This window comes from Psammomys obesus, unplaced genomic scaffold, assembly GCF_907164565.1.
Source record: "Psammomys obesus unplaced genomic scaffold, mPsaObe1.curated_primary_1811, whole genome shotgun sequence".
In the NCBI taxonomy this organism is placed as follows: Eukaryota; Metazoa; Chordata; class Mammalia; order Rodentia; family Muridae; genus Psammomys; species Psammomys obesus.
This window is the reverse complement of record NW_026591086.1, coordinates 10,625,880-10,742,110: the sequence shown is the minus strand read 5'-3', so window position 1 is coordinate 10,742,110 and position 116,231 is coordinate 10,625,880. Positions and strand designations below refer to the sequence as shown.

General features: G+C 41.8%; 3 protein-coding genes across 4 annotated transcripts; 1 reads left to right on the top strand and 2 right to left on the bottom strand.

The window, feature by feature from the left end:
• Positions 1 to 5,679: 5,679 nt before the first annotated feature.
• On the bottom strand, positions 5,680 to 43,496 carry Sucla2 (succinate-CoA ligase ADP-forming subunit beta). Its single transcript, XM_055609806.1, has 11 exons — positions 43,374 to 43,496; positions 36,087 to 36,267; positions 30,348 to 30,447; positions 30,055 to 30,217; positions 18,455 to 18,583; positions 15,810 to 15,948; positions 10,896 to 11,057; positions 10,662 to 10,804; positions 8,981 to 9,101; positions 7,900 to 7,988; positions 5,680 to 6,420 (listed from the first exon to the last, which is right to left on the bottom strand). Exons 1-11 carry the CDS (start codon positions 43,455 to 43,457, stop codon positions 6,346 to 6,348), a joined length of 1,386 nt encoding a protein of 461 aa, XP_055465781.1. The 5' UTR covers positions 43,458 to 43,496; the 3' UTR covers positions 5,680 to 6,345.
• Positions 43,497 to 71,085: 27,589 nt separating this feature from the next.
• Positions 71,086 to 76,315, top strand: Nudt15 (nudix hydrolase 15). Its single transcript, XM_055609738.1, has 3 exons — positions 71,086 to 71,245; positions 72,728 to 72,924; positions 74,785 to 76,315. The coding sequence occupies exons 1-3, from the start codon at positions 71,091 to 71,093 to the stop codon at positions 74,940 to 74,942; spliced, it is 510 nt and encodes a 169-aa protein (XP_055465713.1). The 5' UTR covers positions 71,086 to 71,090; the 3' UTR covers positions 74,943 to 76,315.
• A 1,082-nt stretch (positions 76,316 to 77,397) lies between these two features.
• Med4 (mediator complex subunit 4) lies at positions 77,398 to 89,392 on the bottom strand. 2 transcript variants are annotated; one of them, XM_055609943.1, is made up of 7 exons: positions 89,250 to 89,392; positions 88,214 to 88,280; positions 84,808 to 84,978; positions 82,735 to 82,792; positions 81,219 to 81,305; positions 78,878 to 79,009; positions 77,398 to 78,075 (listed from the first exon to the last, which is right to left on the bottom strand). In XM_055609943.1, exons 1-7 carry the CDS (start codon positions 89,372 to 89,374, stop codon positions 77,903 to 77,905), a joined length of 813 nt encoding a protein of 270 aa, XP_055465918.1. In that variant the 5' UTR covers positions 89,375 to 89,392; the 3' UTR covers positions 77,398 to 77,902. The 2 variants fall into 2 exon arrangements, with proteins under 2 accessions (XP_055465918.1, XP_055465919.1); XM_055609944.1 differs by having other exon boundaries at positions 78,890 to 79,009.
• Positions 89,393 to 116,231: the final 26,839 nt, after the last annotated feature.

Sequence of the window (116,231 nt, the reverse complement as noted above, 5' to 3'; positions counted from 1 at the left end):
ATCTATCTATCTATCTATCTATCTATCTATCTATCTATCTATCTATCCATCCATTCCTTTAGTTATAGAACTCTAATACAAGTAGATGAGATTAAAAGAAAAAACTATGTGTTGCCTCTGAGGCACACATCTCACCAGAAAAGACATACACTACTTTAGAGTGAAAAAATATAAAAATGTGTTCCAAGCAAGTAGACTAGAAAAAAAGCAGGTGTCACTGTGTGAACATTCAACCAAACCAAAACTATGAACCAAAACTCCCGAGGAAAGATAAGAAGACTATCTCATACCAACGAAGGGAACAATCCATCAAGATGACATTAAGGTTCTAAATATACGTGGACCAAGTGCAAAAATAATCAAGTTCAAAAAACAAATACTACTAGACTTAAAAATTATAGATTAACCCTGGTACAGTTAATGGTAGCTGACTTCAATATGTCATCTCATCAGTCATCCTTATGAAAAAGAGAAATCTGAGCCAGGCATGGTGGTGCATGCCTGTAATCCCAGAACTCTGGGAGGCTGAGGCAGGTGGATCTCTGTGAGTTCAAGGCCAGCCTGGTCTACAAAGTGAGTCCAGGATAGCCAAGGCTACAAAGAGATACCCTGTCTCTGAATAATGAGAGAGAAATCCAAGTTAATCCGAGTTAAATTACATTATGTTTCTACAGAATATCCCATCCAAATATGTAGAATATACATTTTTCTCAGCAGCCCATAGAACTTTCTATAAAATAGACCATATAGGATACAAAGTCTTAACAAATAAAAACAAAATTTTAAAAATACCTTGTAATCTATCTGATCACAATGGAGTAAAACGTCGAAGCAAGAGAAACCTTAGTAAACACACAAAGTTATGGAGATTAAAGGTACTACCCATTGGAGGACTGGTCCTTAAAGAAATAAAAAAGAAAATATAAACACTCCTAGACGAAAAGGAAAATACAAAATAACCTTTGCGTGCAATTCACTGAAAACAGACCTAGGGGAAGACTTATTTTGCCTCTAAGTGCATACATACATTAGGAAAGCAGAGAACTCCAGAAGAACGTAATGACTGTAGTGGTTGGAAGGTGAAATGTTCCTCATAGGCTCCCATATCTGAGCACTAGGTGTCCAACTGGTAGCACTGTTTAGGACTTGTTAGGAGGTGGAGATTTCCTAGGAATATGTCACTGAGGGTGGGCTTTGAATTTACAGCCTACTTCTTGTTCTTTCTCTGCTTCCTGCTCCAGCCACCTGCTGCCATGCCTTCCTCGCCTTTTGGACATCCTGCTCTGGAACGGTAAGCCAAAATGAATTCTTCCTTCTATAAGCTGCTTTTGGTCACTGAAAACTAACAAATACAATGGTTAACCTTAAGCCCATGGAAAAAGAAGGTGAACTCCAAACCATGAAACAGAAAGAACTCCCTAGGATCAAGGTAGAAATTAATGATATACAAACAAAATAACAATACAAAAGATTCAATGAAGCAAAGTTTTTTTAAAATGGAAATGATACACAAACTTTTAGCCAAACTAAACAGAAAGAGAAGGCTCAGCCTATTAAATTGAAGATAAATGGGAGCCATACAAGACACCAATGAAACTCAGAAAGCCATCAGATCTTTAAAAAAAAAAAGGTTCCATTACACTAAATTGGGAAAAACTCAAAGGAGATGAATTTCTAGATTTGTATGATCTAACAAAATTAGACTAAGAAAAACTTTTAAATAGGTCTATAACAAACAATGAGATTGAAACCATAATTAAAAATCTCTCAACTAAAACTAAAGTCCAGGCTCAGATATATTCACTGGTAAATTTTACCAGATCTTCAAGGAGCAAACATTAATGATCCTCAGACTATGACCAAACATTTTTTATAAAACTAGTATCATCCTATTAACCAACAAACAAAAAGACTTACAGACCAACTTCCCTGAGAAGCAGACACAAAAAATTCTCAAAACACATCAAAAGATCATTTACCACGATCAAGCTGGCTTTATTCTAGAAATGCAGATGGTTGATATGCATGAATCAATGCTCTAAATTATATGAATTGTCTAAGGAACAGAAATCACATCCATCTCAGTCGATGTAGAAAAGGCTTTTGACAAAATCCAACACTGCTTCATGTAAAAAGCCCTGAAGAACCTCAAACAGAAGGAACATGCTTCAATATAATGAAGCTTTATATAACAAACTTATAGTCAACATTATATTAAATAGAAGCAGTGGTTCTCAACCTTCCTAAGGGCTGCAACCCTTTAATATAATTCCATATGTTGTGGTGATCCCCAATCATAAAATTATTTTCACTGCCTTTTCATAACTGTACTTTTGCTACTGTTATGAATTGTAACGTAAATATCTGTGTTTTCCAGTGGTCTTAATGACCTCTGTGAAAGGTATTCAACTCCCATATGTATTGCAACCCATAGGTTGAGAACTGCTGGACTAAAGGAAAACTCAAAAGCATTTTTTACTACAATCAGGAACAAGACAAAGGGCCCACTCTCTCCACTACTATTCAGTATAGTACTGGAAGTCCCAGCTAGAGTACTGAGAACACTTAAAATGAATACAACAAATAGAAAAAGACAAAACCAACATATCTCTATTTACTGAAATGAGTCTATACGGGAAACTGTGGAGTCTACCAGAGAACTCTTTGAATGGATAAACACCTTCAGCAAGTAGGCAGGATATATAATTAACATACAAAAATCAACAGCTTCCTGTATATCAAGGACAAACAGAGAAAAAAAAATCAGGGAAACAATTCTATTCACAATTACCAAAACACAAACCAGTAAACATGGGAGAAAGACCTCTTCAACGAACACTTTCAAATCCTAAGAAACTAAGGAAGACACTAGAAGATGGAAAGATGATAGGATTAATAGTGTCATAATGGCCATTTTACCAAAAAACAATCTGCAGATTCAATGCAACCACAATTCTAGAGACATTCTCCACAGGAAAAGAAAACATAAACACAAAACAACCTTATAATTCATGTGGAAGCACTAAAGTCTCTAGATAACCAAAGAAATCCTAAACAAAATAGTGCTAACGATATCCATTATCTGATGTAGGTTTAGATTTTTCAAATATCTACTTTACTTAAGGTTCTTAAACGCCCTTCCAACTCCCTGCCCCAAGAACAATTCAGTAGAAATGGCTAGACTCCACTCAAATGGCACCCCCTCCCCCAAAGTAGCAAAACTCCATGAAAGCAGCCCAAGGTCAAGTTCTCTGAAGCATTTCTGTCTTTGAAATCCATCGAATGATGCTTGCGAACCATTGCAAAGAATAGCAATGCAAAAGCATAGAGATGCAAAAAACGTCTCACAGTTCTCAAAGTGCACACAAGGATGTTTTCCAGGTCACAAAAACCACGCTCCTCACACAAGGTTGTTTTCAGCTGACCAATATCATGCAGCTTTTGACAGGGGCTGTTTTCTGAGGGGGCAAAACATCCCCACATTAGACACTTGAGACCCAAACAAAAAAATAGTCACATGACACAACCGAGTTTTCAAAGAAACCAGAAACTTCTACTTCAATCTGATTTCAAATGTTCTACAAAGCCATAGTAAACAAACCAACAAAGACCAGCATGGTCCTGTCACAAAGGCAGACATGAAGATAAGTGGAATAGAACTGAGGACCCAAATACATAGAGTTCATGTACCCACAGCCATATGGTTGTCTTTACAAAGATGACAGAAGTACACACTGGAGAAAACAGCACCTGCCACAAATAGTGCTGGGGAAACTGGATATCTACATGTAGAAGACTGAAACTAGATCCTAATCTCTCAACTTGCATAATGGATTAGAAACCTCAACTACAACAGCTTCCCTGCACCTGCTAGAAGCATAAGGCATCCACTTCATGTCTCACAGGTAAGAACTTTCTGAAGAAGACTGACTGCACAGAAAATAAGGTGCGTAAGGAAACAATCAACAGGTGTTTTAATTTCATGAAGTCTCATGAAATTAAAAACGAGATATATGGCAAAGGAAATTGTTAAATGAAGAGGCAGTCCTAAGAATGTGAGAAATCCTTGAGCCAGCTAGAAGTCTGACAAAGGATTAATATATCTAGAGTATACAGAGAACTCAAGAAACTAAAAATCTAAAAATCAATCCAATTTGAAGGGGTGGGCAGCACAGACCTGAACAGTCTCAAAAAAGGTACAGATGGCTAATAGACTTTAAAAATGTTCGGCAGCAACTTACATAGTCAGTCATCAAGAAAATGCTAATTAAAACTACCTTGAGATTCTGCCTCACCTCACTCAGAACGGCTATCATCAAGAAAACAAATGCTTAACAAATGTTTAACATGGAATGTCTTGAAAGTTAGAAAATCAGATGTGAGGAGACACCTTAATGGAGGAGATGGCAGAATACGTGGGATAAGAAACAGTCAGGGGACAAATAGTTAAATCAGGTATTGGGCAGGGGCAGGGAAGGGAGTGGTAAAGGTATTTAACCACGACTAAGGATGTAGTAAAAAGCCTTAGAGAAGAAACCTACTACTTTGTAAGATAACTATTAAATAAGAAAATGGTTGTTTTTCCCCTGAAATACGGTCTTTCTATGCAGCTCTGATATTCACTATGCAGCCCAGGCTCGCTCCAACTGACAGACTCTCCTGCATGAGTATAAATGTAAGACAGAGAAGCCAACTCACAGCTTCATTATCTCAGCTCTTATGTGTCACCACGAATACGCTAAGTGGATCCAATCCTGGTACTCAGACACATGGCTTCATTATCCCAGCTCTTCAATGTCACTTTCCCCTCTTCAGGCCATTACTTTAGAGCCCAACTTCTAAATCAAACACTGTCTTACTTTTTCATTTCCAACTCTTTAAAATCAAACCTTAAATTTAATATTACAAACTTCTAAACCCTGTTTTGTTCTTTGTAATACTACACATTACAGAATTCTGAAAATTGATTAGCACATACTCCTCTCGCTCCCGTTTCCGCAGAAAAGGGCATGATTCTCACCACAGTCCTTTACACTTGGCCCCACTGTTTAACATTTACACTCAGTATTTGAAATTTTCTCTAAAGACAATCATTTGCCAGAGAAACATGTCACCAAAAGAAATATAAACAGCTTTAGTATGCTGCTTAAGCACTGTTTTTGTCATTGCCTTGTTTTTGCTCTTTCCTCCTGACCATGGGTATCTGCTAAAAGTAGTACAATCAAAGAGATTTAGTACTTACCAAGTCAGTAGTCAAGTTTGCCTGGCACAGGAGGTTACAAATTCTATCCCCAAACTCAGCCATGCAAACACACTTAAAATGTGTTATATTCTCCCTAGAAACTACAGTAGTGTGTTGGACTCTACCTTAACTATAAACTAGAGATGTCAGGTGTTAAAATGACTTTTAAGTTACTAATGCATAGGGCTATAAAAAAGAAAACATCTCCATACCACCCCAAATTCAAAGATACAATCATGCATGTGAAAGAATAACAAATATGTACCAGACAGTAGATCTGTGAACAGCAGAATTCTACCAAATTCTCTATAGAAAGCTTTAGAGTATGTACTGTCATGTCCAGTTGTATAATCTATAACTCAGCTCATTAGACCTACTTAGTAAAATGATCATCTCCAACTATAACTTCAAAAGAAAAGAAAATACATTACTCCAAATTACATTGGGAAACTTTTATTAACTTAAATTGGCATTCTTAATTTTGCCCAAGTTCTTAATGTCTTTGATATCAACCTGCAGGTGTTTTTACCACCACAGAATCATGAGGACTTGTAGTTGTCATTGTCCTGTAATGATTAAAATGATGTTTAATAATCAATACGTTACTTCTCTTAACTACTTAAAAGATACTTTGAGGAGTGCTTAAAAGTTCTTTTGTGTAAATAATGACTGATACATTTAAGATCCTTTTGATGCTGAAGATAAATATTTCTTATATAAAACATTGTTTTAATATATCACTGTCCTAATGAGGCTGTTAATAGATGTATTTTCATACTAAAGAATAAAGCTTTATTTTTGTAATAAGTTTATTCATAGGACTCTTTTCAATGAAGAACTTTGTATCCAACAACATAAAACAGGCATACTAAAAGTGACATTCTGTAAAGGAAGCAAAAAAGATGGCTGCAAGAAATGAGACCAGCAGTTTGCATCATACATTCTGAGCAGCAGAATCAAATGCAGAGCAAATGCTTTCAAAGTGTGCCTATGTGGTGATTATATTCTCCACACATTGAAAAGAAAAGGGACAAAAGCAGAGACCACAGTATAATGAAGAGTTACAGCACAATAACACCCTCAGCCATCCACAAAGTTCTTGCTCAGATTGGCAACTGAAACTTCACATCCACGTGGGCTTCCTTGGCTAAAGTCACTATTTCAGAAAGCTTTACAACCTGAAAGAGAGAACAGGGCGTTTCTGTCTCTATGTTCATAACAAGGGGGACACAGATTATAAACCAAGGCAAAAGGAATACAGAATCTTTTCCATTTAAGACACTAGTGCAATTCTGACATCCTACAAGTCAAACTAATGTTACAAGAACTGACGTTGGAAGATCGTCAAGTTTGACATTCTTCATGACCTATACTTCAAATAAATATGTCCTAATAAAGATAAGTAACTAGATACATCTTAACTAAATTTTATCTTTAAGACAAAAAACAATGAGTATTCTTGTAAGATAGACCACAATTTAAAGCACAACTAAATAAAACTTACTTTGAAAAAGCTTACAGGCTTAATTTATAATATCGGAATAAAAGTTTAGATATAAAAATTGCTGGTATTTTTTTTGTGAGGTAACAATATCCAACAAAACTCAAGTACCCTGTATGATACCAGAATATCTGTTTCTATACAAAATGTCATAAAAATTACACACAATATTCAGCTTCTATCTCAGTAGAGAAGTTACAAAAATGTAGTCTGAGGTGAGAGGAATATGACATTAAATAAATATAAATGACTTTATAACGCCTATCTCTTCATCAATACACATGGGAATTTTACCACCAGGAGAATTCTTGGGGGCTAAATAGCATTGTCAGAGAGTCAGTACTACAGACTAAAACTTCCAGTTTAAGAGAAAAACAGAGGACAGAAGGGCATGTAAAATAGATGATCCCCAGGGTTGCAACCATTAAAAATCCAGACCAAGGGAGACTCTCCAGGACCAGAACACAGCATTGACACATAAACTCCAGAGGACGATTGTTTTAAAACAGGAGGGCTACAACTTAAGAAGTGCAGGTGTACATTACCAACTGCAGGGCAGTTTGGTCCCAAGTCTAACAAAGACCCTAGATGGTATGAGGTAACTGATGAACTTTCATAATCGGACTGCCAGTGTCCAACTTAAACAACAACAAGACCTTTACATCATTATACTACTTCACCTTCCCACACATGAGTGAGACGTAGAAAATGATGCACATGGGGATTTATTACTACATGAGAGAAAAAATACGTCAGAACACAGATTAGACCAGACTGGGTATAAACTGGCCACTGTTTAAGATGGATGCATAGAGGGTCAGAAAGAGAATTTTAAATTCTCCCTGCCTTTAAACTCTGCTGCACTGTCCAATTTGAACATCTCCCTCACGTATGCTGTTTTTATTAATAGTTTCCCACTTGCTGACCAGCTGTCTGGACCACTTTTCCTTTTGCCTGGGGTTGAGTACAACCTTCATGCCCCCGTCTTAGCAATATATGTATCTACTGCTCTCACTCCCCAGAATTAAGCTTCTGTATATGTAGGTTAAGCACTAACATTAGCAGTTAATACTCAGCTGGTTCATTTTAGAATCTAAAGGTATATAGATCCTTTCCACACTACATATTTGACCTCAGCTCATCAGAGTCCACTTACCATTTTAGCAGCTTCATCCAAATCATCACAAGCAAGAATTTTAAGACCACTGTCTGTTATTAGTGCCTTAGCATCATCAACGCGTGTACCTAGAAATGATTTATGCAAATATAAGCAAATGACTTAACTACATATACAAAAGCATTTAAAATCTTTTCACACTATAAGAATTTCAGCACAGCAGTTTCTATTATTTAACTTATTTTATTATTTATTTGTTATTAATTATTATATAACTTATATTGTTATTTAACTTATTCTATTATTTACTTATTTTAAAAAATTATTATAAAAGCTTGGAACTACCTTGTGAAATATTACATTTTACCACATCCATCGTAATACAAGCAAAATCAGAATCCCAGTTAAACCACAATAAAAACACAACACGTTACACAAAGCAAAACTTGGAGCATTTTTCCCTAATGTCCTAAATTCTTAAAAAAAAAAAAAAAAATATATATATATATATATATATAATATAACTTTGTGAGCCAGGTGCTACTTTAATCCTAGGCAGAAGCAGGTGGATCTCTGTGAGCTCAAGGTCAGCCTGGTCTACAAAATAAGTTCCAGGACAGCCAGGGCTACACATAGAAGCCCTGTCTCAAAAACAAAAATAAAACACCAATAACAACACAATCACATTGTGGTGATATGAGGCTCACGTATTTGTACATTTGGTCCCCAGCTGCTGGCACTATTTGAGGAGGTTACAGAACTTTCAGGATAGAGAGCCTTGCTGGAGGAAGCACGGCCTTAGTAGTTTACAGCCTTGTCTCACTTTCCTGTGTGTGAGACTGAGATGTGACCACCAGCTTCCTGCTCCTGAATGGTGCGTTTTCCACTGTTGTGGACATCCTGTCCTCTGGAACTGTAAGCCAAAATAAACTCTTCCTTATATGCCTTTTACTGTGGTATTTTATCACAGCAACCAAAAAAATAACAGTTTTCAGCTTTTATACTTAGTACTTCCACTAAAAAATACAGCTGTTTGTAAAATTATATTTTAAATGAACTATACTCCTTATAACTGTATCATTTAAACACTTAGAAAACAACTCATATCTTTAGCACTCACCTTGTAGCCGTACCACAACAGGTACTTTAATTTCTAAATCCTTCACTGCCATGACTATTCCTTTTGCAATAACATCACATCTCATAATTCCTCCAAAAATGTTGACCAGAATAGACTGTACCTATCAATAAAGTAAACATTAAAGGAGTAAGTGTCTGTCCTTTTCTCCCAAAACAGCAGAATATAAAAATCAATTCCATGGAAACATTTTCACATAAAGCCATCATTTTCTTTTCTCTCTCCCAGTCCACTACCCATCGGAACACTCTTTCACTACTTTCAACCACTAGCTGTATTTGTTTTCTACTATATCCCAGACAATAGAACCTTGTAATTCAGTCTACTTCTTCCCAGTCTCCCACGTCATCTCAGATCGTGTCCTACAGCAATGTCACAGGAAACACCTCCATTAGTATTAATCACCTACTAGTTTCTTCATTCCTCCCTATCAATATAACCAATTTTGGGTGCAAACCCTAGTCCTAATAGCTCTATACCTTTTTTCCTCTGGGTCACAGCTTCTTTGGCTAATCTCACCTCAATCCTTTACAAACTGGCCTGGCCGGGCCTCTACAGCTCTATCAGTAGCTCCTTCCCCTACTCTTCTTCACACTGTTGCCTACAGTCTTGGTTCTTTAAACTATCTCTCCTGGACATCAACCCACTCCTGATGCAACCTTACCTCTAGCACTTTGTTCTCTCTCTTTTCAACGGCTTTTTTACAACACTGAGGGAACAGGTTCTATTGTTTTCCTCATTTCCCTAATTCCTAAGGCCTCAGTTTTTCCCAGTATGCTGAGGACTTTCAAATGTATCTCCAGTCATTGTAACAGGTAAACTCTCCTGGGGCTGGAGAGATAGTTCAACAGCTATGAGTGACTGCTACTCTTTCAGAGGACCAGAGTTCAGTTCCCAGCACCCCCATTTGGCGGCTCCCATGCACCTGTAACTCCAGCTTCAGGAGATCCTCTTCTGGCTTCTTTGGGCACCCACATGCACATATACACATAGACACTAACACATACATACACATGAATGAAAAAAATGTTTTTAAAAGCATAACATATTTACAACCAGTTGCTTACTAGACAGTCAGTACAACTCAAGCTCAGCACATCAGTTCCAAAATCCTTAACCACTGCCTCTGCAGTGCAACAGGCACCAGCTACCACTGTGCCTCATTTTAGCTGAATCCTTAGCAAAACAACAATACATGTAGTAAATAACTCTATTAGGTTCCAAGAAAAAGTTAAAAACTTTTAAATTCTATATACCTCCTGCAATTCCCTTTTTCCTAAAGGCTAATGCCAAAAAAATATTGTCAGCAATATCAACAACACTTATTAATGAACTAAGTATGCATGGGTACATATATTTTCACAATTCCAGGCTTTTGCAGTCAAATATCATCAAGATTATTGTCCTTATGACTGGCTCCCACGCCAGTTCACCAGAGGCTTTTTAATAGTATATCTAATTTTATCAAATTTCTTCACTGTTTGCTAAATTTCAACATAATTAATTCTTTCAAATGTTCTCTAACTTGTTTTCACTTAAGAGTTCAATTCCTCTTTTCAAACTTTTGTAGTTGAATTTTAGTGTTGAACTAGCATAATGACAACTACCAAATGATCAAGTTACTTTCACTCTTCAAACTCTAACCCATAAGCCCCACCCTTACCTTTTTATCTGAAGTGATAAGCTTAAATGCTTCTGTTACTTGCTGGACCGTGGCACCTCCACCAACATCAAGAAAGTTGGCTGGAGTCCCCCCATGTAGTTTTATTATATCCATTGTGGCCATAGCCAAGCCAGCACCATTTACTATCAAGAGGGAAAAGTGATTTGTGTAAGAAACAGAGAAAATGCAGTAAGCTGTGCACAGCCAATTTTAACATGAAAACATGTTGGGTACCTAGACAGCCTATGTTTCCATCCAGGCCAATGTAGTTAATATCGGCATTAGCTGCTTCTTTGTCCCTTTCGTCTTCCTGGGTCCAGTCCTGAAGATCAAAGATCTTCTTCTGGCGATAGGCTGAGTTTGAATCGAAATTGATCTTTGCATCCATGCACAACACTTAAGACATAAAAATAAAGTAAACTTATTTTATGAATTTATTATATATTATATATTAATTTATTTCATAAAATGAACTATCCAATAACAAACACAGTTTAATATAAGGAAAAAAAAGCACATTTTACTTTTATATTAATTCAAAGTATTACAATTTATGTTCACAATGAATTTAAACTGTTTCTTACATAAAAATAGGAATATAAAATACCCCAAATTTTTTTTTATATATTTATCCTAGCACCAAAGAACAAAAAAGAAAAATTCCTCACGACATTACACATTTTTTAAGCCTTCCATATTCCTATCACTGAAGGATACTGTCTTCAAGTAAATCCTAAACCCATTCCTCCTACTTTGCAAGTCAGTTAAATCCCATCAACTTGCAAAATAGTGTTAATACTGAAATTTTCTTCCTCACTCTTCTTTTCCTTAGCAGAAAAAAACCCTAAAGACTTGAATGTTTGTGGAGGTCCACAAACAATGGCCCATGATGACTTTTGCCTATTTCTATTATGACATGTGAACTAAGAATATGATTCACAGTTTTAAATGATTAAGAATAAGTAGAAAAGGGGAACAAAAATAATTCAAAACCCAAGATAGTAAATGTTTGATAAAGCACAAACTCCTTTGGAACCGTCAACCTGCTGTGCATGCTCCTATCATTCACTCTTATAACCACTCCAAGTAGCTTCTACCCATGGCACTCAATCAAAAGTGCCCCCCCCCCCTTTTAGGTATTCTGTGCACCTAACCCAGAGCACAGCACACACAGCAGGGAAGTTCTATCACTGATCTACATCTCAACCTTTGGTTGTTTGAGACAGGGTCTGTTATGAATCCAACTCTCACTTTTCCTCCAGCTTCCCAAGGAATTACCGGCATGTGCCACACAAACCAGCTCTCATGATGGTTGCTTCTCTGACTTCATCATTCAGTAGCTATCCCTTCCTCAGTACAGGGTGTGAACACAGAAGCAGAAAATTGGCACAGGATTTAGAAGCTGAGAGATTTTCAACTTGAAGAATAGTTGGAAAGTTAAAGTGATTCATAACTGTCTCTACATATCACATTCCTCACTGTCTGGGCTATGATCTCTGTGAGTTCAAAGCCAGCCTGATCTACAAAGTCCAGGACAGCCAAGGTTACACAGAGAAGCCCTGTCTGAGAGGGAGGATGGGGGGGGGGGGAGAAAGAAAGAAAAAGAGAAGTTGGCCTCCTTAATAAATTAAAAAACAAAAGAGAGACTGTATACCTGGGGAGATCACCAGGGAACGTCACTAGGTGAATAAAGATGCAAAATGCACATACTTTATGATCTTGAATTAAATAATTAATTAATGACATGCTTTCTACTGTTCTACTTAAAAATGAATAGTAGGGAAAAAATTAGGACAGAGAGGGAACCAATAAGGGCAGAAGTTTTTTAAGGATGGGTAAATATACCTCAATTACATTGCTTTAACTTTTGAGTACTATTAAAAATTAATATGAAAATACTCAGAAGTAACCAAAGTAGTAAGAAAACTGATCATGTCTGGGTGCTCTAGCGAGGAAATCATGAGCTCACAGAAGCTGTTACTTGATATGACAGAGTGTCTACAGATGTGACTAAGGCGTACACGCAGGTTGGCACTTGGTCTCAGGAACTGTAAGCACCCTTACAAGAGAAAGGCAGAAGACTCGACTTATACACAGCAGAGAAAGAACCAATGTGGCACAAGGGCAGAGACTGAAAGGAAGTACCCACAGGCCAAGAAACACAACCAGGAAGGGGAGAACACCGGAAACAATCCTTCAGGATAGCCTCTGAAAACACAGCCCTGCCCACTAGCCTATAACTATGAAGGGGAAAAATCATTTAAAGTTATGGTACTCTTTATCAGCCATAGAAAACTAACACTGGTAACAAAGAGCATAAACAGAAAACTCCAAGACAGAAAACATGCTCAAAAAACATGAAAAATATACATTAGTAGAAATCAAAGAACTGAACAACTTAGACAAAACACCATTTCTTCCTCAGCAGCTTAAAGTTAAAACTGAGCATGTTAACACTAATGGCAAAATATGCAACAAGACTAACTCTGAAAAAATATTTGAATAATGGAAAGAGAGGCAAGGGAGGGAAAAATTACCTGGAAAACGAGATCTTAAAATGCTACTATCCCCCGCCCACCAAAAAGCAACATACTATTTGACCCACAAAACTTACCTCTAAAATTCTCTATTAAAGACAATCACAGACGTAGTCAAAGATATTGTAAAATAAGGTACAAGTTTTCTAGAAACAGCTTTTGAAAAAGATTTAACTTGAAAAGAATCTTCTGCATGATTGTAAGGGTCAGGGCATGCAGAGCAAGGCCCAGTATGGAAGAGGGTTGAAGGAGCTGCGCAGAGGCCATCCTGGGGCTGCAGCACTTCTTCCCTGCTGCACTGACATTTCCTGGCACAACTTTTCTCTAGTAAGTACACGCTGTCCTAAATACACGTTTAAGGACACTGAGAAAGACAACCCGAAAAGAATCAAACCCTGTTAAGAGGATGAAGGCATTCCCACAGCAGCATACTGCAGCTGCTGCAGTTCAGCTACAACAAATCCACGGGCTTGTTTTCAGTGTTAACTGACCTCTCTTAAGATATTGGAACAGTACTACCAGATGCTTTACATGGGTAATTCCTCATCCTCTGAAAAACGTTGAATTATATTCTGTTTCATTAATTATGTTTATTATTACAAGAGAATTTATTCACTCTTTATATTATCATATAAATGACTTAATAAAAGTTAGTTTCTTCGATAAATAACTGTAGGTATAAAGGTAAAAAACTACTACAAATAATAAATACTTAATAAATAAATTATAGCAGTGAAAGCAGTTAATATTAAACAACAACAAAAAAATTGGAGTAGGATAAAAAATAATATACATTAAAAAAAAAAAAAGAAAAATTGGCCCATAGGGAGTGGCACTATTAGGAAGTGTGGCCTTATTGGAGTAGGTGTGGCCTAGTTGGAGAAAGTGTGTCACTGTGGGGGCAGGCTTTGAGGTCCTCTCTGCTCAAGCTATGGCCCTTGTGGCACACAGTCTCCTGCTGCTGCCTGCAGATCAAGAACTCTCAGCTCCTTCTCCAGGCCCATGTCTGCTTGCATGCCACCATGATGATAATGGACTACACCTCTGAAACTGTAAGCCAGCCCCAATTAAATGTTTCGTTTATTGAAAGTTGTCATGTCCTGGTGTCTATTTACAGCAACAGAAACCCTAACCAAGACCAAAGCTGGAATATTGCTATGTTAGCCCTGACCATGCTTTTCTTTGCAGCAATGCTGGCTTTGGGACTTTGAATTAGAAAAGTAGCTGCATACTTTAAATGAGGCTTAAGGGGCCACCCTAGCAAAAGCACGGAAGACAGTAGTGCTGAGGGTGATTTGAACTGTGGGGGCCTGGCTCAAGAGGTTTCAGAGAAGAGTTTTAGTATGTGGCTTATAGACTGTTCTTGTGATATTTTGGCAAAGAATATTTCTGCTTTTTTAACCCTTGTCTGAAAAGCCTGCCTGAGGCTAAAGTGAAGAGTTTTAGATTTACTGAATTAGCAGAGAAAATCTCAAAACAGTCTAGTATTGACTCCACTGTGTGGTAATTAGTGGTCAATCTTACACAGATCTATAATGAAAAGGAGCAAGCTAAGCAAGGAAAAATACAAAACATACAATTTAAGAAAAAAAGAGGCACCAGGAAGTGGAATGGAGCTAAATCTTACATTCAAGGAAATAAACAGATTAAAGAGAAGCTTGATGTAAAACGGAATAAAGACAGTAATGACCTCAGGGCAATATGCCACCCAGCTAAAGAGTCTAGTTTGTGAAAAAGAAATTAAAGTTTAGAGCAGGTGTGGCGGTACATGCACATGCTTTTAATCCCAGCACTCTAGAGGCAGAGGCAGGCAGATCCCTGGATCAGAGGCCAGCTTGGTCTACAGAGTAAAATTCACGACAACCAAATTGAGGCAGTGAAAAGCACTGATGAAGATAAGATGGAACAAGGAGGCCATGTTCCACCCTTAGCAAGCAGCAGAACTTGGCAGCTTCAGCCATGTGGTTCTGGCTTTAGAGTCAAGGATAGAAGAAAGGTTATGGAATCTCCCTCCACAACGGAGGCCAAGCATGTGTCCCTGAATGAGTCCTAGAGAAGCCATTGTGTGAAGCTGTTGCCATGGTCATGGTGCCTCTTCACAGCCATAGAAACTCTAAGACAACCAGTTACACATATGCAAGGGAACCCACAGTCTTAGACAAGCTATTCCTCTCTAGTGGCTCCAAATACGGAAATGACTCCACGCCTGAGCAAACTTTTTCATACAAAAGATACAAGCATGCAGGCTTGGATGGCTAATTCTCCAGAGCATGGGTAACTCCTCATACACCCGCATTACTCCAACCCAGAGCTGCCCCACAGGACCTTCTGCCTGGGTGGAATTGCTTCATTTCTGTTCAATCCAATATGGTGACCAGTGACGCCCTAAAATGTGACTACTGTGACTGTTCACCTGGGTTGTCAAGTTGTGTCACTTTCATTAATTTAACCAGGTAACTGTGACTGACCAGTGGTCGCCACATAAGGCAGCGCAACTGTAGTTTGTGTTTTAGTGTGTTTCTTTCACGTCTGCTCTCATTCAGCTCACCAGAGGATGAGCTGCTACCCAGGAACAACAGATGACACCATGTGATAGAAGAAGATTCCTTACCCTGTCCATCAGCATCTTCTACCATTGGGTTTATTTCCACCATAGTCGCGTCATACTTGAGAAAAAGTTTATAAAGCTTGACCATGTTATCTGCTGCAGAATCCACAATGTTAGGTGGAAATCCCATCTTCTGTGCAAGCTGAAAGTAATTTGTCTTTTTCAGTAATAACTTGTATATGTTTCCCATCATCATTAAGATATTGAAAATAAAAACTTTATTATTTAAGAAGATAAGCTGGAGCTGTAGTTAATAATCACCAAAAGGGCAGCTACTTAGGGTCTGAACAGAAACAACAAAAACTTGCTACTTCAAAATCTTCACAGGGTAGGTTTTATGGCCACTTTCAAGTCAGAAAAATGATTCAGAGGTCTAGTGCCAGGGCTATTAACCTAGATTGCAGTTCTAGCATTCATTTCATAGTTTCCCCCACTGCCTCTAAGCTTATAGTCAACCTACACTGAAAAAGAGACTTATGTGCTCACTTCGGTGACACATATACTAAAAATTGGAACAATACAGAGGGGGAAAAAGACTTATTAAAACTACATCTAAAAAGTAGGTTGATAAGCTCAATGGTCTAAACACTGACTAAAGTTACTAAAGCATCCTACTTTCCCGTTAAGGTAATACAAGGTGGGGCTGGAGAGATGGCTCAGAGGTTAAGAGTACTGGTTGTTCTTCCAAAGGTCCCGAGTTCAATTCCCAGCAACTACATGTTGGCTCATAACCATCTCTAATGACACCTGGTGCCCTCTTCTGGTGTGCAGGCATATGTGAAGTATAGAATACTGTATAAACAATAAATAAATAAAATATTTTAAAAAAAGGTTATACAAGGCACACCTACTGGGCTAATAGGAGAGGTGCACCCAAAGGCCACAATCTCATACATTCAAAATTCAACTCTGGCAGCCCCAGGGGCACAGGTATTTAAGCCTCTCATCCAGAAGAGTTACAGAGTTGAGCAGCAATCTGAATCAGTGAAGTCTATGGAGCATTTTAAACCGCAGATATCAAGATTACAAGCCAGCAGTTGTACTTCACATTTCTATGATAAAGCAAGTATACATCCCTTTTACTGTGGTGCAGCAGGTACTAAACCCAGGACCTCCTACAAGTGTGTCAAGTGTTCTGCCCCCTTCCCCAGCCCAGAAATTTTCCCAGCTGGGACAATTATCAATTTCAAAGTTCTGTGAAAAGTTTTAAAATAGTGCTATACAGGACAGGAATCTGCTCAGAAACACTACAAGGAATTATTTCCTTTGTTTGAACAATCAGAGGCTGCAATACACTCTTGTTACTTTCAGTAACAGAAACATCTTAAATCCCTTAAAGGTGAATATGATTCATGTAAAGAGCCAGACAACAAAAAGTAAAGTAGCTAACCAAAACAACAAAACAAAAATCAGAAAAGAAAGACTGTCATTTGGGTGAAGAGCTTTACTAAATAAAAAATAATACCATGTAAGTACCATTTCACTATAAAGATTTTCATTAGTTTTGCATAAACTTAATTATTTGAGAATTACAAAGTGATTTCCACCAATCCAATGTCATTGCCAAGCACTGAAATACAAATTCCTGCTGTGTTCAAAATGCTTTATCTTGGTGCTTATAAATCAGTATTTGCTTCCTCATCTGAATTTCCCTCTCTAGTCATCACTCTCATATAACTCCTAGTAAACCAAATCTGCTTTTTACATATTTATTGCACTCATCTGTTTAAGCCATGAGTTTCACTAAAGAATATCTGTCTTTCCTATGAATCTAACGCCATTCAAAGCCCTGCTGTTGCTATACTTCAATAACTAAGGTTATTTTAACGTTTTCTCACAGCAACTGATAAAGCTTGTATTTATATGCACAACAAACGATTTAACTTACTTTTGTATACAAACCAAATAATTTACTCCAACAACATCATTAAAAATAATATTGAGCGATCCTCAAAGACATATTAAATTCTACTTGTTTGGAAGGAGCAGAGGTATAGAGGGGCTAGGAGAGGCGAGGTTGACAGAGGGGAGAGGATAGTACAGAAAACCAGAGAAACTATAAACAGCTGTTACTGTATGTATGTTGTAAAGATGGCTGTTATCTACCACTTTATACAATTTACAGAAAATAATGGGGACAGAGGAATACTTTAAATTAGTCAATAATGACTTAAAACTGAGCCTATGGAAAGCAATGATTGATAATCACCTCTGATTCTTCAACAAATAAACTGAAATTAATGTAAGGAAGAGGAGACCTATACATTATTAAAAAAAGGGGGACTATATTAAATTAATGTGTCTCAGTGAAGGACCGCCTACAGATCTTGACTCAAATAACTTCTACAAAAAGCAATAATGAGACATTTCAGGAGTTAAAACTGACTGGATCTGTGAAGACACTATGAATTACTGTTAATGCTACTGGATACAGGAAAGCACAGTAGGCTATCTAAAAGCTTTCCTGCCTTTTAATGAAATACACAAATATTTATGAAGCCTACAAAGAAAAGTACTGTAAATACTTTCAAAAACTACAATTCAAATAAGAAATTAAACTGTCTTAAATTGCTTAGTGTTTTACAAAGTTAACTATATTTTCTTAAATATCTAATTAAAAACTAGAGATGTTCCAGAACACAACATACTGCCACAGCTTGCTCCTTTCTGATGCCTTCCACTATGTCAATAGGTTCTTTTATGATGGCTTCAGGATTCTCAGCAGCAACATCTTCAATGTTAACACCACCTTGTGAACTTCCTATCAAAACAGGACCCTACAAGGGACAGAGGAGACAAAGCATCAGATTATATTTTAGACCCAATATGCTTTTAAAACTAATCTCTGCACTGTCAGATTTGAGCATCAACAGCTCCCACATCATATTTTAAATTTTCTTTGACAATGTAACACATCTGTAATAAGTAACTACTATAAATGTTTAAGAGAAAAATAGAAAAGCAGAAACAGAAAACAAAAATAATTACTTGTCTGCAAGAGACTAAATACACACACGTACCAAATAAGTAAATAGAATCAAATAAATAAAATACAACCTATGCATTTTTCACATAAAACTAAAGAAACATTAAAGTATTACTTAAAGTGAAAATACGAAAATCATTGAAGAGAAAATAAGCATGTTTTCTGAGCTCTTTGTCTTCCCACAAACAAATGAAAACAAACTACCTTGTAAGAACAGCCCTGACTACTGCCACAAACAGTGTAAGAAAATAAGACATAAGTAGAAATAATTAAATTATGAACTTTTGGTTCCTCCAAAACTCAATCAAGAAAATGATAAAGCAAATATCGAGTAGGTTTGCTACTCTAGGTGGCTGGAACCACTCTAGTGGCATGTAAAAATGGTGAAATCACATTACAGATAATCTAATGAATAAGAAAATACAGATTGCATCTAAATAGCTGGCTCAGCAGTTAAGACAGCTGCTCCCAGAGGACCCAAGTTTCACTCTCAACCATTAACACCCATCTGTCACTCCAGTTTCAGACAATCCAAAGTCCTCTTCTGGACTGCACAGAGACAAGGCACACATTCGGTAATAAACATACACACAGGTGAAACACCCATATACATAATATTAAAAAAGACTGATCAACAGTGGGATATGTATGGAGAGTGTTGAGGAAAAAAAGAAAGATGCAAAACCTGAGACAGGTTTTTTAAAATCAAGTGTGAAATAAACAACAAAATATATTAAACAAAATACAGAGACATTTTATTTTAAATGTACCCATATTCAAAAGAAAATAGTATTCTTGAACTCGGACTTTTACTCGAAAAAAATCTAAAAACTAATTTTACTTTTCTAGCCAACCACAGTAACAAACATAAAATGTAATTTGAAATAATGTTTTACTCTCCCCTTCACTGTAAAATACAGTTTTTCAAATACTTAAAGAAATAACCAAAGGGAACCTAATTTTTAAGACAGTTAACTCATATTTAAATAAAAATTATTTTCTACCATGCGGTGAGTTAGATCTTAACATATGTGGTAATGAATTATTTATCTGGACTTTGTTGCAGTGGGATAAGTAACCTCTTAAATCTTCAGCCATCTTTGTCTATGCCCAAGCAGGGGTTCGGAGTGGACCCTACTTCTAAGATGAGTGTGGTGGTATGCATTTGAGTGTTTGGTCCCCGGGGAGTGGGCCTATTAGGAGGTGTGGCCTTGCTGGAGTAAGTATCACTGTGAGGTCTCCTATGCTCAGGCTACACCAAGTATGGCCCTCAGTCATCCTTCTGCTGCCTGTGCATCCACATGTAGAACTCTCAGCACCTCTCCAGCACCATGTCTGCCTGCATGCTGCCATGCTTCCCGCCAGGATGAGAATGGACTAAACCTCTGAACTGTAAGCCAGGCCCAATTAAATGCTTTCCTTTATGTGGTCAGGCAATGAAACCCTAACTAAGGCACTGAGTCAGTTACCTATGGCCATGGGAGAAAGTTCAATTACATGAGAAGAGGGTCACTGGTCTGAACTGAGTAAACACCATGTGGAAGACAAAGATGTAAAGATTTAGTCAAACTGTGGAGATGATGATTCAATCGTTCCTGCAACAATAAAGTCACAAAAAACCTGCTAGGGCCAGCAAGATTAGTAAAGTAGGACACCAAAACCTCACCTGTTCCCTCCTACAAACAGCAAGTTCTAGCACCAACATGCAGTTGAAAAGGCCTGACAATTCAAGAAACCAACCAGGGAGTCACTGCACCCAGAAACAGTTAACACTAGTAGCACTGGTACTAAAACTGCCAAGAAGCCACTTCATTTCATTTGCATTTGCCACCTACACCTACTCCATTTGGGGTAGTTTGGGACTAAGAGGGAAACAGTCTTTATCCAAGGAATAAAAAATATTATACGTCAATATTTTGGCTTTTTGGGGTATTGTCCAGGGGGCTAGTTCATTTCTTTAACTTTGGCTGATCTGGCCTTGAACTTGTTGAGCAGGGATCCTATTGGCAGGGGAAAAGCCTACAAGGCTTTTGATTTAAGCTGCCAAGCTTTTGTCTCGGTGTAGGAGAATAAGGAAGAAGACATCTTGGAAATTCGCCGTCTTTGTTACCTGGTCATGACCCTCTCCCTATCTGTCTACCTATCAGGGAATTTAACACCCAGCCCCTCATTCCCCACTCTTAGAAATCACCCTAACTGCTGTTAGGCATTCTGACATACAGACTGCTCTTAACTGCTCCCAGCTGACTAGGGAGGGGCAGCCATCAGAGTGCCTCAGAGGAGGGCTGCTCTAAGCATCCAGGATAAAAATTTAACCAACGTCAACAACTACAACAAAACAGAGCCATTTGGTGATTGTGTGACAGGTGACTTTAGAACAACAGAAAAAATTAACAAAACTAACAACTGGACAGCTAAAAATGATATAACAAATATAACTATAACAAACTCTCAAATATACTAAATGGGGAAGGTGATCAAAGAAAGTCAACAACAACAAAACCAAGCAGAAATAGGACACTCAGCAAGTGATGGCACAAACAGCAACACATAGGAAAGGAGGCAGAAGATGGAGAAAACAGCAAGTCAAAGGTAAAGAAGAGTGGAAGCAATGGAAGCTGTGGGCCCACTCACTAGGAGTCTCGTGGTTATGAATTATGACACACTAAATTCAAGAACCGCAACACTAGCCACTATAGAAACTAAGGGTCACAACTCTGCCCATTCAGAAGCTATGACACCACCAGGCACTGCCTGCTGATGCCATTCATGCCATTTACTGTAGCTGGAAGCCAAGGACTATAATAGCTGCCAGGTACGGAGGCCATAGGTAGTTAAAGCCCAAAGCAATGAGCATCCAACCTGAATAGAGCCTTAAGTTTCTGGCTTCTAAAGCCTGACACAATAGGCCCCAAGAGCGCAGGACTTGGAGATATAACCCTGCAGGCTGTATAATATAGCACCAAGGGCTAGAACACTCAAGAACAGGACAAGAACAGGAACTGCCCACAATAGAAAAGCTTCTCCCAGACTACTTAAAACTTTTACCCAGGTAGAGAGAAAGGACTCCAACCAACTAACTGATAACAATTTGTTCTTATGTAAAGCTGAGGGTCTTTAAGTGCTTCTTTATTGCTAAGTGCTTAGCAATAAAGCTAACTGTGGGACAAGAGAAACTCCTATCAATGGGCAACAAAGGCACATTCTTTTTAAATCATCCACATGCCTGCACCAAGAACTGAGTAAGGGGCCAGTGAAAGGACTCAGCTGGTAAAAGCGCTGCCAAGCCTGTCCCCCAGAGTTCCATCCCCAGAACCTGTAATAGAAGGAAAGGACTAACTCTGCAGAAGCTGTCCTCTAACTTCCATATGTATGGCTTAGAATGCATGCATGGGGGTTCGAGCAATGTATGCACACACAGACATGCATACACACATGCTTGCATAAATGCAGATACTCATGCACGATGTGGTGGTTTGAATAGGTATGGCTCCCATAGACTCGTGTGTGAATGCTTGACCCATGAGGAAAGGCACTCTTAGGAGGTGTGGCCTCATTAGAGGAAGTGTGTCTTTGTGGAGGTATGCTCTAAGGTCTCCTATGCTCAAGCAGTGAATAGTGTAATACAGTCTCCTGCTGCTGCCTGTGGAGAGGATGTAGAACTCTCAGCTCCTTCTCCAGCGCCATCTTGGCCTGTGTCCTGCCATGCTTCCCACCATGATGATAACGAACGAAACCTCTGAGACTGTAGGCCAGCTCCAATTAAACATTTTCCTTTACAAGAATTGTCATGGTCATGGTGCCCCCCACACACACCACAAGCACAAATGTGAAAATTAAGGACACAGGAATGAGATCAGGGATATCGTGGTCTACACAGTGAGTTCCAGTCAGCCAGAACTACAATGAGACCTGTCTTTAAAAAAAAATAAGAGTTGAGTAAAATCTGACCAAGAGTAAGACAGTGAAAGGAACAGACAAAATTTCATCTCATTTTAATCAACATTCCGTAGTTTCAAGTTTAGAGTCAATTTTAATAAAAGCAGTCTTAAGTTTTTGAAAAATAACATAACCTCATCATAATCCACATGAGAGTGATATTATCAGAAACAAGCTTGTGGAAGTTGATAATAGACTGCTCATCTGTGTGGCCTCCAGATTTAGTGACTTTTAAATCTGCTACAAGTAAATGCTTTTCTTTTAACAGACTTCTTTGACTGCTGAGGTGATACTGCTGTTACTAAAGGCATTTTTTTTTAAAAGAAAGTTTTCTTGGAAACAACTCCCCATTGTCTTTGTTATTCTTGAACCTTGCCCGTTTGTTAACTCTGCGTGGTCATAAGGAGCTCCTAGCCAGTAAACATCTCTGGCTTTGAATTAATCTGGCATTTCTTGGGAAGCTGTTGAAGACATGCTTTCACTAGGTAATACTCTAACGAGTATCTGCCTATAGTCCTCACTTGTCCCACAGCCAGGTAAGAAAAATGGAGGGGGAAAGAGCACCCAAAGATGAAAATTCAAAGTAAAATTCCCTCTAAGATGATCATAAACATAGAAAATCCAAGGGTTATGTGCACAAAAAGTTAGAATAAATAATTTTAGCAAAATTCAGTATAAAATAAGCAAAAAATCAGTTTTATTTCAATACATTGATAAACAGCCTGAAAAGGAAACAATCCCATTTGTAACAGCACCAAACAGACCATACCTAATAGTAAACCAAAGAAGTTTCTGCATTAAAAGCTATAAAACAGTGCTGAAAGAAAGCACAAGCACACAAAACATGGAAAGAACAGGCACAACAGGTGTAATGAAGTCCAATTGTTCCTAGTAACCCAAGCAACCTACAGGCTCAGTGAATTCCTGTTAAAACACCAATGGCTACGGTTTTCTTCCTTCAGAAATAAGAAAAATATGTTTAAATCCATATATAATTGCTGGGTACAGTGGTGCACACCTATAATCTCAGCACTTGGGGAAGCAGAGACAGGCAGCTCTCTGTGAGTTTGAGGCCAGCCTGGTCTACAAAGTGAGCCCAGGACAGCCAAGGCTACACAGAGAAACCCTGTCTCGAAAAACAGAAAAAACAAAAGAAAACAAAACAAAATTCATATACAATCTTACTCATACTGGGTAAAACAGTCTTGAAAAATAAAAAGCTGGTGACCTCATCTTTGCTGAATTTAAAATATTAACACAAAAATATAATGCTCAAAGCACTATAAAACCAAGTATGGAAGCACAAGCCTGAAATCATGGCATTTGGGAGGCTGAGGCAGGAGGATAGAGACTGAGGCCAGCCTGAACTACAAAAATAGATCCTGTCTCCAGAAAGATAGTATGACACCTGCCATAAAGAACAGAAAGCAGGCCCAAAATAATCTCTTACACATACATCTAGTCAAATGATATGTAAAGGGTAAAAGATACCTTCTTTTTAAAATGTAATGGGGGGGGGGGATATAAGTTGGATGCAGAAAAAAAATTGGACCGTTACCTTAAGTTAGACAGAAAAATTAATTCAAAATGAATTGAAGACCCAAACATATGCTCTGAAACTATAAAATCCCTGGAAGAAAATACAGAGAAAATGATATAGATGTAGCAATGTTTTCTTAACAGATTACACCAAAAACATAAGAAACAAAAGCTTTAACAAATGGTATTGTATTAAACTTGAAAACTTCTGTACAGCAAAGGAAACAGTCAAAATAAAAACCAACCTACAGAATAGAAAATATTTGAAAATTAAAATATGGGCAAAGTACTGAATAGACATTTCTCTAAAAAAGATATACATACAGACAACAAACATATAAAAAGATTCAATGCCATTAATTTTTACAGAGGAATAAATCAGAACCACAACAAGACGCCTGCAAGACAGTTCACACTGGGTAAAGACATATAGAACCAAGCCTGACAACCTGAGTTCGAATCCCAGCCTTCACAAGATGAGGAAAAGCAGGCATGCACAAGCAAACAGTCATACACACAAATAATAGTAAATGTAATTTAAAAAATTTGATAACCCAAAGTGAGGTATCATTCCACATCCTTAGGATAGCCACTATCAAAAAATTAAAAAGTAAGTATTGGCAAGAACATGAAAAAATTGGATCCCTTGTAACAGTTGAAGAAAATAATTCAAACTACGATACTGCCATATTGATTCAATAATCTTGTTTGTATATATGCAAAAGAATTGAAGAGGAGGAAAGGAAGGAAGGAAGAAGTGAAAGGTGAAGAGAAGGAAGGAAAAGAAAAAATTTTTAAAGTGTTATCATGTTACCTATCATGGATAAATTTTTTTAAATTTTATTTTATTTTTTTATTATTAGTTACATTTTATTAACTCTGTATTCCAGCTGTATCCTGCTCCCTCATTCCCTCCCAATCCTACCCTTCCTCCCTTATCTCCTCCCTGCCCCTTTCCAAGTCCACTGATTGGGGAGGACCTCCTCCCCTTTCATCTGACCCTGTTTTATCAGGTATCTTCAGGACTAGCTGCAAAGTCCTCCTCTGTGGCCTAGCAGGACTGCTCCTCCCTTGGGGGGTGGGGAGGTCAAAGAGCCTGCCATTGAGTTCCTGTTAGAAATAGTCCCTGTTCCCCTTACTATGGGAAACCAATTGGTTACTGAGTTACCATGGACTACATCCAAGCAGAGGTTCTAGGTTATATCCATACATGGTCCTTGGTGGAGTGTCAGTCTCAGAAAAGACCCCTGTGCCAAGATATATTTGGTCCTTGTGGAGCTCCTATTCTTTCCATGTCATACTAACTCCCCTTCTTTCATATGATTCCCTGCACTCTGCCAAAGGTTTGGTTATCTGCTTTGATACACTGCTAGGCAGTCTTTCAGAGGGCCTCTGCGGTAGGCTCCTGTCCTACGTTCAATGCACATCCCATTTGTCTTTCTAAGTGAGGATTGATCATCTTACCTCATGTCCGCTTTCTTGTTTATCTTCTTTAGGTGTACAGATTTCATTATGTTTATCATATCTTATAGGTCTATATAAGTGAGTATATACCATGTTTGTCTTTCTCCTTCTGGGATACTTCACTCAGAATGATCTTTTCTAGATCCCACCATTTGCCTGCAAATTTCACGATTTCCTCCTTTTTGATTGCTGAGTAGTATTCCATTGTGTAAAAATACCACAATTTCTGTATCCATTCCTCTGTTGATGGATATCTGGGTTGTTTCCAGGTTCTGGCTATTACAAATAAAGCTGCTAAAAAAATGGTTGAGCAAATGTCCTTGTTGTGTCCTTGGGCAAATTTTGGGTATACGCCTAGCAGTAGTATAGCTGGGTCTTGAGGAAGCACTATTCCTAACTGTCTGAGAAAGCACCAGATTGCCTTCCAAAGTGGTTGTACCAGTTTACATTCGAAAATATTTGAAAAGTGCATTAAGCCAGTCATAACGATGCAAATGATGCATTTAAACAAACATGTGCATAGACAAACTCTTCTTAGAAAGGATGGTAGCTATTGTCTAGTTAAGAGAATAGTGAGTTTCTCAATAAACAGTTTCAATTTTGCAAAATAAAAAAGTTCTACAGGTAGTAGTGCACACCTGTAATTCCAGCAATTGCGGAGGCAGAGGCTGGTGGATCTCTGTGAGTTCTAGGCCAGCCTGGTCTATAAAGTCAGTCCAGGTCAGCCAAAGCTACACAGAGAAACCCTGTCTCAAAAAACCAAACCAAAACAAAGTTCTACAGATCAAGCTGTGTAAAGTTGCGCATGCTTACAATACCAAAATTCTAAGGTAAGGCAGGAGAATCACCCTAAGTTCTACGACAGAGCATTTGACATAGCAAATTCAAGACTAGTTAGACCGTGACTCAAAAAGGAAAGTGCCAGAGATCAGTGACAATATATAGTTTGTATGTATGTACACATATATGTATATATACATTTAAATAGCATATGTATGTGTGTATACACATACACACACATAAAACACATCCACAGATAATAACTTCTGAGCCATTTGACTTGACCACAATTTTAAATTTTTGAAAGTAAGAAACCAGGGCTGGAGAGATGGCTCAGAGGTTAAGAGCACTGGCTGTTCTTCCAATGGCCCTGAGTTCAATTCCCAGCAACCACATGGTGGCTCACAACCATCTGTAATGAGATCTGGTTCCCTCTTCTGGTGTGCATGCACACATGCAGGTAGAGCACTGCATAAATAATAAATAAATAAAGCATTAAAAAAAGAAAAAGAAAAGAAGGAAGGAAGGAAGGAAGGAAGGAAGGAAGGAAGGAAGGAAGGAAGGAAGGAAGGAAGGAAGGAAGGAAAGAGAGAGAGAAGGAAGTAAAGAACGAAAAAGAAAGAAACCTTCTAGATTTCAGAAACCTGGGAAGACTCCTTCTGATTGTCAGGGAGCTTGCTGTGAGAAGAGGAGATGTGAAGATAATGAAGATGGCAACACAGACAGACCACAGATGGACGTGGCACTACTGGAAACAAGGCTTCATGTCTAGGAACCTCTCACCTTGTCCTGTATGTCTCATTTGACTGCTTGTGTGGCTTATAATAAGAGTAATCATTAAGTACAGAATTCAGTATCGGTCTGTAAATTGTTCTAGGGAATTATCAAACTAGAGAGGATAAAGGGAGGCCACAAATCTCATGCCCAAGTTGGGTGTGGTTGTGCACACTGTTAGTCCCAGCACTCGGGAGGCAGAGGCCGATGGATCTGAGTTCAAGGCCAGCCTTTAACTACAGAGTGAGTTCCAGGACAACCAGGGTTACCCAGAGACCCTGTCTTGAAAAAAACAAATAAATGAATAAATCAGTATATATTTACATTAATAATGTTATTTTCACTTTTATAACCTTTGTCTCGAGAATCCTTGCCTTAAAGTAAGTTTGAACTTAATGCATAAATATCTGTTTATAACTTACAAAGATCTACTTAAGAAAAACTTTTGGAAGTGTTTTAGTACTTTTTACACAACTACTTCAGGAAAAGCCAGAAACCTGACAGTCAGGTGAACCAGTTATTCAGCAGATTATCAAGGTTCACTAGGAAAGTAAAGTAGCAAAAGCCACTTGATGAACTCCGTTTCCTCAGGACAAAGTAAATACCAAAAGGCAGTAGGCAAATGTCAGTGAAATGTCTCATTTCACGAAGTGCTACAAAGTTAGGTAAGTTGATGCCTGTCAGTCCGGCACACCAACTCAAAGATATACCTGCCCATATTCTCATGCGTTGCTCTACAACTCTAAATGTACTAGTAACAAAAGGGGCCCTGGTGGCCCGGCACTCCTACACAGCCCAATTTATCTAACTCGAGCCTCCTGCCTTCCTCCCTCAGTACTGGGATTATAAACATGCACAACCACACCAAGCCATACATACAATTTTAATTCAATCAAAAAATACACTTTGCTTGTTAGCTGTATTGCTGAGTGACTTTTGTTATGATTGGTTTTTAAAGCCTTAGCCATGCTGTGTGAGCACTGAGTTATGTCCCCCGTTGCTGACTGGTTTGTTTGCTCAACAGAAACCTACCCATGGGACTTCCCCAAAAGCTGGTCTTACTCCAGAAGGCATAACCCATTCTACATTAGTCTAAGGTAATACCATCAAAAAGCTTTATAATTCGCCAACCTGGGATGTATGCAGTGGGAGGCTCTGCCGCAAACAAAACAAACATCATGGTTTTGACCAAATGATTTCACTATTATCGTATTTTCTATCTGAATCATTACAAATACATCACTTTGTAACTGAAATAAAAGCATGTTTCCATTAGTAAGACCCAAATATTTCTCTGAATATTCAAGTTCTTAATATGCACTTAAATTGTATCCTTCTCCCAAATGCTCTGCTATATCTTTAATAAAATATATGCAGTTTGCTGCATTCACTACAATCAAGAAGGTGTAATCCTAGCAGCCAGGAGGATGAGGCAAAAGGATCCCTGCAAATCTGAGGCCAGCATGGACTACAGAGTGAGACTATCTCAAAACACACTTTTAAGAAAGAACGAAGTCTGGGCACAAAGTACCCAGGAACCCAGTGCAGGTGAAGACAGGTGGGTCCTGGGAGCTTGCTGATCTCCACACAGACCCACGGGACACATGTCCCATGTATGCCTGTGCACATGTGCACACACTTGTGAACCCTCACACTTATTAACTAATGAAAAATATAATAAAAAACTAAAGCCTCTATTGGTTTGTCTAGAAATTCACGTAAGTAACAAGATGATAGGTACTGATATATACAAGTGGGAAGAGAATGTAGAAGGAAAGCAAGGAAATGCATAAAACACAACTTTTGCAAACCTTTGTGGTAAGGACAGTGTGGTACAATTTCTGAAACAATTTACAAAGCTAAATTATACTACACAGAGACATCTCTACAGCTGTCACTGAAAAATGAAAGAATGCTTTTAAAAATCATATTGAGTAGTTTTTACTACCACCTAGTGTTATACCTCAGGAAATACTTCTTATAAAAATTAAAAATTGTAAGATACTTTTATTAACTAAACATTACTGAAACATTTAACTGTATCACAATATAGAAAAAATACTGTTATAAAGAAAACTATTTTATGATCCTTAAATTTTGTTACTCTAAATTACACACAATAGTAATTTTCTGTATCAATCATTACCATGGCTTCCAAATATGTACAGCTTGCTTCTAGCAAAAGCTATTTAACTACCAAGCAGCCCTCTATGCATCATGTCTGTGAAAGGGTTTGTACTGAAGTGAATGCCTACGTTCAATGGTAAACTGTTAGGTTCCATAAGGAGAGAACAGAACTAATACTCCTTAAAATATGTTGGTGCTTTAAAACCACATCATTTACTATTTAATGTCACCTTATACCAAATAACCTAGTGACACAAAAATAGGTAACAAAAAAGTAAAATAAAGCACACTTAGAAGTTTGACAAGACGACATTTTTTGTTTATTCGTTCTTCTGTGGTAAGACTACTCTGCAATGCGAGAAACTAATTTTCTCGGTCCATTAACCCAAATATAACCTCCACAGATTTAAGCTGCTTCTAACGAATTAACCACTTGAAAACCCCATGAAATGTATTACAGTGGACTTTTTCCTATAGCTTTTTAAAAATTATATTAGATGTCAAATTTTACCACACTATTTCTCAGAAATGACAAATTCTCTGTATGAGTTATAGATAACACTTCTTATTCATCATGTTCAACTTCTGAAACTGAATGTCATATACAAATCTCCATGCGTCCTGTCTACAAATACTCACTTGAAATGACCTCTCCATTGTTATTGCAAAGTAGTATTCTCTCCTGGGATATTTTCGCTCACAGATCAAAACTTGATTGCATATTCGGCCCTTTGCTCCTGTTTGCTTGGTAATCAGTTTTTTCCCAATCATCTGTGAGGAAACAGCTTTTGCTTCTTCTGGACTACAATAAGAAAAAGAATTCAAATTCTTCAGTTCTCAAATTAAGAAAAATCTAAACCACAGCTAAATCTCAGTGTTTTCAACAATGTGATCATTTAAATAATAATTTTCTTTACGAAATTATCACTTACGAGAAGACTATCTTCACTCCCCCTTTGAGGCCACTTGAAAACGTTCCTTTTCCTCTGCCACCAGCTAAGACCTGCGCCTTTATAACAACATCCTTTGACCCTGGAAGAAAAAAACTTTTTATTAAACAGAAAACAGGGAGTCACATGCAAGACAGTATTTTATTTAACATGCATGCTAATAAGTGTTATTAAATGAAGTCCCATTAATCCACACTGTCACAGATTGAGGTAGTCCATGTACAAAGACTTTATAGTTTGAAAAGTAGAGCACTCAACCATCTAAAAAAAAAAAAATCTATGCCTTTCAAAGGTTAGGTACTCACATTAAATCATTTCAGAAATAGTGTACTGTAAATATTTTAGCAGTTATCAGACTAGTGCTTTGGAAGGTATTAAAAGCATAACATTGAGACTAAAATGTTTTCTTAAAACTTCCCAGGGCTGGAGAGACGGCTCAGTGGTTAAAATCTCTTGTTGCTCTTCCAGCGGAACAAGGCTCAGTTCCCAGCACCCATATGGTTTCTCTAACTCAAATTCCAGGTGATCCAGTGCCTTCTTCTAACTTACTCAGGCACCAGCCACACATCAGATATATGGAGATAAAACATCCATACATATAAACTAATCTAAATAATTTAAAGAAATAAATAATTTAAAGAAAAAAAAAAAACACACAGCCCAGTCTCTCTATTCAGATGTAAAGTTGTGTCATGTGAATGTTGAGTCATAAATATGACTTTACACAGGACTTGGGACTTGAGATAAGGCTGTGACTTGAGCCTGGACTGATAATACCTCATTCCCTAAAGTAACAGCAAATCCTGTTACCATACATCATTGAGCAGTGATGTTATGAAGAGTACTTAGGAAGCTAGGCACATTTAAAAATATATATACCAAATGCTATGTTTTTAAGTCATTCACACAGTTTATAAATAGTACAGTACTTCATTAGCCAACGGAATACACACTTTATCTCTCCCTCCCCTTTCTAATTTACTGTACAAAACTAGCAAACTTGTGCAAGCACGAGACCCTGAGTTCAGAGCCCCAGCATCCACATACAAAGCCAGGCACAGGAGCTTGCTAACCAGCCAGCCTTGCTGAAACTGTGAGCTCCATGTTCAGTAGTGACCCTGTCTCAGAAACATGCTGTGGAGGATTGACAAGATGCTCAGGAGGTAAAAGCATTTATCACACAAGCCTGGGGTCCTCAAGTCAATCCCCAGGACGCACAAGAAATTACTAAAAGGTTGCCCTCTAGTTTATATACCCACACCCGCAGAGAGAGAGAAAGAGAAAAAAAAACAGCAAAACCAAAAAGTGGAGAGCAATAAAGGAAGACACCCAATAACCACCTATGGCCTCACATACACCCACATAAGAGCATCCCCACCCCACCCCCAAACCTAGCAAACTGGATAGTTAATCTAGACTTTACTCACTGCTCATAATCAAGGGTAATTCCCCTTAGAAAGGCATTCTCTTGTCACAAGGCAAGCATGATTTCTGATCCTCTTCATTCTGCTGCCTCTCCTAACACTCTGCCTACCCTAGCAGTGCAGCATCACTTACTATATTATGGTAAAAAGATACATAGGGTCTCATGCTATTTGCAGTGTCTCAAGTACAAAGTCATCTCTGGGATATGACCACTACCCTATAAATATGTACAGGAACAGGCTGAAGATGGGTACTCTACTATGAGAAAAAGTCATTTCCTAATGCACAAAGCAGAATTAAAAAAAAAAAAAACAATCAGTGAGATAAGAAATGGTTTTTGTTATCAAATAAAAGGTAAACCAACCCAGGCCTCACGACACACACCTTTAATGCCAGAGCTTGGGAGGCAGAGGCAGGTCTTGGAGTCCAAGGCCAGCTGGTCTACAGAGTGCAGTTCCAGGACAACCAAGGGTACACAGAGAAACCTAGTCTCAAAAACAAACAAACAAACAAACAAACAAAAAGGAAGAGAAAAGTACTGAAGTACAGCATACAGGGTCACTACAAACTATGCAGAATCTTGGCCACTCCTTATATCCTCCAGGTGGGCACCTTCCCTGTCACCGTTCTTCTCACCTGGTTGATGGAATAATGTTAAAAGCAGTAGCCAAGGAGCAGATGAGACCCAACTTAAAACTGCTTTCAGATACGGTTTTAACATGGGTTTCTGAACCCATTTCAGTCAAGAGTAAGAGACACGGTATTGACAATGGCCTACAAGGCACTAAAGCGTACACCGTGTCCTTTTAGTTTCTGGGCCGTCACTGCACTCCAGCTACACTCCTTTCAGCTTGCCATCAGGACTCACCCTAACACACCATAGAAGTACTCTTCAACCAGCTGCCCTGTCACATTTCTCTAAGTCTCACATCACCCGAGGCTTTACTTACACTGACAAAGCCAGGTTAATAATGCAATCTGCACACCTCTGGCCAATTTCCCTTCTCTGACCTGCTTTTCCCACCAGAGATTCACCAACTTCTAACATAATATGTAATTTTCTTCTTGTATCACTTGTTGCTTGGCTTCTCCACTAGAACGAGGTTCCAGGCAGCAGAACCTCAAGCTGAAAGACCCCTGTCTCACCCTAAGTTAAACATAGCTAACGCCATTTTGTGGGACACCACTGTTTTGTAAAACTCTAAAGGCTAAATGGAAAACTGAAAAATTACTAAGAAACCCAGCTGTGTCACCCACTTGGGATATCTGAGGTCAGGCTGCCCCAGTTGAGCTAAAAACAGTTTGTATTAATCACCCTTATGGATATCTGTGAGACTGTTTCAGTTAAGATAAGGGTCCTAAGGAAAACAACGGGTGACGGGCCACGTCAAGGGGTCATCATGACCATTTTGACCACCCAGTTCCTGGAATCTTGGTGTCCCTGCCAAACTTTGACGCAAACCGTGGTCTCATGTAGGTGTACCAATCAGCCCCCTGTAACCATGCTTCTCGCTTCTGTACCCACGCTTCTGCTCTAAAACCCTATAAAAACCCCAGCTTCCCACCTAGGGGGTGCGCAAAGTCCTCCTGACTCTGCTGCCCCGGGTACCCGTGTATCAAAATAAAAGCCTCTTGCTGTTTGCATCCGAATGGCCTCGTTGTTCCTTGGGAGGGGGTCTCTCAGACGCAAGATACCCTCCGGGGATCTTTCAAAGCTATATTCATTGACGTTTATATAAGCTGCAAGAGTTACCAAGATACATCTTGCTGAATGTTGGGAAACGGAACTTGTTAAAACAAACAGAATTCTCATAAATATAGACTATCTTCCACTGCTCTAGACTCAACTGAAAACAGCAGAGGCTCAGAAGTGCCTCATTTAGAAAAGATCATTCCTACTGGGCGTGAAGGTGCACGCCTGTAATACCAGCACTCTTGGAGGCAGAGACAGGCAGATCACTTTGAGATTGAGGCCAGCCTGGTCTACAAAGCAAGTCCAGGATAGCCAACACTACACAGGAAAACCCTGTCCTGAAAAGCATAAAAAAAAAAAAAAAAAAAAAAAAGAGTATTCCTTTTCAATATGCCAGACTCCACCATTTACAAGTGCATGAAACTAGTAATAGGTAATTAAAGGCAGTTTATTTATTAACTTAAAAAGCAACAGTCATGTCCTTAGTCAGAAATTAACAAGTAGCTTCTGGGACCAGATGAGTGGTAGTGTTCACACTAAAACAAAACTCTTACTCTAGCTATTTCTGGTTATCTGCCAACTCCTGATTTCTAGAAATATTCATTTACATACAAAGATGTACAAAAGGGGAAAACGATTAGAAAATTAAGTATGGGGACAAATAATTAAAATAGTTTAATGAACTCCATTAACTCATGCAACAAATCCCTTATATATCAGACCACATGCAAATAACAGTGACGAGAGAACCTAGCCTTCCCTCTCAGAGCCCACAGCACTGTCATCCTCTGCTACAGACTGGCAATGCGCCATCATTTTCAGAATGGTGTGACAAGAACAACTTCAAGCCAACACCTTAGCGCACAATTGTAATTCCAGTACTCAGAGAGTTTGAGAACAGTGCCATCTACCAAGAAAGCCCAGGACAGGCAAGGCTACAAAAAGAAACCCTGTCTCAAAAAGACCAAAACCAAACAGACCAAAGAGCCATCTTTCTCAGTGCACAGGACCTCTGTTCCACAGGCTCACAGCCAGAGCTCCCTAGGCTGGGGAGAGGACCTGGGGGTTAAGAGCAGTTTACTGTCTACAGAGCACCCACAGCAGGCGGCTCACAGTACCTGTAACTCCAGGTCCAGCCCATCCCACAGCCTCTCTGGGCTTTGTGGGCACCTGCCTCCATGTGCTACACATGGAAACACAGGCAAACACACCACATAAATAATGTTTGTTTAAAGTAACAAACCTTTTTAACGGTGAGAGCTCCCACCTGCCCTTTCCAGGTCTAAGTCCTAAGGCACAGAAGTTGTCAGAAATAAAAAAATATTAAAATAATCACCCGATTTTTAAAAAGTTTTTCAATTTTTTTTTTTACACAAGTGGAAAAAATAATAATTTGGAAATAGGTACAGAATTGCTACTTCATTAATAAATCAATCAGGACCTGTTGACACTGATCACACACATCAAACCCCACTATAATCAATTCACTGAAATTAGTATGCCACAAAAGCTCTGTTGAGTAATCTGATAATAAAACTGTAAATAAAGTCACACTCTCAAGTCAAGAAAACAACTCTCACTTTTACCGCTAAGAAAAATGTAATTTTACACAATTCTTAAATTTTGTGTGACAAGCTAGTAAACACAAGGTTCACCAAAGCATGTTTAAAGTCACAGTAGTCATGGTTCATCCAAAATGACTGCCTACTCAACTGCACGAAACTGGTGAACTTCAAATCCAGTATACAGAAAACAGAGAGCGCAGCTACAATATTATCTCATTATGTTTTCATACTAAATCTTTTAAAATGCAAATTTATGCTTATTTCCTAAAATAAAAAATTGTTTAAGATACTCCTACAGATTCAAATTCATGAAAGTAACTAAGGAGTCTCTCAACAGAAGAATGTACTAGCAAATGTAGACAAGTTCTGAACTCAGTTAACAAACACTAATATGGATTACCTAATTATCAGGTATCTTCCTAGGCCTTTGGGGTACTTAGTGAACAAGAAGACACAGCTTGCTCCCATGCAGCTTAGTCTACAGCTCGCTTCTTCACGCTCCTGCGTCCATTTCCCACACTGGCAGCAAGGAAGTGAGTCCCACCCTCTCACACCACACAGAAAACAACTAAGATCTCTCTTCAGAATTTTCTAAAACAAAACAGAAAATAAACAAACAAAACCTTTGTCACAGCCACCATCCTTTAAGCTACAAAGAAAGAGAATCACTTTCCCCTTAAGTCTGTTGTAGCTAAAGAGATTTCAACATCCTAGCGCCACTGTAAGCGATTTCTAAGTCAGTAAGACTACAGCTCAGTATCATCTCTAAAAACTGTGAGTTCTCAACAGTTATAAAATTCTGCCTTCTCAATGACAACAACAAAGCCAAGTAAAATGTGTTGGCACACACATAATCCCAGCATTTTAGGAGGTAAAGACAGGAGAATCTGAGTTCAAAGTCATTCTTGGCTATGTGAGAACCTACCTCCCAAAATAAACAAATGTCAAAAGGCATCAAACCAAAAGGAAGCTTACATCTTATCAAGTTTCTGTGAGTAAGTTTTTTTGTTTTTTTTGTTTTTTTTTTTTTTTAAGTACCTAATTTTTTGGCAATTGCATAAGCTTCATCTGGAGATTTTGCCACGAAGCCTTTGGGAACAGAGACACCAGCTTCCTTCAATAGTTCCATACTCAAGTACTCATGCAAGGAGAGGTTCCTCTGCTGCTGCTGCTGTATTTGGAGTCCATGCTTGTTAAACAATCCAGAATTTCCCAGAACCTAAAAAATTGGGAGACACGTTTAAGTATTGAAGAAGGAACAAACAAACGACAGATCTCATCACATTTGGTTCCAGAGTACTCAGTTCTTCGTAAGTACAACAAAATTGTTACATTCAATATCTAAATCAATGCAGTACCTCAATGATAAAAAAAACTAAAAGCTGTCTAGCAGTTAAATATCAAATGTTACCCTTGTAACTGTTACCTATTTCCTCATCATCCATCCTTAGTCCCTATCTTACATCTGTGTTTTATTACTCTATCTCTGTAGCCTGAAGGAAATGTTTCCTGGATGGTTAATCAGAGGCTCTAAGGCCAATCTCATATTCTCCACCAAACTGAAACTGTTTCCTAATTTTTTTCTCTATCCTCCTCTGGATCTATAATACCTGGCATTAGATATGTGATAGCTGAATGATTTGGTAGCCATACTCCTTCCAAGAGAACACAGCACCTACAAACTCCTCCCCTTTTCAATCCATGTTGACTAGTCATTCATTCTGTTAAACTTTTAAAGCTCGTAGGAACTAGAAATGAGAGTGGTCAAATTATCCTCTATGGCTTAATTCTAGTGTGTATTTACATACAAGGCCAAACAGTAAACAAACATGCCAGATGGCAACAGAATGAGAAAGAGTGCTCACACAGAGAGGAAACTAAAACATGCCTATTTTCAATTTAATGAGAATCAACAAAAATGCCAAAGGGGTGGCTCAGAGGGTAAGGTGTCTGAAAGTGGAATTCTGGCGATTTAAGTTTAATCCTCAGAACCCTTGCAAACATGAAAGCTGTCCTGGCCTCCACCTATACACAGCAGGGAACACGCACACACTTTTGTCTTATTCAAAAACTGTCAAAAAGAAATCTCTAACTTATGTCTTACTGCTTGACAGAGAAGTACAAAGCTAGCTTTTCAGCTGCCTGTACCAAGGCCACAACTCAGGAACCACACACATCAGTTGGGTCTCTAGCACCTACCAATCAGAGTGTAAGCTGAATCTAATATTATGTTGACATACCCGCCTTCCTTTTAAAAATCCCTCAATCCTTTTAACCTTCAAGGGCAATGTACAGACACATTAGCCACAAAAACCGAAGGCTGCACTGAAATCACCCTTAAACCTTAGCTACACACATCCATGACCTCCGCATGAACTCCAACACACCAAAACAATTCACATCAAAAATACAATGTTAAGGATGGAGAGATGGCTTAGCAGTTAGGAGCACTGGCTGCTCTTCCAAAGGACCAGGGTTCAATTCCCAGCATCCACGTAGCAGCTCACAGCTATCTGTAATTCAAGTTCTGGGGGATCCGACACCCTCACACAGACACATGCAGGGAAAACACCAACATACAAAAAAATGAAAATAAATATTTTTTTAAATACAGTATCATTAGATTTAAATTTAAAGAGCCTTACATGAAGCCTGTTCCTTGAAATGAGTTCTTGATCTATTATCATCAAAATTAAAACCGTTTCTTAAAATACAGATTTCTGGATACCATTCTCTACAAAACCAGAATCTGTGAACTGGACTCAAAGAACCTTGGCTGTCCTAGACTCATCCTGAAGACCATCATCAGGAAGACCATCTTCAAGAGTTCCTGTGGCCTGGAACTCACAGTGATCCACCTGCCTCTGCTTCCCTGTATGATGGGATTAAAGGCGTGGGCCACTACAACCAACTCACTTAGCTGATTCTTATGGACCCTAGTTTGAGAACCTCTAACCTAATAAGTCAACCACATATAATAGCAGTTTATTGCTAACTCATCTAGTTAAAAGCCTGGCTAATGTTAACAACAAGGTCCAGTAGGTACAAGTCGCTTGCCACTTTGGAGTTTAAATCTCAAAACCATTAAGGGTGGATAGAAAAAAAAAACAAAACTGCACAAATCTGTCCTCTGAACCCCATGTGCCCCTGAATTTACACACACACACACACACACACACACACACACACGTGCGCACGCCCATACACGCATGGGTTTGGGGGGCGGGGAAGACAAGCTTCAACAGATACAATAAGATTGAAATAATCCCATGTATCCTATCTGACCACTATGGATTAAGCTGGACATCAACAATAGAAATAGTAAAAGCCTACACACACATGAAAACTGAACAACTCGCTACTCAATGACAGCTGGGTCAGGAAAGAAATAAAGAAAGAAATTAAAGTCTTCCTAGAATTCAATGAAAATGAAAGCACAACATACCCAAACTTATAGGACATGATGAAAGCAGTGCTAAGAGGAAAGTTCACAGCACTAAATGCCTTCAAGAAGAAATTCAAAACATCTCATTCAAGCAACTTAATGGCTCACCTAAAAGCCTTGGGGGGGGGGGGATTAAAAAAAAAAAAGTACACTGCTAGAAATAATCAAACTCAGGGCTGAAATCAATAAATTAGAAACAAATAAAACACATCAAAGAATCAATGAAACCAAGCAAGAGTGGTTACTTTTCAAGGGAGCATTAATAAAGAGAGGGGCAGGGAACTCTCTGTATGCTGGCAACTCTGTACACTTACCTTCCTTACCCAAATGCTGAATTACAAGTTGTATAAACATAAAAACCAATCTAGCAAAACAAACAAACACAATAATCTAGCCATTAAATGAAATCATACAGTTTACTGTACATAACTACACCTCAAAATAATAATAAGAGTAAAGAAGTACCTAGATAATCCTAGAAACGGTTGTCACACTAATTTATTTTAATGTTTCTAGAGGAGACAGTGTGCCACTAATGCTAAAAATGTTAATGCTGGGGCTAGAGAGATGGCTCAGCAGTTAACGGCACATACTGTTATATAGTGGGAATTCTGAAAATTCAGTTTATTTAAAAAAATAACAGAAATGTTATAAGAATATGTTTCTCATTTTAATCCCAGATTTGGGGATATGGAGCTGCTTCACATTAGTTATGATTTGCCTGGTGCTCTAGCAGAGGTCTGGTTTTGGCAGCTTTGGGGGATCTGATGCTCTCTTCCAGATTCTAGAGGCACCTGCACTCATGTGCACATCCCCATGAGTCATATATATGTGTGTACATATATGTATATAAAAACAAAATAAACCTTTAAAAAAAAAGTCAATCAGCAGATTATGCCACTAGATAGTACCTCCTTAGTTGCATACATCAGAAAGAAATACCAAAGAAACGGATCCCCATTCCTAAAATGTAAAGCCTGAAGGATACTGTAAGGACATCAGAATCTGAACTACACATCAGACAGTAACTTTAAATCAAGATGAAGTTCCTACATACAATTATACTATGGTTATTTGGGGAAAGGTCCTATTCTTTAGGGACTGGGGTGTTTTGTCTTGGTTTAGTTTGGTTTAAGATGGCCCAGGCTGGTCTAGAACCCCAGGAATCAAGTGATCCTGCCATCTCAGTTCCCAAGTACCTGGTACATAGTATGGGATCCAAAATGTTTTATTCTTAGAGATATATGTGCAAATACTCAGGAGAGAAGTGCCATGTTGCAATCTCAGGTTCTTCAGGAAAAAAAAAGTATGACTTTATATGTAAATATATATGTAGGAATATAAAAATATCACTACTGAGATGACGACAGTATTTATTCCTTGCCCTGCCTTTTCTCCCTACAAACTCTCCCATATACCCATCTGCTCTTCTTCAAAGTCACAATCTTTCTTCACTAGTTGTTATTCCATGCACACATGTACATACATATTCCTAAATACAGCCTGATCAGCCCACCTAACCCACTTGTGTGTGTGTTTTCAGGAATGGCCATTGCTCGTCCCCGGGGAAGGCTACCTCTCCCATTTCCAGCTTTTGCCTATAGTTCTTTGTGTAGGGTTGAGGCCTTGTGGGCTTTTCTTCAACCAGTGTGGCATGTTCTTTGGTGTAATCCTTGTTAAGCTCACATTTCAGCAGTCATGTAGGTGAGACCTTATATGTGCAGTTTCTGATATTAATAGGAGACACAATTTCACAGCAAACTCCCTGATCCTCTGTCTCTGGCTCTTACAGTCTTTATGGCCCTTCTTCCTCAGTGTTCCCTGAGCCTTAGGTATGAAGTGTCTTGTAGGTGTATCCATCGGGACTGAGCTCTGCAACTCTGCATTTTGACTGGTTGTGGTTTTCTGTAGTGGATAATGGATGAGGCCCACACTTATCTGTGGTATCAGGCTAAATGTTTATAGACTGTTGGCAGGGGTATGCTGGCTTAATAAATTAGTGGTCCGCCAATAACCATGACTTCACTAGCACTGAGTAGTTAGCTAGGTTTCCAGTATCAGACACGCTCTCCCTCCTATCAAACAGGTCTATGTCTAATTAAGTTGATGACTATGGTATGTGTGCCACTACTGCACTGTTAGGTTTACTGTGCCATGCTGGCCATTGATACGGTTCACAGGTATCACACCTAGGTAGCCCTCCTTTGGGAAGACAGCATGGTGCCTTCTGGTACTGTGAAAACTGGTCTTCAGGGAGGGGGTGGCTGCATCAGCTCCAGCTCAGAGATCTCTGGGCCCTGTTTCTGAAGTACATGGTGTCTTCAGCTGGAGACTTGCTTTCTACCTCTGAGGAAAGCAACAGAAATAGGCTCTATGTTTGGGGAGTTTTTTGGCCAACGACTCAAGAGAGGGCTTTTCTAGAGTATTGGAATTTTTGTTAAGTTGGTCTTTGGCTCTTAGATATAAGAATACAATCTTTTAAAGACAGAGCATGTGGCGTATGATGGTGGCGGCAGCACACACCTTTAATCCCAGCACTCAAGAGGCAGAAGCAGATAGCTCTGTTAGTTCGAGTTCAATGAGGTTTGTCTACAGAGCAAGTTCTAGGACAGGGCTACCCAGAGGGACCCTGTCTCGAAAAACCAAAAACCAAAATCAAAACAAAACAAAAAGAAGACAAAGCATATGTGGCAAAATGTTAAATTAGGTAAAAGCACTACAATACTACTGTTGGAACATTTTTATTAATTTGGGGTTCTGGGAGTTTTGGGGGGGAGGTTGCTTTTGTTTTAATTGGGGGGGGTTGTTTGGTTGGTTGATTGGTTTGGTTTAGTTTTTTTTTGTTTGTTTTTTGTTTTTTGTTTTAAGGCAGGATTTCTCCTTGCAGCCAAGACTATCCTGGAATTCATGCTATAGACCATGCTCTTGAACACAGAGATCCATGCCCAGCTCTTTAAAGAGTTTTAATGTCTGAAGTATTTAGATAAATTGTTTCCTTGCAGCATTAGCAAATTTAATGAATTTTACATTCTGTTAGTAACACAAGTTCCAGTATAATCCCAAGGCCTGGGCAGCATCTGAAGTTACAATTGGACGGGAGGAGGAAGTTTTGATGTTCTAACAATGTACTATCTTTAACAATAAGGTACTGTCTATTTTGAAGCAACGATTATACATGTTTTTATCAGAAAGAAATGACAAAAGTTTGAGGTAACAAAATGCTAGTTACAAGTGAATTAAAACATTACACATCAACTAAAAAAAGGGGAGGGGACTTAAAGAAACTTAAGGAAAAACAGCCTTCCTGCCAAAAAGGTAACCAATCCCTACACAAACTCACAAATATCTGTCAGAACACAAATTATTTTCCACAAAAGACAAACTAAAAAGACTAGAGGAATTTTTTTTTTCTTTCCAAGATAGTGTTTTTGTGTAGCCATGGCTGTCCCGGAACTCACTGTGTAGACCAGGCTGACTTTGAACTCAGTGCTGGGATTAAAGGCCTGAGACATAACCACCCTGCTTGGAGGAATAATTTTTTAAGTGACCTTGAACAAGTTTCCTCCTAAGACACTGTGTCCTCATCTACAAGAGCAAGGTGTCAGACTACTAGAAACTCCAAAGACACATTCTTAATGGAGTGAAAGGAAAGAGCTGTAATAAAGACGACAAACATATTGCATGCCCCATAAGGAGATGCAAAGGCATTTTTAAAGGAATTTCTAAATGAATAAAAATTATTAAAATAAAACACGTGTTTGTTCACGAAATCCTTGCTCTCTAAAAACTAGGCAGTGCTATCAAAGGAAAGTAAATCTGTTCAACTACGGTGTGTCTGAAAAGTTAATTTCAGAACATAAAAATTCTGGACCTATCTCAGGAAGCTCATCTTCCTCCTGCAGTTTTGAGGTGCTAACACTGAGGGCCTGTCTTCATGGGGCTTGTTGTTCCTTTGGTTTGCTTTTGTTCTTTTGAGACGGGTCTGCTGTAGCCTTGGCTGGCCTTAAGCTCTCTATGTAGAAACTGACCTTGAATGTCAGATCCTCTTGCCTCTCCCTTGAGTGCTGGGATTACAGGCATTCTGGGGATGGAACCTGGGACTTCTTTACACGCAAGGCAGGCATGTAAGAATGAACTCCCTCCCCAGTACCCAGTTTTTGTGCTTGACGTGGTAGAGCAGGCACAAGCACACAGCTTCAGAGGACAGTAGTGGAATTAAACCTCAGCCACCCTCTCATCTGCTACAGACCAAAGTACTTCTGTAAGCCACAAGATCGTCATCAGTTGATAACTGTTCTTAATGACAACCCCGGTGCTGCTGACAGGCCCAAGGACACACTCTAAATACCGAGAAACAAAGCAGCAGAAAGAAATCGGTACTAGAGTGTGTCCAGAAATGAAGTCCTCTATAAAGACTCCTTCCTAAACTGAAAACTCCTCACCAGGACTCACTGATCAAAACACAAACTCTCTGCAGAACGCGGGCAGGCCGACTCTGCTGGTGTCCCGAGGTCCTTCCCGCAGACGGCAGTTCGAGGGACAGCAAAGTACACTTGAAGGGCATCCCCCTAACCCAAAAGAGGCCCGAAAGCGTCGGCCCTCGGCCCCAACAGCCCCGGACTCCGCTCGGCTCGCCCGGCCACGCTCCCGCAGGCGAGGCCGGCGGCCAGGGCGCCCCGCCGAGCCTCCTGAGGACGGGGCCGGGGCGGAGCGGAGCTGCCCAGGCGCCGGCTCGCAGCCCTGGCCCGCAGCCGCTCGGCGGAGCCCCGCACTCGGGACGTGCCAGCGCCGCGGAGAGTCCCGCAGCCGTGCCGCGCCCCGGCGCCGCGCCCGCCGACCCCCCCCCCCCCCCGAGGCCGAAGCGAACAGGGCGGATTTACCTGGGCGGCGGCCCGCAGCGTCGTCTGCGGCCGGTGACTCCGCAGGACGGCCGCGGCCAACTGCCGGCCGTAGAACGCCGCCATTGCCGAGTCTGACCCGTCCCCACGGCACCGCGCAGGCGCAGACCCGCAACCGCTTCTGACGCGCACGTTGCCCCGAGACCTGGACCATCCCCCGGGCGGGGCCTCGGGTTAACCCTGACGCTGCCGGGCTGGCCTCCTTTGGCAGGCGCGGAGCAAACTTTGGCCCTCGGAACCGTCTGCCTCAGCGCCTCAGCCTCCAAGTGTGTGAACTGTGGCCACAAGGCCATCAGAACACTTTCTGGAGACCTGAAGCGCCGGCCGCTTCTGCCTTAGCTTCTCTGAGCTCTCGTGGCCTCACCTGTAGAACGGGGTTCATTCCTGAGAGCGAACGTAAGCTTTGAGCCTTTAGAATACAATAGCTTAAATTAAATAAAATAGAGCCCCCTAAATAAAATAGAGCCCCCGATACCCGAAAGATTGTCGTTTACTAGTTAGTGAAGCTGACTGCATTCTGAAAACACTAGCAAAGTGTCTCTGAAAGACAGCCAAGAGATGACTTAGTGGCCAAGAGCTGGCACTGCTGTTGCAGAGGACCTAAGCTCAGTTCCCAGCACTTATGTCAGGCAGCTCACCAAGGCCTATGCGATCTGAGACCCTCTTCTGGCCTCCCTAGGCACTTGCATCCACGTGTACGCACATACAGCAACACACACGTACAATTAAAGAAAAATAAAATACTATTACTTTTGAACTGAAAAACATTTAAGTGAGGTGACCCAGTACCCAGAAAGACATATTACATGTTCTCTCTCATTTACTTATGCTATCTTTAAATTTTTTTCTATGTGTATATTTATGTGTGAGCAAGGGCTAGCGACCAGAAAACTATAGAGGAGCCCATGAGAGGACAATATGCTTGGAGTATGGGTGTGGTAACTATGTGAGAAGGGGCAGGGAAAAGTAAGGGAAAGAGGAGAGGATCAACAAAAACTACATACAAAAATGTTATAAGGAAATATAATATAGGATGATCATACTAAAATCTGTACACCTAAGGAATCTAATCAAGGAGGAGGACTCAGGTAAGATGCTCAGTCTTCATTCAGAAAGGCAAACATGATGGAGTTCAGAAGAGGGAGAAAACAGGGAACAGGACAGGAGCCTACAACAAAGAGCCTCTAAAAGACTCTACCCTACAGGGGATCAAAGCAAATGATGATACAAAGTGAATAAAATGTAATTAATAAAATTAAATTAAAAATTAAAAAAGGCATAAGGAAACCTGTTAGTTGTATGCTAATTTTTATTTTATTTTATATGTGTTTGTTTGTTTGTTTGTTTATTATACTGAGTTGAGAGGCAGTGCAGTAGAGTTGAGTCTGTGGAATCCAGAGGCAGTTTTTACCAGGACAATTTTATAAAGACAGATTGAAGAAAGAACAAACTACGTACAGGTAAAGATAGAACGAGTCAGAGAATTAGAAGGAGCCAGAAGATTAAAGTTAATCTGAGGCCAAACAGAGCAATTCAGTGAAAAACTGAGAGAAGTCAGTTTGAATCAGTCAGCTAGGAGAAGGGTTTGAGCCAGAACGGCCGAGTTGAACGATTCAGCTAGAGTTCAGAAAAAACTAAAAAGGGTGAGCTTATTCAGCAGTAAGTCTCAAAGGCTGAAAACATTCTAGGCCTATGTTAGATTGTATGGAGGCTAGAAGGTTCCAGGACTAGGCCTAGGTTAGCAGATGGGAGGCAGTAAACCTCCAAGGCAACATTTAAACTGGGCAAATAAAAGTAACTTTAACAGTAACTCCAGTTCCAGAGGATCTGATGCCCTCTTCTGGCCTCCAAAGGCACCAGGCATGCAACTAGAACACAGACATACATGCATACTGCTATACAAATACAAGGAAAAATTTAAATATATTAAGTCCATGTGTGAAATGCTGTAATGAAACTCATTATTATGTATAGTAAATATATGCCAAATAAAATATTTTTAAATGAAAAAAAACAAAGCAAGAAAACCACCCCAGGCTGGACTCAGGAGAAATTAGGGCATTTTTTTATTAGAGTATCTAGGTGGAACACACACATACATCCTCTTAATTTCAGTTCCTGGCACTGTGATAAAACACCCTGACAAAAGCAATTTAAGACAGAAAATGGGGTATTTGGCTCACAGTTCCAGGTTACAGTCCATCACTGTGGGAGATCTAGATGACAGGAACTTGAAACAACTAGACACATTATTACACCCACAGTCAGGAGCAGAGAACCTGCCTGCACACAGCGGATCCATCACCCAGGAAACACTGCTACCCACAGCGGGTCTTCCCACAAATCAACAGGCCCTCACAGACATACCCACAAACCAGCCTAAGCTAGACCATCCCTCCTGGAGACTCCATTCCCAAGTGATTCTAAATTATGTTGGGCTTATAATGAAGACCACCCATAACAAAAGCATGTACCAGGCCCTGCCAGGCAGATGCCTGGGCTCCTGCTCCCGCTCCCAGGACCGCTGTGTTTTTTAACAGGTGGAATAAATATGAAGCCATGATTTTTATTTCCCAGCACCCACAAAAAATTGGGCACAGTGTCATATATCTGTGACGTTAGCATTTCAAGTGTTGGAGGCAGGACGATCAGAAATCCAAAGGTAATCTTTGGCAGCATATTAAGTGTCAGGTGCCAAGAGCCATTGAGTTGGGGAATTTCAATAGGCGCCTGGGCTTTCTGGAAAGTAGTCCAGTATTTTGCAAGGTCTGTACCATGATGCACTCCCATTCCAGCCTCTCACACCCCTTCTTTCTGTGCTTCTGTTATCTCTCAAAAATTCTGACGTGGTGTGAACTCACTGGGTATTTACTCACTCTGATTGGACAAACTTCCTACGGGATCTTTATGAAGATGCACTGCTGTTCTGATGAATTAATTCCCGATTATGGACTTTCTGACTTGAGCCAAACAAATTTATAAGTTAAATTGTCTTAGAACTTATAAAACAACTTTAGAAGTTTATGGCTGCAGTAAATACTTTCATGGACCTCCAGATGCCTCATTAGGAGACAGGTTTGAGACAGATTTGTGGCTTCAGATTAGCTTTCACTCAAGATAGCACCACGAATCCTGGTATATATCATAAATAAGGCAAGTTGGTTTAAACTTCCCATGAACCCAAAAAATAATGAGACTACCAAGAAATGTCTGTCTAAATTAAGTACAAACCTTGATGTCAATAAATACTATTTCCTTATACCTTGCCAGCTTATAGCTTATACTGTTGTTCTAAATTTAATTTGTATCTTGCAATGAAAGACAGATAAAATTATTGTCCTGAACTCACTATAAACTAAGAGATAGCTAGAAAATGTTAGCCAGATCAGTCCTAATTGTAAAGACTATATTCTTGTAACTTCTTGGACCCTATTAACCTTTAGGCCTTGTCAGCCTTTGCCATTTTGAACTCAGTATGAACTTATGTAATGGATACATAGATAAAAAAAAAAAATGTTTAGTTTTAATTAAAAAAAAAAAAAAAGAACATGTAGGTATCCAACTGGCTCAAGCACAACTAACGGTCTCTGGCTGGAGCTGCTCTCTAGTAAGATCTGAAGGCCTCTGAGCTGGAACTCCAGCCCACTTTGCCCATCAGGGTAAAAGCTAAGAAATGCCTTTCAGTATACTGCAGAAAGCTTTACTTCCCGTTTGCATATAAAGGACCCCGGCTACAGCTGAACCCCTTAGTGGGACCTGGAGACAACAGAAGAAACGAGGTTAGTCTACAAAGATGAGGCGCCCCCTCACTCTCAGCATGTGGGAGTGCTGACAAGAACAGCTTGTGTGGGCAGGTGCCCACAATCTGCATGGATTCCCAAACTCCTGCCTCCCCTCACTGCTCTTCCCTTCTGTGCTTTAGTGTGGGAGGCAACAGGACCTGTGGCTTTGGTGTTCACATCCGCCATTTTCCTTCCCTGCCAATTTCCCTGATCCAAGATGTCCAATGTTTTCATTTTCTCCGTGGTGGGAGGGTCTCCTGTCTCTCACAGCTGACCCACGGGCAGTTTCAGTTTGTGAGTATCCTTTCAAGGCTGGCCTGGCCTGGCCAGTTGGACCGGTTTAGCTCCAGAGGGAACCCAGGCTGTACCATCACAGGCAGGGAGGCTGCCGCTTCTCTTGGGGTATGTCCCCAAAGGGAACACTGCTCAGGAGTCAGTTCAGGGAGACCAGGATTCATCCAAGACACACAGAGAGATCTGATGCTCTCCAGGACATTTCCAGGGTAAGTGCTGCACCTCTGATAGGAGCCTCAATAGGTATCCCCCTCCTCCACTTCCCCTGACTCACCCCAAAGATATACCGCCCCAAAAAAACATGTAGCTTGAGCCTCTGATTCTCAAAAAAAACCCACTAACTTTCCTTCTAACAAAATCTGCCCCTCATACTCTGCCAGAACCAAGAACATGGACTGCCTAATGGCACAGTCGGCAGTAATATTCTACGGCTGTGCCTCTTGCTTGTGTTCTAATTTAGGAAAGGACTTTGACATTCCTTCTGGCCAAACGTTCATGGCCTTCTCAGAGTACTTTAGCTGGGGGGTAGGGGGTGGAGAGGACGGTGTCATATGTGCCTCAGCAGATTCTCTTACTCTTGTCCCTCTCTACCACTCAGCCACAGAGGACATCCTCGATGGCCCTTCCTTGTGTTCACACAGGCCCTGTTCATCCTCTGACTTCTCTGCCAATAGCCACCCCTTTGGTTACCAGCTCTGCCCTCACCTCCTCCTCTCCACCCACGAATCTCTCTCCAAAGGCTCCTTGTCCCTATCCAGGTGAGCTCTCTCAGTCACCTACTCACTGGGAAACTTGGTACAGGGAATGCAGAAGATAAAGAAAAGCAATACCCTCCTCCCAGGGAAAACCTCTCTTCTCTTTACAAGGTGGCGAACCTTGTCATACTCAGAGTATCTCCTTCCCTGCGACTGACCAGTTCCAAGGACAACCCAGACTAGGGTTATTAAGCCAGGACCCTGCCACACACATCAAAGAGGGCCAAAAGGTTACTGTGGCCTCTGAGAACCTGACAAATGCCTACCTGCTGCATGCCTGAGAAACAGAGGAGAATGTCTTTCAGGCATGCCAGCAAAATAAGGTTCACACTCATAACCCAGATACAGCCTGCTCAGGCTTCATTGCCATGCTTAACAGAGCTCTGCCGATCATGAGAGACAGATCACCAGTGTGAGGAATGAGTGGGAAAGGGTTTGCCAAAACCATTTGATTACATTTCTCTCAGGGGGAATGAAAAGGGTCATCACCTAGCCTTTTAACTCACAGGTTATGGGATATTGTGTGGGGATCTTCCAAAAGCCCTGCCCTCAGTCTTGGATAGCGGAGAGAACACACAGGAAGAGTCCAGAGAGTCAGGATGACCTGGCTGTACATTTTACAAGCTAAGCATCTCCAAGCATTAGACGAAGGCTTCAAAGACTAGACCAGAGACCCCATATTCCACTCTCTACTTTCTTAAACACGGCTTCTAAGATCTTTAATAATTGGGAAGGAGCTTGGGGGGCAGAAGAGTCAAACCTGTGATAGAAAGGGGAAAAGGGGCAGGTGAAGAAAATGGCAGTAGCAATTCCTTCCTCCTTGCTCATCTCAGGAAATCACAGATTTTCATCCAGTCACTGCCCAGTTCAGTCTAAGAAAACCAACCCAGCTTTCAGTAAAAGGACTCTTTCTTACTATCACAGTGGTCAATCAACTAGAACATCTGTGCTGGCTAATTTTATGTTAACTTGACCACAAGCTAGGGTTATCTGGAAGGAGGAAACCTCAGTTGAAAAAAATGCCTCCATATGATCGTATTTTCTTAATTAGTGATCAATGGGGGAGGGCCCAGCCCATTGTGGTGGTGCCATCCCTGGGCTAGTGGTCCTGCATTCTGTAACAAAGTAGTCTCATTGTAACTTTTTATCCTGTGATTGGTTGATATCCCTGGAAGGCCTGCTCTTTTCTTAAGGGAAACGGAGGAGGAATAGAGCTGGGGATAGGGTTTGGGAAACTGAGAGGAGGGAGGAGAAACTGGGGGCAGGATGTCATGTATGAAATGAATGAATAAATAAATAAAAAGAGAAAGAAAGGGAGGGAATAGAGAGGGAATGAGAGAGAGAGAAAGAGAGAGAGAGAGAGAGAGAGAGAGAGAGAGATTAAGGCAAGCAGGTTGAGCAAGCCATGAGAAACAAACCAGTAAGCAGCCCCCTCCATGGCCTCTGCGTCAGCTCCTGCCTCCAGGTTCCTGCTCTGCTTGAGTTCCTGCCCTCACTGCTTTTGATGATTAACTGTTATGTGCGAAGGTGAGTGAAACAAGCTCTTTCCTCCCCAAGTTGCTTTTGGTTATGGTGTTTTAGCACAGCAACAGTAACCATAATTAAGACAACAGTTCAGCTGACAGTGCCCAAGGCCACGGGGCTATTAATTAGGCTTTTCCAAGGGCCCACCATGCCCAGTTTACAAAGTGGGGACACTTGAAATGATAATGTGCTTCTTTAAGAGGGAAAGCCAGCCTTCACCCGAGAAACTCAGATAAACTCAAAAGGCGTTTTCACCTTCATCTCTGATTTTGTTTTTGGACTGTAAGAAGCTCACATTTGAATTCTGATGGGGTCCTGAGGCTGACCAAACTAGATCTAGCAACCCTAGGTGTGTCAGGGAACAGAGTGGCTTTGCTCTTAGACACTGGGGCTAATGTTTCAGCCCTGAATACCTTCTTGAGCAAAAACTTCGGGCCCCAGACCCACACCACTGATACTGATGGCAAGCTCCCCTAACCCTTTTTAGCCTGTATGCTAGACAAATATCTTTCAACTCATTCCTTTCTGGTCCTGCCTAGTTGCCTTGTCCCCTCCTCTTGGTAAGGACATCATCTCTACACTTCAGGGTCAGTTGAGTATCAAGACTCCAGAAGCATCCATGGCATTTCTGACACCAAGTGGGTTGTCCTGTAACAGCACAGAGCTGTCTGGAATCTGAAAGGTCTTCCCCATAGTCTGTATCAGAGACCCGCCCCCAATAACCCAAGTTCTCCCTGAAGAATATGGCTCCATTTCTGGGTGCTCACTGACAGCTTCCACAGTTCCTCCTAAGAACCATATCAGTTTTCTCTAAAGGCCCCAATATCCTTTAAAGCCTGAGGTGTGGAAAGCTTTTAGCCTCAATCAGATCAATTACTGCCCACCCAGGTAACTCCTTGCAATAGCCCTGTGTTGAAAGTAGTTAAATGGATCCTACAAATAGCTCAAGGACCTGGGGCTACACATGAGGTCCCAATCCAATTTATACCTTCTTGGACAATATATCCTCTGATACTTCATTTATATATTAAATCCTAAGACAAGTTTTCTCCTCAGACTGGATTTCTTCAACCAGATTACTAAATAGCTTGCCTGAACTATCTCCCCTCTGAGGGTTTGTTTTTTTTTTTTTTTCCCTTTTGAGACAGGGTTTCTCTGTGTAGCTGTGGCTGTCCTGGACTCGCTTTGTAGACACCTGCGTCTGCTCCCAAGTTCTCGATTAAAGGTGAACACTACCAATGTCAGGCCCCTCTGGGCCTTTACAAAAGTCCCTACCTCTTTGGACAGGCCCTAACCCAAACCCTGCCCTTCTTTAATTTCTCTCTGGGAACAGCCTCCTTCATTAACTAGATGAGTTGGTAAGCTGCAGCCCAAACAAACCCACTCCAGATCAAAATTCTGTTCTCACTCCTCAAAAGCTAGCTTCATGTTGATATAAGGTTTCTCCTTCAAAAGCCTCAGTCTTGTACCAAAAGGACCAGTTAATGGGATTTATACTAATTACAGTCACAAGGAGCCTTTTCAGTAACCTTAAGGATTTCATTTTGATCACAGGGACCCCAGCCAGAAAACAATGACAATGCACTTTCTTGTCATGATGGGATTTTTCAGAAACTTCATTCCCCAGTTTGGCCTTCCAGCTAAACCTCTTTACAGGGCCTTAAGGAGACTGGAAAGGGAGTGAATAGAGTAAGCCCCTAAAAATGCATGGTCCCTAGACTTCCTCAAACAGCAGAGAACTCGAAATTAACCCTAAGGCTTTGTATGATGTCTTACGTCCCTCATTGGTTCTCTGAAACTCTACATTACAGAGCCTTCCACTTACAAACTTACAAACATACGGTACAGCCTGCCAGGGGTGAGCCCCATGACCTCACTGCCAGACCGTGACTGACTCTGAGACCGTCTCCTCTGGACGTTCCCGCGACCTGACCTGCAGCAATGGACTCTACGTACAAGATTCTCTACTTCCCTGCCACAAGGCCATCTGAGTCACAGGTGGAAACAGGTTTACGTGGCAGGACACAGGCATTAGTGACCCTCCCAGAGGTCATGGGCTAGGAGTGAGACTTACTGTTTTCATCCGTGCTTTCCATGTGAAGCCATCTATAGAGAACGGGGCCTCTTCACCGCCTGTGATACTTCTATTAAACATACCTCTGAGATGTTGCCTACCCAAAGCCTCCTGGCTTCCAGATCAGATGGTCATTATTCATTGACAAACCCACCAGAAGGGCTCCGATGCTCCTCTAGATAAAACCCCCATGGGATCAACAGACCAATCAACTGGCTCAACTTCTTCTGCGGGCTACCTTGGTTTCCAATTGTACTCTCCCTCATCTGCAATACACCCCTCAAGAGATGCCACAGGCTTTAAATCAAGGCTTCACCTCACATCCTAAAGGAGCATCTCTTTTTATGGAACCCCCAAACAAGCTGTTACTCCTGGATCATCCTAATGGAAAACCCTGAACAATCGTTACCAGGTCACAGCCCTCTTAGGCTTCTGTTATAAAACACCGACAAGAACAAAGTTAGAAGAGGAAAGGGTTTATTGGTTTGTAGGTCACATTCCACTCTCAAGGAAAAAGCAAGGCAGGAACTGAAGCGGGGACCCTGGAGGCGTGGTGTTCACAGCTTGCCCGGCTACCTTTCTCATACAGCCCAGGACCACTAGCGCAGAGCTGATTCTGCCAATACTGGGCTTAGCTCTTCCATATCAACTATCAATTAAGAAAATGCCCCACAGATATGCTCACAGGACAGTGTGATGGAGGCACTTCCTCAATTGAGAGTCCCTCTTCCCAGGCATGTCTAGGTTTGGATCAAGTTGACAATAACTATGGCACCTTCCAAATTCTAACTGAGCCTTTTTCACAGGCATAAGAATTCTTCAGACCCATGATCCATTTCCAAAGCTTTACCCACCTGTTGCCAGGCCAACCCTGAAGAGCTTCTCAGACCTCCTCCCCTTCAACAACCAATCCAGTGTAGGGAGAACTGTGCCTGAGAAGACTGACAAATATATTTCAACCACAGTCATTTAAACAAGGGACTCAAATAACTACCAGTTGGAGTGTATGCTCTCACTGGGGAGAGAAAGGCTCTTCCAACCAAAGCAGAAACAGCCTCAGAGGTAACCACTGTCCTCACTGAATATATTATTCCATACTTCAGGCTCCCTTGATCCCTCCAGGCTAATTATGGTCAGGCTTTCATTTTTAATACCACTCAGGAAGTGAAGTTTTCAAAATTAACATAGCCTGACCCCCATCCCAATACCTTTGATCTTCCTGGAAGGTCAAAAAGACTAACCTAACTCTTGAAATCTCCCAGCAAGCTTACACTTGAAACTCATGGTCTTCTTGGTCCACTTTTATGATTCTGTGTATATTGCAAGCCTATAACTCCAGCCCCTTCACAGTCCTTTATGGTAAGCCCTTTCTCCAAACAGACCTCTCACTAGATCCAGAGATTCAGTATCTGTCTGTCACCAGGATAGACAAGTACACTGAGTACAGCCCAGATCAGGACAGCCATACGCCTGAATCCACCTCTTAGAGATTATTCGTCAGGTTAACAAAGGAGACTAGGTCTATCTTAAAACCCTCCCACACGGGGTTGGGAGATGGCTCAGTGGGTGAGGTGTAAGCCTGGGACACAGATTCAGATTCCTTAGCCTCCACATAAAGATCTGGGCTCAGGGGATGAGAGCGGGGTGGCAGACTGGTTAGGCTGCTGGAGAGCAGGCATGGCGGGCGCACCACAGCCTCACTGTGCTTCCGATTGTGATGAGTGTTCTGGGGCTTCGTGGGCACTGGTTTATCCCCAACGGTCCTAACGGGGTATTGTCACCATATTGGTGACCTGTTCTATTTGCTACTTCTTTTGGCTGATTGCAATTCTGGCCCAGCTCAATCCTCTTTGTACCATAGCTGAAGATGAAACCATCTGGTATCTAAAGCACCACCAGCCTTGAGGATGAAGATGTGCTCCACAGTGCACAGGCTCTGAGGTCAGAGAGAGAATCCCTTCTAGATGCAAAGTCGCCTCCACCCAGACCACCTTCCTCGATAGCCTACTTCGGGAATTACCTGTCTTACACTTGAAGACCTTGCTCGGCATACAGTATTTTTTTTTCCTTCACCTTTGTTACACTTTGATGAATGATGTGCCTACTTCGCTGACTCTGAGATGTCTGCACTCTGCTGAGAGAGAAGAGTGCTGCTGAGAAACCTGTCACTTTTGTCATGGAGCCCGCAGATTTGAATATGGCTCTTGATAGCTCACAACCTGAGAGTCAGCATCGTGTTTAAAAATTGCTACAAACCAACCAGTCTCACTAGGACATCCAGGAGTGTCTGCTCAGGAGCAGCTCTACCCAGATGTACACCAAGCTCAATTTTCAGGATGAATTTCTTACTTCTACATCTATTGGAATAAATTGTTTTTCTCCTTTCTAAGGAAAAAACAAAAAAGTCTGGGCCCAGTGGCACACATCTGTAATCCCAGCACTGAGTATAGAGGCAGGAGGATCTCGGAGCCCACTGGCCAGCCAGTTTAATGCAAATGGGTAGCTCCTACCTCAGAGAGCTCATTTCAAAAAAACTGGGGTGAAAAAGCAATCGAGGCCAACGTCCTGACATCAAACTGTGGCCTTCATATGAATGCACACGAACAGCATATGCTACACACACTCACACACACTCCTAGAGGAGGAGAAACACAGGAAAACTCCTCACACTGCCCACCGGAACAGCAGTGAGAGTCCATTTTAACAAGAGCCATCCCAAAACCACAGAGAACCAATCTTTGGGGATTAGATGGTAACACTTGACCAGAAGAATACCTCAAGACTTAGGGAAAGAAATTTGGAATCACTGTATTTGGCACAATAGGAATCTGGCTGGGTACAGTCTGCAGGAAAACACAGACCCAGGTTCTAGACAGTATGGCCAGCACTGGGGAAGGATCACGCAGGGGTGGGTCCAGCATTTACAACCAGATTCCTGAGGGACTGCTCAGAGGTATAACCAACACCTGTGACCCAACCCAGGAAGGGCCACTCACAGAAACAGCATCCTCCCTGCGCCCCATCTCAGCAGAAGTTAGAACAGCGCTTACAACCCAAGCCTAGGGAGCTTTCACCATATGGCCCGATCTGGGAAGGACTACCCACTGAAATGCCCAGCATCTGTGAGCTACACTCAGAACAGATCACAGGACCGTAACAGGCATCTAGAGCCCCAGGAAGATAGTCCTCAGAAACCTGAACAAAAAGAAAGCAGGCAGGACTGTTAACTCAATGGTTAAGAGCACTGGCTGCTCTTCCAGAGGACGTGGGTTTAATTCCCAGTACCCGCAGCAGCTCACAACTGTCTGTGAACTTTCAGATTTTGGAGATCCAATATCCTCTCTTCTGGCCTCTGTAGGCATCAGGCACACACGTGGTACCTATGTGCGGGCAAAACACCCACACACAAAAACTAAAATAACTTAAGTTTGTTTTGCTTGGTTTATTCAAGACAGGGCTTCTCTCTGTAGCCCAGGCTGTCCTGGAACTATAGATCAGATTGTCCTCTAACTAGATCCACCTGCCTCTGCCTTCCCAGTGCCAGGAATAAAAGTGTGCACCACTACCACACACCTAACAGGGTTTTTTTTTTTAAATGTAAATCACAGAAAAATTCCCAAGTTTAGGCAAAGAGATGCTCATATAGGTATAGGCTACATGTAGAACATCAAATAGACCAGACAAGAACTTATCATGGTAATATTATACTTAAAACATCAATATACATAATGAAGAGATTGATAGGAACATGGATACAAATAAGGATGATAAAATATCTTTATTTAAGGATTTGATTCTATACATAAGAAATAGAAAAAAAAAAAACCCACCAGAGTGCTTGCTACTTTTATTATTTCAACTTGATAGAAGCTAGAATCATCTGAAAGGAGGGAACTCCAAATGAGGAAGTCTCCATAAAGCTGTGCTGTAGGCAAGCCTGTGTGGGTAATTTTCTTAATTAGTGATTGATGGGGAGACTGAAGCCCATTTCGGGTGGTACCATCCCGGGGATGGTGGTCCTGGGTTCTATAAGAAAGCAGGCTGAGCAAGCCATGAGGAGCAAGCCAGTAAGCAGCACCCTCCATGGCCTCTGCATCAGCTCCTGCCTCCAGGTTCCTGCCCTATTTGAGTTCCTGTCCTGACTTCCTTCAGTGATGAATAGTGATATGGAAACACAAGTCAAATGAGCCCTTTCCTCTCCAACTTGCATTTGGTCATGGCTTTTCAGCACAGCAATAGAAACCCTGACTAGAACAACCAGAAAATACTTAGATCTGATTAACACTTTAGAGAGATGATAAAAATTAGAATATAAAAACCAGCAGCTATCTTACATATCAGTAACAAGTGTGCTGAGGAAGAAATCAGTTAAACAATCATACCCCACAATTTCCAGATGCATACACAAAAATAAAATACCTCATAAGAAACCCACCTGAAGAGAAATTTACAAACACTAAAGAAACTGAGAAACACTAGAAGATGGAAAGACTCCCATGTTCAGAGACTGGAAGAACTAACATGAAAATGGCTAACTAAGCTACTAAATCTAGCCTTCAGTGAAATCTTAATATCTTTAATATTCAATAAAATCTCTACCAAAATTCCGATGTCATTCGTCACCAAAAGAGCAATCTTAATTAAGACTCATGTGGAAGCATCAGGGAGTCCGTAAGAGTGCGTCTCTTAGCAACGTCAGAAGCTTCACAGTTAAAAGTCTCACCAACATGACTGCCGATACGTGAGCTGAACAAGGAGGATACCAATGAATGAGCCAAACTGGATGAGGAAAAGTTCACAAGACCTCAACGCTGAGGAAAGATGAGCGCAGAAAGAGGTGAGCTTCTCCAGGGAAGGGCACATCAGTTGGTTGTCTCTGCCAAATGGTCATCCCTGAAAACAAAATACATGTAGCATTATACAGACTGAACAGGCTGGCTATATTTAGGAATGTTTATGTATATACGAATACATATATGCACACAATAACAATTAGTGGAAAAAGAGGCCATGAATTTCAAGGAGAGCAGGGAGGAGCATCTAGGAGGACTTAGGAGAAAGAAAGGGAAAGAAGAAATGTAATTAAATATAATTTCAAAAAATTTAAAAATTCATATAGAAGTAAAAAAGAGCTTAGATACCCACAAGAGTCCAGAACAAAGAGAATTAACACTAGATGTATAACCATATCTGATTTCCAGATATACTACTATGAAGCCACAACAAAGCCAGAACTGTATTAATATAAAAGCAGATATGTAGATCAATGGAAAATAATAAAAAAATAAGCCCACACAACTGCAGCCACCTGATTTTGTCAAGACGCCAAAAATATATGTTGGGAGGAGGAGGAAGCCCCTTCAACATATACTAATGGCAAAACATGGAAAAGAATGAAACTTGGTCCTAATCTTTCACCATGTACAAAGGTCACCTCCAAATGGCTCAAAGTCCCGTAAGACCTGAAATTTTAAAACTTTTAGTGTCTTACTTAGGGTTTCTATTGCTGCGATGAAACACTGACCAGAAAGCAAGCTAAGGAGGAAAGGGTTATTTGTCTTACACTTCCATATCAGGAAAGGAATTCAGACAGGGCAGAAACCTGAAGGCAGGCGCTAATACAGAGGCCATGAAGGAGTGCTTTTTACTGGCTTGTTTGCCATGACTTCCTCAGCCTGGTTTCTTATAGAACCCAGGACCACCAGCCCAGGTGTGCCCCCACCATGGGCTATGTTCTCCCCCATCAGTCACTAATTAAGAAAATGTCTATAGGCTTGTCTCCAGCCTGATCTTAAATTGTCTTAAATGCAGTTTCCTCCTCTCAGGTGACTTTAGCTCTGCCAGCTTGATGTAGAACTATCCAGTACAACTGACCTTTGTCAACTTGACATACAAACACATCATTGTTAAGCCACAACCTTTCCTTTTTCACCCCCAAGATCTCACATTAAAAACAAAAATAGCTCTAGAAGTCCCATATTCTTTACAAATTAAAAAAAAACATTAAAAATTTATTCCCTTTAAGCTGGACATGGTGGTGTGCACATTTAATCCCAGCACTCAGGGAGGCAGAGGCAGGTGGATTTCTGTGAGGCCAGCCTGGTCTACAAAGCAAGACCAAGACAGCCAAGGTTACACAGAGAAACTCTGTCTTGGGAAAAAACAAAAACAAAAACAAACAAACAAAAAAACTTCCTTTAAAATATTAGTATCTTAAAAAAATAAAAAATTTCTTTTAAAAATTCAAAATTTCTCTACTGTAGACCCCTGTAAAAATCAAAATTAAGTTAAATACTTTCTTACTTCAAAAGGAAAGAACCAGGCACACTCACAATCAGATCAAAGCAAACACAAACTTACAACAGTGTAAATAACACAGTGTCCAATGTCTGGGATCTGTCCATTCATGGTCTTCTGGGCTCCTCAAAGGGGCCTGGGTCACTTCTACAGCCCTGCCCTCTTTAGCACACAGCTCGTCCTCTAAGCTCGGGCAGGCTCGTCCCCGCTGCTGCTGCTGCTCTTGGTGGTCATCCCATGGCACTGGCAGCTCCAAAATTCTGGGGGTCCTCTGCTGCAGCTAGGCTGCAGTTTTACCAATAGCCTCTCCCAGGCTCTCGTCGTGGTGCCAAGCCTCAACTGCTCTCTTCTTAATCGCTGCTAATTTCTCAGCTCCAGCTGACGAGCATCGAGTAGTCCAGCAAAGCAAAGGTTTCACCTTAGTAGTTCTGGTATCCTCTTAATCGAAGTTGATTCTTCAGCCTCGGTTGAGGAGACCCACAGATTCTTAACCAAAACAACAAATGGTCCTGACAGAGTCTTTAATCTTCCCTCTGAGATTTCACAAGTCAGGCCTCCATCTTCTGCATTGCCCTCAACATTCTTGTCTTCCAAGTTCCCACAGAACAGCTCACCAGGCACTGAACACTCAATGCCTTTTCTGGAACAAAATTCCAAAGTCCTTCCACAACTCTCTCAAAAACATGGTCAAGTTTGTCACAGCAATACCCCACCCTGGTACCAACTTGTCTCACTTAGGTTTCTATTGCTGTGATGAAGCACCATGACCACAAAGCAAGTTGGGAAGGAAAGGTCTTATTGGCTTACACTTCCACATCACTGTTTATCACTGAAGGAAAATCAAGACAAAAACTCAAATGAGACAGGAACCTGGAGACAGGAACGGATGCAGAAGCCATGGAGAGGTGCTGCTTACTGGCTTGCTCTTTATGACTTGCTTGCTCAGCCTGCTTTCTTAAAGAAACCAAGATGGCCAGCCCAGGGATGGCACCACCCACAATGGGCTGGGGCCTCCCCCATCAATCACTAATTAGGAAAATGTCCTACAGGCTTGCCTACAGCCTGATTTTTATGGAGGCATTTTCTTAATTGAGCTTTCCCCCTTCTCAGATGACTTTAACTTGTGTCAAGTTAATATAAAATTATCCAGTACAGTTACAGAAAAAAAAATTAAGTACTTGAAGATATAGATGTAGGCAAGGGCTTCTAAAATAAGAGTCTCGATGTTTATGAAATACAGCCAACAACTGACAAATGGGATGTCATGGAATTAAAAGCTTTGATACATCATAGGAAACAGTTAAGCAAGTAAATAGCCTAAAGACTCGGAGAAAATCTATTAGCTATACAGCTGACAGATGATACAGTCTAGATACTTCTAGACTACAGAAAGAATACAAAAACTGAAGAATAAGAAATGCAATCCAATCAGGAAGCAGGCCGATAAAATAAAAAGACTGTCCTCAAAAGATGAAACACAAGTGTCCAGTAAAGATATTTAGAAACATTCAATTTTACAGGCTATCAGAGAGATGCAAAACAGAAGTGCACTGAGATTCAGGTTCTGCTCCTTCGGATTGTCAGCCATTAAGAGAACAAAGCAAACAAATACTGGTGAGGATGTGAATGAAAGGGAACCCATATTCACCGCTGGTGGGAATGTAAATTATCCCAGCACTATGGAAGTCGTTGTGGAGTTTTCTCTAGAACTGAAAGTAGATGTTCCTTATGACCCATTGTCTACACTACTTCTGGGTGATTAACACAAACTGTTTTTAGTATGACTGGGGCAGCCTGACCACAGATATCCCAAGTGGGTGACACAGCTAGGATTTCTCAGTAATTTTCCAGTTTCTCATCTGGCCTTCAGAGTTTTATAAAACAGTGGTGTCTCACAAAATGGCGTTAGCTATGTTTAACTTAGGGTGAGGCAGGGGTCTTTCACTGGGGGTGGTGGTGCCCACCCGTTATCCCAGCACTCAGGGAAGGCTGAAGCAGGTGGATCTCTACGAGTTCGAGGCCAGCCTGGTCTACAAAAATGAGTCCAGGACAGGCAAGGCTACACAGAGAAAACGTGTCTCAAAAAAAAACCAAACAAACAAAATTATAAAAGAACAAAAAGAGAGAAACGAAGTTAGGTTGTTTGTAGGAAAATGGAAACAACCAGAGATAATCACATTAAGCAAATTAAGCCAGACTCAGAGAAACAAATATTGTGTGTTCTCACATATAGTTTTTAGATCTTTTACAGATACACAAAATTACATATTCATATGTGACCTGTGAGAAAAGAAGTGAAACTGTGTAGGGAACAAAAATGACTGATAGGGGATGGTAAGAAAGAGGGTGACCTCAGTTTCTTCAAAAGAAGGAATTGTTCTTGGAATGTGGTTTCATGCCCCTCCCAGCTGTAGCAGATAGGAGTGAGTTTACTTCAGATTACTCATTGTTGCTTGCTGCGGTTATTCAATTGAATGCTTAGATGCCTCTATGGAAAAACGTGCTCTTGCCATGTGCGGCTTGTTCATCATGTGTGGCTTGTCCTTGTGATTATACACTTTACTGATGTGACCCTTCTTAACCCTCAGAGTGTAAATTGTCTGATGCTCTGAATAAAGTTGGCTCTTGCTTGAGTTAGTCTGCCTCATTCATGGACTGATTCTCCCAGGTCCCACAGCATCTAGAGCAGTTACAGTAAGGTGACAATGTTAACATTTGCAAAGCAACATGTTTTGTTTTTTTTTTGTTGTTTGTTTGTTTTTGTGGGGTTTTTTTTGTTTTGTTTTGTTTTTAACAACTGAGCATCTCCTGAATCCTCCTTTTTGCCTCCAATCAGCACTCACTTAGCAACAGGAAAGACCTCTGATAAATCTATTTGTAGTTCTGCCTGAAACTAGGTGGGACTTTTCCTTTCATCTCAGGTCTTTCAAAACCTGGCTTGCCAAATCCCTCACACTGTTGAGCAACCACTGTGGACAGCTGAATGCTGTCCTGGTATGAGGCTGAAAGAATGCAAGGCCCGAGGCCCCTCAGACCCTTCTATCACAGCCATCTTCAGCAGCCTATTGACAGGCCACTGACAGGACGGCATTTGGTAACCTAAGGGAACAAGCTGCAAGTTTCTATGTGGCTCCAAATTACAGCCTTCCTAAACGAGTGATAGGACTACCACGCTGGATGTCCAGATGTCTCCTCTTCCGGCATTTTCATAATTTAGACTCCTGTCTGCGGAAGGCACTCCTACTTCTAAGCCCTCGTGTCACAAAAGCAAAATTCCAGGACTGTCTGAAACCCCCCACTTTGGAGTGCTAGCCACAAACAACCCATTGCTGGAACAGGCAGCATTATTAGGCTAGTCTAATAATGGAGTCTCAGAGGACTCCTTTGGCCCATGGAGACCTCAGAAATAAATATCAGAAATATCTCTCACATACACTGTCTGGAAGGCCCCAGTGGCATATACAGAGGCGCAGCAACACAGCCCTGGCTCCTTAGCCAGAGGAACCTTCTAAAACTGCAGGCTCCCAGGTAGCCTTCACACAGGATCAGGAGGCACATGAATTCCATTTAATGAAATCTATAGAAAGAAAGTCTTTCTCAAAATAAGCCAAAAACACCCAAAAGCCTAAGTCAAGGCAGTGCAGCACTCTGGGTAGGACAGCTCCTAGACATCTTGTCAAGATGGGTCTCAAAGACTGGTTAGCTCCTACAGGGGCCGTTCTTGCTCTTTTTACGTGTGCTCGATCTCCGGTTTCTGCTTACTTAACCTTCTGTTACAATTGGTGGGCTGGGATTATAGGGCAGAAAGCTCCAAATGGTATAACACCAACTCCAATACCTGTCTCCCACTGACACTCAGTCCAGCTTCCAACTTTCTACAATAATTATCTTCCCCAGCTCCAAACTATGGCTTGAGCCTTTTGCTGGATGGTACTATGACCCCCATAAAAGATTAACTAGCTCCCTGCCCATCACTCCTTTTCAACTCTGAAGAAGTTCCAAAATTTAAACAAAAAGGCTAATTCCTGATGAATCCCTGTCATCTCCCCTTAAAAGAACATTCTCAGAATGGACAGATGTATTCAATTTACTACCTAACAACGTAGACAGCTGGGCGCCTTCCATCTATTGAAAACTGTTCCCACCCCAATGGCCCACCAAGATAAGCCTAGGTAAACTCACTATTCTAATAGGATCCCATTGTCCCCTGGGGAAGCGATTCATATTCTCCCTCCATCTTCCCCTCCACCATCTGTGTCTCTGTCCACAGCATATATTCTTTACTCAAACCTTAGTACCAATTCCAGTCTGGTAATTCTTTTACCCTTCCATCTTGGGCTCACAGTTTCCAGCACCATTTTCCCACCTCTACAGAGGATGGTGAGAAGAGGATAAGGAAGGAAATGAGGAATCTGGTTGTAGTTCCCTGAGAAGGAGCTGGGTATTGTATATTCCCAAGGGCTGTTGTATCCGGGACAAAGGGTGAGGTACCCTGGAGAGATTTGGGAATCTAGAACAAGGAGCATTGGATGGACACCCAAGGTCACAAAATCCCTTGAGTGTAGGAAAGAACTAGAAGCCAAGTGATAGTGAAGAGGAGAAAAACAACATTTACTCAACACGGGAACTCTGAGAAGAGGAACATAAAAATCTAAGGATACCCCTGCCGAGTCCACCTTCAGAGTTCAGACATGAGGCTTAGATTTAAACAGAGGACAAAAGAAGTGCAGAACAGCAGTCCTCTTTAAGCTGTGGTCTCACTCATCATTGTCTGGGCTCCAGTCTCTCCTGTAAGATGGTCTGATCAGTTTTCAGAACTGTGTGATCTCTTTCCAAGAGACAAGTTCCTGCTCCGGTTGATTCTAGAGCTATTTCTTTCCCCTCTTCTGGCATGAGACCCAAAAGAAGTTCCAAATTTTTTTTTTGGAATTATTATTTAATAGTTTAATAGCCAAAGGAAAAGGCATAAGTGTCTGTTTAGAATATCTTTATTCTTTCCCGGGGAGAAGGACCAGTCAGTAAAAGTAAGCTGCATAAGGGGCCAAAAAGTCCATCCCCGGCACCCATACTGCGGCTGGATGTGGTAGCACAAATTCTTTCCAGGATAGTCACAGACTGCTGCATCTTCTTGCTCGAAGTAAATTTTACTCCCAGTGTTCTACCTACTTCAGGAGGACTGGGGAAGCCAGGAAAGGCTTAAGGTGCCCTTAGAGCTGTGTAGACAGGCACAGAGGGCCAGCAGGTAGAAACAAAGTATAAGCAATGGTTCTGAGCAGGTGGGAAGGACTGTGTGTCAGGTGCTACCTTAACTTATTAGACAGCGCCAAGAACTAGATCTTCCCTTTGCTCAGTCACTACAAACACTCGTCAGATATAAGGAGGGGGGAGAGAGCAGAGACCTAGCTAGGACAGAGGCTCTTTCTGGCACCTGTTAAGGGTTAATGCCGGAATTCAAGATCATGGCTAGAGAAACAGACCATATGATTGCCATAGTTCTCCAAAGAATAAATGTGAATGGCCAATAAATACTTGAAAAAGTGCTCCAACATTCTTAGCCATCAAAAAGAGTGAATTAAGATTGCTTTGAATTTTCCGTCTCACTGTGGTAAGACACTATCTTCCAAAAAAAAGCAAATGACAAAATGCTGCCAAGGATGTGAAGGTCCAGGTTCAGCAGGTGCTCAGTAGTGACTCATAATTGCCAGTAATTCCAGTTCCAGAGGATCTGATGCCCTCTTCTGGCCTCTGTGCTCACCAGAGAGACATGTAATACACGCGTATACATGCAGGCAAAACAGTCCCACACAGAAAATAAATAAACATTGTATTTTGTAAAAGAGTGTATTGCTCAATCGCCAAGTGTTTTCAAGCTTTTTGGAGTTTGCTGTTGTTTTCTTGTTTTATTTCCCCATACTGTGACAAGATGTAAGAAACTGTTCCAAGGGGCTTTTCTGCATTGGTTAGGCCTTGCTTCATGGGCTAAATTGTGATGTGTTTTAGAGAAAACTCCATGAACTGATAAAAATTCCAAAGTTGTTAGATGGAATATTCTGCAGATACCTGTTATGTTCATTTGGCCTACGGTGCAAATGAACTCTGAAGTCTCCTTATTATTTACTTTTAGTCAGATGAGCCATCTATTGATAAGGGTAGGTTGTTGAGGTCAATTACTTGTTGGTGTCAACCTGTCCTTTCAAGTCATTAGTGATTTTTTTTTAATGAAATGAGGAGCCCTACCATTTAGTGTGTACAAATTTACAACTGTCCATTCCTGATGAATGATTCCCTTCATTAGTGTGCAGTGACCTTCTTTATCTCATATAATTTCAATTTAAAAGCCATGTTACCAGTTTTCAGAATTGCTAAATCAGCATGTTTTCAGTGTCCACTTGCTTTCTGAATTGAGTATCTCTGCCAGTGAAGCATGCTTCTTAGAAACAACACAGTTGGTTCCTGTTTGTTTTTTGATGTTGTTTTCCCAGCTAGTCAGCTAGTCTCTATCTTTATTTGGAGAGCTAAGAACAGTTTACACTTAGGGCTATTACGAAGAAATTTTTGCTAATTTTACTTAGTGTTTGTTTTTTTCCAGGGTGGTTAGGTTCATTTTTTTTTTCTCCACTATAAGCGATAGAGTTTTGCTGGTTTTCTGCATTGGGCATGATGAATTCATTATGTTCCTTTGTTTATTTGTTTCTTTAGTGAAGTGAACTCTTCATGTTCTGTGGTTGAGACTGTCTAAGACCTAACAGTGATCTATCTATCTCACTGACTACTTTTTCTTCTTTTTATCTTAATTTTTTTCAGAAGATGGGGTTTCTCTGTATAGCGTTGGCTGACCTGGACTGGCTTTGTAGACCAGGCTGGCCTCAAATTCACAGAGATCCGCCTGCCTCTGTCTCCCTGAGTGTTGGGATTACAGGTGTGTGCCATCACGCCCTGCTGACTACAGTGTTTTCAAGTGTCATCCATAATGAATGATTTTGGTCAGCTCACTTTCCCAGTCTTACACATTGCAGGATCCCATCGCAGGGAATACTGCCATCCACAGTACATAGGTTTTTCTACCTCAGTCAACCTAATCAAGATAACCCCCACAGGCGTGGATTTAATTAATTCTACACAGACCCATATGCCTGCTGGTAATAACATGTTGGGAGAAAGAAGAGAAGAATGTAGGTCATTTCTTTGGATATATGCATTCTAGTATGATTTAAACTTATGACTTGGATACAGTAGATGCAATACTAAACTACATGAACTTGCGAAGTGGGTTTTGAATTACATAGAGCTTCCAAATCAAACATAGGGACTGCCAAGAGCACAGAGAAAAGAGAAAGTAGATGAACTCAAGTGCAGAAGAACAGCCAGGAATATTCAGTCAGAACAAGACAGGGTGAAATACAGGAATAGATCTCACTACAATGGGTTCTCTTTCCCAAATCAGCCCCTGGAGGAGGAGCTTCAGGTGAAGGAGGGAGAATTTGGACAGCTTCACCTTAACTATTTTTAAAATTTTTATTTATTTATTTAATGTACATTAATGTTCTGCCTGCTTGTGTGTGTGAGAGAGGGTGTCAGATTCCCTAGAACTGGAGTTACAGACAGTTGTGAGCTGCCATGTGAGTACTGGGATTTGAACCCCAGTCCTTTGAAAGAACAACCAATGCTCTTAACTGCTGAGCCATCTTTCCAGCCCTTGTTTTTTCTTATATCCTAACTTTTCAGACACTTTCAAGAAAATAACAGAAGACTTGTTCCTAACTGGTTGCTAGGAATATTCTTAGGTTAAGTTCAAAATGTGAAGTGAGACTTTATCACTATCGGGTGTAAACTGATATAGTAACAACAGATTGGACTGGGAATGTAGCCAAGTGGTAGAGTACTTGCTTTGCATATTCAAGGCCCTAAGTTCTAATTCCCAGTACTGCGTAAAAACAAAACATAATAGACCATAAACGTATGGAAAATTAACATATACATGGTCATTAAAACAAGGACATAGTAAAATAGGACTGTCTAATTAATTAGGGTTTCTATTGTTGCAATGAATGCAAATTGGGGAGGAAAGGGTTTATTTGGCTTACACTTCCACAGCACTGTTTATCATTGAAGACAGTCAGAAAAGGAATGTAAACAGGGCAGAAACCTGGAGGCAGGAGCTGATGCTGAGGCCATATATACTGGCTTGCTCCTCATATATTGTTCAGCCTGCTTTCTTATAGAACCCCAGAACCACCAGCCCAAGCATTACAGCACTACTCATAATGGGATGGGCCCTGTCTCATCAATCACTGATTAAGAAAATGTCGCCCCCCCCCCCCCCCAAAAAAAAAAAAAGAAAAAGAAAATGCCCTACAGCCCCATGCAGAGGCAGGTGGATCTCTGAGTTCAAGGCCAGACTGGTCTACAGAGTAAGTTCCAGGACAGACAGGACTACACAGAGAAACTCTGTCTAGAAAAACAAAAGAAAAGAAAAGAAAAGAAAAGAAAAGAAAAGAAAAGAAAAGAAAAGAAAAGAAAAGAAAAGTGAAAAGAAAAGGCACAACAGCCATATCTTATGGACACATTTTCTCAATTGAGGTCCCCTCCTTTCAGATAACTCTACCTTGTGTCAAGGTGATACAAAACCATGTAGTACAAGGACAAAACAGGAAAGTTTGTGGAGAATGCCAGTATCCCCCAGCCTGAGAATACAATGTTTCTATGCAAATGAGAAAAGGACATGCTCCTGAGAAAGTTCTAGGTTGTGTAGGGAATGGACCTGTGAGCCTGGGCCCACCTCCTCTGGATAAATCAGGAAGGAGACACATCTCTGAAAATCCCTATTAGGTTCCAAAGCTACGATAATGGCTGGTGACCCTGGTTTAATGACCTGTACCTTCCCAGAAGGGCTTATGGTGTGTGGATTCTCACGTTAGACTGAGCAACATTTAAGTAGGGTAGGTTTCACTTCTCTTACCTTTTACTTTAGGAAGTTTTTGCTGTGCTTCCTATGTGTATGGGGACGGGGCATGGACAGATCCAGGCTATCTTGCAGGACTAGGTTCTCTTCTTCTACCATGCTGGTTCTGGGGAGCAAAGTAGGACACCAGGCTTGGGGGAAAGTGCTTTCATCTACTACACTATCTCCCCCCACCTAGTGTTTTTCTTTGTAGCCTTCACTGTCCTGGAGTCCCTGGCTGGCCTCTGCCTTTCTGAGTACTGGGATTACAGGCTTGCATCACTGAACCTAGCAAATGTAATTTACTTTTAATTTTATGTGCATTGGTGTTTTGCCTGCATGAGTCTGTTGGATCCCCTGGAACAGGAGTTATAGACAGTTGTGACCTGCCATGTGGTGCTTAGAATTGAACCTGGGTCCTCTGAAAGAGCAGCCAGTGCTCTTAACCTCTGAGCCATCTCTCCAGCCCCCAACCCCTCTTACCTTTTCTCAAACATCACTTTATCTTTTGCACTCACAATCATTTCCACTTCATGTGACTCATGGCATTTTTTTCATACAGTTTGCAGGGAAAATCACTTTCTTGTTTGTGCAAATGCAAAGGACAACAGTATTATTCAAATGTTCTTTTTTTTACTTATTTATTTGTTTGTGTAAAGGAGGACAGTTTCATTCAAATGGTCTATTTATTTATTTAATCTATGAGCACTCTGTCTTCAGGTATACTTGTATGCTAGAAGAGGCCATCGGATTCCTTTATAGATGCTCGTGAGCCACCGTGTGGTTGCTGGGAATTGAACTCAGGACCTCTGGAAGAGCAGCCAGTGCTCTTAGCTGCTGAGCCATCTCTCCAGCCCCTATTCACACGTTCTTAATGGTGCACTTACATGTGGGGCACTTTTCTGGGAGTGAGGTGCGCTGAGATAAGTCTTTACCTTGCCACTAACACTTCTCTGGGATGGTGTTCCTCTTCAGTCATTCTTTTATGCAGAAGGAGTCCAATGCCTATTCCAACTTTCCAAAGTACAGCTGAGACTAGACTGTAACAGAACCATATTTTACTGAAGGCTTTGGAAAGTAAAACAGAATTACAACACAGTTGGGAAAACTTGAAACTAACAACTAAATGTGAGTTCATTTAAATATAACCATCTGGTCTCACCTTCCGTTAGTCCCCAACATATTACTCTGTTTTAAGGGCAGCCTACTCTCTTAAATAGGAGTGCCCATTGTTATGGACATTGTTAGCCCCCAATTCCAAATTCTCCAAGGCCCAGTGACAGAAGGAGCCTGCCTTCAAACAGTTCAGTCCAGGGTTTTCCTTCTCAAAGAGTATAATACAATCCTATCCCCAGGATGACTTTTTGACATTAAGTACATTCCACTTTGCACTGCCTTGACCTTCCTCACTGGCAGATTACTTCATGACTTTTCCTTTCTGCACGTTCTATTTTGGCTCTTAAAAATGCAAGATATACTGTGGCTTTACACAAATGCGGCAAATTCACTCCTTTTAGAACAAAGTCCTTCGAGTTAAAACACACAGTCATGTTATTAACATCAACATCATAGTCTACAAATAGAAACGTCAATATCCCAGGAAAATCTCTCCTATGCTTTTGTTGTTGAACTCTCTCTGTAATCAAAGTCTGTGGCAAAGTTTGGTCTATTTCAAATTACCCTCTAAGTGGAACTATACAGCTTCTGTATCTACTTTCTTTCACAGAGCATAATGCAGCTGAAAGTTGCCTGCAGTTGATGGTATCAATATGGTGTTCCTTGCTTCTCAGTGATTTTTCCATAAATGTACCATTCATAAAATGTACCATAGTTTATTTATCCAGCAGTAAAGTAACACCTTGATAATTGTAAATAAAGTCACTGTAATATTTCCACACATATCTTTGCATTAACATAAACTTTCATTTGTCTCATATAATTATCCAGCAGCAGGATCACCAAGTTGTATCACAAGAATATACTTGCTTTTTCAAACACAATATGTTTCCCAAAGTGGTTGTGAGAGGTTCAAAAACTTAGAGTTAATTCCTGGGACTGGGGCAAAATCACCAGATCACAGTTGTTTGAGAGCAGGGGTCCAGCAGCAGTCTCCCACCCAGATAAACCTTAGGGTGTGACTGGGGTCATGTAGCCCCTAAGAAAGCCCATGGAATGTACAAACCCCTCCTCCCCCCTTGCTACAGACTAGCTGCACTTAACAGGGAAGTACTGGGGGTCAGGTGTCCCCCAGGTAGCCTGACCATTGGCACCAAAAAACAAACCAATCATTTTAAAGGTCAGCTCCTCTAGAGACCCCCTTACCCAACCCTGTAATGTCTAGACTTGCACTTCCCTGCTTGCGTTTTGTCTCTTTAAAAACCTTGTTCTCCCGGAGTTGGAGGTCACTTGCCCCTTTGTCTTTGTAATGGGCAGCCACCCAGCTCCACTTTGTAATAAAAGACCCTCAAGTGTTTTGCACCGGACTCAAAGCCTGTTGGTCGTTTGGGGACTCGAGATCTGGGTGTTACAGTTGTTCCACTTTGCATTCCCACCAAAATTAACCACACCCAAAGGGTACACAGCTCAATTAAGGCCTATACTGCCAGAGTAGCAACTCTGAAGCTGTGGACTTCATATTGTATTTCACACTTTCACCATCAAAAGTACTCATCTCCCACCGAAAACCCGAAAAACCATGACAGAGCAGAACTAGAAAAGCAATTATCCTTGTTTCCTCTTTTGTAACTTAATAGTCCTTTACCTTCATTCAGTCCTTCCTCATCACCCTTTCATTTACCCTTTCTATATGTCTACTGTGCCTCCGTGTATATTTGTTTACATATATACACATATATTATAGGCCACAATCCACGTGAGGAAGAAAATGTAACTTTTTTTCTTTCTGAGATTATGTGACCTTTCTTAACATAATAACTTCCAAGTCCTTCCATTTTCTGCAGATTTTTAAATTTCATTTTTCTTTAGCGCTGGATAAAATCCATGTTATTTATTTACCAAATTTTCATTATATATTCATTTATTGACAGAAAACTAGGGTGTTTCCATTCTTTTGTTGTAGAGCATATAGAAACAAGGGTGCAAATATCTCTATGATAGGGTATGAAATTCTCTGGGCATATGTCCCAGTGTGAAGCAGCTGGGTTGTATAGTAGTTCTACATTTAATTTATTTTTTGACAAATCGCCAAACTTATTTCCATAATGGCTATACTAGTTTGCACCCTACCAACAGTGAATAAGGGTTCCTCTCTCTCCACCTCTCTAACACCTGTTGTCAGATCTCTTGATGACAGCCATTCTGAGTGAGGTGAGATGGTATCCCAAAGTAGTTTTGGTGTGAAATTTCCTGATGGAGATAGTCAACACTTTTTAAAATACTGATTATTTGTGTCTCTCTTGTTTTAAACAGTCTATTAGGACTTTACTGAGCATGCCTAATTGATATTGTAAATTTCTAATGGAGTACCTAGGATGTAAAATAAGAATCCACTTAGAAATAGGTGTGTAAATATAAAAACACATTTCAAAGAGTTAAAACTGTCTTCAGAAGCAGGACTAAAGGGGACAGTGTTTTTGTTCGGACTTTCTGTACTACAAGTTTCTAAAATTATGCACACATTACTTCAGTAGAAATAAATTAATACCTTTAATGTAAACCAGAGATTTAATCCAGAGATTAAAGTAATCCAGAGATTAAAGTAATCCAGAGATTTAAGGTGTCAAACTTGTTTAGTTACAGCTGATTTCCCCACTAGCTTTTCCTTTCATATTTCATTTTTAATTGGTGTATATTTTTATCTGGTATAGTATGTTTTTCTCTAAAAGACATAATTTATTCTAGAGGAATTTATTAGACTCGTTTACGTTTCAAATTACCATTGAATACTCTTAAATCAGTCATTTCTATGGGTTGTTTCTACACGGGTTATCTCACCAGGTGACTCCAGCCGGCTTCCGTACAGCAGAAGGCGAGCGCGGAGCAGAACATCACTTCCGGGGATGGCCAAGAGCTATGGCCGCTAACGCGGAGCCGAGGCGGCGGCCTGGTGTTGGGGTCGGCGTGGTCGTGGTGAGCTGCGAGCATCCTCGCTGCGTCCTGCTGGGGAAGAGGAAAGGGTCGTTTGGAGCCGGCAGTTTCCAACTTCCTGGGGGCCATTTGGAATTCGGGTGAGTAGGTTGCCCTCGGGAAAGCGGAAGTTACGGAGTAGCACTAGTCCTCACGACAAATGTGTCCCTGTCGCGCGCGTCAGTGCTAAGTTGCGTTCCGATTGCTTTTGGCCCCGGGCTCCTCTGAGATCCCGCCAGGAGGGGTCACTGTGCCGTGACCCTCGCTCCGCCCTCTCCTGGCAGCAGGTGGAAGTGGTTTGTCTTTCTTGGTGCTTACAGGGAAAGTGGATGTTAATAAAAAAACTGGGACTCTTCCCTTTGCCCCATGAGATTTACATACATCGGCGTGTTATGAGACTGACCCTGCCGTTTCTGCGCAGTGGATTTGTCGAACCCACAAAGGGGAAAGAGAGGATAAGTCAGTTTCTACACAAGCGCGAAGGAACCATGGCCTTGTGCTCACAGTGTGTTGTAAACCGAGAGTGTGGCTAAAAACAGATAAACGTATCGGAATCACCAAGATCCAGTGTAGTTTCCGTTAGTAATGTATAGTAACGTAAAACAGTAATATAAAACACTTGGAAGGTGATGGCTAAGCCTTATTATGCCATATCCAGCTTGGACCATACTTGATTTTCTAGACTTTTTAAAAGGAAATCATGTGGGTCACTGTTATCTAACAGATTTATTTATCTTGTTTGTTTATAAGAGATAGGGTCTCTTATGTAGCCCTGGTTAACGTGGAGCTCACAGAGATCTGCCTACCTTAGCTTCCTGAGTGTTAGGAGTATGCCGTGATTGATAACCGGATGTGTCTCTCATTGGCTCTCCATTATATGGCAGGGAAACATTTCTCTAGCAGGCTGAAGGTTATCTTCCTCTTGAAGGTAACCTGAACTTCCTTTGTGGCCTGGAAGCAGAAGCATCACAGGGCTGGCCCACTGTAAGCAAGCCACGTCTTTCTCTGTTGCCTTTCTCTAATTGCCTCAGTTTTGAGGCCTCAACTGGAATTTTCAAGCATTTGAAAGGCATTTAAGGCACTTTTGATATTCGGCAACCCCATGAGAAAGTTTAATGTCTCCCTTTTCTCTGGGGACAGTTGACTTAAAAGCCTGGGTTCTTTTTTTTTGTCTTTGGAGATAGGGTTTCTGGATGTCCAATAATTCCCTCTGTAGTCCAGGCTGGCCTTGAACTCACACAGATCTGCTTGCCTCTGCTTTCCAAGTGCCAGGATCAAAGGTGTTCGCCACCTCCACCCAGAAAAAGCCTTAATTGTTACCTTACACACTAAACTGCCTCCAAGCTGCCTAAGTCTGTCTCCAGGCTTGGGAATCAATGCTGGTTGTTAAATGCTGATTTTTGTCTAATATAAAGCTCTCTGGGTCTTCGAATGACTAGAATATGTATAATATGAAGATGTAGGGCTTTTTAAAACTACTCTAAAGCATAAACTAATTACTGTTGCTTTACTTTATACTACAACTTTCCAGCCGGGCACCTCACCTCACATGAATATTGAGCAGGCTGTGTCTCTCTCTGCAGTGAGACCTGGGAAGAATGCGCGCGGAGGGAAACCTGGGAGGAGGCCGCGCTTCACCTGAAAAATGTGCGCTTCGCCTCCGTGGTCAACTCTTTCGTCGAGAAGGAGAATTACCATTATGTCACCATATTAATGAAAGGGGAGGTGGACACGACTCATGATTCGGAGCCAAGGAATGTGGAACCTGAAAAAAACGAAAGTAAGACAATCACACACAATGTGTGTTTCTTCAGAGAAACCTAGTTGTGGGTATCATTACGGTATGAAGATAATTGCATTCTCTTTCTGTCTGCCCGCCAAAAAAAGTCCTGTGTTGGAGCTAAGCGTGGTGACACATGCCTTTAATCCCAGTGCTTGCAGATCACAGGCAGATAACTGAGTTTGGGCCCAGCCTGGTTTACATAGAATGTTCCAGGCTATCTACATGCAGAGACACAGTCTCAGAAAGAGACAGAAAATAAAAACAAAAATGCCCGTGTTGAAATTCTGATCTCAGGGTGATAGTGACAGGGGATGGGGCCTTTGGGATATGATTGGGTCAGGATGACAAAGCTTAGACCATACTGTTATGACAAAATACCCAACATTAACAGCACAAAGGGAAGAAGATCGCTTTAGCTCTAATTTCCTAGGTTTTACCTGGGCTTTGTTGATTCTAGGCCCTTGGTGAGATGGAATGTCATGGAAGAAGTGTAATAGACATTTCTCACGTCAGCCTCGCAGCAGGACAGAGATAGAGAAGGAAGGACCAGGTGTCAGTGACCCTGCACACAGTCCCCACCTGCTAAAGCTTCCATCACCTCCCAGGATAGCAGCAGCCGCAGCTGGGATCCACTGTGCGATCAAGCCTAACAGCCCACAGTGGATTAGTACTCACCTGACAGAGGCCCCAGGCAGATCCTCACCACTTCCGCTGTATGAGGACACTGAGGGAGCATGGCTGTCCCACGAGCCAGGAAAGGGGCCGTTACCATCCTGTCTTGCCAGCACCTTCGTTTCAGGCTTCCAGCCTGCAGAACCGTGATCTTTGCACTGCAGGCTGCACTGTTATAGCATCGCAGAGACAATGTGGAGAAGTGGAAGGTAGATTCCCAGGGGTGTAAGATACAAAGCACCTGGGTTTTCGTAACGGTTCCTGCACTGTTCTTATAATTGAGGGCACGGTCCAAACTAGACCACTCCATGGGTAGAAGGGAAGGCTTATTTGGAGAAATTGAAAGCTCCTATGGCTATCTAGGGAATGCAGGGAGTGGCATGGACATGAAACACACAACACAGAGTGAATAGCAAAAGACGGGGTTGGCACAGACTCTGAGAGAATAGCGAAGATAAAGCCTTGACAATCTCAAAGAAATAGGCTGGGGCTGGGGGAGTCTCTAAGCTGGGACAGCCTGAAAGTTTAGAGTTGAGGGTGGGGAATGAGAGGGCGGTGTGCTAGCTTGGGGACTTGGTAATGTGGTACAGGTGTGTGGTAGCATCGAACTAGACACCTGAGCTATAGCATCAGATAAGGGAAATAGAGGCTTTTCCTGAGGAAAACCCACATCACAAGTTTCAGAGGAATGCTGATTTTAAGTTTTTATCTACCAGCAATCCTTGTTTGCCTGGTCAGAGTCCAGTGTGTAATGTAGACATCATCAGTGGCCCCATTCTGGGGGTCCCCTTTGGATCTCACAGTTCTCTGTGACCCTGGTCAAGTTACCTCATGGCGGGACGTCTTCTCTCATCTGTGAGAACAGTAGAGACTTCAGATGAGTTCAGGTAGACTGAATGCTTTGATACATGAGACTGTCTCACAACAAAGAGACAAAAAGCAGCCCAGTGTTTCACTGGGCTCTTCCTAAGCTTTTCACTGTAAATGTAGGTTTTCTTGGTACAGCCAAGGTAGTCCAGACATCGCTGCTGGTTTCATTAGCGAAAGGTCACTCGTCAGGTCAGCGAATGTTTTCTGCATATACAACAGGTTAGTTCACCAAGTGAAGCCCCTGCGTTCTGCCATCCGTGTGCACTGATTGGCGCTCTCTCTCTCTCTCTCTCTCTCTCTCTCTCTCTCTCCTAGGTTGGGAGTGGATTCCCTGGGAAGAATTTCCTCCTTTAGACCAGCTTTTCTGGGCTCTCCGTTGTTTAAAAGAACAAGGTTATGATCCGTTTAAAGAGGACCTGAGCCACCTGGAAGGATACAGAGGAAAGCACCTCGAAAATAACAAGAGTCCTTGATTTAGAAAAAAAAAAAAAAAAAAAAGCAACTTTAGTAAATGAAAGATTCTGTGTTTCAGGAGAACTCCATTTTATGTGCAAAGCCAGTCACCAGTTTATTTGCAGTCTCCTACTGTAACTCGGACCCTTAAGAAAGTCTTCCTGGGATGTGCCGCTGGACTGTCCTTGACACCCAGAAGAGGATGGATAAGGAACTTGTGGCTGTACTACCGTGTGGGTGCCATTGTCAGCTGCATGAGGCGTGCAATACAATTTGCCTTATTGTTGTAGTTCAAATGGAGGTTGGAACTCAGATATGGTCACTCGAGTTCAGAAGCAGTGTGTCTACTGAAGAATTCCTCATGCTTGTTGGTTTCCCTTTGCCCTTCCACTTGAACTCTGAAACGACAGTCTGTGTAACTAGAGATCATGACTTCCATCCCTTATTTCTGGCAGAATGTGCTAACTGTGAGACAGACTTCAATGTGGATGCTACCATCAGCGGCCAGGTCGCCTGCATTTCCCTCTTGCTGCCTGAGATCTGTGTCTTTGTATATATACTGGGATTACACAGAGCAGTACAGATTCCCCTAATGTAGGGGATCTCCCAGAGGGCCTCAAGAACTTTCCAGAGCATCATGGCCAAAGGTTGATTGGCTTCATTTTCCCCCCTAGCAAACTTAAAATTTTACTGTGGAGACTGAACAGTGTAATGTCTCACAGAACAGTATGTGCAGGGCTACCCACTGTTTGCGGTGGAAGCTGTGGGGTTGGTTTTAACCTGCTTCTGGTTTAGAGGGGTCTTTGGGTTTGGGAGGATCACTTTCTTGGCATAAGGACCACCTCAGGCCTAGTTAATAACTGACGCTTCTAAGCAGTCCTTTGGCTGACATCATTTCTGTCCCCAGGCAGTCACTGGCCCACTCTGCTGTACAGGCCCTTTCCCAGCTCTTCCTGTGAGGATGTATTTTACTAAATGCAGACAAGCAAGAAAAGCCAGCTTCCTTCTGACAGGTCAGACATTGAAGAGATTTGCCAAAATCTAAAACAATGATGGATTTTTGTTTACAAGAAAACTGTGTTAACATGTATTTGACTTTTATTATGTGGTCAATAAACTTTCCTCATTTTAAAATTCTAGGTTTAAACACCATTTCATAAAAGCTTACAAAAATAAAATCTGTGTTTAAGCTTTTATAAAGGGATCCAAAACCTAAGGGGGTTGGGCATTTAGTGCAATGGTAAAACTACCATTGCTGGGCTGGGTTCAGCACTCAGCTCCAAAAAAAAAAAACAAACAAACAAACAAAAAAAAGGCAACCAAAAGGGTTTCGAATGATTGCACAAGACTATAGCTCATTTTCTTTACAAGCTCACTTCTGTTAATTCTGTCTCAAGTAGCTGACATTTGGATTTTGCTCTTTTAAAGTACTTTATTACTGTGATGTTTGTAAGGAACCTTTCTTGGTTTTTCAAAATTACACATGTACCATATATACCTTACTATTTATAAATCCCACTTTCTCTTATTTATAACTACATATTTGTCAGAATGTTTGTGTTCAAGTATGATAAATGTGTGGTGCTTAAACTCCTGGGACTGGGCAGGTGTTCACTGGTTACAATGCCAGCTGGCCTAAGACTGTGCACCACCAGGCTGGCCTCAAACTCAACACATCTGCCTGCCTCTGCTGCACAGGTACTGGGGCATATACCACCATGCCTGGCACATGTAGATTTTTAGCAAAAATCTATAGCAAAAAATGTTAACTAATACTAACTCTGGGTAGAAGGCCTAGTTTACTTTTATGTGTTACGCTGTTTCTTACATTTTTATAATAATGTTATGTTAGACACAGATGTTAACTGCTTGAAGTTAAAATCAGTTAAAAGTAACTGCTTTTGACGACAGTAAGAGGCCAAGGCAGATGACTGCAAGTTCCAGGCTAGCCTGTACACATTAACTAAGCAGGAAGACTCAGGCCTGTGAAACATGGGGAAAAAGTTAACAGTAAGGAGACAAGGTGATGCCACGAGGTAGTGGCCTTCTATCCCACAACCTTCCATAAAATCCACTCTATGCATATGTGTGCCTATGTGGTATGGGACTGTAATAAATGGTTTCAATTTCTCCGAGACCTGATTGTGACTACTAGTTAAGATATAGTCATTTTATCTTATACATTCTCATATATACCAGAATCGTATTTGAATATTATAAAATGCAACTGAATTTGTTTCTTAAGGGTTGAGGGTTTCAAGACAGTGCTTCTCTGTAATCATGGCTCCCAGAACTCACACTGAAAACCAGGCTGGTCTCAAACTCAGATCTGCTTACCTCTTCTGCCTCCTGCGTGCTGGAGTCAAAGGTGTGCCCCCACTGCCCACCCAAAATGCAACTAGATTTTAAAAAGTTTCCTTCCTACACTGAAGGTGGACCTAAATAAAACATATATGAAAAGAAAAATTGAAAAAATTAAAAAAATACAAACAAAAGCAAGTTTATTTACACAAATTACAGTATTTACCACATAAACATCAGCTGACTCGTTTCAAGTGAGCACTTGCACTCTGAACTATCACACACTTGGAGCTCCATGCCTTTGTTCTGGCAGGGCTGCTCTGTGGCCCTGATAGGGGAGAGCCTACTCTGTGGCTCAGGCTGGCCTGACACTCACAGCCTCCCTGGTGCTGGAACCATAGGAAGGAGCCACCGCGCCTGGCTCAGTGCCGTTTCTAAGTAACTCCATGAGTTGCATGTGACTCTCCTCCAGTTTCAGTACAGAACTGCTGTGTACAAACCCAACACGACAGCAATTCTGAGTAACCCTCAAACATTTGTCTAACGGGTGACAGAAACCCAGGGGGTTGGGCTTTAGGAAGAGAACCCACTATGGTTTTTACTGGGCGGCTCCTTAGGGGCCCGTGGCTGGCATTCCTCTTGACAGAACTGCAGTACTGGAGTCTGCGCGCTGCCTTCTTCAATCAGAGTCACTACTACTGCTTGAAGAATCTGTTGACATAACCTCAACATCATCCTCGTTTTCCTTGTTGTGCCCAGGAGGCTCCAACAGGAAGTCACTACTGTGATTTGGTGGTAGCATGTTCACAGACATGTCATTCGACTGCCATGGGTACTGTGGAGCAAGGACATCTGGAGAAAAGAAGAGAAGCACATGACATCAGTTCTACTTGTAATCTCCTCAGTCCCCCTCCCTTTATGGAAGTAACTTCGTTCTGTCTACCCACCTACCTTGTAGTAGCAAAGATCCAACAAGATGAGGGCTTCACAATGCTAAACACACAAACTACATCCATCTACACTCCAGCCACATTATACTTACATATATACACTACTCATTCATATCGTCACTAGTTTATAACTCAATTTTCCTACTCAAGTTACTGATGTTGTCTTTCAAAAGGATTGTAACTGACAGTTTAGCACAAGTGCAATGAGAAAGACAAGGAATATGTGGGAATTAATAACATAGTTTCCAAATCCACACTTTAGCACAGAAGTGACAGCTAAAAATGGGCTTTAGAAAGCAGTCCCCCATTTGTGTCCTTTCTCCTTAGAAAGGTTCTTTCACATTAAAACACGGTACCTACAAATCGTGCTTGCTCTACTTGGGGAGCATACCTTACAACTGCAAGGCATGTTGTAAGCATGCCTCACAACTTACAAATACCCTGCTCTTCAGGGTAGTCATAAAAAGGGAAGGCCAGTGTCTGGGAGGGTGGCAGGACACACAAACGAGGGACAGAAGGGCTCAGGCTAGTGTCCTATGAGCCACCAAAGGGTGGATGACGCAAGCACAGAACAATAAACTGGCAGGGAACCTGGAACACATGGCTTGGTCTCGGTGTTCGCCGCTAGCCTGTGCCTCCCTGGCACCTCTCCGCACCTCTGAAAGCCCGCAGTCCGCCTGAAAACAGCCTCCAGTTGGCATTACCTGGCAGTCTACCTGCGGCGAGGGCATCCCCGGGGAGATGGCCGTTGACACCGCTGGTGGAAGGATTGCTCATCTGGCCCAGCAAGCCACTTCTCATCTCTAGATCAGTTGGATATGGCCTCCGAGGGTCTCCTAAAACAATAAAGACAGCTTTTAACTCAAGCTTCAGAAAAGCTTTTATGTTCTTTAAAGTACTGGCTTTCCTTGGTTCACACTAAAAAAAAACAAGCTCTTTGTGACATAGGTCTCACTAGGTGGCCCATGCCAGCCTCAAACTTGCAACCCTGCCTCGGCCTCTTCAGTAGTTGTCTTTATATGTATCAATATACCTTGCCTAAAGTTACATTTAAAATTCTCAAGCTGGGCATGCTGGCACACACCCTTAATACCAGCCCTCAGGAGGCAGAGAAAGGCAGAATTCTCTGATTTTAGAGGCCAGCCAGGTCTACAAAGTGAGTTCCAGGACAGTCAAGGCTACACAGAGAAATCGTCTTGAAAAATAAAATTCTGGAAAATGAAAATTTATTATATTACTTGTCAAAAGTATAATACATTTATTTAAAATTTTTATTTTTATTTCATGTTCATTGATATTTTGCCTGCATGGATGTCTGTGAGAGATTATCAGAAATCCTGGAACTAGAGTTACAGACAGGTGTGAGCTGCCATATGGGTACTGGGAATGAAAAACAGGTCCTCTGCAGCCACCAGTGCTCTTAACCACTGCCTCCATTACATTAATTTTCAAAATGCATACATTTTTATTTCTTCTCAGAATCCTCCCAGGAATATACTATTATGCATGTTTTGTAAAAATTAAGAAAAAGTAGCCATTTTAGCAAACATTCCAAATGATGACTTAGGTAAATTATAACAGTCTTAATTTTTCCAACTTAATTCTATTTCCCAGTGAGAAATTTAACAATGATGCATACTCAGAGAGAAGAGATCAGAATACTTACATGTTAGAAAGGACTGGAATGTTTACTAAGATTGTGTAATCGATAACCTTTCACCTGCCAACCTTTCCAAGTCTGACCAGTCCCTAAGCTGGGGGGGGGGGGGGGGGAGGCACGCCACCCATAATTACACCTGTAGCCCAGCACTTGGAAGGTGGAAGCAGGACAGCAAGGAGGCAATTCAGAGGAGGTGGCACTGTTCAAGGTCATCCTCAGATATATAGGAAGATGGAGGCAGTCTTAAGATACAGAAAACACTGTCACAAAGAAACAAGCAACTGAATGGACGAATTCCTATACCTCTCTAGTTTTATCAAGAGAATTTGCTGCCTTCCCATCAAAACCTACACACCCAGATTTGGTAATGTTTCTCACCGACCCCATGAGTTACTTATCCCCACACTGCAGCTGTTATCTGTATTTTCAGCGACAGCAGTCAGAAGTGCCCAGAGCTGAGCCGAAGCTCTCCATCCTCCAAAGAGGCTGCTGCTACAGCTTGCGTATTTGATCTACAATGCTGTGACTGTAGTGTATTGCTCTCTGCTATTTCTAACTCTCCAGCTCTTCCCAGGCCTGTGTATGCTATTGGGTGTTCTGTGGCTGTTGCTAAGCCTGATTCTTTGTAGAAATACAATGGCACTAAAGAACTGGCTTCTAGCCAGCCTGGGTTTCACAAGTATATAAACCTATTGCTTTAGAAGTGTCACAGATGAACCTATACCACCAAAAATAAAATGGAAAAACCATTTGCCATCATTGCTTGGCAAAATCAATGTAACAGAAATGGAGATAAAGAACCCCTCCATGCTCTAGGTAGGCAAGTGGAAAGCTACAGGTATACACAAAGAAACCTGGCAGTAGCTATTAAACATGTCTGAGCAGTGCTTCTGTGAGGCTACCCTAGAGGGAGTGGATTCACAGATGGCATCACTTATGACACTGAAGAAAAATATCTTTATTAGCACATGTTATCTTATTTTTTGTTTTTTTGTTGTTGTTTGTTTTGAGACAAGTTTCTCCATGTAGCAGCCCTGGCTGTCCTAGGCTCACTTTATAGACCAGGCTGGCCTCAAACTCACAGAAATCCACCTGCTTCCACCTGCTGAATGCTGGGATTAAAGATGTGCACCAGCCCATCTGTTTTTTTTTTTTTTTTTTTAAGACCCTACAGCACCTAGTATTCCCAGGTGGTCTCCCATCCAAGGACAAACCAGGCCTGATCCTGCTTAGCTTCTGAGATCAGATGAGATCACATTCAAGGTCGTATGGCTGTACACAGCAGATGTTATTTTAGATAAGGACATCCTACATTTAAATAGTTTTATTTAGACACTCTGTCCTTTGAAACCTGCACTCATCTGATATAAGGAGAAGCTTGTTACCTGGAACCCAGGTTAGTGGTGCACAGACAGCATTGCTTGCACTAATCCTGTGTGCATATTTTATGATTTCTTCAGAGGAAATAGCACCTGAGTTGAGAAAACAGAATAGTTCAGACCATTAAACACAAGTTCAGAAGAGCATACATCCTAGCCACACAGCATACTTAATTTCAAGTATCAGGAAATAGATTACTCTCTTCCCTAATGCCTGCTAATTCATGATAGGTTCATATCATGATTATTCCTAAACTAAAGAACCAAGACAGCCATTCAGCAAAATCAGCTACCACCACTGTGAGGCCAGCATAACACTCAGTAATCTCAATTACTAGTTGCCACCCAAAGCAGAACTCATCTGAAGGCCACAGTGAGCACAGTCAAATGAGGCGAAAGCTCTTCGTTCCAGCAACACCCTGCTGATAAGCCAGCAGGGCACATCCTCTGTGTGAAACCAAGGAAGAGGCCAGAGACGACTGCACCAAACAGTAACAGCAGTCCCCTACCAGGACCGGGAACAGCTTTTCATTCGACACACTCTAGACCTGTTTTGAAAAGCAGTATGGACTTCTAACCAGTCCCAACCCATAGGCTTGGCCACTTTCCTAGAGATTTGCTTCTTGCTACAGAAGCCCACCCATCTCTTAGAGAATTTTAGCTCCTTCCTCACATATATCAATCAGAAAGGAGATTCCAACCTGGCAAGCAGCAAACAAATCAGGTAGTTAAATGTAAACCAAATGCACTAAGTATTAAAGCCAAAACCTTATAACTTCACTCTCTGTATCTGAACTAGAAGAACCAGTGGGCTCACGATACAAGGAGAGGGAGGGCAGGCAGTGTACTGGCTGATGGTCTCCGACTTCATTGCTTCCTTCTCAGTTTAACGGCATGCTCACCATCATTCTTTCTGCCTAGCCTTCAGATCCAGCTTAAACCCTGCTTTTCTTTCTTTCTCTCAACAGTTGTCTCACTATCCATGTAGATAAAAAGCAAATTCCCTTCCATTATTGCTTTTTGTTTTTGTTTTGTTTTTCGAGACAGGGTTTCTCTGTGTAGCCTTGGCTGTCCTGGACTTGCTTTGTAGACTAGGCTAGCCTGAAACTCACAGCGATCCACCTGCCTCTGCCTCCTGAGTGCTGGGATTACAGGCGTGTGCCACTGCTCCTGGCTCTATTATTACTCATAAACTAGAGGGGGGTTGTAAGGGACACCCACCCTCTTCGGGATGCCACCTACAATGCAAGAACACAACATACAATGAGTAACTACTGGGCATCCTTTCCACAGCCTGGTTAGCAGTATTTTAAATCAACTTAATTTTATTTATGTGTGAACAATGTGAGAATGTATGATTGTGTATGTGAAAATGTGTGAGTTTGGACAAATACACAACTTTCTGTGGTTCCTAGGGAATCACACACAAACTTTTACCACTGCAGCATCTCCTCCATCCTTCATCTGCACCTTGAGACACTGACTTGCTTTTCAGGTCAGCCAGCCTTCCCACGGTACCAACCTTTTTTCGCTCTGTCTATTGACTTGAGTTTCTCCTTTGCCTGGTAAACAGCTGTTGCCTAATTTAAACAAAATTTAAAATACAAATTATTCTTAACTATACCAAGCACAGTTTTTAGACTGATTCACAAGGTTACTCACCTACAGAAACAAATTGCAAGACATGGAAATCCTTGAAATTTACCTGTGATCTTCTGAAGCATTACTTAATATCATTTACATCACAATTATATTTAATGGAAGAAATATACTCATGACTCAGTTTCTCACTAATAAGTAGCTGTTAAAAATACATTATGTGAAAGTACAGGGAGAAAATACTGGGGGTGAAAGGTTTAAGTGGGGGTTGGGGTGGGAGGACAGAAGGTGAGGGGATACAATTAAAAAGTATGCATGGAACTCAAAAAGAAATAGTGCAATCCTGTTTAGAAAAACAAAAGCAAAAACAAAAACACAATAAAAGACCAAAATGTGGATTGTGCCATTTTTTGAGCTATGAGACAAAGACAAATTTTATTTATTTTTTCTACTTTTCCCTATTTTTTGGTAAGTAAATATTACTTTCATAAGAGAAAATATTTTTAAGAGCATTTACTTTAAAATCAAAAGAAAACCCCAAAGCATTTACTTGTGAGTGTTCCTTCTTCTGGGGGATCTGTGTTACCCTAAGCCACGCAGGCTCCTTTTCCTGGAGCCCCAGTGTGACACACTTGTAAGCTGTTCTTGAGAGCAAGACTGGCAGCAGCACTGGACCATGAGGGTCTAACTCAATTGCTGCAATGCAACTGCAGGACAGTTATATTAGCAGTTAGCAAATTAACTGGACGCATCAAAGCAAATAAATTATTTCTTCAAAGAGTAGCCAAGCCAGGCAAGGTGGTGCACACCATTAATCCTGGCACCCAGAAGTCAGAGGCAGGTGGAGAGCTTTGAGTTTGAGGCCAGCCTGGTCTACCGTGAGAATTCTAGTCTAGCCAGAGGTACATAGGAAGATCCTGTCTCAACGTGGAGGAAAAAAAAAAAAATTAAAAAGTGGCAAGAAGCTGAAAGAGATGGCTCATCAGTTAGGACCAATTACAGAGGACCCAGCTTCAGTTCCCCACAACCATACCCACAGGGCAGCTCAAAATAATCTGTAAGTCTAGTTCCAGGGACCTGATGCTCTCTTCTGGCCTCTGTGCACTTATAGGGGCAAAACACTCACACACATAAAAATATTTTATTTTAAAAATGTAAATTAAAAAATATTTTAAAAAATAAAGAAAAACAAAACCTAATATAGAGCCCTGATTGATAACAAATTCACCTACCTTAAGATGGAAAAGCAAGTAAATTCATGAAATTTTAAAGAATTTGTGAAACTAGTACATGTTTATTGACACAAAATATTTCATAAACTAGAGATTTTTGATTATTAATATAAACCTTAATCAGGCCATAATTACTATTTCTGTAATTTAAAACATTTAAATAAAATATATAGCTCAAAAGTAACACAGACCATCTGAAGATAAATTGGAGGGTGGATGATAATGGGATTTCATTGAACCATGGAAGGATGTCACTTTGAAACTTGTCTGGGCCTGGTGATTCCCACTTGCAATCTCAGCACTAAGGAAGCTGAGGCAAGAGGACAGCCAGCAAGTTTGAGGTCATAGGTAGCTACAGAGTGAAACCCACTCCTGTCAAATAAAAGAGCTGGGGCCTAGAAAGAGGGCTCAGTGGTTAAGGGCATTTGCTGCTCTTCCAGCAGACCCAGGTTTCACTCCCAGTAATCACACTGTGGCTCACACAACCACCTGAAACTACAGTTCCAGGGGATCTGATGCCCTTTTCTGGCCTCTACAGGCATCAGACACGTGTACGTAAGTATATGCATACATATTAGATATGTATGTATATACACATACATGAGTACATGCAGGCAAAACAGTCATACACATAAAGTAAAATAATATAAAGCAATTAAAAAAAACCAACAAGGTGTTTTTTCCCCTTCAAAATATGACAGCAGACCTTTCAGAAGAGAATGAAATAGCTCCCCTCTCTTCAGGATCAATCATAGTCAACTCACCAGTATTTGCTCTGCTTCTTTTAGCTGTTTCTGCAGTTGCTGAATATCACTGTCTCGCTTCTCTACTTCTTTTTCTAAAGCCTGCATTTCATGATGGACTTTCCCCTGATTAAGCGCTAATTTCATTAGTTCTTGAAAGTCCCCATCTCGGTGAATTAGCAACTCCAAGACCTGTCAAATGACAGTTGATTCCATCAAACAACAGGAAAATAAAGGCTATCGTCACTAATGAGACAAAGAATCCATACCTGATTAGTTAGGTTTATAAATTTTAACACCTGGAAATATTCTTAATCAGCATTAACAATATACCTAGCCCATTTGTGGAAATTTTGAGAAACAGTCTTAATATCAAGAATTTCCATTCATTCTGTTCCTCTTCCATGCAGAACAAATCTTTCAGAAGTAGTGCCATGCCAAGTTTCAGGTTTACTCATCTTCCAAAGATAAAATTTTAAACTTTATTCTTAAGCATACAATGGAATAAAAACTCTTCCAAAATCTAATGCTTTGAAGCAACTTTAGTTGGCACCAAAAACTTTGAGATAGAAGTTTCACTAATATAATAGAAGCTATAACTAGGATACATTTAAAACTGTAATTTCACACAGTATTGCTTAGAGTAGAGAGCCTAGAAAATGAGGTGATTTGAAAAAAAAAAATAGTAAAATAAATGGACGGTATGCAGATATGGCAAAAAGGCCACAAAGATTACTATGTGACAAAAGCCCTGGGATATGGTTTGCAGCCCTTCACTTGCTGGCAGTATGACCAGGAAAGGTCCCTACTCTCTATTTTCTCCTATTTTCTCCTCTCCTAATAGAGGAGCCTATTTTCTCCTCTAGAAAGAACGATTCACTAATGGCACCTATCATATGCCAACTGCTCTGAATATAATATAATGCAGGTTACAACATACAAGAGGAGCTCAGCAGGCCAGGCATGGTGAACACACCTGTAATTCCAGCACAGAAGCAAAGGCAGGAGAAGCAGTAAGTTCAAGGCGAGCCTGGGCTACATAAAAAACCCATTAAGGCAAGCCTGGGCTACATAAAAACCCACATTAAAAAAAATAAAAAATAAAGAAAAGAAAAAAAGGGGCTATAGAGATGGCTCAGAGGTTAAAAGCACTGGCTGTTCTGCCACAGGACCTGGTTTCAATTCCCACATGGCAGGTCCTATCTATAATTCCAGTTCCAGGAATCCGACACCCTCACAGACATACATGCAGGCAGGACACCAATGTACATATAATAAAAAATAAATAAATTATTTTAAAAAAAGAAAAAGAGCTGGGTGGTGTTGCTGGAGGTATATGCCTTTTTAAAAAAATTTAAACCCACTTTTTACTTTTCATAGATCAATAATTAGACATCACTCTTAACATAAAGACAATGCAATCTAAAGGATAAGGAGGGAATTTTTTAACGTTTTATTGATTCTTCTTGAGTTCCACACCATGCACTACAGTCCTGTTCATCTCCCTTCCCCTCACATCTGCCCTTTCCCTTGCAGCATCCCCCACTCCAAACTTAAAACAAAACACACACACACAAACAATAACAAAGACAAAGCACAGAAAGCAACTCATCATGTTAGCTGTATGTCACAGTGTTTCCTACAGTGTATCCCTCTATCCACACATCTTCACTTGTAAATGTTCATTGTAATGGGTCATTGGTCTGGCTCAAGAGCTCTGGCTTCTGTGACTCAATGACTATTGGATCCTCATGGGGACTTCTCCCAGTTATCCTGTTGTTGCCCTGTGTCGTAGAGTTCCTGAAACTTTGGTTCAACAGGACTGGCCCTTTCCCATGTCCTAGCTGTTTGCAGATGATACAGATTTGGGGGTAGGCAAACTCAGAGCCCCCAAATCTGGGCCTGGGTGGTAGCTTAGCTGGTGAGCACACTGGCTCTCTTTTACCTGTACTACCATGGCAAGCTCTCCAGAACTGCTCCAGTTAGGCAACCCAGTGCCACCATCGGCAGGAGGCAAGGTCACCTCTCCTGCTCTCATGCCCCAGGGGTTAGCTCACCAGTCCCCATGCCTCCAGAGCCAGCTCCACTGTGCTGCCAGTCAAGGTACAGGGCCCACTCTCCCAGCCTGCAAGGAACTTCCAGCCAACCTGCTCTAATACCCGCAGAGCAGACTCACCCATGCCTTCTCCATGAGGGCCAGCTCCACTGTGTGGCCCAGGGGAGGTGCAGGGCCCACTCTCCTGAGTACTACAGCCAGTGAGGGGTCAGCTCTCCAACTACTGCAGGTGGCGAGGGGGAGAGGCAGAAGGCATCACCCCAGCACCCTTTCGCCTCACAGCAGACGAGTGGAGAGGCCAGCTCTCCCTTGCTCTTGCCCTTGGGGCTGGCTCACCCGTGTCCCTCAACCAGGACCAGCACTACCATGCTGTCTCAGTGAAGTGTTCTCTCCTGCTCTTCCCTAGGGCTGCGGCCAATGAGGGGCAAGGCCAACTCTCCAGCTCTCATGAACTAGGATGACCAGAGTGAGTTTCAGGATAGCCAAAGATACACAGGGAAAACCTGTCTTGAAACCTACTGCCACCCCCCCCCAAAAAAAAAGAAAGAAAAAGAAGTTTCTTAATCAGAAAAACAAAACAAAATGCATCTAACTACTGCAGAAAGTTAGGAAGAACGGAACAGTACAGATAGCTTCTAAAAACGATATGGTCTTTGATTTCCATTCATTTCAAGTTTCACTGGGATAAATCAGCAACAGACAGATGTCTGCAGTAACAACTTTCCTCTAACATACTGTTTTTGTTTTTTGTTTTTTTTTTTTTTGTCCGTTTTACAGGGCTTTATTGATTAATTCAAAAGTAAAGGTATAAATTCATATCTAGAACTTGAAGAACCTCAACTCACTGAGGTATACATACCTGGGATGTGCCAGTGCTAGGAACTTCCTCAAGCACAGTGCTATATATAAGTGGTGCAGAAAAGTATCAATATGCAGGGGAGAGTGGCCCACACATTTACTCCCAGCACTCAGGAGCCAGAGGCAGGCCAATTCTGTGAGTGTGAGGCCAGCCTGGTCTACAGAGTGAGTTCCAGGTCAGGCAGGGTTACATAGTGTGACAGTGTCTCGGAAACCAGTGCACCCCTCCACCCCCCAAAAAAACTATGCTAGAAAAAGTATCAGTTTAAAGATTTCAAGCAGTATCCTGTTCTCACACAAAATTTAAACCCTCAAACATTAATCTTTTTTTCTTTTCTTTTGAGATAGGGTTTATCTGTGTGTGCTAGCTGTCCTGGAAGTCGATCTGTAGACCAACTTGGCCTTGAAATCAGAGATTTGCTTGCCTCTGCCTCCTTAGTGCTGGGATTAAAAGTGTAAGCCACTACTGTCTGGCATTAATAATCTTTTTAACTAAAAAAATAAACCATTTACCTGGTTTTCCTCTTCCAGCTGTAACAGCTTCTGATTTCTTGAAATTGCCAGCATTTCTATAAGTTCTCTAAAAGACAAAACAACCATCAGGGTATGGTGGTGCTTGCCTGGAAACTCAGTATTGGGAGGACTGTGGCCAGCCTGGGCTACCTACTGAAACCTTAACAACATAGCGAACACAGCTGATTGTTGGGTTCATGGTACACCTAGCATGTTGGACACTCGTGGTGACTGTAAACACATCAGCACTCACCATCTACAGCATATGATCACCCAAGGCTCAGTTGTGAATTACAAGAAAACCGCCTGACTGGACTGTGGGTCTGCAAGCCAAATCCGGTAGAGCTGCCATTTGCGTAAATTATGTTTCCTTGTAAGATAGTACTGATGGCCATGATGGTGACCGTTTTTCCCTTTCAAGGCTCCAACTGATGGATGTGAGGCTATCAAGACAATATGGAGAATGACATCCAATTTAATCTATCTCAGCCCCACACCAGCCGCCCCACCATGTCATGCATGACGGTTTCCAAGCTTTCCCGGATGATGGGCCATCTACCAGCCGCCTAACGAGTTTGATGAGCTCGAAAGCAGCCCATTTCTTCGGGAAGCTTGCCCTGCTACCACCAGAAAAGGAGTCCCATTCGTGGACTACAGGAGGCTGCAGCTCAACCCTTATAAAACTGATCCATGTAAGTGTTACACATCTATCTCCCTGTTGACCCTGGGCTCCTTCGTGTTGGCATCTAGCCTCCTCCCCTTGACTACAGTATCCCAGCACTTGGCACCCCCGGGGACGTGACTTAAATGTCTCTTGAGTGTCCGTGAAGGAGGGGCCTCGGATCTGGCCCTCTTACCGGCTGCTGCAGTTTGGACAGTCTTGGGGTTCCAGGGCATTGTCACTGAGATGTTCCGCTGGTGAGGAAATGCCGCCCAAAGCCCCGGACGGCAGTAGACCCCACGTCCACCACACTCGCGCTCCCCAGTCAGCGCCCACAGCTGACCCTACCCGAGCACGCTCCCAGGGCGCGGTTACCTCGACAAGACCTCCAGATCTTCCAGCGCAGACAGCAACCGCTCTCGCGTACTGCCAAGGCCTGACATCCCCAAGACGCCTCCGAACCGCTCCTTCTCCTTCTCCCCACTTGAAGAAGCCGCCATCGCCCCGCGGATCAACAGGCGCCGCATGCGCAGTGGGAAGTAGCAGCGGAAGAGGCGGAACCGGAACACGGAAGAAAGAGTAACGGAAGCCGCGACGGGGCGGCTCCGCTGGGGCGCCGCCTACCGTCTCGGAGGTGCACTGCAGTTCTAGCGCCATCTGCAGGGCAGAGAAGACCTTGTGGTGCGTTCCAATCTGGCATCCCCAGCTGGACTAAGGATGAGAGACAGTGCCCAGTCTCCTGGGTATTCTGTTTTCTCAGCAACAATAGAAGGCTTCTAAACGAAAGAATTTGCATAATTATTAACTTATTATTTGTCTGTATTACGACAATAATATCCCAGCCATTAACGTTGGTCTCCTAGGAGGTTGTAGCAAATTTACGACAGGGAGGAAAATCCTTTCTCCCCTCCCCACTCCTTTGTTTGGTAGCAAAATACATATACTTGCCCTGTAGACAAAGGCTGGCTTCGAACCGAGAGATCTGCCTGCCTCTGTCTCTCGAGTGCTAGGATTAAAGGGGTGCACCAATGTGGCTGGCTTTAAGTCAGTATTTTAACCATTTGTGTATAGGGTTCACTGGCATTAAATTGCTGTTAAATAAACCAGGTGGTGATGACACATGCCTTAATTTCAGCCCTTCGGGAGGCAGAAGGAAGTCGGGGCAGGGGGATCTCTGAATTTGAGGTCAGCCTCGGCACGGAGCGAGTTCCAGGCCAGCCAGGGTTACACAGAGAAATTCTGTGTCAGAACAAAACAAAATAAACTGTTGTTAAATAACATCAATCTCCAAAGCTCTTCATCTTGTAAAATGTAAAATTTATACTCACGAAAGACCGACTTTCTGAGTTCCTGGAAACTATGCTGTGCTTTCTGTTTCTGACCATTCCACATGTTTTGTATGAGTGGAGTCACATAGACTGTTCTGGTGTGAGGTTTTTTGTTTGTTTGTTTTGTTTTGTTTTGTTTTCTTCCTTCTCTCCTTCCTTCCCTCCCTTCTTCCTTCCCTCCCTCCCTCCTGCCCTCCCATCTTTCTTTCTTTCTTTCTTTCTTTCTTTCTTTCTTTCTTTCTTTCTTTCTTTCTTTCTTTCCAGACAGAATATTTCTATAGAAACTAGTCCTAAACTAGGAAGGAATTAATCTTCTCCTCTCATCCTACTGAATGCTGAGCCACTACACAAGGCCGATGTCATTTAGCACAATGCCATCAGGGTTCATCCACACTCAAATGGGTGCCAGAACACCCTTCCCTGGAAGCCTGAACAACGTTCCCCTTACGTGAACACCACACCCATCGTCTGATGGGCATTTGGTTGGGTTACTCTCTCTTGGTTTCTAGAACTCATCTTTAGACTTGTGTATCTTCTAACAAAAATGCTTTGCTCATTATTCAAGGTGACTGTCGAACTGAATCAATCAATAGAGCGTGTAAACCGTATTTCAAGAAAATAGTGTAAATAATTGACAAGGTACATTTTCCAAGGCAGGACTGGGTGTCAACATTGAAAATGATTTCTGGAGAAATCAACACAGTGGGGAACTTTCCCTACCAGGAAAACCCAAAGTTCCTGTTATTGGCAGTGGGAATGCTGTGCTAAGTCATGTTTGCTATTATCAAAAATGAGGTAAAGACACTACTCACAACCAGGCACTGGAGTGAGGCAGCAGTCACGACTGTGCTCTCTTCATTTCAGGTCTAGTCCTGTTCACTGTCCTGTGGAGTCCGACCCTGCCTGGGCATCCAGAACTGACAATTCCCTAAGAGACTCAGGTTTATAAACCCACTCATAACCACAGCTGTGTAATTCAGAAGGTCAATTTATTCAGTTAACAATGAAAAATGATGGCGCTGAGCACATTTTCCCATAAACAAACCTACAGGAAAGTCCATTATCGCATTAGTTGTCTGGTGAACTTGAATTCAAACAAATGAGAACAAGCTACCCACTTAATGATGCAGCCACGAGGCAGTGCAGCTCCAGAGTTGTGGGGAGATCTACATCACAGATCAGAATGTTTGTGTTCGTGTGGCAGGGTACCTTCTTCCCGTACAGGGCAAGAGACTTATGAACTCTTTTTGGTTTCTGCCCATCCTGCATCTCTATGAGCCCTTCCTGGGAATGGGTCATTCATCGGTCATGATAATAAATTATGTTTATAAACATGAAAGAATGCACCCAACAAAAACATACAAAAAAAAAAAAAGTCACTACCATCGCCCTAAGAGCCACACATTCTGTTGTGTGCTGTTCCGCAGAGGCAGTTGCTTTCAATGTTTTTAAATGTGACTTTCAACATTTGCTCTCAGTTTTTAGATAATACAAATATACACATATGTCTTTATTATCTAGAAAGCTCCGCAGGAATTTTTAATGAGAAAACATTCAAAAGACCAGACACATAGTCCTGCTCTATGAAAACTTTTCTCAGTTATACATTAGTAATTTTTTTTTTTTTGAGACAAGACCTCAACTACATGGCTCTGGCTGCCCTAGAATTCTCTTTGTAGATCAGGCTGACCTATATCCCTCAGCCTGGTATTAAAAGTGTGCCCCACTTGGTTATATGCTTGGTTATATTACGAATGTCTTACTGTGCGTAAAAAGCGTGAAAGTTTGAAGATGGGCCCTTTAAAGTAGTGATTAAGTTAATTGAGGGTTATTAGGGTGGGGCCCTATCCAATCTGACTGGTACCCCAGGGAGAGTAAGAGATGTGCCAGAGATATGAGAAGAGGCCCGGTGAGGACACCGGACAGCGGCTCTCTGGAAGCCTAAGAGGAAAACAGCAAGCCAGGTCTGCCCGCTCGAGGCCTGCTGGTCTCAGACTCTGTGGGAGCAGCCCCAGTAGGCTTACATGGGAGGGGGGGCTTGTGGGTCAGTAAGGATCTGCACGCAGAGCTTAAGGAACTGCATTGCCTCACAAATGCATGTGACCTTCTTCTCTCTACTCGTCCTTCCTTGGTCCTGCTCACTGCAGACAGGTCCTTCTCAACATTAGGCAAGTACTCTAGCATTGAGCTACCTTCCCAGGCCTCTTCTCCATCTTGATACGAGTTGCTGTCCTGTCAGGACCTCAGGCTAGGCTAAGTGCACCTTAGCCACACATCTTTTCCAACACAGATGAAGGCCGATGGAGAAAAACATACAAGCCTCTTGGTTCTTCTCACAATTCCTGACTCCAAACCCCGAATTTCCAATGACCCCACCGAAGTCTGCGTAGTCACACCATGCCCATGCCCTCGATCCTCCCCACATCCTTGACATCACCTCACAGTCCTGCCTGTCTCCAAGCGCCAGCGTTTTCTTTGCCCTCCCTTCCCAGTTAAGGATCTGGCTTCAGTCCCTGCACTAAGAAAGGAGGCAAAACCGGAAGAAAGGGCTTCCATAATCTGTCTCCATCGTGTGCGACCACCCACCTGCCCACCCACACCACACCACAGACTGTCTGCCTAGCACAGGAGCACCCTGGCAAGGGTGTGAAGAGCTGAAGCTCTGAGGTGAGCAGGAGCCCTTGTGAATGAATTCATGCTGTTATTTCCAGAGTGAGTTAGTTATTGGGGAATACCCCTTTTCTCTCCGGCAGGGGAGCCCTTAGGCCCCTTTGTCGTGAGATAATGCAGCAGAAAAGCCCTCACCAGACTCAAGCCCTTGATCCCAGACTTTTCTGTCTCAAAAACCATGAGACAAACAAACAAACAAACAAACAAACAAAAAACTTTCAGGACTTGGTTCTCGCCTTCCACCAGGCTCATCTTCAGGCTTGGTAACAAACTCCTTTCTCAGCCAACCAAATTTCTGTTCCTTATACGTTACACAGTACAGGATGTTCTGTTATAGGAACAGAACACGGATCAAGATACACTACAGTTCCCCAGCCTGGCCTCTAGCATGTTCATATACCAGTGTTGTACTCAGAAATTCTGCAGTTTTTTTTTTTTTTTCTTTTTACTCCACTGTGTGTGACACTGCACAATGATGTAGTGAGTCACTGGGCACTAAAAAATACTGGATTTACTACTGATAGGGAGGCTGAAATCACCAAAGACCTGATACAAAGAGGAAATAAAGACACAAAAAACAAATAATCATTTATAGCTTGCCTGTGAGTAAGAAAGAAAACAAGAAAAAGCCTATTTTCAATATTTGCCTTCACACGTTCCTTGACCTACTTTAAAGCAGACTCCAAAACATGAAAGATCCTTAACTTAAGGTGGAATGACTTGCAGTTTTGGTGCAGGGGACTTCGTGGAAACTTGCAGCCATTAGTCCATCTGCTTCTGCTCTGGAAAGCTCTTTTCCCCAGCTGTTTCCCAAATCAAGTTTACAGGCTCCTGCTCAAGATCAAGGGTGAGGAGGAGAAGCAGAACTAGACAGTTCTCTCTCGGTAGCTAGGTCGTGAGGGAGGGAAGCCAGGCCCGCTGCATTCATTACCTCCATTCCCCAAGAAGCAAAACAGCTCCGCCACTCTCCTTGAAGGCATGGGCCCCGGAGCTTCTACTCTGAGGTAAAAATAACATCTACCTATCATCAAGCTTCAGTGTGTGGTTACCTGGGGATGGCCCCCAAAAGGTCAAGCTTTGCTGTTACTGATTACCACGTATGGTTTGTGGACCTCTGTATCTCTCAACTAGGGGCTATGTGTGGTGATATATGCTTGTCATGGCAAGACTTGGGAGGCTGACACAGTAAAAACCACAAGTTCAGGGCCAGCCTGGGCTACACAGCAAGATCGCTCAACAAACAACAGAAGCAACTGGGTCAGAGGTTAGAAAAAAAAAAAATCAAACAAACACCATGTTGAAAATCCATCATAAAGCCTCAAAATGTGTTCTTTGAATTGTTTTCCACAAACCAAGTTACCAAGTTAAACCAAACCAAGACTTTCTGTGCATTAAGAAGATTCACAATCTGTATGAGCTACGCTGTAATACTTTTCTCAGAAGAAACCTGTCTCATCATTTCAACATCACACAACAGGGCAGGTGGGATGGCTCAGCAGCTAAAGACGTTTGTTGCCAACTTAAGAACTGGAGTCCGATCCCCAGAACCCACATGGCAAAAGGAGAGAACTGACTCCCCAAGTTGTCCTTTGGCCATGGGATGCACGCACACATAGAGGATAAATAAAAAAATATAACTAAAAATAAACGAAGCCCACAATATAGCAAGAAGTTCCCAACCATGCTACATTCTATGCTAATTAAAGTCATCAGCCTCTGCGTTGAATGTGACATATGATTTTTTTAACCCTCTACAGTCTTGTACTTTGAGGATATAAAATTGTTTAGGATAAGTCTTTCCTTCTCTTTAAATAACTGTAGTGTAGTTTCAAAGGAAAGGACAGCTAGAACTAATCAGTTCTAAAAAGTATTGCGCCCCTCCCCCCAAAATTTCAGGCATCACTGAGGATTTACTTACTAAGGAAAGGTGGGCATCTCATGGCTTCCTCTGCTTCCTCTGACAGGTTCATTTATTCTTTTGTTGGTTTGTTTTTTGAGAAAGAAGCTAATGGAACCCAGGCTGGCCTTGAACTTATTACATTGCTTACTCTGGCCTTCAGTTTCTGACCCCTGATCTGTCTACCTTCAAATGTTGAAATTACAGACATGTGCCTCTACACACAGGTTCATTTACTCTATAACAAATGTTTCCCAAGCTCTATGTATGTTCTGGGGATCGAACTGTTGGGCCTTCTGAGAATGAACAAAATGACAGTAGACAAGAAGGTTCTTAAAGGAGCTTAGGGAGATATATCAGTGGGTAAAGGTGCTTTAAAAGCAAGAGGACCCATGTTCAAATCCTCAGCAGCCATGGAAAAGCTGGGTATGGCTATGTGAGCCCATGAACCCACTGATGAGGGCAGAGGCAGGCAAGATCTCAGAAGTGTGCTGGCCAGTCAGACTAGCTAAAACAAGAACACTTCAGCTTGAATGAGAGACCCTGTCTCAGAAAATAAGGTAGAGGCAAGAGAGACACGCAACATTCTCTTCTGGCCTCCAAATGGGTGCTCACAAATGCATTACTCCCTCTGTCCCTCCTTCCATCCCCCTTCTGTCTGTCTGTCTGTCTGTCTGTCTCTCTCTCTCTCTCTCTCTCTCTCTCACACACACACACACACAGAGAGAGACAGACACACAGAGAGATTCTGTTGAGAAGGTAAACACAGAAAGCCCCAAGATAGAAGTGTGCTGGGGCTTAGAGTTAGAGGAGGATAGAAGATTGGAGAGGGCCTGGGGAAGGGATAACTATTGCCCAGAGAGACAGAATACTCCAACGCCGTCCTTTCTGTTTGTTCTTTAGATAAGATCTTGCTGTACAGCCCCACTGGCTTGGTACTCACCGCAATGTAAAACAAGCTGGCATCAGGCCTGTCGCAACCCTCTAGCTTCAAATGTGGGGGTTATCAACTTCTTAATTTAAATGTGTAGCAAGACGGTACTTGCCAGATGTGGCTCTGACATCTTGTTCCCTCCAGCTTCAAGGTCATGAGCCATTGCATTTCTGCTTATTATAGTGATCCAGCCTGAGGTGATAGTAGCACAAAATGAGTGAAGATGGCCTCAACTGGTTCAATGTCTTCAAGAACCTTTTGAATCTAAGGACCCATGGTGGAGACTGATTGCTCTCAATAGCAAACAATCAAAAAAATTAATGCTGCTGAAGTACAGCCAATTAACTCATACAATGCAATTAACCACCATATGATTGTAACAGAATTCTAATTCATGGATTTCAATACAATATTTTTTTTTTTTTGGCCTTTTCTTCCTAATGTTCCTAAGACACTGAAGGACAAGGAAGAAGAGAAAAAGAAGGAAAAGGATGGGGGCAAGAAGGAAGAAGGAAAGAAAGAGGAAGAAACAAGGGGAGGAGGGAAGAGGGAGCTAAAAAGGAAATGGAGAGAAAAAAATGGAGATTTGAAGAGAAAGAAAGAAAATTATCCTGGCATGGCTAACTTGTACTTGTAATTGTACTTGTGAGGTGGAGGCAGGAAGAATGGAAATTTGAGATCTACCTATACTCTATACTCTTAAGACCTACCCAGACCAATCTATAGCAAGTTCATGCCAGCCTGGGAGACCTAGTGAGGCCCTCAAGAAAAGAGGGTGCAGGGTGCTGGAAAGGAGCTCAATGGTATCATGCTTGCTTGCCTAGCACACGTAAGGCCCTGGGTCTAGCCCTCATCACCATGAAAAGAATTATACAAAATGTTCAAATTGATGTTCTTATGTACCACCCCGGTCTTTGAACCTTTGTACAGTTTGTCTGTACACACCTAGGGTGTGCTCAGCACTGCGTTGTCATCATGCAATTCATCTAAAATCTCCACGTGAAGGTCATTTTTACATTCATTTCAACCTTTGTTTTCTTCCCGATCAAAATATTTACTTTGGCTGTGTTACGTGCGAGGGTTCCCAGAAAAGTTTCCTTCAGCTGTTGATAAGTTCATGGGCTTCCTGTCTTTAACTCTGGGGAGACAATTCAGAAAGGATTGGCCATAATCTCTTTGTTTTCAGTTTCCTTGCAACTCGAACCAGTTTGCTTTTTCCCGTTAGCTCTCACAGGTTCGATAGATGCTTGATAAAATGCATGATAATTTGATTTAATTCCTAAAGCATTTCATCAGCTGACCAATATAGTTAAATCAGTACAGTTTGCCTCAGACTGCCTTAACCTTGGGTCTGAGTGTTTATTACAACCCAGAAAGTACTATACAACCCTGTGCACAAATGAGTCACTGTAGTCTACCCACAAAGGCATGGAAATAAACGTAGCCCGGTGCCAGCAAGTGCAGAATCACATACACGCCTCAAGACCCCCACATCCCGGTCCAGTCAGTCTTTCTGAGAAATACAGCACCAGGATTTCCATCTTTCCGTTTACTGTCAGACGCACCCAAAGGCACACTCTCTGGTTCCAAGCCGGCCCAGATTTGTATCATTATAGGCAACAAAGGTGAATTTACTGCTAAATGTTTGAGTAAAAGCAAAGAGAGGTTAAAGGAGGCTTCTTGGTACTTGTTTCTGCAGAACAGTGGGCTCTTTGTCTTTTCAGAGTCTCTGGGGGTTGGCCCCGGGCCTCTTCTTGGATAACACGCAGCCGCCAGACCTAGTTCTCACCCCCTCCCCCAATAAGCTATTCCCTTTGGGCAGCCCCAATGCAGACATGCATACAGTGACTCCCTGTCCTCAGCAGTCCCGCTTCCAGAACATTCCCTGCCCATTTTGTGAATCTAATACCTGATATAAAATTTCTAATTACAGGCACTGAATACTCTCTCCTAGGAGATCTGAAGCTTCAAACTCTGCTCTTTGTCAGACCTTTTCTTCTCCGTGGAAAGCCCTTGCCAAACGGCCACATTTCACTTTGTCTGATCCAGGCTTTTTATCTGTTCTCAACCAGACAAGGGCAAAATGCTTCATTTGCTGGCTGTGCAGGCAATCCATTTCCAGGATCTGCCCGTGCCCACTCCTGCCATACCAGCGTGCTGTGCAAAGCGCCCCAGAGCTACTTCTCAGGCCCTGGCAAAAACCACTGAGATGCCTCCCAAACAAAAACCCTTACAATTGCAAAGAGTGTCTAGACAAGTAGATTTTAGAAGTGTCGGTGGCTTTTCTCTGTGATTTATACCAAAGTCACAGGGCAGTAGATGCCAGGTTCAGATGTGAAGTGGTAGAATTATGAAATGTAAATATCATTTGGCAAGAGAGAATTCTGACCAATGCACATTTAAATGTTTGCAGAAAATGAGCTTTTGGCTTATGTGCGTTCTAGAGTGCTGGTCAGAAACTTCAGATTCCTTTAAAAATGAAGAGCCTGACCAGCATCTGTCATCAAGGATAATAAAGTGGCCCGAATCCAAAGATTATACAACTCTGACCTATCCTATCTATTCTGGGTAATAATAGATATATTTGCAGTTCCTGTATGACATGCACCACCAGAGGCTTAGGTAGGTTCAAGGTGGCCCAGGAAATGTGAAGCAAGAAAGGCCATCAGCGTCGCCTCTGGCCTGAGTCAACATGAGAAAGGGTCAAAGTCAGAGGAAGGGAGGAGGATCCTGGGCGAGCAGATTACTCTGTTGATAGATGTTTGGCTGGATAATCTCTTGGTCTGGATTTCTCTTTGGAAACAGAGAACAGTGGTGAGACACATAAAGTGAGTGAGTGAGCAAGAGAGTTCAGACAGAAAGAAATCCTACACACAAGCTGACCACAAGCCTCCCTGCTCATTTAATCTCCCATAATGCATAGGGGGTAACTGAGATCCTGAGGATGTCCCAGAGACACGATGGAAGACGTCCCAAATGATTGCCACTCTTTTACAGCTGACTTTCCAATGGAAGGCAGAGCTTTAACAAGCCAATATTACCAGATAATTTAGTTTGTGGTAAATATTGTGAAGGGGTGAGGGCCACCTCCCTATGGACATCCATAGAAACTGTCTCTAAAGAGGGAAATGCTTTAGCTACATACCGAGGAATGGAAAAGAGAACCCCCAAAAGATCTGAAAAGATCTGACTGGAAGGTCTCTGAGGAGCCAAAGTGTTGTGTGACGAGACTTTTCCTGGGGAGACCCTACATACACGCATCTGCTCAGCCCAGCTGGGGAGCCATGAGAGACCGAAGTACAGATACCACCAAAGTCTAGCTCGGTGAGCCGATGAGGTTTACTAGGGGTATGTACAGGTGAGGGGTTACTGACAAGGCACAGAAATAACCCAAAGACAGTTGCATCAACAAAGCCCACCCTGTCATGGATGACAGCTCACAAAGCTGGGAACCTGGAACATGCCACACAGCCTGCAGGTTGTAAGAGTGTCCTTTCCAAGCGACTCTGGTCTTAAACCTCTTCTAGGCAGCTGATCTCATATCGGAGTCTTCTTTGAAGGTTGTCTTGTCTGAGGGTCTTCCTTGCAGCTTTTATTGCTTTCTTTGGGAAGAAGGGACCTAGTGAATCTTGTCAGTTTCGGGGACTTCCTGAAGCTATTTTGAGTTGTTTATTTTCCCGTTTAAGGTACTTCCCCGCAGAATAGAATTTTCTATCTTCGAGTAAACTCTTATACAACACAAGGAAATGGTGGAACAAAATGAGAGAGCCAGAGGGGCGGGTGGGCATTCAACAGAGGTCTCATGCAAATCAGGATAGAGTTATTATTTTGCTCCTGCTATGATGGGGAGGCGAGGGGCAGTAGGTTGCTTTGGATGGAGCCTCATGATGAGGGGTGCTACATCCTGAAAAAATAATTTCCTACCCAGGGTCACTTCCCTTTTTTTTTTTTTTTTTTTAAATTCAGAGAGATAGATCACATTACAGTGTCAATCACCTGCTGTACCCTAGGACTTGCAGAACTCACAGAACTTCTCAAGGACTATCAGTCAGAACTTAGATGCAGGCAAATGTCATGAACTATTCCTCCTGTGATACAAGGGCAGTAGTTATCATGAATTGGGGTCTTCATGGCAAATTACATATTTACTAAGAACTTCTTAAGTAGTATGGTTATGGCAGCAAGATAGGTCTGTTCCTGACTACGGTGGAGCGTATAAACTGCCAAATGACTGACAAATAGGCAGGGACTAAATGATTTGACTAAGGCAGGGAAAGCACACGGGAGCCAGAGGCACACAGCAGCATAATCAAGTAACTTGTCAAAGAAAGACCTCCCAGAGGAAGAGATGCTCCTTGGCTCCTCAGAGTCCTCCCAGTCTATTTCAGAGCTTTTGAAAGGTCTCCTTTTCAGCTGCTGGTTCTTCGCTTAAAGCGTTGCTCTCCTTAGGGACCGTTTCTGAGGCCACCCTGTGTAATGCAGTTCTGATCCCTTCTTACTATTTACCTTGCACAGGTAGAATAAGAATTACCAGAAGTGGGCAGCTTGTCAAGGAAGAGTTTTAGAGTTGGGAGGGATGAGGTAAAAAGCTCCCATTTTTGTCTGCATGTTTGTTTGTGCTTACAAAATTGAAATATGACAGCAAGATCAAGGAGCGAAAAAAAGGGGCTAGAAAGTAGAACGCTCTAGGGCCCAAGTCAGGAGGTTAGATGGAGACGGGTCTTGTAAAGATGTTAACTTGTCTATAATTTGTGCTGTAGCGGTGGGAAAGCTCTGAAGGGTGGGTGTGGAAAATGAATTGGACGTGGGGAAGATGAAGTTGCAGTAGTCACTGGAAGACTGTGCACCAACGTGATGATTGACACATGCGCAAACAGAGAAGAGTTGACCAACTGCAGGCATCTGTAGCCATGGCTTTATAAAATGAGTGGCGTTGTGTATGGTGCTTGTAATCCCAGCCTTGTACTGGGACAGTGGAAGCAGGAGGATCAGGAAGTCAAGGTCATCCTTGGCTATTTAGTGAGTCTGAGGCCAGGCTGCCTGGGTTAGGAGGAAACCCTTCTCCAAAACCAAACAAACACAAGCCAGAGCCATCTCCTTAAATAACTTGAGCCAGAAAACAAACACAAATTGAAACTGGTTCAGAGGAAACTTGGCAGGCCATGATGGGTTATGTAAACCAAATGGGTAAAAAAGTCAGCCCAGGAATATGTAGATGCTGTAGCAAGAGGAAAACTATGGTGAGTGCTGTGTAGGGGAAGAGGGTAGCAGCAAAAAGAGACCATGCTCGAAGCCCATGAGAAGGGGGTAGGGAGTGGAGTAAGCAGCTGTTCCAGGAGCTGGCAGAGCTCTCTGCAACCTTCCAGGTTCCAGTCCCATAAGGTTTAATGTTACCATGTCTCCTAGCCATTAATTACCGTGAGTCTTTTCTGTTTCATTGCTCTGCATAAAGGAGTCTCTATCCTTCTGTGTATAAACTAACTTGATTTTTCTTTCTTATGATATTAAAAAAAATGTGAGCAAAACAGGACTTTAATCCCACCTCTTGGAAGCAGAGTCAGGCATATATGTATGAGTTTGAGGAGAGCCTGGTCTACATAATAAGTTCCAAGACAGCCAAGGCTACACAGTGAGTACTTCTCTCTACAACAACGAAAACAGCAGCAACAACAAAATTATAAGGATGATGTGTAAAAATAACTTTTATTCTCCTGATCACCTCTTGTCACCTCAGAGGCTTACTGCCTCTATCTGCTAATTTAGGCCCTATCCCAGAAGCTTTTAGCCTCCATACAATCTAATCTAGGCCTAGAATGCTTTCAGTCTCTGAGATTCACTGCTGAATGAGCTCACCTTTTCCAGCTCTTTCCAACCTCTGGATGGCTGCTTCAACTCAGCTGTTCTGGTTTAAACACCTCTCCAAGCTGACTGATTCAAACTGGCTTCTCTTACTTCTGACTGAATTACTCTGCTTGGCCTCAAACTAACTCTAGCAATCTGTTCTAATCTTTTGACTCTTTCTCATTCTCTGGCTTCTGTCTTTACCTGTGTCTAGCTTGTTCTCTCTACAACCTGTCTCTGTAAAGCTGTCCCAGTAAAACTGCCTCCTCTCTGTGCTGCTCTTCCCTTAAATTGCCTCTTTTTCCTATGTTCTAGTGAGAGTTGGGCATATCCCAACTTTCTCTGATTTGTCACTGTCTTCGATATCTGCCGCTCAATTAGATATCACTTTCAAAATCAGTGCTTCCTTCTACCAACTAATTTAACCTTCGTTGTTTGGGATTAAAGGGAAGTACTAAAAGTGTGTCTATATTCCAGCCAGAGTGGTCATGTTGCTGGATTAAAATTCCTCTACACCTCCCCCCTTTATGTTTAAGCTAAAAATTGTACATGGTTAAACTATTATATCAGAAACAATTATCAATCCCCCAAACTCAACAGTTTGAATGTCCTTACGAAGTTCCGTTGATACAATGATCCTTCATAACTGCAGTTCTGATCATCTGTCTTCAGCAACAGTTATTTCAGCATCAAGGTTTTCAAATCTGCCAGTCTGGTCTGTCCTTCAGCTGGTTTGTTGAGCTCTTTCCATACATGCATATCAGCTTTCTGCAACATCTGATTCAAACATGAAAAAGGAGCAATGATAGTTCATCCGACAACTTGGCCATTCAGTCCAAACTAATTTATAAAGACTTAAAAATGCCTTTCATTTGATCAGACATGAAAAAAATAAAAAGTAATAATAATTTCAAATGCTAATTTACCAAAGGCACACTTGGCTTACTGTCATGAAATGAAAAAATGGGTTTCTTAAACCATATGTCTTAATTCCATGTTAGAATGTTAGACCGTAGATTTCCATGTGGCCTACACAATCTCAGACATCAGCTTTTGAGTTTTCTTCTTAAATAAAAAGAATATTTTTGTTTGGAATTAAAAACCCAGTTAAGAAATTTAAAATGTTTTAAGTAAACTCAAAGCGTTACTATAGTTCAGACTTGTTTTCTAAATCTTTAAGAGTTGGAATGATTTGGAGCTAAGATAAAATGTTTGAGCAGGGTGGTGGTAGCCCATGCTTTTAATCCCAGCAGAGACAGCTAGATCTGTATAAATTAGTTGTTTTCTAAATTCTAAAGTTAAAGTGAACAAGGTGGTGATGGTGCATACCTTTAATCTCCCATCTTCTCTTGCACTTTCTCTGCCTCAGTTTCTCTCCCAAGCCCCACTACCACCATGTCTCTCTCACACCCTCTCTCTCTCCACCTCCATCCAATAAATCTCTTTCATATCAGATCTGTTGTGTGCGGCATTTTAAAAATAAATCCTAACACTGATGGCTCATACAAGGAGGGCTCTTTCTGGTAATGTTTAAACATGCTGAAACCCCTCTTTCCACGCCCTCCTACAACCAAGCTTCCTCTCTCACGCCACCTTCATCCCCTGTGCCTTTTATGATTGCTCGCACCTGTCCCTCTGCACGTGGCCACTCTGACTTATCATCCTGCTGCCGCCTCCACACGCTCTGCGCGCTGAGGGCAAGGCGGCTAGCTCAGACCTGGGCTACTCCCTCCACCACCCCTGGCGCATTGGCTTGGCCTAAGACCTATGGATGCTGCTCTAAAACAGGCAGGAGGAGACCGGGACGACGCTGCAGCACCCGCGCCAGCAGGTCGGAACCGAGAGAGAATACTGCCTACACCAGCCACTCACAAGGTTTGTCTGTTATCCTAAATTCTACCTTTGGCTAAATGCTACCATATGGCTTTTTTTCACATGTGGACTCACTCACCCCCTCCCCACTCCTTCAGCCAGCCTGCAGGATTCCAAAATCTCAAGCTCTTCTAAACTTTAAACCTTAAGATGACACATGATTCAAAACATTTATAAGACTTCTTAGTCACAACTAACTCTCTGTTTATTATCTTGTCTCCATTTAGACTAACAAAACAAGTCTCATTTTTAAATTAGTATGGATTTTTATATAAATTCAAAGTTATATTTTTATACCATGCTCTATATATGCCTATATATGTATATATATTTTATACCATGATATAATATATATATATATATATGTTGAATATATATTATATCATGGTTCAAAACCCTGGTTCAAAATAATTTTTATATGATGCTAAAATTTCAAGGTTATAAAGTCTATTCAGATGAACAAGCTAATTTAAAATGTATGTCTAACTGCCTATGTCTTTACCAGTTCCTAAATAAATGAATGAATGCTATTTTTCTTGCCATCAGCTGCCCATGATCTGAATTCACCACTAGGTTTTCTAGCTGATAGATTTGGTATAATAAATTCAAATGTAATATTAAAACTATTTCATGCTGTTCTACTGTATTGCTAATTATAAAACTCATAACTCAGGATTACTACATAAAAGTTTTTGCCCAGATGCCCTAAAACTGTTATGATACGAATCCAAGGATACTCTAAATTGAGATCTATTAATTTCAGAGACATTCATTTGCTTACAATGTCAAAGCTTGGTAATTACGCTGTATCTTCACTCTCATAAAGGTTAAAATATATTTGGTTTTGTTTTCTAAATATGGTAATATTATTAATCTATAGTATAGCCTTAGACCTTTATAAGCTATGGACTTTTTATAAACTAAATCATACAGAAAACTATTATGCTCCCTCTTTACAGAATCTGTTTATGTTTTTAAAGGCTTCAATTTAATAGGAATAGAACCTAAAGTCCTAGTCTTTAATTGATGATTAATAAATGCAAATTAATAATCAGTCATCCTGTAGATAATTAAGTCCTTTAATATGTTCAAGAATATATTAGTCCTACAGATGCAGACACGGTCTCACTGCCATCTTAACTAAACAGCTGGGGATGGTCCCTGAACCCCTATCTCAGAGCTGCTAAAGGTGATTTTTATAGTCTTTAAAGCCTGAGAGGAGCCTTCCCAACAGGCTCAGCTACAGCACAACAACTATGTTCCAGGACTTGGCTGCTGCCCTGCAACCGTCAGAATTCCTGTAGAGGAAACGAGAGGTCCGTGGTGCCCCATCCAGCAGGGTCCAGCCTAAGTGGACTACCTCAGGGTCACTGGTCCCGCAGCTGCCTCATCGAGCCATGCCCTGCCTGCCAGCAGACTGGCCTCTGGAAGTCAAAATGCTCCCATGCGGGCTTGTCCTCGGTGCCCAGCCATGGAGGCTCAACCAGAACACGTGCCACAGACACTTCCAGCCTTCCAGCTCCTTGGCCTGGCAGACGACAGACGGCTCCTAGATTCAGTGGTCTCCTCCACCCTCGCTGAGCCCAGGGTAATGCTGCAGGTCTGTTTTAACCTCATGCTCGGGCCCCACAGTCACACTGCCAACCTCTGTCGGGAGAGGCTCCAGATGCCTTCTCAGTCCTCTTCATATGCAGGAGACTGGGCCTTAAGCCTCAGAGCTGCTACTGTCAGGCCTACCTTGATACCAGACTCAAACAAACAAACAAACAAACAAACAAACAAACAAAAACAAACAGGTCTCACATATTTAAGGTATCCTAAATAGATAAATTCTTCATTTTTCTTCACCTTGCTATGCTACTGTTGTATTAACTATCCAGAGCTTTGACATTTATCACCAGAGCTTTGGTTTATTAATCAAACTCTGGCAAAACAAACATTCCACTGTACAATCTACTACCATGGTTGCAAGCTCAAGATTTTAAATCTCCTTTGGTTTGTCTTTTAAGTATAGACTCTTCAAAGTTGTTTCTCATTGTGCTAGACTTACGTACACCCAGTCTTCTGGAGAGAGAGAGAAGTCTTTCTTCCAGGATACATAATCATACTAAAAGTCAAGATCAAGTGAGCTTTTGCCCCTTGTACTTCACGGAAGGCTTCTGCCTTTCCAAAGCTCACCTTAAAGAGTGTTTGTGCTGTTAAGGCAAAGGCGTATGTCTACAGCCTTTTTCTACAGTATATATTTCACTGCAGATTACAGTGGTGATGCTAACATGTCTAACGTTTATCTCCTGCGTAAACTTGAAAGGATCCTTATAAGCTACAGGAAATCTACCTGAATCCACCTCTCAGGTCAAATGGAATCCAGATAAGTACTACCAATCAACAGCCAAAGTTTCTCACCTTTTACCTACCTCAAAGGCTGGGATTCCTAACCCCTCAATCCTTTCTCTGGTTTTGGGACTCCCCTTTCCTGGCTACTCCATCATGACATTCCTGCACCCAGCATGGGCCGATTGGTGAGTTGGCATAAATGCTTCCTACCGTTCTCACCAACCTACATCCACACCCTTCATCTAGGACCTTTTTGTTTTGGGTGAGATCTCTACCAGCACGTTTCCTCTCTCGTCTATAAAATCCTAGTACTAGGTAATCATGTCTGCTACAGGCAACTGTGTTCTTGGTCTCTGACCAGTGCTGATGAACTGCTGCAACAGATTGTACCAATCTGCTGAGTCAGACCTTGCTCTTGGGTTGCCTTGACAGGTCACTGACTCCTGCCCAGTGGAAATAGTCCATTTGCCCATTCCTCCAGATTCTCTTTTGGGATGCTCTCTGGAGAATTTCAGATTTCTACACCTAGTGCCCACATTAGGGCACTAGCTTCCAAGCTTACAGGCCTCTGCAATCAAACTTGGCCTCAATTTCCCTTAGATGACAGATCCAAAATAAAACCTTTTTAATTACTGCCATCAACCAGGTAAATTAAGGTTCCTATGTTCAAGTCTCTTCTTCCATTTCTGCTTGCTTTCCCAAAAGTTTCAAGTATACACCTAAAAGGACTTTTCTCCTCAACCTAAACTTTGTCTCTGCCCTTATAGTTGCCAGTATCCTGCCAGACTCAAGTGTTTCCTATATCCATGACAGAACCAAAGCAGCTGCCCACAGGTTTTCCAGGCTAACTTCGCAGACTGTGTCAAACTGGACCTGCACTTTCCCTTCCAGCTATGGATGTTCTCACAGATCCCGGTCAGCATCAAAACAGCCTACTCTTCCTGGACTTGGTCAACATTTCAGCCTTTTGGCCTCCCAGTGTCAGCCGGAAGTAGCCAGAAAAGATTCTTTGCCTGTTATCCACTTACTATCAACAAAAGGCTGGAATGCTGTGCTTCAGACCCAGGACAAAAAGCTCCAAGTTCTCCCAGCATTCCTCAGTTCCTATCTGCTGCTGGGCATGGCTGGCAAACCCCACCTCTACCCTGAACTTTCTAGGACAGGGGCTTAATCCTCATCCTCACCATGTAATCTAGACATTTTGGTGTTCTTAACCCCCTTGCCTGATTCTCCCTTGCATGGCAACCAAGAGCTGCTTCCAATGGACCTATGTTTATATACTTTAACTTGCCTTGCATGAGAAGCAGCCCAACATCCTTACTTTTGCCTCCACACCCCACCCTAGCTCCTCATTTTTTTTTAATTAAACAAAAAGGGAGGAATGTTATGCTGTGCAGGCAATTCAACTGGCTTGCCCTTAGAGACCTTTAGGGTCCTGACAAAGTCCTATGTCTCTGCCTGCATCCCATGTCATCACCTGGGCCAAGTGCTTCAGTTATAGCCATTCTGCCACTCCCACCCGCTCTCTCTCTCTGCTCTATTCTCTTGTACCCTCTCTGCTTTGGTTTCTCTCCTGAAGGCCCCCACCATCTCACTCTCTCTTCCTCTCTCCCTCTCTCTCTCCACCTCCATCCAATAAACCTCTTTCATATCAGATCTGTTATATGTGGCATTTTTTAAATATATCCCAACAGGTTCACTGGCTGACATTCAGAGTAAGTGTTCTTTGTGATCTAAAAATAGATACACTTAAACCTCGAATTTATGTAAAGAGAAAGGAGTACATAGATGTAATTATCCACTCATACTAAAGTATATTTAGTTTCAAATTTTCAAAATATCTTTTTTTTTAATTTCAAGTGAAAGATGATATAATTTCTGTTGCTAAAAACCATTTTGCCCTAGGAAAGATATAACCCAGAATTAGGGCAGAGTTTTGTTGTTGTTGTTTTAATCTTTCCCAGAGAATAAAAGCATCCAACTAATGAATCTGAAGACCACTGGACAAATGAAGAAAAAGGGTGGATCATCAAGGGAAAATGTCCCAAGAAAAAGAGTAAATTGGCCAAGTGGTATTGCCTACCTCCAGGTTGTCTCTGCTGCCTGTATAGACATGAGTAGCAAATGATCTTTATGTGGTCCCAATTCAGTTAGAAATTAAAACTGCCTATGGGGTTGGAGCTTGGCCCTCTCCTTCTCCAAGCATGCTTGTCAAAGGAAAATCCAAAATCTCTGTTTCATATCAGAAGAGCCACCTGGTATAAGACAGAGGAGAACAAAAAAATAAATAAAAAATAAATGACTAATCTATTGCCACTAATCTCATAATCTTTTGGTTTTCATTTGACTCTTTAAACCTTTTCTTAAGGTATAAATATTATCCCCAAATCTATAAGATTATTATGTACATATAAACTTTCTAGTAGTCATGCAGAGTACTAGTTCTAGAAATAAACCTCATCTAGCTTCCTGTATGTGTTTTCAGGCTTGAGTATGAAGCAGGTGACTAGGAACAAAGTTTGTGTACCTTGGATGCACTTAACAGATTGTGGTCCTCAAACCTTTCAGACATCTGCTCAGCATGGCATTTAAAGTGTTTAAGTTTTCTACATGACTATTCTAGCAGTAACCTTTGAGGCCTCCAAGATAATGAGGCCCTGCATTGACCAATCTACCTGGATTGTGGTAATGTGCAAACAGTGGACACCTTTGGGATGACCGCTGTATTCTACCTAGACAACATTGTCACTAAGCTGACAAACACTACCGATCAGCTTTGGACAACAAACTGCTCAAGACATTCAAATTGCTGAGTTTATTTGAGACTGACAGGAACATTATACAGAACTTTGAACTCATAGCACCAGAAGGTGCTAGACAAGCTGCCAAGAGGGAGAAGCAATAACTGTGAACCACAACAACATATGATACTTGTATGATTCTCCTAACTCATATCTTGGCAGTAATCAAAAATTCTCTAATTGAACTTAAGACCAGCTCAGCAGGAGGGAATTCATACTTAGTACTAGGAACCTTGACAACTTCCTGAGAGCTGTGGACCTTAGCAGAAAACCTACTAAAGCCACTTTACTAGAACAGCATCATTCCTAATGGCATTCTAAGTAGGCATATTTATTCCCCCGGTGTGTATACCTTTCACCCTCACCCTTTGTAGCTGATGGAGAGCACCACGGAAACCACAACTGGTTGAAAGACAGAGATCAACTTCTCATGGAATATATGTTTAACACAACTTTTAGACGAAAGGCTCGAGGAACATGGAAAATGGGGAAGAAAGATTGTAAGCGCCAGAAGATCAGGGAGTCTGCTGTGAAATTGTGTCCAGTAAATAGCATGAAAGCTACACCCATGATACCTCAGCAATATGGCTGCCTAGACAAGACCCAAACAATGACAACGCTAATGGATGTGTTGACACGCAAATGGTAAAACTCAAAGAGGCCCACCCCCAGACAAGGACTGCAGGCAACTAACGACCATTGAGAGAGGGATGATTAATCTTCACCAGGAATAAACCACCTCCAATGGGGTATATCTAATGCCAAGTGGTCAGACTCAAATCATGTACATACAAGCGACACTAAACAGACTCAGCAGGCTGCATATACATACTTACATGCATATATGCACGCACACATACGTACACACCATCATCATCATCACCAAAGAAAAAGAGGTCGTCAATTTGAGAGAGAGTGAAATGGGGGTATAAGAGGGTTTGGAGGGAGAGAACACGGGAGGGATTGGAAGGAGGCAAAGGAAGGAGGAGGAAACAATGTAATTACATTTCAATTAAATTTTTTTAATTAAAAAAACGTTAATATAAACAGAATGCAAGTTAAGACGGATATAATGAGAAATATGAGTTGTAAGTGATCATGGATGTCTGCTGTGTGTGGAACAGATGTTTTCCAATAGGGAACCACTATGCAGATCAAAAAGTGGCTTGGGGGGCCAGTGAGATGGCTCAATGGCTCAAAGGAACTCATATAATAGGAGAAAACCTCTCCTGTAAGTATCTTCTGGCCTTCACACATACACTGCGGCTGTGTGCCTCCTCCCTAGACACACACACATACACACACTCACTAAATGCAATAAAAAAAAATTAAGTGGCCTATGAAATTTGATTCAGAACCAAAAGTACTGAGTGGCCATCGTGTGTCATGGAGCCCTCTATCTCCAATTTCTTCCCTAGGAAATAGTGCCAAGCCACAAAGAACCACCTCCATGGCAAAACACAGCCCTGGAGGCCTGTGACAAAGGGACTCAGGGAAGAAGCTGTCTTGGCTGATAAGTGTTCCATTCTGAAGCTGGTGATTAAACAAAGGGAGTGAATGCTGGTGGGCGCTCAGGATGGTACGTGATACTAGACATGGGAGGACGGAGAGGTAGGAGATGGGGGTAAGTTCGGTTAACTGGAGCACAGTCAGGGTCTGCTTCAGGTTCTCCAGGACTTGAGCCCCAGTGAGAAACACACAGGCCTAAGAAAAGGAAAATTTATAATTCACGATTATAATGTACAATTTGATGTTGTTTTTTTTTTTTTTTATTGACAGGTGTATCTATTCCGCTCTCTCTCATCCCTCTGCCCCACTCTTACTGGTCCTGTTTCTTCCTCCAAATAATCCTTCCTCTGCATACACAGAGTATAGATCCATTTTCCCTCTGTTCTCCCTCTTAGGATAGTTGTGTTTGTTCATACATTCACATGAGTTTTAGGTTGTTTTTTTTTTCATATTTATGTGAAGAATTATCATCAGAATATTGATGAAGACCCCTCTGAATCTTTAGATCATTTTTTATAATGTAGCCATTTCCCCCAATATTAAACTACCAGTCCATGGAGGTCTTTCAATCTTTTAACATATTAGTCAAATTGTTTTCTCCATGTTTTAGAGTTTTCACTGTAAATGTCTTTTACTTCCTCAGTTATACTAATTCTGAGGTATTTTTAAAGCCATTGTGAATGCGGTCATTTTTCCTAATTCTTTCTAAGTTCTAGTCTCCTACTAGAATGGCCCATTAAATTTTGCTTATAATATTTAGCCATTTTTCTAATCCGATGTCCCCAAATCTTCCATATTCCTCCAAAAAGAAACATTTTCTGGTACTACATAACAACACCCCATTCCTGATACCACATCTTGTATTATTTACTTTTGGGAGAATTAAGGTGAGCTTAGCTATGTTCTTAAGATGGGGGCAAGAAATAGCCAGTCAAGTTGGGAAGCCAAGCCTGAGGTTGGCTGTGTGTTGTGGCACATGCCTGTGCTTCCAGCACTCACAAAGCAGAGATGGAAGAATTGCTGCAAACTCGAGGCTAGCCTCATCTACACAGGAGAGCTTCCGTCCTTTGAGGGCTACTTAGGGAGATCCTATATAGCAAAACAAAGAAGAACGACAATGTCTGGGGCTCCTATACAAGGGATTCAACTAACATCTACTAAAGCAATAGCAAGTAAGGACAGGCAGATGGAGACAGCACTTTCAAGTTCAAGGACAATTTAGCAACAACGACTCATTGGTAGGAACAGGATCAGGACCAGGGGATGGCCAGGAAGCAGGAGAAAGGCTTCTGATGGATCCCATAGCTCAGAAATGAGTTTGACTCTAACAAGGCAGCCTGGGGGTGACAGGTCCAAGATTATGTCAGTAATTCATGAGTCCTCCCACAACCTGCAGTCATTCAGTTAATTTACCCTCTGACTCTTCCTCGGCACGCCTGCACACTTGTTTGGATAATTGCTATCCCAGACAGACGAGATGAAGGGGACTCTTATCCACAGTAGATAGAAGCCAGAGCCTTGCCCTTTACTTTCACATTTCAGGATTAAAGGGCTTTAGTTATCTGAGGGCTTTAGCCAGTGTTGATTGTGATGACTTAGAAAGCCCCCGGGCTGCCGTCTGATGACACGTGTGAGCTGACATGTTTTAACTTTTACTGCTTTGAGGCCAGTGGTACAGAGCGAGAGGAGGGAGAGCATGGGGGGGGGGGGGAAGAAATGAGCCCAGAACTGACAAGATTCCTTTCATCTCTGATCTTTCTTCCCTCCTTTTTTCCCTTTCCTCCTTCCCACTCTACCACTCTTGGACACTCTCCCACATCTCCTCACTCCCCACAGTCCTCCACCCTATCTCGCCCCCATACACGAGAACTCTTCAGGATCTCACATAGCCCAGGTTAGCTTTAAGCTTACTGTGGCATGAGCTGTCCTTCTTGCTTCAATGTTTTAAGTGCTCAAACCACAAGTGTGTGCTACCTACCCCGTTCATTTATGACTTTTCTAATACATAAAATGGGTGTTATAACATCTTCACTCATTCGGCAGATGTTTCATGAGCATCTGCTATGTGCTAGATACCCTTCTGCCCACTGTGGAGTCATTTTTGAAAACTCAGTCAAGTATCATACGTGAAGATGCTCAGTACAGCATTTAGAATTGAACGTGTGCTGACTGTATTAGCCTTTTTTGCCTAGTTCGTGACTTGTGATGGATATTTGGGCCATTTGGGTCAGGCCTACAAAGGGTCAAGACATTCACAGTGTTAGTGGTATCAAGATACTCCGCAAAGGGAGATAATCAAAGAATTGATTAAATTGGGGTATTCAAGAATAAAAAGATCTTCAGTTTTAAGATGAAGTATGAAGTATGATGAAAGGCAAAAGACTGCCCAGGGGGAGTGAAACAGGCCCGTTTTGAGGCTATTCTAAAAGTATTCAGAGAATGCAGTGAAGTAGCAGGGCTGCTTCTGGCTAAAGGACGTGGGAAACATGAGTGTGAAACTGTGTCTAGAAAGACTACTGAAAGGAAGCAGTGCCCCAGGGTCAGGTCAGTTGGCAGTCTCTCGGGCAATGGGGAAGGGTTTCTGAGCCCCTCACTCCATGTGAGGAGCTCTCCCCACATGGTGGCTTCTGGGAGAGGAAGTATCAATTTTCTTCAAGGACATGGACTCTGATAGGTCAACTACACTGCAGAGGACTACCTACTATGGACGGCACAAACTGGAGTTCATGGATTATTAAATAAAAGAAACGAGGGTATAAAGTTGTGGGGTGGATCTAGGAGGAATTCAGAGAGGAGTTTGGGGTCAGTATGATGCAAATACATTGTAAAGAATTGATAAAACATTAATAAAAATATTCATAAAAAAGAAAATGGTCTTCCAATAAAGACAGAATTATTGGGAAGAAAAAAACTTGAACCAACTTCTTTTTAGTCACTTCTAACCAATTTTCCTCAGAAGTCAACTGTTCCTCCACTAGAAGAAGCTGCTACTGGGTAAACAAGGTTATATTATAGGGCTCAAAAATAAGAGCCAACAAGGAGTTGGGGTAGGGAAGATGATGACAGTGTATACATAGGAGGAACAAAAAGACAGTATAATTACGTATGTGTGTGTGTGTGTGTGTGTGTGTGTGTGTGTGTGTGTGTAAGAAAAAGCTGCTGTAAATGAAATTCTTTTCTTCATGTGCCAATAACAACCACCAAAAAGAAAAAGGAAAGAAAAAGAAAAGCATCTTTATGAAAAGAGCCCACACATATTCTGAGAAGGACAGAGGCCTGGGTACCTCATTCTTGTCCTTAGACTAGCAGCTCTGAAAAGGCAAGGGCTTGGGACTAGAGTGAAGGCTCAGGGGTTAAGAGCACTTTCCACTCTTGTAGAGGATTTAAGTTCCCCTCCCAGCATGAACATCAGAGATCCGATACCTTCTTCTGGGCTCTGAGAGGGCATCTGCACATATATGGCACATATCATGAACACACACATACACATAAATAAAATCACATCTTTAGATGGTTTGGTCAGGTCAGCAGCCACAAGGCACTAGCCCTGTACACCCTGAGGACACCAAGTTCAAGACTGTTAGGGTTGGATAATAAAACTGTTGTAACCTACTTAAATTCTGTAATCCCTCTGTTAAGACCTACTTTATTTCTTAGCATGACTATGGCTCCTCTGTTAACACCTGCTATAGCCTTTAGCACAGCAGAAGCCATTTTGCCTGCAAGTGTCCATTTTGATTATGTCTCTGTGGTTTCAATTCTCAGACTTTTGTATAATTTGTTACCTGGACAATCTACGAAGTCCTCCAACTGCAGAACCAATCAAATTAAAGGTCAGTTAGAAAAGCTTTGCCGAGCCAGCTTTTTACACCTGAATACCTGGTTGTGTTTTTGCTACCTGGTTGTTACCTAGTTGCAGTTTGTTTCCTACACGTGGTTACAGGTTTTTTGTTTTGTTTTTCACGTAGTTGTTACATGGTTACAGTTTTTGTATAAAAAAAAAATCTGCCTTGGGAGAAGACCAGTGTTACAATCTGGCTCCTGAGTCCAGATTACCGCCCTGGCCAGTCAGTTCCTGTTTAGCATTCAATAAACATCTGTTGAGTTGAGTCTGGTGTCTGAGTGGTCAGTGAGCAGCTGTTCCTGAACCTGTAACACAACAGTGCTCAATCGTCATCTGCAAGAAATGGACAAAGGCCTCTTGTGAGAGTCCTGCAGAGGATGAAGAGCAAGAGAGGGCATATCCAGGGACAGTTTATTGGTCTACAGAACAGCCAGGAGCTAAAAGGGCCGGTTTGGGACAGAATAGTACTTCCCTTCCCTGAGCAATGTTGAACCAAGAGCCTTCAGGGGGTGGTTGTACTTGAGCTTAAGAGCTTGAGAATATAGACAGGCTGTCAATCAAATGCATGGAGAACAGCTCCAGGGATCCTTTGCACAGGGCTGTTCATCCCCTGTACATGATTACATTGGCACATTAGACTCAGGCTTGTCATTCCTAAGCTTGCCAAAGTGGAGTCTGGAGGAAGATGCCAGCTTACCACTGCTTGCAGAAGCTTATTCCAGCACGGTTGCTGCTGAGAGTTAAGGAAGTGGCTCAGTGTGCCATGTGAACTTCGTGGGCCCCTGAGACAGCTTGGGGTAAAGATGCCTGCTGCCAAATGTGATGACCTGAGTTTGGTACCAGGACCCAACGGAAGGGAAGAACTGACTTCCCAAAGTTGCCCCTCTGATTCCTTTTCTTTTCTTTTCTTTTCTTTTCTTTTCTTTTCTTTTCTTTTCTTTTCTTTTCTTTTCTTTTCTTTTCTTTTCTTTTCTTTTCCTTCCCTTCCTCCCTCCCTCCCTCCCTCCCTTCCTTCCTTCCTTCCTTCCTTCCTTCCTTCCTTCCTTCCTTCTTTCCTTACTTCCTTTCGAGACTGGGTTTCTCTGTGTACCTTTGGCTGTCTTGGACTCACTCTGTAGACCAGACTGGCCTTGAACTCACAGAGATCCACCTGCCCCTGCCTCCCTGAGTGCTGGGATCACAGGCATGTGCCACCATTCCTGGCTTGCCCTGATTTCTATACATGCTGTAATGTGCACACATAGAAAGACACAAAATAAATGTGCAAGAAAATGTTTTTTAATTGTGACTTTTAGAGCCACATGTCAGGGTTCTAACTGTACCTCGGCATCTCTTTATCCTCAGTCTTGGAGGGGGTTTCCTTACTGCTGTAAGACTCCACCACTATGAATAGAGATTATGGCTCAACTTGCTCACATCTTGCCAGAGCAGAAAAGAGAAATTAGATTGCAGCAAGGGCTACAGCTTTTTGTTTTATATGCAACAGGGTCTCACTGTGTAGCCCTGGCTGCCCTGGGACTTCCAAGCTGGCCTCAAACTTGCAGAGATCTGTCTGCCCCTGCCTCTGAGTGCTGGAATTAAAGTGTGTAACATGCCCAGCAGGTCTGTAACTTTCAAAAGTCCAGCCTTGCTGCCTTACTTCCTTTAGTTATATTTTATTCTGCTCTTTTCTTAAATGACATTTTTTTATTCTTTGAAAGTTTACAAACTTTCCTCTGACGCTTACATGGTGGGAGGCGGATATAGATGGCCCTCCTCGAGCTGAGCACTCAGAGTTATTTATAAGTCCCACTGCTCCTAAACCAGCACCCCTAGATGGAGGCCAGGTGTTCAGACACAGGAGCTAGTGAGTGGTGTTTGGCATTCAAACCATGACAGTGTCACATGACAGGAACAGCTTAAGGGCAGGTTTATTTTGGGTCATGAGAATTTTGGCTCATGAAGGCGTGAGAAGAGCAACTTGTGGCCCAGCAGGCCATGGCAGCAGGAGTGTGTGGTCCAGATGAACAACATTGTAGCATAGGAAGCAGAGCATCCCGACATCAGCAGAGCATACCATTCAAAAGCCTACCCATAGGGCTAGGTAGATAGCTCATTCAGCAAAATCTGGGCCTTGCAAACACAAGGACCTGAGTTAATAATAACAGCAGTAGCAGTAGCTAGGTGGTTGGTATTTGTAATCTTAGTGCTGGGGGACATAGAGACAGTTGAACTATTGAGCCAACCCTACTAGGCAAGTTCCAGTCAGTGGGAGACATCTAAAAAGAAGAAGAAGAAGAGGAAGAAGAAGAAGAAGAAGAAGAAGAAGAAGAAGAAGAAGAAGAAGA

Coding starts and splice junctions, on each gene's coding strand:
- Sucla2 (XM_055609806.1), bottom strand. CDS start 43,457: ATGGCGGCGTTCTACGGCCGGCAGTTGGCCGCGGCCGTCCTGCGGAGT. Junction 18,584..30,054: donor CAATGGAGAGGTCATTTCAA/GTGAGTATTTGT, acceptor TGTCCCTTGTAG/GGTCCTGTTTTGATAGGAAG. Junction 7,989..8,980: donor TGTTGTGGTACGGCTACAAG/GTGAGTGCTAAA, acceptor AATCATTTCTAG/GTACACGCGTTGATGATGCT.
- Med4 (XM_055609943.1), bottom strand. CDS start 89,374: ATGGCGGCTTCTTCAAGTGGGGAGAAGGAGAAGGAGCGGTTCGGAGGC. Junction 84,979..88,213: donor AGCTGGAAGAGGAAAACCAG/GTAAATGGTTTA, acceptor GTCATTTGACAG/GTCTTGGAGTTGCTAATTCA. Junction 82,793..84,807: donor AAGAAGCAGAGCAAATACTG/GTGAGTTGACTA, acceptor TGTTTAAATTAG/GCAACAGCTGTTTACCAGGC.
- Nudt15 (XM_055609738.1), top strand. CDS start 71,091: ATGGCCGCTAACGCGGAGCCGAGGCGGCGGCCTGGTGTTGGGGTCGGC. Junction 71,246..72,727: donor GGGGGCCATTTGGAATTCGG/GTGAGTAGGTTG, acceptor CTCTCTCTGCAG/TGAGACCTGGGAAGAATGCG. Junction 72,925..74,784: donor GGAACCTGAAAAAAACGAAA/GTAAGACAATCA, acceptor TCTCTCTCCTAG/GTTGGGAGTGGATTCCCTGG.